Source organism: Phoca vitulina, unplaced genomic scaffold (genome assembly GCF_004348235.1).
Source record: "Phoca vitulina isolate PV1807 unplaced genomic scaffold, GSC_HSeal_1.0 scaffold30, whole genome shotgun sequence".
NCBI classification, from domain to species: domain Eukaryota; kingdom Metazoa; phylum Chordata; class Mammalia; order Carnivora; family Phocidae; genus Phoca; species Phoca vitulina.
Window position 1 is genome coordinate 24,390,290 of NW_022589733.1, and position 140,954 is coordinate 24,531,243.

Genomic DNA, 140,954 nt, shown 5'->3' on the forward strand with positions numbered 1-140,954 from the left:
TGAGGTCAGCCTCGGAACCGGGCTGCGCTGTGACTCAGTCCTGGCCCCGGGAGGGGAGCGCGCCCTCCGAGCTCCCAACAAGGCACACCGGTTTTCACAGCAACCTTCTAATTGCCTGAGAATCGCTCTCAGCTTTTTCTTGTCTTTCCCCAAAAACTTAATTGGGCTTAGCAACAGCCACGCCATTTCACGGTCCTTATGGTTTCGCCCTCCCGCCAGGTTTTTCAAACTCCTGATACAGGGAGCCCCCTGGTGAATTATCTTCCACCAGAATACTGCCCGATTCGTCAACGGTAAACATTTTAACAACTTGTTTGTTACCTTGTGCTGGGGCATAGAGGCCAGGGGTCCTCACTGCCACCCAGCAGCCCCTGGTCCAGCTCCAGAACCCCATCCTGCACCTGCTTCCGGGGCCCACTCCTAGCTGAAGCTCCGCATAAAGGAAGCTTCTCAGAGGGTGCTCCCTACCTGGTCCAGGAAGGATGGGACGCAGCGCTGGGCACAAGGACAAGGTGGGCTTCACCACTACCCTCACTGTAGGTGAAGAGATTGGGCCTTTACAAACCCCCTGACCAATCAGGGCTGTGGGCTGCCCAGAAAGGAGGCATGGCCTTGCTCTCGATGATTCTCTTCAGCTGAGGAAATCCCCAGAGAGGCCTGAGAGCGGAGGGCTGCCTGCCGACAACCTCCACTCCTAGCACTTGGGGCGTCCACCGTCCCTATGTAAGCCGTCCCAGGATCCAGCAGGCTGTGGGTTCCGACGCGGGCTGATGGGTGGCCAGCGACTAGTGTGACACTGTCCCGATGTGAATGGAGAACATTCTCGTCTGATCAATTCAGACGTTTCAGTTAGGTAGGAAGCAAGTTCACCTGCGTCCGGACAGAGAGAAGGTGGGGAGCGTGCATCGTGTCAAACATACCTACCTTGGAACAAGAAAACGCGGCAGCGGATCCCGTCCTCCAGAGGCTCTGTTTGCAGACGGGGACCGACTCCTAGTTCAACCGTGGAGTGTTTGCTTAATTGTACTCAACTGATTGCAAAAAGGTATATTTGGAACGTGGATATGTAAATCAACATTTTCAATTGTAATTTGTATGAAACTTAACGCGGATCAAGTATTCCTTTTGAAAATTTAGCATCTTACTTGAGATGTGCTGTAGGTGCAAGTTACACACTGGGTTTCAGAGACCACGTATGAGAAAAAGAATGTAAAATATACCATTAATAATTTTAAAACATTGATTACATGTCGAAATGATAATATGTGCATATACTGGCTTAAATAAAATATAGTAATAAAATCAAATCACCTATTTCTTTTTACTTTTTTAGTAAGGCTACCAGGTAATGCAAAATCACTTATTTGGCTCACCTTCTATTTTGCACCAAATGAGTCAGAAGGAAGTCGGAGTCAAGGCACAGCCATGCGGTTCTCAAACTGGCCACTAGGTGGCAGCCTTAACCCAGGACTGCGATTTTCAGACTCCAGGAGGCAGCCTCCCCCAAGATCAATCTTCAGGGAAATCTAGAGGAAAATACGGAGATAGAGAGAAAAGTGTTGGAGAAAGACTTGGGAGAGGAAAGGACGTTCTGAACCGCGGGTTGTGTGTAGCCATGGCTGTGACCAATGGCAGGAGGCTGTGGGCTCAGCTCTGGGAGAATAAAGTGGAAGTGCGTTGTCCTAATTCTGTCTGTTCCTTCCCCAACTCCAGTGCTTTGGGGCAGTGGGTACCTGCCCCGGGCCCACCTATGACAGCTAGTGCAGATGTCCTTGGATAAATGGGTCGTGCAGAAACTCTGTGCTGGTGAGGAGCTGAGAAGGACAGAAAGACCACCTCCATGCCCCCCTCAACCCCCTCTGGGGGCAGCTGCTCCCTGGGGACCGAGCACCAGTGTAGCCCAGAGCAGCCTCCTGGTAGGAAGGGCAGAGATGAGCTGTGCTTGTGTACCTGGGGCTCATCCACTGCTTCTGGGTCCTAAGCTCAAGGGACTGACCCCTACCAGCGGCTTTGGCCTCTCCCCATGTGTGTGGGAGGACCCGGTTCTCCATGCCCCGTTCTCCGAAATAATGAGAATTCTGAGGACCTCAGCTCCTTCAAAAGATATCCACAAACGGGAATTACAGATTCCACTGGAAACAGATATGAGGGGGGAGAAAAATGGACCGAGACTTAAAATAGGCCTAAACACCATACTAAACAAGGTAAGATCATTTGCCAGCAATACCAAATTAGAACAAGAAACTAGAAAAAGAAGAGCCAGGTAGAAATGATAGGCATGAAAACCACAGTGATTGAAGAACATAATAGAAGGCTCAATAGAAGTAACACAGTTGAGAAATTGTGGGGCGCCTGGGTGACTCAGTCACTTAAGTGTCTGACTCTTGATTTTGGCTCAGGTCATGATCTCAGGGTCGTGGGATCGAGCTTTGCGTGGGGCTCCATGCTGGGTGTGGAGCCTGCCTAAGATTCTCTCTCTCCCTCTGCCTCTCCCCCAATGCCCCCCCATCCCCCGCACTAAATAAATAAATAAATAATCCATTTTTTAAAAAGAAATTGATGGGTTAGAAGGTAGGTTAAGAAACTCTCTTGGAAGAAACAGGAAATGAAAAGAAATAGGGAGGCTAGAAGAGGAAATGCCAGTGCCTAGAAAACAGGGGTCCCAGAAAACGAGATGAAGAAAAAGCAGAAACGGATACAACTCTCTGGGCGAAGAAACTATGGAGATAGATTCCTCAGGTTGAAGGAAAAATTTAAAAAAAACCTTAGATTGGAAAAACTCAAGGGTGCAACCGTAGGATTCCATTTGTATGAAGTTCCAAACGGGCAGAGCCAACCCGCGGCACTGAGGTGGGCGTGGGGACTCTGCTGGGGCCGCGGAGGGGGCGTCGGAGGCTCGGTGCTGTTTCCAGGTCTGGTTGCTGTGTGAATGTGTGCTCAGAAAAATTCATCGAACTGGGGCGCCTGGCTGGCTCCGTCGGAGGAACGCGTGATTCCTGATCTTGGGGTCAAGAGTTTGAGCCCCATGTTGACGGGTAGATTGTACTTAAAGTTAAAAAAAAAAAAAAAGTTAATCAAACTATACACAACTTGTGCTTTTTCTTTTATTATATCATTCTTTGGTAAAAAGCTCACCAGAGCAGGAGAGAACACACTGCCATATAGCTCAGGAGTGGAAGAAATCATGATGGAAATAGAAAAACTTAGGACGATATATTATATATCAAAATTTATGGGCTGCAATGAAAACAGTGCTTTGAGGGAAATTTAAAGCCTGAAATATTTATATTCGGAAAGAGGAAAGGCAGAAAAATGAATGAGCCAAAGAGCCAAACTAAGATGTTAGAAAATCACAAATAATAAACACAAATTAGGAGGTTAGTGTTACCCTGATACCAAAAGCAGATGAAACACAAAAAAAAGAGAATTGTAGACCAGTATGTCTCATGAATATAGAGGCGAAAATTCTCCATAAAATACTAGCAAACCAAATCCACCGGCATATTATACACCCTGGCCAAGTGGGATTTATCCCAAGCTCGAAAGGGTTTGGAATAAGAACATAAGAACGTAAGAAATGGACCGGTGGAATACACAATGTTAACAGAATGAAGAAAAACCCATATAACGATCTCAACTGACACAGAAAAAAACCTTTGACCAAATTTAACATCCTTTCATGATAAAAAGCACACAGAAAACTAAGAATACAAAAGAACTTGCTGGATGCTAAGGGGCATTGATGAAAAACACACACAGGTAATGTTGTATCCAATAGTGAAGGACTGAAAGCTTTCCCCCTAAGATCAGGAACAAGACAAAGATGCCTGCTTTCACCATTGCTAGCAAATATTGTACTGGAAATTATGGCCAGAACAATTTAGACAAGGAAAAGAATTAATAAAAGTCATTAAAATTGGAAAGGAAAAAGTACAGCTATCTCTATTTGCACATATCATGATCCTACATATAGAAAAATCCCAAAGAATCAACAAGTGAGCAATTCAAGCTAATAACTTCAGGAAAGTTGCAAGGTGCAAAAACAACACACCACAACATCAGTTGAGGTTCTATATACCTGTACCTATAATACACATGAAAAGGAAATTAAGAAAGCTATTCCAGGGGTGCTGGGTGGCTCAGTTGGTTAAGCATCCGACTCTTGGTTTCGGCTCAGGTCATGATCTCAGGGTCGTGAGATCGAGCCCTACATGGGGCTCTGTGCTCAGTGTGAAGCAATTGGAACCCTCATGCATCACTGGTGGGAAAGCAAATGGTGCATCTGTTGTGGAACACAGCCTAGAGTAGCCGGTGTCCGTGTGCGGAGAGCTGCAGAATAAAGTCCTCACCTGGGGGACAGGTGTGTGGAGGGCAGGAGCCCAGAGTGCCTGGTGTCCACGTTGGGAGGACCGTGGGAGGGTGGTGTGGGATCGCCGAGGGACCTCCTGTGTTGGGGGAGGGGCTAGGGCAGAGCCCGGTGGGCACCCTCACACACCCCCCACCCCGTACTGACCGATCCTCTACCTGCAGGAACCTTCCTCCTGCAGTATCCCTGTAGAACCTTCTATGAGCATACATAACCTTGTGTTCATTGTGCAAAACACACGCTTTCAGGAATTCCATCCACTATGGCAGAGTGGATGTCCACGGGTGAATTTAGAGCCAAGAGGCGATAAATCACTAGCTGAGGGCACAAACCACCCTGGTGAGGCACGACCTCAGAGACCTTGAATCCCATGAGCCTTTCCTAAGACACCTACCAGAGAATGAGCTTCCCTCACCAGACTGGCTACAGAGACATGGCCAGAGGGCTGGCGGTGAGCCCCAAACGCCCAGTCATTTGAGGCTGAAAGAGAAGGTGAGGGCTCTGTGGAGATATCGAACAACTATTTAAAACCGGGGACCCCTCGGGGCGCCTGGGTGGCTCAGTCAGTTAAGCGTCTGCCTTCTGCTCAGGTCCTGGGATCGAGCCCCGCATCGGGCTCCTTGTTCAGTGGGAGGCCTGCTTCTCCCTCTTCCCCTGCTTGTGTTCCCTCTCTCTGTCAAATAAATAAATAAATAAAAATAAAATCTTAAAAAAAAAAAAAATCCGCAAAGGAAAAGCTAGTGAACATTTCCTCTCCATGTGCTATAGGAACAGCACCGCTGGGCAACTGACTGATAGATGGGGGCGTCTCTCTGGAACTATTCCAGACAATATAGGAGAAATAAATGTTGAAATGAAGGTGCCCCCATTGTACAAGCCACAGAAGAACCAGCCAGCATCTCACCTCAAAAAAGAGAGGCAGCCAGTCCTGACACCTCTGATGAAGGAAGCCGGCCCCCACCTTCAGCCGGGCCAGTGGCATTGAACCTGAGTCTGATGGGGCCTTTGGATTCAACTGCTGAATCCCAGAAATTCAGAGGACAAGGAGGAAGCAGAAAGGACAGCGGTGCCAAGCTCTGGTGCTGGATTGGAGATCTCCCGAGCTACATAGGTGTAATGTGAGTCCAACCTGTGCAGGGGCGCTGGGATCCCAAGCAGGGAAGGGCAAAGGGCACTGCGCAGGGCAGGAGCTAAAGGCAGGGGAAGGTGCCTGGTGGCACGTGGTGGAGGAAGCAGCCTTCATGGATATGCTATCTTGGTCCCAGTGCCCACCCTTCAGGGCTATGGACTGCATAGCCTGGCCAAGGACGGCTGCCTTCCAGAAAGTTCCTTGGGTCAAGCTGGGTCCAGTAGGTAGAACCTTAGTTCTACCCCGTGGTGGAGTCCTGAGCAGGGAGGATGAGAAATAGATACAGCTTCCCCAAGAATGCCTAAAGGGGATGATAACAACACCCCAGGCAGGTGATAGAGATACCTAGGCCACACAGAGACACGGGTGAACGCAGTGCTTCCCTCTGTATGCTTTTATTGGAAACACTCAGGGTTGGGATAGTGGGAGCCACGGGCTCAGTTGGCAGCAAGTATTTCCTGAACCCAGGGAATGAGCTTGGTGACGCGGGCGTACACAGCAGGGACAGAGGTAGAGCAGGTCCCACTGCCCCAGGACACGATGCCCACCAGGGTCCAGGCTCCGTCTTTCTGGCAGACCAGGGGGCCACCAGAGTCGCCCTGCAGGAGGAGAAAGGACTTGTTCCCAAGCCCGAAGCGGGGTGCCAGGGCCCCAGTGTGCCCTGACCTGCCCCAGCCCAGGTTCTGTGCAGAGAAATGACCAGGGTGGGCACAGTGACTGAGCAGGAGACCCTTCGATGTGGGCCCCACGGCAGCCGCAGCTCCGTCACCGACTCCTGGAGGGCCTCGGCTGGGGCAGGTGGCCGACTCTGACCCGGCCCGCGTCTGTACAGTGGGCCGGAAACCTCCGCCACCCCGCGCCCCTGCCCCCGCCCCCAGCGGGGCGGCTGGCGTGAGGATGCCACGGCCCCCGGGAGCCCCGCAGCACGCCCCGGCCACAGCGAGCCCTGGTCCGAGGCACCTGCTCCGCGGGTCCGGGCGGCTCCGGGCTTTGGCCGCGCCGGCTGGCGGGAGCGAGCGGGAGGAGCCGCGCGCAGAAAGGACTGAGCAGGGGCGGGGCGAGGTCGGCGAGCGCGGGCGGGGGTGGCGGAGCCGGGCCGCACCTTGCAGGAGGAGACCCCGCGGGCGCCGGCGCAGATCATCACAGCGGTGATCTTGCTGCCCCAGAACTTGCGGCACTCGGCGTTGGACAGGAGGGGCAGGGCCGCCTGCTGCAGCTTGTCGGGGGTCTTGTCGGCTGGAGGGACACAGCAGGCCGGCGGGGGTCAGGGCCCCTCCCCCGCCCGCCCCCCCGGCGGAAGCACTTGGGACGCTGGAGGAGGGGCCGCCGCCGGGGAAGGGGAGACCCGGCCGGACCCGGGCCCCGAACCGCAGCTGGACGTCGGACTCCCAGCCCCGACCCCGGGGCCAGCGGAGCACGGCCACCGGCCTCCAGTCCCGGGAGGAGTCCGGCCTGGAAAGGGGGCAACGTGGACCTGGCTGCAAGTTCGTGAGGGCGATGCTTGCTGGTAGGTCGGTGTTTCTCGGCAAGTTAGTCTTCCAAGTACAAGCTCTTTTTTTTTTTTAAAGATTTTTATCTATTTGAGAGAGAGCAAAGCAGGGGGAGCAGAGGCAGAGGGAGAAGCAGGCTCTCCACTGAGCAGGGAGCCCGACGCAGGGTCCAACCCCAGAACCCCGGGATCATAACCCAAGCAGAAGGCAGACGCTTAACCGACTGAGCCACCCAGGCGCCCTAAGAGGGTTTTGAATAAAGAAATGGAAAGATTTATGGCTGTGTTGCAATTTAGACAAGAAAAAAAAGGAAAAGCCACAGGGGTGCCCCCCTGGAGACTCCTGCTACTCAGGCAGCCCCAAGCGCAGACACATCTCCTGGGGGGAAACGCCAGGTCCTGCTCACCGTTGTACTTGGTCCTTCCCCAGCCAGTGGTGACACACAGCAAACCAGGGGGGAATTCGTCTGTCGCCTCGGGCAGGCACACGGGGGACACGGTCTGGGAGAAGCGGGCGGGCGTGGCCAGCTTCAGCAGGGTGATGTCATTTTGGACGGTCAGCATGTTGAACTTGGGGTTCTTGAAAACCTATAGGGCAGAGCCAGAACAACAAAATCAAGCCCTCGGATTCGCTGGCAATCTGCAGGTTGCAAAGAGATAAGCTCTTTCTCTGGCGGCCGGTGGAAGAAACAGACCCACAGGAGCCCGGAATGAGAATTCGGAGGGCAGCCCCATCCACCCCTGGGCTCCTGCGTCTCAAGCAGCCCAAAGGTCTTGTCCTTCCTGCTCCTGCCCCCAGCCCCTCGGCTGAGCCCCCCAAGCCAGTAGGACAGGGCTCAGGGGTACCTTGGCAATCTTCAGGACCTGGATGTTCTCCTCATCTGAGCGCTGGTTAAACTCCCCAGCCACGACCAGGTGAGACGTGCTAGAGGAATCACGTGGAAGTTAAGGACTAGGAGTGGGCCCTGCTCCCTCCTCACCCCGAAACGTAGCCAGAAGCAGAGCCCTGAGCCTGCCCAGGCCTCACCTGACCCCGCAGTGGGCGGCAGTGACCACCCAGTCCTTGCTGATGAGGGAGCCCCCGCAGAAGTGGAAGCCAGTGCTATCCTGGAGGAAGACAGACAGGGCAGTGCTGGCTGGACACCAGTAGCCCCCAGCCTGGCCCCGGGTAGGCCAATACCCCAGTGTGTCCTCCACTCAGGGGCAGAATTCCCCCCTCACCTGCAGGGACACTTGCCAGGGCCAGGAGCCCGGGACAGCGTCCTCCCCATTGACGATCCTGGACAGACCACTCAGCACAGGCTCGATGGTGGGGACCCCGCAGTCTGGTGGGGGGGCAGGAGGAGGGGGAAGAAGGCTGAGGCCCAGGGCCAATCTGCAAAACTCCTAGTTTCTTCCAGGCCCGCGCAGGACCCCACACCACCCTCCTACCACCCCCAGGCAACTTCTGCTGCAGTCCTCAACCTGTAGGCACGAGGATCCCCACATGCAGCCTGCTAACCCTACTCATGCTGCCATGTCCAGGGCTTTCCTGATGAAGGAGCAGAAAACAGGCTGAGAAATCAGACTGTGGGGCTGGACTCCCAGCTTTCTTGCTGTGAGAACTCAGAGTGTCCTTGAATCTCCACTGCTCATTTACCTCAGTAAACTGGGGAGCAAACAAGGCTCCCCTCTCAGGTCAAAACTCACCTGTTGGATGGGAGGAGTGAGATTAAAATTGGCTAATCCCAAGCGCACGGGGAATCTGGAACTAGGACGCCTTGCCCAGGCGGGTAGGAAATGGTACATTCCACCCTTGTGCCCTCGCTGAATTTTCTTTTCCAGAGATTTAAGGAACTATTCATGCATAAAGTTTATGTTTCTTCATTATTTTATTAAATAAAATAATTTGGTTCTGCCCCATACATGGACACATGGGGAAAACAGAAAACGAGGGCTTGAGTCGTCCCAGACGCTGAGAAAAAACAAGTGTACTTAGTATGTCCGTGAGGACCTGGGGAATTCTTGGCACCTGTGCAAGTCAAGTTAGGCTCCCGCAGCCGCCACCGCACCCCCCTGGGTAACACAGGCTGGTGCCTGCCCTGCTGCCCCTGGGTAACCCAATGCAGAGCATTCTTGCCAGAACATGTCAGCATACTAATCGCTTTCTTTGTAACAGCAAAAACATTAGAACTATCCCAGGATGAATTTATACAGCTGACTACAGTGATTACAGCGATGGGGCTCCGCACCAACGGGGATAAATCTAAAACGTTACATGGGCGGCAAAAGGTACTTTATTATTTTATTTTTATTTTTATTTTTTTTTTGACAGAGAGAGACACAGCGAGAGAGGGAACACAAGCAGGGGGAGTGGGAGAGGGAGAAGCAGGCTTCCCGCCGAGCAGGGAGCCCGACGCGGGGCTTGATCCCAGGACCCTGGGATCATGACCCGAGCCGAAGGCAGACGCCCAACGACTGAGCCACCCAAGCGCCCCTGCACTTTATTTTTTTTAAAGTAAGCTCCGTGCCCAGCCTGGGGCTTGAACTCTCCACCCTGAGATCAAGAGTCGCAAGCTCCACCGACTGAGGCAGCCAGGTGCCCCAGGCATGTTTTAAAATTGATGTAGCGTATAATACTGTGTGTGGAAGTTTGTACGCATTTTGTACGGTATCTGTGGATTTCTAAGTATGTAGTAAATTGGTAAAAACCCGCCCAGAAATGAGGCACAGCAAGCTCGGAATCGGGCTCACATTCCACGAGGGTCGGAGGGAGAGTGTGGCTTGAGCTGAATCTAGTTTATGTTTTATTTTATTTTTTTTAAGATTTTTTTTTATTTATTCATTTGAGACACAGAGATACAGAGAGAGAGAGAGAACATGAGCAGGGGGAGAAGCAGAGGGAGGGGGAGAACCAGGCCCCCTGCTGAGCAGGAGCCCGATGCGGGGCTCGATCCCAGGACCCCGGGACCACGACCCGAGCCGAAGGCAGACGCTTAACCATCTGAGCCACCCAGGCGCCCCTAGTTTATGTTTTAAAAAGAAATCCCTGAAGCAAGTCAGCAAAAAAAAGTAATATTTGCAAAACCCTGATGGGAGGTACGTGGTTGTCGTATTATTTCCTGTAGTTTTTACCATTTCTTCTTCTGTTTTAATGGAAAATAAAGGACTTCACAAGTGCCTGGCACAATAAATAAAAATCTAAGGACGGGCACTGAGAGTCTCCTGCGACCGCTCCCCTCCTCTGCTCACAGTACCCCTGCCCGAGCCAGGCCTGGGGCCCCGGGACTCAGCGGCGCCCAGATTGGTCTCTGGCACCCTCCTGGCTCAGAGTCCAAGTGCTCAGAGAGCCCCAGAAGGACCCCTGTGCTCCCCACTGCCTCAGCTTGCCAGTCTGGGGAGAGGCCCCTGCATGCAGGGAACGGGGTTCCAAACTCCTTCTTGGCTGGGCCCCAGGGCTCGCTCTGGACAGAGCCCCTCGCGCTCCTTCCCTGGGGCTGGGTGCAGAGCCACTGGGGGCTCGGGACCCCTCCTCAGCCTGCTCCAGGCCTGGCAGGCCCACCCCTGGGGTCCCGACACTCACAACCGAAGGCAGCCTCCACAAGGGCAAAGCAGGAGAGAAGCCAGAGAAAGGCCATGTTGCTGCTCTCAGGGCAGGAAGATATGGGACAACCACGCTGGGGGCCCTGCTTTTAAGTCTCCTGGGCCACCCCAAGCCCTGCCCAGCCCCTCTGGCCCTGCCCAGCTGGAGAAGCCCGAGGGCCACCCTCCCTGTTATCCAAAGACCTTGAACGGTAAGTGGGGGTCAAGCCCCTCAAACAGCCAGGGCTGGCTCTCAGCCTGGGATGCCTCAGCCCCTGGGAAAAGGGCAGCTGCTCTGAGGCCTCGTCACCCCTGAGACTTGGCGATGCTTGGCATCCCAAAGGCTCTGTGACAGGCGACGCCGGCGCCCCAGCCCGGAGCCGGGGCCCTGGAGAGCGCAGCTCCGTGCAGCGTGTAGCCAGTCCCAGGAATCGGCCGCTGCCAGGGCAACGGGGAGGAATCCCAGCTCCTAATCATAGGCAGTCCCCCCATGGGATTCAGAGAACCCCGGCTGTGGTCGCCGGGAGGCCTCCAGGACACTGAACGTAGGCGGTGGGGGCTCAGCAAAGAGTATTTTCAGTGCAAGATCATCTACAAGTGTTCTACAGATGTTCTGGGTCTTCCAGAACGTCCCCTTCAAACCAGCCCAGCCAGGCAGCTTCTGAGCGTGCGTGAGGGTGTGTGGGGGGGTGAGGGCTAGAGCATCGCCTCCACGGAGGCCACTAGTAGGTTCTAGGTGGACAAACACGCTGACAGGCCGTCCTGCATCTAGCCCTGGGCTCAACTCAGTCTCTTTCCGTGGTAACCCACAGCGTAAGGAACTAGTCACTGTAGATAGCTCCGTGTCCTGTAAAGTGGGGCGTTGATTGCTGCCATTAAATGACACACAGGGAAACAGAACAGAAACGATATTATGGTCCCAGAACACTGAGAAAAGGAAGGTGTAGGTAATAGGATGGTGATGCATTTGCCAGAAGCAGGGGCCCAGTGACCTCTCAGCAGACCCTGGTGTAGACGCTGGGTGCTCACATGCATACGGCGCACGGTGCCCCTGTCCTCGGGAGGGTGAGAGCCTAGTGACAGAGTCGGACACTGAAGGGACAGGACTATGATATCGTGAGTCCCATAGTCCAGGCAGGGAAAGGAGAGTGCTGCGGTTCTGGAAGGTACTCTGGGCTTCAGCCCTGAGCTGGTGTGCGAGGAAGGTGGGGTGACTAGAGGAGTCTCCTCCTGAGGCCTCCGGGCACTGTGCTCCCCAGGGCTGCGTCCCCCTGGGTGAGGCTGGCCAAAGTGAGCAGCACAGGGTCACTGCTCCTGATCGGGACTCCAGTGGCCTGGAGGTTTTGTCTTGATCTGTGTGTGCTCAGTATGGGGTTTGTTCGAAATGCTTCCGGGGGCGGGGGGGGGGGGGGATGGTGAGCAGGGGCTCTAAGCAGTGGGGACAGTGGCCACGGGTGGGGCAGGGTCCCGGAGGAACCCCGTATCTCTGCGGCAGGGCTGCCACATTTCCAGGGACGTAGAGAGCCTGCGGCTGGGTGCTAACTGGGTCTGAAGCTTTTTGGCAGCCCCCGGGGATCCTAGCTGAGGCAGCCCCAGCTGTGAGTGTGAGGAGTCCATAGTTAAGGTCCAGGTCAGGGTGATTTATTGAAACATTTACATTCATTCGGGTTTTCTTCTCTTTTTTTCCTTCGCTCATTCCAAGCAGGTAGCCAAGCCAATTGTATTTTCCTTGCCTCAGGGACTTTTCCAGAGCAGAAAGCTGAAGCAGCCCCAAGTCTCTGGCTCTCCAGGTCGGTTGCGAAAGTAAACTCCTGGCCCACTGGAGTGTAGGAGGAATCTTCTGGAAAGGCAGGGACAGCTTCCCCAGTTGCAGAGGTGCGTGCGGGTGAGGCTCAGAGCCACGAGGCCACGGCTATTCCTATCTGCTGCTGCCTTTCCTACTGTGACAGTAAACCAGACCACGAGGTGAGCGCCCCCCGCCCCCCCGGAGCAGCGTGGCCTCCGGGCTGCCCGCCCGAGCCGTTCCCCCTTCTCGTCCACACAGGGGGCTCCCGCGGAGGGTCACCCGCCCCAGCTCTCAGCGGGGAGACTCTGACTAGTGTCAGCAGGCGGGGCCCAGCGCTCGGGCAGTCTTGTGCGCATGTGCGGCGTGGCCCCCGGCCTCCCGCCTGAGGCGCTGACTCGGGGCTGCGGCCTCCCTGAGCTGCCCGGCAGCACCTGCCTGGGCGCCCTCACGCGAGAGCGAACCCCTGTTGCTTAGCCCCTGTCTGCCATTGTTTTGTGACGGGCAGCAGCTGGAGGGATGCAAAGCACCTGTCAGAACGCGCTAGGCGTCTTGCATTTTGCCCTCTCGGCCCCCTGGCTGGCCTCCAGCGCGCTGACCCTCAGGGACAGGAGCGGGGCCCCGAGAGGGGGGAGGAGCGAGAAGTCTGGTATTTCTTCTCCGGGCGGCCTCCCTCGCCAGCGGCCACAGCTCCTCTCAGGAGGCCCTGTGGGCTCAGCTACCCTCTCTGGGCTCCATAACTGCTCCTCCCTGGTCCCGTCAGCTCCGGGGATGTCCCTATGGTTCTAGAGCCCTGGGCACCGCACCAGCCTTGTTTGTTTTCCCTAAACCCTGCCCACACCTTTGTAAAGTTTCCTTTATTTAAATTCACCTCAGTAGGGGCGCCTGGGTGGCTCAGGTCATGATCCCAGGGTCCTGGGATCGAGACCCACGTTGGGCTCCCTGCTCCTCCCTCTCCCTCTGCAGCTCCCCCTGCTTGTGTGCTCACTCGCTCTCTCTGTGTCAAATAAATAAATAAAATCTTTTAAAAAAAATTTAAAAAGATAAATTCACCCCAATCACCCAATTTTGAGTGTGCCGCCTGTTTTCCAGCAAGACGATGACTGATAGAGTGGCTGTGTCCCCGGGCCCACTGAACATGGGATTCTGGGAAAGTGATGCTCACAGACTGGAGAAGTCCATGGAGAACCTCTTTGTCAGGGAAGAGGAGACCCCAGTGGCCCACGGGGTGATGCTGTGGCATCACCAATTAACACTGGCGGTGGCAAAGGCTGAAGGGCAGGTGGAAACAGGCCCTGGAGGGCAGGTAACTGTGGCACCGAGTCCCTACAGGGTCAGCGGTGATCATAAATACTGGAGAGTTGAGTTGGACCAATGGTCCAGGAGCACACAAGATGATGATGAAAACCACCAGTCATCCGGGAGATGCACATCGAAATCACAGTGAGATATAGCCCATACCCTTTAGGATGGCAAATAGAAGCCAAAACAAACAAACAAACAAACAAACAGAAAATAAGAATGAGAAAGGATGTGGAGAAATGGGATCCCTTGTACAATGGCAGTTCCTCAAAAAATTAAAAACAGATTTACCCCATGATCTCGCAATTCCACTTCTCCATATACACCCAGAAGAATGAAAAGCAGATTCCCAAAGAGATATTTGTACACCCGTGTTTGTAGCAACATTATTTATAGTATCTAAGACATGGGAGCAAGCCACATGTCTATCAACAGATGAACAGAGAAACAAAATGTGGTCTACGTATAGAAGGGAATATTATTCAGCCTTAAAAAGGAAGGAAATCCCAACAGAGGCTACAACATGGATGAACCTGGAGGGTATCATGCTCAGTGAAAGAAGCCAGTCACAAAAAGGCAAACACTGTATGATCCCATTTATAGGAGGTCACTGGACAGCAAGTAGAATGATGGTTGCGTGCCGCTGGTAGGGGAGACGATGGAGGGTTATAGTTTAATGGGTGCAGAGTTCCAGTGTAGCAAGATGAAGAGAGTTCTGGGCATGTTGGTGGTGGGTGTACAACACTGTGAATGCACTTACTACCACTGAGCTGTGCACTTGAAAATGGTTCAGATGGTAAATTTTATGTTATTTGCAGTTTACCACAATTTGAAAATTAAAAAAAAAACAAAACACAATGAGATACCACTTCACACCTACCATGATGACTATAATTTTTTAAAAGGGAAATAAGAGGCTTTGGCAAAGAATTGGAGAAACTGGAATCCTCGTACAATGCTGGACGGGATGGAAAATGGTGTAGTCTCTGTGGAAAACAGTATGATGGCTCCTCAAAGAGCTAAACATCGAATTATCGTATGACCCAGCAATTCCACTCCTAGGTATACATTCCCCCAAAATGAGAGCAGGGATTTGTTCAAAGCAGCACTATTCACAACAGCCGAAAGGTGGAAACAACCCAAATGTCCATCAGTGGACGAATGCATAAACAAACTGTGGTGCACCCACACGATGGAATATTATTCAGCCGTGAAAAAGAATGAAGTACCGATATGTCCTACAACACGGATCAGCCTTGAAAGGATTATGCTCAAAGACAGAAGCCAGTCACAGTGGCCCACCTACTGCACGATTCCATTTCCATGAAACATCCATCATAGGCAAACCCATAGAGACAGGTATTAAATTCGAGGTTACCAGGGCTGGGGGAGAGGAGAATTGGAGTTATGGTTCAGTGGACACACTTGAAGTGATGAAAACGTTTTGGGAGTTGAGGGCATGGTTGTGCAACATCGGGAACGTAATTAATGACGCTGAATTGTACACTTAAAAATGGTGAAAATGACAAATTTCATATTATATATATTTTACCACAATTTTTAAAAACTAATGTAATAAACCAAAAACCATCGATTCATCCACTTTAAATGGGCGAATTATACAGTACATGATTTATACCGAAACGGCCACAGATGAGCCTGGAGCCTGACTTGGGGCTTGGAGACTTGCAGAATCTGACAAACACTCAACCCCATCAGGTAAGGAGCTGGTGGGGAAGCAGTGGGGTACTTTAGGTAGACAGAGCAAGGCTGGAGAACTCTGAACCCTCAAATCTCCGTGAACCCCCTCCTGCCAACACAGGTGCTCCCGTCCCCCCATCTGAGGGAGCCAGTCTCGCTCCGCACACAAGCTCCGGCCGACCTGGGGCTGCCGCCTTCTGAGACAAAGCCAGTTCTCCGCAGAACCTCCCCACCCATCCGCACCACTCCCTGGCCCGTAACAAGAGTCCATCCTTCCCATTTCCCTGTACCCACACCTTTCACCCTCAAACTTTATATGGAAGGTGAGACACTGAAGATAGAAACGGGCCAGAGCCAGACCAGAGAGAGGAACAGCACTCTGACCCGCCTCTGCGGCAACCAGGCCAGCGAGCCCGCAGCAGCCCACCCTAGACAGCCACGACTCGATTCATAACTGACCGCTTTCCTCATCTTTGCCCCAGCTTCCAGCTTAGGACCGGCCCAGTATGCACCCCTAGCCATGCACAGGGGTGCCCCCCTTCCCCGCGCCAACAGCCTGCGATCAGGGCACGCCTCCAGCCCGCCCTTTGTCCACGACAAACCTTCCCCTCGGCCCTGCCTGCCCGAGGCCAGTGAAGCTGCAGGACCCCCCACCCCCGCTACGGATAGCAAGCTCTGAAGGAAGAGCCCCCCCTTGGGCGGTTTTCCCTGTCTTCCACGAAGGCCATGCTCCCGCACGCGTGTTACCCTCCGGCGTGCAGCTCACGGCTCCTGCATCTCCCCGCTGTTGTGAGCTCTGAGCTCGCGTCGCCCGATGGTTTCCCGAAGCCGCACCTTTAGGAGCGGTCTGCACGAGCTGCCCTGTCTGAGGGGGGCTATTGGTTTCCCACGGGGGCCCCCGCAACTCCATCTCGTCTCGGCTGCACGAGCCTGTTTCAGGAACCGCTCAAAAGGGAGAAATGCTGCCGAGGAAACTGAACAGAAGCTGAGCCCCGAGCCTGGTTTTCCAGCTCGCCATCCTGACAGCACTGAGCCTCTTAAGAAACTCATCCTTGCCTTAAGCACACAGAGTTTTCTGTTCTGCTGGCGACCGCTGACTTGCACAAAAAGTCAGGGCTTTTGAACTGGGGGACCCTGGGCTGTTCCATTTCAAATGCCTAAATCCTGAAGGAGTCAAGGCATAAGAGTTGGGTCATTGACGAAAGGAAAAAAGATGTAAGAATCAGTTTCTGTTTTTCCAGCCTCAGAGGAAACAGTTTCCCTGGTGTGGCAGTCGGTGCTGGGAGCTTACCAAAACCTCGTCCTCCATTCTGCCAAATTTTGTTTGAGGTAGAGAAGGTTCAGCTAAAATGCTGCCTTTCCGGACCCCCCACCCTCCTTGCAAATGGAGGTGGTCTGGAGACATGGCTCTGCTAATGAAATGTAAGCAGAAATCATTGGATGGGGGCTAACCAGGAAGATTTTTTTTTTAAATGGGACAGATTCTGGTGGTCTTGCTTTTTGTCTTTTTCTCTCCCCCTTCTTTTCCTGCCTGAATGCAGCTGTGATGCACGGACGTTCAGTAGCCATATTGGAGCCATGAGGAAAACGCCACAGGTTTTTGAGCTGCCACACCAGCCTCGGACTATCTCCCTTTAGAATTCATGTTAAGGGGCACCTGGGTGGCTCAGTCGTTAAGCGTCTGCCTTCAGCTCAGGTCATGGTCCCAGGGTCCTGGGATCGAGCCCTGTGTCGGGCTTCCTGCTCAGCGGGAAGCCTGCTTCTCCCTCTCCCACTCCCCCCTGCTTGTGCTCCCTCTCTCGCTGTGTCTCTCTCTGTCAAATAAATAAATAAAATCTTAAAAAAAAAAAGAAAAACCATCTGGCTGAGTGAAAAGAATCCAGATACAAAGACAACATACAGTACAGTTCCATTTATATCAATTTCTAGAACAGGCAAAACTAATCTGTGGTGAAAGAAATAGGAACAGTGGTTGCTGGTTGCCTCAGAGGAGGGGTAGCTGGAAAGAGGCATGGGGGAACTTTCTGGAGTCATGGCATTATTTTATATCTTGATTGTGGTGTTTGTTACACTATGGTGTGTGTGTGTGTGTGTATCTATTCATCCCTCTGTTCACTTAACATCTGTGCATCTCATCACATGTAAATTATACTTCAATATATCTTATTTTTAATAAAAAAAGAGGGTTGGGATTTGACCTCCTGAGAGGCAGGCCTTCAAGAGGAGGGGCCCCCTCACCTAAGGAAACAGACATTTGAGTGCCGGCCTCAAGCAATACCAGTCTTAGACTTGTCGGGGGTGGAAGGACGCCCTCCCTCCAGGCCAGGCAGGACCTGGACACCCCCCACCCCACAACCTCCACCTGGGCCCAAATCCCAGGAGGTAGCTGCGCAGGGACTGGCTCAGGGCCTCATGTCCCCGGCAAAGCACAGGCTGCCTGGGCAAGAGCGGTCCCCACGCTGTTTGTTCGCAGCGCGCACACGGAGCTGGTCATCCCGAGTGCACTGCCTTGAGCCACCCCTCTTCCTGGCACTGCCTCAGCAATGCCCGCTGAACACACTAGCTGCTGCACGCTTGCAACGAGCCGGGCAGCGCGGAGGTAAGCTTTTCTGAATGGCACACGACCCGCAAACAAGGCCATACCTTCTCCCTGGGAGTGTGCAAGAGTAGACATGGGTGCGCTCCAGGAGCGCAGGGGGCAGGGTTCCAAACCCATACCGTCAACTTGATTGGCCGAACAACTGGGTCCAGAGATGCGTCGGCTCCTCCTGGGACCCTGACGACTGGCCGCTTGGCCGAGGCCTAACCGCGCGCGGGCGGAGGCGCCCGGCGTCCGGGCCAAGGGGTCCTTCCTCTGGGTCTGGGGTGGCGGCGCGGCGGGCTGGAGGGCCGCGGGCCCCGCCCCAGCGAGCTTCCGGCCCCGCGCCCCGCAGGAGCGGGTGCACGTGCGGCCCGCCCTCCCCGCCCTCCCCGCCCTGCAGCTGCGCGCGTTCCCACACCTCCGCAGCCGGGGAGCCAGGGGCGCGGGGCGGGCGGGGTCTCGGCCGCGGCCCCGCCCCCGCCTGCCCCGCCCCTCCCACCTGGGGTCCTGCCAGCCCCGCGGCCGCGGCCACCTGGCCGCCCGGGGCTGCCACTGCGGCTCCACAGGTGGAACGACGCGCCCGGCGGCCGCAGCCGCTCCCGACCGTGTCTCCACCAGGGCCCTCCTCGGTCGCCCCCCCCCCCCCCCCCCGGGCCTTCTGCCCTGGCCTCCTGCCTTCCGGGCTCATCAGTGCCCTCTGCCTCCTGCGGGCGGCCTCCTGAGCATCACCCTTCGCTCTTGTTCCCGCCTCGGCCTGGACACAGCCCCCGGGCTGTGCTTGGCGCACTCCGCTGCTCCCGAAACTTAAATGTCCCCTTCTGGGTGAGGCCCTCCTGCCTCGGTATTAATCACGATAACTCCTTAGCTGGTAGGAATGTACATTTTTTTTTTTTTAACTCTTCTCACTAAATTCTCCCACTGCTTTCCCCATGTACGCTCGCTAAAAGCAGGAGAAATTTCTTTTCCTTGGTTGCAGCCCACTATGGGCCTGGTTAGCTGGGCCGGAAAGAATGAATGGGCTTGCAGGGATAGCATGGTCTCACAGAGGGGGCCACCCTCTGCCTCCTGTTTTGGGCCCTGCTTTCCCACCTGAAACAGTGTGGCCACCCCGCGTTGTCATCGGACAGTCTGCTAGAATGCGGAAAGGGCACCGATAGGAATTTCAGGAAGGAGTCCGGAGGACCAGCCAGCACGGATTGTGTGTTAGGCCTGGTCCTAGATCGGGATGGGTCACGCCCTTTCATCATGTGGGATCCATACTACAAGCATCCCCTTTTACATACTTAGAAACAAAACCAGAGAGGGCACTCAACCTGCCCCAGTCTGCACAGCTGTGTTGTGCTGAGACCTGTACTGTGGAGCACGCTACCATCAGTGCGATGGAAATTAAAAGCAGCCATGAGATATCATTTTTCCTTGTGTGTTTTGCGGGGCTCACGCTGTGCCTGGCAGCCTCACTCTCAAGTGCTGAGAAAGGGCCCCACTGTCCACCCTGTCGCCCAAGCCAGAAGCCGGCCTCCTTGCCTGCCCCCGCCCCAAACCCCATTTCCTGCCTGATCCAGCCTCCAGCAGCTCTCACTGAGGCCATGGTTCCAGGATGCCACACACTCGATTCCAGGGGCCTATGGCGCCTCGGTGAAAAGACCTGGCCTCGTGTGAACAGGCAGTGTGCGGCTTGCCCCTCTCAGCCATGCTGCACATAGCCCAAGTGACCGCCCCAGATACTGAATGGAACCTTCACGGAGACTGCTTGGCCATCCCCAAGACCAGGGGAACATCCTCAGCCCTGGCCACCGGGACCTTGGTCCCCACACCTCCTTCCTCCTTGACCACACTGCCCAGGGCTTTAGAATAACTAACAGACCAAGTAAATTACTTGTCCAAGGTTCTCCTGCCCATGAGAGAATAGGCTGGGGCTCAAACCCTGCCCAGGCCAGGCTGCTGTCCAGAAGTCCCTTCCTGGAAGAGGAAGCCCAAGTTTTCTGAGCCCTTCCCCATGGCTATCTTGTTTGGCCCCACCTTTGCCCTTGACCCAGACCCAAGCTCGACCATGGGCCACAGGTGCTGCCGTCCCATGCCCCGATGCCAGCCCTGCTCTGGCACATTCTATGTCCTCGGGCACATGCCCAAGAAAGGGATTGTCACCTCAAGGTTGGCAGATAACAGCTTGGTGCCCAGGGATATAACGGGGAGCTCCCCAGACAGGCACGCTACACCTCCCTGACCATGGCCTTCCTCTGGGTCCTCTCCTGTTGCGCCCTCCTGGGCACAGCCTTCGGTGAGTTCGGGGCAAACAGAGGCCAGAAGGGATGTCTCTGCTCCCCTTCAACCCCTGGGGCCAGAAGGGGCAACGGGGTCCCTGCTCCCCGTGCAGGTGCACATGGTGGTGTGAGCCTGAGCAGGTCTCTCTCCCCCTCTGAGCCTCACCAGCCCCATCAGCACGATGGGGGTGCTGGGAGGATTGGACCAGACTAGCCAGTGCGAGGCCCCCAGCAGGAGGTGGGCCTTCCTGGGGCTGACTGAGGCCTTGCACGCTGTGCAAGGGACAGGGAGGCCAAGTCGAGGGAGCGAAAATTCTCTGAACAGCTAGTGGCTCCCAAACAGGGTCAGAGGATGAGCAGGCGACAGGCGTGGCTGGACCACCACGACCCTTTGGGACCCTCGAACCCAGCACTTTTAAACTTGTGTTCACTGAGTCCTTGCTCTGTGCCAGGAAGAGAGCAAGTTCCTGCTTTGCCTGCTTAGTCTTCTTGCTGCTGCTGCTGCTGCTTTTTTTTTTTTACGATTTATTTATTTATTTATTTGAGAGAGAGAGAGAGAGAGTTTGAGGGAGGGGAGGGGCAGAGGGAGAGGGAGAGAGAGAGAAGCAGACTACCCTCTGAGCGTAGAGCCAGACTTGGGGCCCGATCTCAGGACCCCAAGATCATGACCTGAACTGAAATCAAGTGTCGGACATTCAACCAACCGGGCCGCCCAGGCGCCCCGTCTTCTTGCATCCTTATCCCAACTCTGTGAGGTTAGCAGCTATATGATCCTCTCTTTGCAGATGGGAAAATGCTCAGAATGGTAAGGCTGGGCAGTGGTGGGGCTGGGTTCACACCCCCAGAGCCCTGCCTCCATCTCGTGCTCCGGCCTGGCCACCACCTCGAAGCCAACCTGTTGGGCTTGTCTGGGCTGAAGCACACGTCAGACTGAGTTGTCCCTGGGGGTTCCTGGGAGAGTGGGACCTGGGTGGGGAGTGCTTGGCCTCCATCCCTTACCTCATACTCCCACCCCCAGGCTGCGGGGTTCCCACCATCCATCCCGTGCTGAGTGGTCTGTCCAGGATCGTCAATGGGGAGGATGCTGTCCCGGGCTCCTGGCCTTGGCAGGTGTCCCTGCAGGTGAGGGGGGAATTCTGCCCCTGAGTGGAGGACACACTGGGGTATTGGCCCACCCAGGGCCAGGCTGGGGGCTGCTGGTGTCCAGCCAGCACTGACCCGTCCGTCTTCCTCCAGGACAGCACTGGCTTCCACTTCTGCGGGGGCTCCCTCATCAGCGAGGACTGGGTGGTCACTGCCGCCCACTGCGGGGTCAGGTGAGGACTCAGGGTCCCCAGGAAACCCCTTGGTGGGGGGGGAGACTCTCAGCACTGAGGGCTGGACCTTTAACTCCTCGTGCCTCAGTTTCCTTGTTTGGGAATGTGTAGAAAACCCAAGTCATGCTGGTCTCCCGAGGGTCACCAGGAAGGAAACACCCGGCAGGCTGTAGGTGCAGGTGTTTCGGGGGCAATTACTGATATTTTGCGCTCCCATCTCTGGATCAACAACTCTGAGCATATGCACAGAGATACACACGCACACACATGCAGTCTGCAGCCCCTCGCATGGCCCCACCGCCTCACAGCAGGATCCTCCTTCTTTCTCGGGCCCTCTCCAGAACCTCCCACCTGGTCGTGGCTGGGGAGTTTGACCAGGGCTCAGATGCTGAGGACATCCAGGTGCTGAAGATTGCCAAGGTATGGTGGCCCTGGAGTCCAGGCTTGACCCCGGGGCGGGGGGCAGGCCCTCAGGAGTGTGCCGCCCAGGCTAAGGCCTGAACACCCCCAGATGCTCCCGACCACCCCGGTACCCCATCGTGAGGGGGCAAAGCAGAAAGCAGGGTGTTCAAGGTCTGCGCCGTGGTCCTAGGCCTGGCCTCGGGCTTCCGGGGCTGTAGAAGGAGCCGACAAGTCTAACAGGCCATTGTGCAGACAGAAGCACTGGGGTGACCTGGGGTGGCCTGGTGTCCTGCTTCAGCCCCCCCGTCAACCTCTTCCCGGACCCCAACCGCCGCTGTCCGCCCCACCCCGCAGGTTTTCAAGAACCCCAAGTTCAACATATTCACCGTCAACAACGACATCACCCTGCTGAAGCTGGCCACGCCCGCCCGCTTCTCCCAGACCGTGTCCCCCGTGTGCCTGCCCGCTGAGAACGACAACTTCCCTGAGGGGACCCTGTGTGTCACCACGGGCTGGGGCCTGACCAAACACACCAGTGAGCACCCTCCAGCCGGGTGGGTGGGAGGTGGGGGGCCGGGCCGTGCCTGCTGACCGCCCACCCTGCCCTTCCAGATGCCAACACCCCCGACAAGCTGCAGCAGGCGACCCTGCCCCTCCTGTCCAACACCGAGTGCAAGAAGTTCTGGGGCAACAAGATCACCAATCTCATGATCTGCGCCGGGGCCAGTGGCGTGTCCTCCTGCATGGTATGGCCTCCTGGACTCACCCGGCGCCCCCTCCCTCCCAGCCTGGGGTGGGTTCCGGCAAAGTCCCAGGTCAGGGGCTTGGCGGGAGAGAGGAGATGGAAGTCACACGCAGGCCTCTTTGGAGGGCCTGACACTCTGTCCCTGAATTCCTACTTGAGCAGTCATAAAAATGCTTAGTTCTCCTGGCTGATCACCAGTGACCGCAACAGAGGGATGCCAGGGCAGGGGGCTCTGGTCTTGAAACTGCCCTATTGCAAAAATCCATTGAAATCAGTGTCTGAACGAATGCCCCCCTCCTCCCCCACCGGAGCAGTGCAAGGTACAGCCTGGGTAGTGGACCACGGCGCCCAGAAGTCTCCAGAAAGAGTCGGGCTCCACGGCCAGGCCAGCACCACCCATGCTTCCTTCCTATCAATCAAACCCGCTTTATTAGGCCTCTATCAGAGGGCCCCTGGTGATGGCCCAGCCTTACAGGGGCACAAACCACACAAGGAGCTACTGCAGCTTCTTTCATAATCCCTCCAGTATGTACCTGCCAGGTGTCTACGGGCTGCCAGATCCAAGCCCCTCTTTCTCCCTGCAGGGCGACTCTGGTGGCCCCCTGGTCTGCCAGAAGGACGGAGCCTGGACCCTGGTGGGCATCGTGTCCTGGGGCAGTGGGACCTGCTCTACCTCCAGTCCTGGCGTGTATTCCCGCGTCACCAAGCTCATGCCCTGGGTAGAGCAGATCCTGGCAGCCAACTGAGTCCCCAGCCCCACCCTGCCGTCCCTGCTGACCTGCTCCCACAAAGCCTCAATAAACCAATAAAAGACACATTGATGATGTGCTCTCCTGTGTTGGGGCCCCTGAGACCTCATTCTGCTCCTGAACTTGCATCTTCACTGGGACGAATGGCAGGAGGTCCCTTTTTTAGTCTTGCTCCCAAGAGATGAAGTGGGATCTTGGCCCCCACCCCTCACTCCTTGCTCCCACCCTCGTAGGCAGCAGGGTCCTGGCCATCCAGGCCCTGCTCGAGGTGCTCAGGGCCCCCACCCCCGGGGAGTGGACAGCTGGGGGATGAGCCACCTGCTGGCCGCACACACCTGTGGTTCCAAGGAACCTTCCCAGGAGCAGCCCCCTAGGGCTGCGACTTTCCCAGGCCTGCACAGGAGTCAGGTGCTCCTCAGCCCAGGGACTCATGATAAGGAAGGGATGGCGAGGCCGGCTGTAATTGGTGGGCTAGGGGAATATAATGGGGGTCATTTGGGCAGCCCCATCCCACCTCCTGAGCCACACGCCATGGCCTTTCTTTGGGTTGTCGGCTTTCCCCTCTTTGGTAGCAGCTCCAGTAAGCGCAAGGTTCGGGCAGGCCTGGCAGCCCCAGACCAAGCCTCTCCCACCCCCGGCCCCCCGCACCCCCAGAAGCTGGGACCTGGAGGGCCAAGTCCTTGCACCTCCCATCACCCGCCCCAGCTGACCCCCTGCCGGCCCCGCTGGCTACCCCCCGCCAGCTTCTCTGGGTGCCTTTCCTGGGCTCCCCACTCCTCCTCTGCCTAGAGGTCCCTCGGGCCCCTCAAACTCCACTGGTCATGCTGGACCTGCCTCGTCTTGGCCTCCTCCAGCGGCTCAGAAGCAGGGGGTCATCCGGGCTCCTCCACCATCCACATGTGTCCCCGAGCCACAGGAATTCTGCCTGGGGAACGTCTTCCATGCCCGTCCTTTTGCCCTGCCTCTTCTGTCTTCCCGACTTGGGCAGCCTCCTGGGTTTGTGCCGCTCCAGGTGGAGTAACACTCTGACCCCGACCTGCTCCTGCTGCAGACTCAGGGGGCCGTGAGAGCACCAGGGACTCAAGCAGGACATCCCAGCCCCATGACCCAGGACCCTGGGTTCAGAGCGGGATGGAGGCTCCTCTCGGGGCACACAATGGGTTGGGGAGCTAGCTACATAGGGAGTCTCCGGACCCAGGCTTCTAGCTCTGGGCCCCAACTCCAGAGGTCCTCCAGCCTCCAGGACCCTCCACAAGGGCACCAGCTGCCGGCTGGGTTAGGAGGGGCTGAGTGCCCTGCAGTGGCCAAAGCTCCGGGTGCTAGGTGGCCACAGACGCCTGGAAGTGCCGGGTCTTCCCCCCGCCCCATCCACTGACCAGCTACCCTGGCCCTGGCACCCAGGCTGCGGAGTCCTCGCCATCCACCCCGAGCTCAGTGGCCTGTCCCGGATCGTCAGTGGGGAGGACGCTGTCCCCAGCTCCTGGCCCTGGCAGGTGTCCTTGCAGGTGAGGAGGAAGTTGAGGAGGAGCGGGTTAGACTGCGGGGGGGTCAGGCAGGAGAGGCGAGGCTGACCGTCCCTCTCCCCTCTCCCCGGACTGGCTCCCTCATCAACCAGCTCTGGGTGCTCACTGTCGCCCACTGCAGGGTCAGGTGAGGCCCGGGCTCGGGGAACACCCCCGCACTCCCTCCCCAACCCCCCCTGCCCAGGCACTGCTCCCCGGCAGGAAGGGTCTGAGGCAGCCGGCGGCTGGGGAAGAAGCCGCCCCTACCTCCTAGCTATAGGCAGAGCCACCAGCTGCAGGAGAAGACCCCCACCCTTGTGCGCCCCACTGCCTCGGACCCCCGCTTGGTCCAGGAGAGCAGCTCGAGGCCTGTGCCCTCGCTGCACAGATGGGGAGCCAGGCCCCCGGGGCCCCGTGGCTTGGCCGGGGCTTCCCTCACCGGGCGCAGTTCCCAGACTCCCCTCCGAGGTGGCCAGAGCCTGAGCACCCTCTGCCACCCCCTCTCTCCAGGAAGAGCCACCGTGTGGTGGCTGGGGTGTCTGGTCATGGCTCTGATGACGAGGCTGTCCAGGCGCTGAGGACCGCGGAGGGACCGCTAGGCGGGCAGGCTGCGGTGGGGCTGCCCCCCCCCCCCCCGTGCCCAGGAGGAGGGAGGGGCAAGGGGGGCAGGGTGTGTGGGCACAGATGACCATGGCCGACCGGCTCGGGCCTCACCCCTGCACTTCTCGGTCCAGAGCCTTCTTTCCCAAGGAACAAAGCTCCTTTACAAATACGGAAGGTTGTTTCTGATGGTAAAATTAAGTTTTGCTCAGGGTAGAAAAGCACAAAAATATAAAAACTAAATATCGCCAATGTGTCAAATGCCAGTTTCCAGAGATTTTGTCTGTGCAACTCCATCTGTGCGTCCTTCTCAACGACCGTCCGCCTGGCGCTGAGCCCTCTGCGCCTCCAGGCCTCTGTCCCCGCACTTCAATCCCCCAAGTCCTCCCTCTGAGCTCTGCCCAGCCCCCACCACGTGTCCCCAGGTTTTTGAACACCCGCTGTGGGACAGGATTATGGCCAGCAACGACATCGCCCTGCTGAAGCTGGCCACGCCGGCCGGCCCCGCTCTCCAGCACCGTGTCCCCCGTGTGCCTGCCCAGCGCCAGCACCAGCTTCCCCGCGGGCTCCGTCTGCGCCACCACGGGCTGCGGCCAGACCCAGGGCGGCTGTCAGCGTCCTGGCAGGGCCTTGTCAGAAGCGAGACTCATTCTGGCTTTTGGTCTAAGTCCCAAGCACGTAAAGTGCAAGCCATAAATCTCTTTCTTTATTTAAAACCCTCTTAATGAAAAACCTACCAAACATGAATAGAGATGAGCTTAAGCGCTCTGTACTTGGAAGACTAACTTGCCGAGAAACACCGACCTACCAGCAAGCATCGCCCTCACGAACTTGCAGCCAGGTCCACGTTGCCCCCTTTCCAGGCCGGACTCCTCCCGGGGCTGGAGGCCGGTGGCCGTGCTCCGCTGGCCCCGGGGTCGGGGCTGGGAGTCCGACGTCCAGCTGCGGTTCGGGGCCCGGGTCCGGCCGGGTCTCCCCTTCCCCGGCGGCGGCCCCTCCTCCAGCGTCCCAAGTGCTTCCGCCGGGGGGCGGGCGGGGGAGGGGCCCTGACCCCCGCCGGCCTGCTGTGTCCCTCCAGCCGACAAGACCCCCGACAAGCTGCAGCAGGCGGCCCTGCCCCTCCTGTCCAACGCCGAGTGCCGCAAGTTCTGGGGCAGCAAGATCACCGCTGTGATGATCTGCGCCGGCGCCCGCGGGGTCTCCTCCTGCAAGGTGCGGCCCGGCTCCGCCACCCCCGCCCGCGCTCGCCGACCTCGCCCCGCCCCTGCTCAGTCCTTTCTGCGCGCGGCTCCTCCCGCTCGCTCCCGCCAGCCGGCGCGGCCAAAGCCCGGAGCCGCCCGGACCCGCGGAGCAGGTGCCTCGGACCAGGGCTCGCTGTGGCCGGGGCGTGCTGCGGGGCTCCCGGGGGCCGTGCCATCCTCACGCCAGCCGCCCCGCTGGGGGCGGGGGCAGGGGCGCGGGGTGGCGGAGGTTTCCGGCCCACTGTACAGACGCGGGCCGGGTCAGAGTCGGCCACCTGCCCCAGCCGAGGCCCTCCAGGAGTCGGTGACGGAGCTGCGGCTGCCGTGGGGCCCACATCGAAGGGTCTCCTGCTCAGTCACTGTGCCCACCCTGGTCATTTCTCTGCACAGAACCTGGGCTGGGGCAGGTCAGGGCACACTGGGGCCCTGGCACCCCGCTTCGGGCTTGGAAACAAGTCCTTTCTCCTCCTGCAGGGCGACTCTGGTGGCCCCCTGGTCTGCCAGAAAGACGGAGCCTGGACTCTGGTGGGCATCGTGTCCTGGGGCAGTAGCTGGTGCCACCCATTCTCACCAGGGGTGTACAACAACGTCACCGAGTTCATTCTCTGGGTTCTCGAGGTTCTAGAGAACCCCCGCCCCACCCCCCACTTCTGCAGAACCCAAATAAAACCCTGAGAGCAACCACACGCCTCTTCACTTCTGTGTCCTGGCCAGGGTGCTGGGTGGGGGGGCAGGAAGGATGGCTGCCTTCACTGGGGTCCCTGCTGTGGAGTTTAGAGCCGAGAGGGCTGACAGGTCCTGCCCTTTCTTCGTAGAGTTAGAGAGACCGAGGCCCAAGGTCACATGCACAAGAGTCAGCGCCAGGAGCCACACCTTCCTGAGTCCCAAGGCTCTTGCCTCCCCCACGGTGCCGGACATACCCCGAGAGGCCAGGGGAGGACACACTGACTCAAGGCAAGGGCCCTCTGGGCCCCCAAACCCCAACTTGGAGGCCAAGTCTATGTGTAATTCCAGAAAAGATGCTCTGGAAGAAGTCCCACAGCTGAAATAATGAGCTCCTCTCTGAGAGCCAAGTTCTGGGCAAGGTCTGTGAAAACGAGTTTCCGTGGTGCCCTCAGTGGGTTCTCTGCCCTGGAATGTAGGCCCCAGGAGAGCCCAGCGCCCTCCTGGAGCTGCTTCAGGCCACGCTGGCTTGCCCCTGACCTCGCCGCGGGCCGCACCCCTCCTTGGAGGACGGCTCAACTTCTCTCCAGCAGCCTGGGCTCCCAAGGTCTTGGGGCCATTGGCAGACCTGCTCTCACCTTGCAGAAGAGCCCTGGCCCAGCCCTGTGTCCCAGGACCTTGGTTTTCTCCTGAAGGGACCCACTTTTTCTTCACCCTCCCAAGAAGCCGCCCACAGCCTCAGCCCAAACCGCCTCAACCTGCAGGTCCTACCCCGTGGCATCTGAGAGCGAGGACACACCTGCCCACGTCCATGAGCCCTCCTGACTCTCACACCTCTCACACCAGAGGCTTTTCATTTTTAAAATTTTATTTAAATGTAGACTATTAGTCAAATGATTGGAAAACCAATAATGAAAAATAGTGTTCTAGAGTTTTTCTCCTGGTACAGTGGCGCTTGCGCTGTGGGGGGACGGGGGACCTGGCACCGCTGTGGGGCTAGGATCAGCTCAAGGGGTCCTCTGAGGCCATGTGGGTCATGGCCCAGGGGTCTCTGGGCCCCAGCCCCCCGTGTACGCAGGGAAGACCACCAGCCCACTCCTCAGCCTTGGCTCCCCGGGGGCCCAGCTCTGCTTGGGCTCCTCTGAACAGGCGTGGTCCCATATCCTGCCCCATCCTAACTATGTACAAATCCCTGGACAGTCTGGGGCACCAGGCCCGGACAGAGCTGGGGCGCCTGTCCCCACGCCTGCAGCATGGCGACTCTCTCGGGGCAGGTGCCCTCCTCCCGACCCCCATCCCTGTGGTCACCGGCTCTCAGGCAGCTGCCAGCTGGCCCAGGACCCGGCGGAACTGCTGGGTGCTGTGGCCCAGCTCCTTGACCCTGTCCACCATGTCCTGGGCAGCGGCAGGCGACGGGTACTGCAGGGCAGCGGCCTTGGTGGTGGCCACGATGCCGCGCAGGAGGTCACACAGCAGGTTGCTGTAGTGGGTCACCTGGCTGCGCACGTCGGCCGCCTTGGCCTGCCTCGACAGCGTGTCCCCGATGAACACCAGCTTGTGTGCGCTGAGGATGACGAACTTGCTGTGCGCCACGAAGATCTTGGGCGGCTGGTTGGTGGCCACGGCGCTGAAGAAGGCGTCCACTGCGTTGGTCAGCGTGGTCAGGTTGGCCTCGCACTGCTCCAGGTAGAAGAGCAGCAGCTCCCGGTCCGAGGGCCCCAGGCTGCCTGTCCGCCCCGGGGCCAGCGGCCGGGCCGGCACCCAGTTGGCCAGGTCGTGGTCTATGGGCCGGGACACCTCCTGCTCCAGTCGCTCGAACTGCTTCAGCTGCGGCAGAGGGAAAGCACAGTGAAAACCACAGCCACACTGCACGAGGGGAGGCCGATGTCTCCCCGCGGGAGCGCACGACGCGAGCCACCTCCAGGCGACAGCCGGAGCACGCGACCTCCGGGGCCTCCCCGAAACTCGCCGGTAACACCTGCCAGTCTCAGAAGGTAGGATTCCACTCTTGTAACATTTCTGAAGCCACAAGATGACAGAAACGGAGAATGGGTAGTCGCCATAGTTAGGGACGTCGGTCTCTGCTTACTTAGGATGCACTCACTGTGGGAAAGGGGGTGAAGGGTACACTCTCTCTGCACCTTCCGATGGATCTATGCATACTTCAAAATGAATTTTAAAAACCCCACATTTTGTCTTCAACCTATATGTTGCAAGAAGATTCAAACGAGCGTCTGGGTGGCTCCATTGGTTAAGCATCTGACTCTTGATTTCAGCTCAGGTCATGATCTAGGGGTCGTGGGTTCAAGCCCCGCAAAGAGCTCTGCGCTCAGCACGGAGTCTGCCTGGGAGTCTCTCCCTCCCGCTGCCGCTCCCTCCACTCGCTCTCTAATTAATTAATTAATTCTTTAACCCCCCCCCCCCCAAATACACCAAGCAGAAAACAAGACAGCTGTCAGCTGGAATCCCGGGTACCCAGAAGTAACCTTTGGTGGAATGCAATCCTGGTCAAGTATCTTTTAGAACCAAATACTAAAGTATTTGCAGATAAAATGATATAACGGCTCCAAAATGCTTTATGGGGCAAGGGTGTCAGATAACCAGATTAGCAATTGTGCTGAGAGGGGTTGAGGTGGGTGAACGGTACCCAGGGGCCTGCCTTCTTTAATTTTATAAAGGTATTCAATTTCCCATAATAAAAACTTTAAACAGAAGAAATGTACGGGGGTGTGCCTGGCCAGCTTAGTTGATAGAGCGTACGACTCTTGATCTCAGAGTTTCGAGTTTTGTTTTATTTTTTTAAAAGATTTTATTTATGTGAGAGAGAGACAAAGAGCATGAGCGGGGGGAGAGGGAGAAGCAGACTCTCCGCGGAGCAGGGAGCCCGACGTGAGGCTCGATCCCACGACCCTGCAATCATGACCTGAGCCGAAGGCAGACGACACTTAACCGACTGAGCCACCCAGGCGCCCCGGGGTTGTGAGTTTGAGCCCCATACTGGATCTTTTAAATCTTAAAAAAAGATTAAAATCTTAAAAAAAAAAAAAAAAGTCATGGTATTTGTAAAACTTCAGAAACAAAATTCACATAAAAAAATAGTGACTATTCTTCAAGATGCTTTCCTTTAAACATGAATATTCCTGTTTGCTTTTTAACCAGCAGACTGGAAACACTACATGTGCCTGCAAAACATGCGGGTCATGGGCACCAACCCACCGTGCGGTCGAAGTCTACATGACTTCTTTTTTTTTTTTTAAAGATTTTATTTGTTTATTTGTGAGAGAGAGAATGAGAGAGAGCACATGAGAGGGGGGAGGGTCAGAGGGAGAAGCAGACTCCCTGCCAAGCAGGGAGCCCGATGTGGGACTCGATCCAGGGACTCCAGGATCATGACCTGAGCAGAAGGCAGTCGCTTAACCAACTGAGCCACCCAGGCGCCCGAAGTCTACATGACTTCTGACAAAGCTGACGACTCATCAACAGCCTAGCCTGTTACCTGGAAGCCTTACCAGTAACAAACAGCTAATGAACACGTATCTTACAGATTACATGTACTGAATGCTCTTTCCTCACAACACATATTTTCAGTATTTCTAGGCTACATGGTTCATCTGCAAGCTTTTTCAAACTGTCTTAGTCTCCAAAATACTTTTCCAATATATTTATTGAGAAAAAAAAATCCAATGGGCAGAAGACATGAACAGACATTTTTCCAAAGAAGACATCCAAACGGCCAACAGACACATGAAAAAGTGTTCAATATTGCTCGGCATCAGGGAAATCCAAATCAAAACCTCAATGAGATACCACCTCACACCAGTCAGAATGGCTAAAATTAACAAGTCAGGAAATGACAGATGTTGGCGGGGATGTGGAGAAAGGGGAACCCTCCTACACTGTTGGTGGGAATGCAAGCTGGTGCAGCCACTCTGGAAAACAGTGTGGAGGTTCCTCAAAAAGTTGAAAATAGAGCTACCATATGATCCAGCAATTGCACTCCTGGGTATTTACCCCAAAGATACAAAAGTAGGGACCCAAAAGGGTACGTGCACCCCGATGTTTATAGCAGCAATGTCCACAATAGCCAAACTGTGGAAAGAGCCAAGATGTCCATCGACAGATGAATGGATAAAGAAGATGTGGTATATATATACAATGGAATATTATGCAGCCATCAAAAGGAATGAGATCTTGCCATTTGCAACGACGTGGATGGAACTGGAGGGTATTATGCTGAGCGAAATAAGTCAAACAGAGAAAGACATGTATCATATGACCTCACTGATATGAGGAATTCTTAATCTCAGGAAACAAACTGAGGGTTGCTGGAGTGGGGGGTGGGGTGGGAGGGATGGGGTGACTGGGTGATGGACACTGGGGAGGGTATGTGTTCTGGTAAGCGCTGTGAATTGTGCAAGACTGTTGAATCTCAGATCTGTACCTCTGAAACAAATAATGCAATATATGTTAAGAAAGAAAAAAAGAAGAAGAAGAATGTAGCAGGAGGGGAAGAATGAAGGGGGGGAAATCGGAGGGGGAGAAGAACCATGAGAGACGATGGACTCTGAAAAACAAACTGAGGGTTCTAGAGGGGAGGGGGGTGGGAGGATGGGTTAGCCTGGTGATGGGTATTGAGGAGGGCACGTTCTGCATGGAGCACTGGGTGTTATGCACAAACAATGAATCATGGAACACGATATCTAAAACTAATGATGTAATGTATGGGGATTAACATAACAATAAAAAAAAGAAAAAAAAAATCCAGGTATAAGTGGATCCATGCAGTTCAAAACCGTGTTGTTCAAGGGTCAGCTAAATACAGTGTTTTATAGCCTACTTCCGGCCCCTAACAATGGGTCATGGGCTTCACGCTGGCCAGTGTGTGTAAGCGCAGGGGGAGAGGGCATCTCCATGACCAGCAGCCCCTGCCTTGGGAGTCATCCATGTGGACTGACGTGTCCTTCCCCAGAGCAGGTTCCGACCAGGGGCCTGAGGGGCTGGGACCAGCTGTGCACAGGCTCAGGGACAGACAGGTTGTTTTATCCAAGATTTCAAGCCTTCATTTAATAAGCAAAACCAACATGGAACTGCCCCTTCCTCATCCCTGAAACACTCGGCAGCAACTGGGGGAGACTCACCATTTGGCTCCCTTATGCAGGGGAGAGAGCACACTCATTTTCAGTTTGGACTCTGGGGGGTCTTTTCCGTTCTTTGGCCATTCTTAATAGCCACCTAATATTCTACTCTATTAACGTTTGTATTTTATTTATTCAACCAATATTCTCATAGTAGACATGTGGGGCAGGGGGTTCCCAATTTTTCACTGATGTGGAAATGAAGCGATCGACACGTGCGTCCACACGTTTTATAAGCCTGGACTGTACAGGCGCTTCTGTCCCTGGTCGAAAAGGGCTAGATCTTTATAGAGTTTTCCATGTATATTCCTGTCTCTTCTTCCAGCTTCTAGGAATTTACCTAAGTGATCAAGCAATCAGGTGAAGAGATTTATATTCAGCGCAGCACTGTTTACAGAAGCACTTCTGGGAATAACCGAAATGTCCCACCAACAGGGGACTGGATAAAGAAATGCTGGCAGAGTCCAGAGAAGAGATAAAGCACGTGTCCATTTCTTAAATCAGTGGAGATTCCATATGTGAGAAGGACAGATGATGGATGGATGGATGGAGATACATCTAATTATGAACCTTTATTCCTTTACTGAGTATGTTCTGTGGGCCAGGCTCCTCCTCGGTATGACACATTCTTTACTCAATTCTCCCACTGACCCTGAGATGGACCCACTATGATCCCCACCTTACCGCTGGGCAAACGGTGGCTTTGTGAGGGTCAGGGTGGAGCCAGCAAGCTCTCCTGGCCTCTGCCATCCTTCCCAGTGCCCGGGGGGGGGGAGGGGTACGGAAAACTTGACGGGTGGTATTTCTGTGCTGATTTTGTGCTAGTCTGTATTTTAATTTTTTATTATCTTCATAATCAGAATAAAATACCTCATTTCTTAAAAAAAAAAATCCCTTTCCTACCCTCGGGAAATGATCCAAAGAATGAAGAAAATTCTACATCTGCAGGTAAGCCCAGCAGTACAATCATAATCAGGGAAAGTGTGTACAACGTAAACACTCAACAGTAAGAGATGTCATGTGGCCTTTAAGAACAACTGAGGAGGAATGTTTAACGCCATGGAACAATCTCGAGATAAAAGCAGATGTAGAATCATCGAAAACACACGGAGACAGGCCCCTCCAGACCAGGAGCAGGGCTGCAAACTAGCCCCAGGGCACCCCCACTGCCTCGGGGCCTTGTTTCCTGCCTTTTTACACTTTTCTCTGTGTGTTCCCCAAAATGTCTCCCATAATCACTCTGATAACTCACACAGAAATCCAACACTCATGTTGACAGTCGGCGGTTGAGCAGGGAGGGCTGTGGGTTTGGGGGGAGGGTGCTGGGCTCACCGGCGGCCCGAGCCCAGGGAAGCTAGTGACCCTGGGCATCCTCACCTGCTGCAGCTCAAGCTGGCCCTTCCCCTGCCGCATGATGTTGCCCTTTTCCAGCAGCTCCTTCTGGGTCTTCTCAAACTCTTCCTTCCCCTGGAGGCAAGGCACAAGGACTGGGCTGAGCCAGGAGCCCCCCAGTGGCTGGGGGAGCTCAGGGCCCCGCAAGCAGCCACCAGGAGCCACCAGGCCAGGCCCAGGCTCACATGGCAGGCCCCGGGCCCACAGCAGGGACAGCTTCCGAGACGGCGCCTCTCTGGGGCCCCTTTCACCAACTGCCAGCCCAGGGAGGGGCTGGGCACACTCCAGGTGGCCAGGCCATTCTCCCTATCCTAGCTCCCATACCAGGAATCACATTCAAACCCTTCCTCTTGGCACACAGGGCCTGTTCACCCAACCCTGACCACTGGGCCTTGGCACCTGCTGACTCTCAACCTGGAATGCTCCCTACTGGGGCACTCAGAGGCCTGCCCCTACCCCACCTTTCCATTTCCCGGTTTTCTTTCTTTCCCCACGCCTGGTAGGAAATCCCTCTCCCCACACAGAAGACAGCTGCTTCTGCCCTGCTCACTGGAGAAGTCCAGCTCCTGCAGGAGCTCAGGAGCCGTCCCTGGCTGGCACTGCAGGGCCCCTGACGACACGGCCACGTTGGTCCAAAGGCCTGAGGGGGGTAGAGGAATGGGTTTGGGTGGGGGGGGGTGCATCTGGCCTGGAAGGTCAGAGAGAGGGCACAGGGACTCACCGAGGCCTACTGGGGCCCAAATTCTCTTTTGGCCACAAGAAGGCTCAGTATGGAGGGGATCAAGGTCCCCATGACAGGGGTAGCAGAATTAGAGACCTGAGAAGGCCAGCAGGCTTCCCTGGGGAGCCGGGACGGGGCAGGCACTTACCTGCAGGTGGACGTAGTCGTAATCCTCCATCCAGCCCCCCTCACTGTTCTCATACTGCCCGTCCGGGGAGTCCTGGGAGGTGAACTTAGGGGGTGAGGGCAGGGGCCGGGACTGGATGCTGCTGGCCTTGTCGATGGGGTTGGGGTGCAGGGGGCCGCCCCCCTCCGGCCCCGGCACGGGGGCCTTGGTCCGTCTGAAGAGCAGCGAGGCATTGCCATGCAAGAAGGAGGCCAGCTGCTTGGCATCCTCGGGCACAGCCCGCGAGCAGGCCACCAGGCGGTCCAGGTCTTCGGGAGTGGCCCCGGGGCCTCCCCGGCCACCGTCGAGGGCCTGACCGTGGGCCCCCAGCGTCTGGTACACATCCTCCATCTTCTGCAGCTGCCGGCTGAGCTTCGCATGCAGAGCGCGGTCAGAGGTGTGGGCAGCGTTGCCTACAGCGCCGCGGGCAAACTCCAGCAGCTCGTGGACGGCGCCCTGGACAGCGGCCACGGCGGCGCGCAGGTCCCGCACCAGCGGCTCCTGAGGCTCGGCGGCACTGCGCCAGCCCCCCCCGCCGCTGCCCGCCAGGTCCAGGAGCTGGGCCACGGTGGCGCCGACGCCCTGCTGCAGCCGCGCCAGGGCCTCCACGGCCACCTCCAGCTCCAGGGGCTCGCGGCCCGGCCCGGCGGCCTCCAGCGAGGAGGCCGACTGGCTGCTGCGTGTGCTCCCGGTACTGGAGGCCGACAGCCGCTTGGCCTCGCTCGGGGCCTCCCGCTCGGCGGGTGGTGGCACTGCGTACACGCTGTCGTCGGCCACACTGCCGTCGGCCGCCTCGGGAGGGAGCAGCCGCTCGCGGGGCACATCGTACAGGGTGCCAGGGCCGGGCCGCCGCAAGCCGGGGGGCACATCATAGAGGTCAGGAGCGGGTGGAGGCACGTCATACACATCCTCGGCCGGCAGGGCGTCCGGAGGGGGCGCAGCAAGGACCAGCGGGTGGCGGGTCGGGTCAAAGGGCTTGGCCTTGGCAAAGGCGGGGGGCACGTCGTAGGTCTCCTCACGCAGCAGTGGGCCATCAGGCACGTCCTTGCTCACTGATGGAGGAACATCATACACCTGGGGGCAGAGGAACAGTCAAGGCCGCCGCCCACCCGCCCGCCCACCCAAAGATTCAGACGCAGCACACTTCATCCCAGTTCATACCCACACAGGTTCCAGCCTGTGCTCAACATCCTGGCTCCAGGGCTCACTAGCTCTGTGACTTAAGGCAGGCGACTCAACCTCTCTGTGCCTGTCTGCTCAGCCGTAAGATGGAAGAACTCGCTCACAGGTCTGCTGTGAGGATTACGTGGGTTCATTCACCGTGTAACTACAAACACTCGGTGGGAGGACAGCTTCCACACCACCCCCACCCCCTCACCCTTGTATTCTCTACTCCATGGCAGGAGCTTGGTTGATTTAGGGTGACAACACCCCGGTTCACCCAGGACAGCCCTGGTTTGTGCCTGATGCCCCCTCATAATTACTGGTCCCCTTTCACTCCCAGAAGTGTCCTGCGTTGAACAATAAATCCTGTGGTCGCCTTGCTAATACCCTGTGTGATCCTCTCCAGAATGTGCTAAAGGCCCACGAGGGGCCCTGGTGTAGACGAGAAGCGGAGGCTGGAGGAGCACTCGATTTCCACTTCTGTCACAGAGTGAGTGAGGGGCCGAGCCGCTGCCTGCGGTCAGGTCTCTCGCTGCCTCCAGGCCTGCAGACGTGGGACCCCCAACCCACCCCCAGCACACACTCCGTCACACCCAGACCCTGTATGTCCATCAGGCCTCAGCCCCCGACTGCTCACCGCACGGTGGCTGGACAACGGCAGGCCCTTCTCCACGCTGGGGGGCACATCGTACACATCCAGGGACGGATCCCGGCCGCTAGGACCCCTGACAGCCATGGGTGGCGTGTCATAGACCTGCGGCAGAGAAGGTGCAGTGACTTGGGTGCTAGGGCCACCAGCAGGGACGGGAAGAGCAAAAACCCCGCGGCACTGACCCCAGGACCACCCTGGCCAGGGCAGAGGAAGCCCACCTCCCTGGGCGGGGCTGGCCCAAGGTCCCCTCAACTCCCAGACCCAGGGCCTACCTCTTGGCCACACTGGCTGGGAAGCAGAGCCCGAACCGGGGGCACGTCATAGATGTCCTGGGGCCCCGGGGCCAGCAGGTGGCGGGGGATGTCGTACTCGTCCTGCTCCGGCTGGGAGGCCTCAAACACATAGCCCTGCCCCACACGGGTGGGCACCACCACCTGGGGGCAGAGAGCCAACTGTCACCAACCTGTCACCACACCCTCAGGTCCCCAGGGAGAGCCTATGCAAGGGGGTGGTTTCCAAGGCGGGGCTAGGAGGCCCTTTGCGTCCTCTACCCTTTCTTCAATGTGACGCAGCATCTGGGGAGCACTAGAACCCCCGTGGTTTGTCTGGAGCTGTCTGGCTCTGGCCAGGAAATGGCAGTGCTCTACAGCTGGATGACCTGGAAAGTCCCAGAGGAGGGTCCAAGGGGGCTGACGAAGAGGGTCCGCCCATGACTGGGATGGCCCTGCCTGACACCTCCTAGCTGCCCCCTCCTCAGAAAGGCTGCCCAACACGGGGCCGCCCCCGCTGCAGGAGCCAAGAGCCCCCTCCTAGCTTTGGGACAGACATCACGGTGCCAGGCTGTGCCCACCTGGAGGTGGCCTGCAGGAGGTCCCAACAGCTGGGACCTGGGGCCTCCAGAAGGTGGTGCTCCTGCCCTCCTCATCCACCAAGCACATCCTGGGGAGACTCCGGAAGGCAGGGCCACCGAAGACTCCCAGACCTCAGGGCCAGTTCTTGGGCTATGCTGGAAAGTTGGGTGTGGGTGTGAGGGAGTGGCCAAGACTAGAGCCCAGGCCCCCCGCACTCCCCAGTACACCACACCCACGGGGCTGCCGACACCACCATAACCCGAAAAGGATAAGAACTTAGGGGATGCTGGCCTAGAGAAGGAGCCAACATATTCCCCTCTCTGGTACCCTTCCCTGGCCTGGCATCCAGGACAGCAAGCTGCTGAGAGCCCTTCACACCAGCCTCTTCTTTCCGGGCAAGCACCCTGGCCCTGCAGGAGCCCGCAGCCTAGTGGGAGGGGCCGGCAGGATCTAACCCCGCTCAGGGCACGCCTCCCCCACAAGGCTCCATGCTCAGCGCTCTGGGACAGAAAGGCCTTTTGTTCCCTAGTCAAAGGGGATGTCTGGAACGGAGTTGACTCAGGCCCTCCCCACACACATCCCTGGGGGCAGCAGGGCTGGCCCTCGGGCTCGATGCCCCCAGAACCCTGCATCCCGTGCCTGCACTGGTCCCCACGGCACTGACAGCCGGCTCCGCACGCCCACGTGTCCTGCGTATTTGCAAGCACTAGGTGCTCCCGCAGCAGCAGAGTACCCCGGGCCTGGGGCGTGGGCCCCGGCACCTTCCTGCTGCGCCCTCTGCCCACCTCCCAGGCAGCACAGCAGAACCGGGCCTCGCCGTTAGCTGCCGGGGCAAGCGCCTCCGTGGGGTATTCCCTGCCCACCACACCCCACCCCCAGCGTGTCTGGGACTGGAGTTGGCGGCCCTCCCCAAACTCATCTCCCTCCCTGAGCCCCAGACTTGAGTCTCCTCCAGAGCTATTTTTAGCCGCTAGAACCTGCCAACGGACAGCACAGGCGGGGCAGGCGGGGGCAGGCGGGACGTGGCAGGTTGGCAGGGCTTTGAGGCGAGACCCGAGGCGTCTCCAGGCCCTGCGGACTCCGGGAGGCAGCCAGGTGGGGAGCCCGCCCCACGAAGAGGGGTAGGGAGCCGCTCACTCCGAGGCCCACAGTGCCTCCCGGAGACAGAGAGAACAGGGAGCACAGGCGGAAGGCTCTGGGGCCGGACCCCAGGCCCAGGCCACGGGCAGCTTGCCACTCCGGCAGCCGAGAGGGTGACAGTAAGCAGCTACACTGGCCAGCAGACGCTCTCCGCCCGAAAGAAACTGTAAGGCAGCCACCAGTGAGGGAAAGCTTGTTAGGGAAACCTACTCTCCAGAGAGCTGCTGAGCCCGCTCATCACAGGCTGCCCTGCTCTGCACCTGAGGCCCCGTTAGCAGGCCCCCGAGGCCCCCGGGGGGGGGGGTGACACAGCCAGAGCCTGGGAGGAGACACAGAACCCTTGACCCAAGACCCACGCATACACATGTCAACAGTGCAGAGAACACACAATACCACACGAAGACACACAACAGACCCAGGCAGGGCCGGGCCCCAGCAGGGCGTCTGTAGAGCGCGCGGGGTGGGGTGGGGGCTGGGGGGTATGTGAGCCCAGAGACCCCACTGGGAAAGGCCACACCCCCTGCCGCATTCTGCTTGGGCCCGCAGTCACCCTCCAGGTAGCTCGGCTACTGGTCTCCCCCTTCTGCAAAATGGACGTCACCCCACGTGACCCAGGCTGGCTCCTGCTCTGGCATCCCCCCCCCACCCCCCCAAAGCCTCAGCTGCTTCCTCTAGAGCACCGCTGGAGTGCTGTGGGACCGAGCAGGTGACAATCTAACCTCTCACCCAGAGCGAGGGACATGCTGGACACGGCCCCCTTCCCAGCTCCTGGGCTCCCCAGGAGGAACAGGATGGAGCTCAGCTGTGTCTGCCCAGCTGTCCCCTTAGCACAGCTGCGGCCCCTGACCCAGAGGCACTGCCCACAAGCGACCTCACAGAAACACCTCCCTCTCTGGGGGCCCTGCCTGCTTCTGCCCTCAGCTCTGCCCTCAGCGTCCTCCAGCCACGCCCCAGCCCAGAGGCTGCTAACGCTGTGGTGTGGCCCTGACCTCTCCCCCCCGGCCATGCGGGCCACGGTGCCCCAGGCTCCACGCACCTGACCCTTCCCCTCCTGGCCAGCGGCCTCATCACTCACCTCTGGCTTCCTGGGTAGCAGGGCCTCCCACCCCACCCACAGTCCTGGCAGGGTCCCTCCTCACCCTACCGGACCTCCACCCCTGAACTAAGAGCCTCCGCTTCCCAGACTTCTGAGGGGGAGCACAAGGTTTATGAAGCACAACCTTGAAATGTGGGCAGAGAAGCCTGTAGCGAGATGTTTACTGTCTGTTTGTACCCCAGACCATGCAATCAGGCCCCAAGGGGAGGGGGCGACACAACAAAATCTGAGGTGCCCATCACAATCACCTTAGGGACCCCAGAAAATGCTCTTGAAATCCGTGGAACTTACAGTCTCAAAATGCAAAAGTGTGCATACAAATCCACGCGAGACAGATAAAGAATACGCGATAGGTAGAATGATCACCTCCTGACTGGGAGTCTCCTCTCCAGGTTTTTTCTTTTCTTTTTTTTTTAAGACTTTATTTATTGATTTGAGAAAGAGAGCTAGAGAGAGAGCACAAGCAGGGGGGAGTGGGAGAGGGAGAAGCAGGCTTCCCGCTGAGCAGGGAGCCCCATGTGGGGTTTGATCCCAGGACCCCGGGAACACGACCTGAGCCGAAGGCAGACGCTTAACGACTGAGCCACCCAGGCGCCCGTCTCCGGGCTTTTTCACACGTTATGTGTTTTCTATGACAAATGAGCACCGCTTTCATGACCCTAACATAAAAGCAGATGCTCCAGAGGCTGCCCAGGCCAGGAGCAACGAGGCTTCTCAGGGGAAGGCAACACGGCCCCAGGACACAGGGCGCCCGCCAGGCCAGGGCCCTCAGGGACGCGGGCTCCAAGCAGCCCTACCACTGGGCCCAGCCAGTTGAGCCCAGATGTCACCTAAGAGCCAGCCCCTCGCCTGGGAGGGACACAGAACCCAAGGCCCAATTGTGGGCTCAAGTCCACAGCCCAGCCCGTGGATCTCGCTGCTGCTCCCTGGCCCACGGGCTTCCAGCGCTTGGAAGGACAAGGGCACCAGGACCAGCTTGTCGGTTAAGATTCAGGGAGGGAAGCAGGAAGGAGAAAGGGCATGCTTCCCCAGGGTGTGTGCAAACCGTGGATTTTGTGTGTGTGTGAGATGGTGACTGAGTGTGAGTGTACAGGGGGACGGACTCCGGCCTGGCCCGAGGCTCGGCAGCCAGGCCCTGCTCCCTGCCCCCTCCCCGGCAGGGCTCTGCTTCTCTCCCTAAAGCCACCTTAGGAGTGGCCCATCTGGGCTCTTCCAGTCCAGCTTGGCGTGCTTCTGTCACTGGCAGGCTCTGGCCAGGCAGCTGAAGGGGCAGGTAGGGCAGGAAGTGGGAGCTAGTGACCCTGGTGGCCAGCGCCCATGGAGCCTCACCCTCAGCCAGCACGACCTCCGGCCGGGTCTCCTGGACGCCACGCCACGGGCGTGGGCAGGGGCAGGGCGACACGAGTGCCTGCTGACTACGGCCCAGCCGGACTGGGGGAGGCTCCCACCTCAACCCTGGACAGGCCCCGAGGACAGAGTGCCCACCCAGCCACCGTCTCTCCGGCCACGGGCAGCTCTGGAGGAGACCTGGTCTGGGCCGCAGGGAGCTGATCCGCAGAGGTCGGCAGCTTCTCCTACGGGCCGGCTACCGTGCCCTCACCTGGCCTCTCCCACCAGGGCTTCTGGGGCACGCTGCCTGCCGGGGTCTCCCCTCCGCAGAGGGCTGGGCTGGCTCTGAGGGCCCTCCCCGCCGGCATGGGCTGGGTTTCTCAAGGTCCTCCTGGGCAAGCTGGAATGGAAGAACCACCAGGAGGAAACAGGGAGAGCCGGGTTTGGCAACTGTCCTCAGAAGTACGTGGGACACCTCCTCTGCTTCTGGGCTTCCAGAAACTCCACTCCCCAAATCTTCAAGGGACTTGGGCATGGAAAGACACAAGCCAAAGGCGAAAAGACGCTGCTCCCGACTCGGCCGAGAGCACGCAGTGGGACAGGGCCTCCCTCTTCAGTCTGCCTCCTTGCCACGGGTAGATGGACTTGGGGGGACAATGCGCAGGCAGGCCTGCGTGGAGCTGAGGGTGCTGCCCTTGGGGCCCTGTCCCCCGGCAACAGCCCACACGGTGACCTCTGAGAGGCCCTCCTCTGGCAATCCCACAGGCACCCTCCTCCTCGCGGTCTAGGCGTCACACACAGGTCACTGCGCCGGCCCACCAACACGCTCCGGGAGAGAAGGGGTGGGTGCCCATGGAGCCAGGCACGGCCGGGAGATGTGCTCCAAGCCCACCCACAGAGCTGACACATACTCCCAGAGGACTCATGGGAGCCCCTGGGCACAAGGTGGCTGGCCTCTCCCCTTTGTGTTCCTCCTTTCCCTGCTGGCCGGGATGCAGACATGCTGGCTGGAGCTCACGCGGCAGCCACCCGGGCCCAGGAGATGCAAGCCCCGGGCTGAGGACTGTGGAGTTAACAAGATGGGCTGAGGTGTGGCCCCTGATACTCATGGAGGCGCAAACCGTGACATGGGAGAAAGGAAAGTCTCTTATGCCATCTACTCCAATGGATTCTCAGCCATTCTTGCCTAACCGCTATACTGAGCTCCCTCCTTCCAGTGCTGCCCCCAGGGACACCTCCCTCTCCTGGGTGCTCCCCACCCCCCCACCGGGCCCTGTACCCTGCAGTCTGTGGGCAGAATGACTTCACTACAGCATGGATTAGGCAAGTCACTTCTACTCAAAACCCTCCACCCTCAGGCAGGAGTCTGGTTCTTCAGGAGCATCAGGGCCCACGCTGGGGTTGGTCCCCAGTCTGCCGCTTAGGCTTCATCTGCCAAGTCCTGCCTGCCCACCCCTTCCAGACTTCCAGGCCTTTGACAGAGACTGCATCCTTTGCTGGGGACACCCTCCCACTGGGGTTTGTCTGCTGAAGGCCACCTCAGGGTACAAGGCCAGCTTGGATCTCTTCGCTGGGGGGTGCCTGTTCATCTTTAGTAGCCAGATAACGCAGTCCCCAAACACTCACTTCCCATCTTGGCCCAGACCAAACATGCAGCTGTTGCTGGGGCCTGGCCTAGGGCCAGAACCCAGGGCCTGGGCAAAACTCCCAGGGGATGGATTGCCCGCTCAGGCCAGGACAGCCTTACCTTTGCTGGTGGCTTCGTCCCCTCCCAGCTGCGTGCGTCCATAGATGGGGGCACCTGGTAGATGTCATGCCCTGTCCCGGCAGCAGGTGGCACCTGGTAAATGTCCTGGGCGGGGCTGCCAGGCCCTGGGGGCACCTGGTAAAGGTCTGGGGCTGGGCTGGGAAAAGGGTGATGGGGCATCTGCTTCGAGAATGTAGATGTCTGCTTCGCTGGGGGAGACTGGAACTGTGGGCTGGGCCCAGGGGCTTGGTAGAGGCCTTGCTGAGTCTTGCTGGGGGTGGGCACCAGGTAGACGCTATCGGGCTGGGGCTGGTATGTGGCAGGAAGCATGGGCGTGTACTGGGCAGCCGGGGCGTGGAGGCCAGGCTGGGGCTGGGCCGAGGTGGCGGGTGGGCCGGGTCCGGGTCCTGCTGGCTTCTTGTCGTGCATGCCCACCAGGATCTTAAGGCGATTTCCAGGCACTATGCCTTGGCGCCCATGCAGTGAGCAGAGCCACCAGCCATCCAGGCCCTGTGTGTCCCGCTCCAGCACGGTCATGATGTCGCCCTTGCGGAAGGAGAGCTCATCCGGGGACTCGGCCACGTTGTCATAGAGGGCTTTGGCCAGCACATTCTGGGGAGAGAGGACACAGAGGGGCATGAGCATGTATGCCAGGGGCTCGGCAGGTACCCAGATGCCACCCAAGGCAACTCATCTTGGCACTGAGAAAGGAAAGGTTTGAGGAGATCCTGGAGCCTCTGCCCCTATTTGCTCCCGGCAGAGAGGCCCAGCTGATCTGGCATTTTTCAAATAGGCCTGACAGTTCCTCAAAATCCTCCCGACTGCAGCCACACCTATAGTCCAGGATGGCACTCAACATACTCTTGGAAACCCCTCCAAAGTCACACTACAACCCCGACCAACACTGGGGAGGACAGTAATAATGACAATAATGACCAGCACGTTCTGGGAAGCAAACAGGATGCACACCCTCCCTGCTCCAACTCCACGGCCCTGCAGCCCTGCCAACCGAGAGGAAAACATGGGAGTGTGCGGAGGAGACCTGCAGGGACAAAGTGGTCATCATCTGCAGGCCACATGAGCATCTACGTAATAATTCCAACAAACCAGAACCAGCAACTGATGAGAAAGAAATACAGAAAAGCCCACACAACAGCAACAACAAGCTACTAGTTACCCAGGAATTAATCAAGCAAAGACAGCAAGAGACCTCAGAGCAAAAAATGTGTACGTTCTGCCAAAAGGCTCAAGGAAAAACCTGAATAAAAGAGAAAACATACCAAGTTCACGGTGGGATGACTAAGCACTATAAAAGGCCAATTTGCCCAAGCTTACTTAATAAGTTACAATTATAACAAAAATGCCAGCAGGAGTTTTCTTTTTTTTTTTTTTTTAAGGAATTTGACCAAAGAAAAAGAATCCTTCTAGAATAAATGGAGAAATAGAGGTCCACGAATAAGCAGGTCAGTTCTGAAAATGAAATGCAAAGGGGCACGCTCTTTTTAGGCTGCGAGGATGTGCCAGGATTCTGGATCGGCGCGCGCGCCCAGGACCAGTGCCCCCAGCACAGGGCTGGCGGATGGCCCAGCGGCAGAAGCCCCGGCGGCGACCAGACGGCAGCACCCCAGGGCAGCCGGGAAGGCCAGCGCTGCTTCACGGGTGGCGTTAGGAAACTCACTCACTGTATGAGGAAAAATCAATTTGCAGATGACTCGCCTCACCTTATAAACAAAGGACAATTAAAGACCCAAGGGTGAAAGATACAACTCTAGCTCTAACAAAAGAAAAAACTGGGGAGAATATCTTTGCGACCTCGAAGTGGGAAAAAATTATGAAATACAACTCTAAAAACAAAGACCGCAAAAGCACAAGACCTAAGGTTAACAACAAGGACAAATAGATGGATTCAACCTCACCAAAGTGGAATGGTTTCTACTGGAGAGGGAATAACACAAAGCTGACAGGGTAACGGGTCACCAAATGACAAGAGCAGGATGAATCCAGAATCTGGAGCGTTCTACAGATCAGCAAGGCAAAGACAAGACACCAACAGAAAACCAACAAAATACGAACAGCGTGCTGCCTGGAGGGGAAAGAACTGGCCAAGAGCACTACGAAGGCTGCTCAGGGTTCCAGCCAGCATGTGAGGCCACATCCGCGACTCTGCTCTGGGCTCCAGCAGGTGTCCAGGGATCTGGTGAGGAAGGCCGGCCACACCGTCCTGAGTAACAGACCCAGAACCCTTTATGTAAACATTATAAACGTCCACGAAACAACTCTATGTATAATTTTCCAGACACTTACCCAAGGACAGACTACACACATGACACTAGCATGGATGCTTCTGGAAAAGGGACAGGCAGCAGGAATCAATGAGGAAAATACAGCAAACCAAGAAAGGGTCTCATTCGGACAGTGGAGGGCCAAAGAAGAGCAGTACCCTCCCCCGGCCCTACCTTTACCCTGTCATTCTGCTGCTAATTCTCCCAGCCACCCAAGAAGCAGGCGCTGCTCTGGGGCTCTGCTAGGCACAAGCCGTCCCGGAGAGGGACATGAGCTTCACGTGGCCCGGGTAGAGCCTACACTGCGAAGCAGCCTGCGTGGGACCTGGGGAAGGCCTTGGGGGGAGACTGGGGTAGAGGCAGGAGGTCCCCAGCACCAAGCTGGCAGGCCCAGAACCTCACTGGTCCTGGTGTTCTCAGTTCTCAGTTTCTGCCCTGCTGCTCCCCTCGGGCAGGTGCCAGGACCAGGCTGGACCCAGAGGTATCACAGAGGGTCCCCAGCACAGGGATGAGAGGAGACCAGGGCTGCTTTGGCCTCCCAGGGAGGGGAGGAATGGGGATCACCTGGGAGTCCATTTCTCCAGAGCCACTCAGAGCCTCCAGACCCAGAAAGAGCCAGATGCTGAAGCTGGGAACCAAGAGGGGCCAGGCTGGGGGGAGAAGCCAGGCCAGGTGGGCAGCTCAGAGAGAGCACAGAAGGCAGGTTCACCCCGGCCCCACGGTGAGCACTGGGGCAGAGGCCCTCGGGACCTCTAGTTGCTGCGACACTCTGCCCACGCCATGACTATGATGGTTATATACGCACCGAAGCATGGATCATGCCTCCATAAACTGTCACTGTAACTTAAAAAAAAAAAAAAAAAAATGGAGAGAGGGTAAGAATAACAGTGTGAATGTCTGGGACAACGGGGGATGCTTTCTCTTCCTGTTTTTCAGAATTTCTCAGTTTGTATTTAATGAGCACTTCTTGGCTTGGGGTTTGAAAAAAATACACATCCTGAAAAAGTACAGTGGACTACCTCCTAGGCTCCAAGGCAGGATGGAACAGGGGAGGCTGAAGCAGGTCCTGAGGCCGTAGCCCCAGGAGGAGTGGGCAGGGGCAGGGGCTGTCCTGCAGCCCAGGGGGGCCCAGGGGCCCCATCCCCAGGCTGCCTGCAAGAAAAGCAAGTTTCCCAAATATGGTCTGCAGCCTGCCTGAGGGAATCACATCCCGTCAGGGGGCGGGACACCCGGCCCACCCTCCCCCTGTGACCCCAGAACACAGAGCCACCCCACTGGGTCCCCCCCCAGCCCCTGCCCTGGTGACCACAGGAAGTGCCAGCAGAGTGAGTCACAGGAAAATTCCCCTCCAGCCCAGTCAGAGGGGGCGGGGTGCAGACGGAGGGGACTGCCCCTCAGAGGCCCCTCACCTCTCAGGAGGACAGCCCAGGGAAGGCTGGCAGATGGGCCTCGGCCAGGCCCTGCCAGGCAGTGCCGCGCGCTCAGGAAAGCTGGAAGGCTCTGCAGAGGGCAAGGTCCAGCGGGGAAGAGGGAAGGAGGGAGAGCTCCTGGGGCCTCCTGCGCCCCGGGCGGCCAGCCCCCACCCCCTTGGCGTGAGCTCGCAGAGCGGTCAAGGCCAACAGGGCTGCAAGTGTATAGTCTGGGGCGGCTGGAGCCAGGCTGGGAAGCACCTCTTGGGCTGGGCACGTGGCACAGAGCGCCTGGCACCGGGAGCTCCTCCGTCTGCATCAGCGGGTGCCCCCACCCGGAGCCCCAGAGGCAGCCTCTCCACAGCCCAACACCTGAGTCCTAGGCACTGCTGGGGCCGGGGTGCTCCGGCTGGCCGAGCACCCCAGCTCTGGGCCTCTAGGCCTCCCCAGCTGTTCCCGAGACACGTCCCTCCTCGCTCCCCCACCCTTCGGATTCACTCAGCAGCAGCTAAAACCAGTCCTGAGTCTGGCTCTCCCTCTACTGCTGGGTGACTCTGGGCAAGTCCCTGAGCCTCTCTGAACATCCAGATCCCCCGTGCTAACAGTCCGGTTTCACAGGACTGTTCCTTTGTTCCACAAAAGGTTTGGCCGGCTCCCGCTCTCTGCCAGGTGCTGGGCCAGGCTCTGCAAGCCGGCACAGGCCTAGCTTGTCCAGGCCCCTGCCTGCATGGGGCTTACGTTCAAAGGCAGCAAAGAGCCAACGATTTGTTAGGGCAGGGGGGAAAACCAGGGCACCTAAAATACTGTGGGACAGGGCCACTGCATACAGGGCGGTCAGAGATGACCTCCCCAAAGAGGGGACGTTTCAGATGACTCGTGAAGACTGGAAACCAGGCACCATGACACCAGCTAGGGAAGAGCACGCAGGCAGAGGATGGGCATGAGCCAAGGCCCCGGGGGAGGAAGAGGCTGGAGGGAGACAGGGCTGTGGCCCTGGAGTGGCAGGCAGGCCACAGCCGGTCACACTGCAGGAGGCTCCCGGACAGTGCCCGACAGCTCAGTAAATGTCATGGAATGGTGGCGCCCCATGGCAGGGCAAAGCCTACATACAGCACCTGAGCATTTCTGCTCTGGACACACTCCCCAGGACCCAGTGTCTCGCCCCGGCATGGAAGAGGGGCCGGCCCCCCAGAGCCTGGGCCAATCAGGTGCTTCCCCCCACCTCGTAAGGGGGCACAGCTGTGGCCTCTAGAGGGGCACACCGCCAGGGTGCCATCACAGTCCGGGCAGACACTGCCAGCCCTCTGTGCCCAAGGGACTACAGACAGTGCGACTGACTTACCCCAGGGTTCTGGCAACCTCATTCCTGCCTCAGGAAACCTTCCACTGTGCCCTACTCCTCCAGGAACGTTCCCATGCCCCTCCTTGGGCACGCACTCCCCGTCACCCCCAACTCGAAGTGCTGACCAAAACGTCTTGTTGCTGCCTACTTCGTGCCCTCTGACCCAGGTGCCCAGGATGGGGGGTGGGGGCTGCGTCCTTCAGCATGGAACCCTCAGGCACACGAGCTCAGAGCCTGGCCCTCCGTGGGCAGGCTTAGGCAGAAATCCCCCTTGCAGACGATGGTATCCTAGCCTCCCTGGGAGCAGCTAGGAAGACCATGTGGGGCTCACTCACCCCAGAGGGAAGGGGAGAAGAGAACCCCCAGCCTGATGCCAACACTCCCCAGGCAGTGACCTGCCAGCCAGGCCTGCTCAGAACAACACCCTGGTTGTTGCACACGGGAGCCTACAGGTCCGCCCCACAGGCCCTGCCTGGCTCTCAGAATAGCCCTCATTGTGTCCTAGGGCCCTGTGGGCACCAGACCCACCCGGGCTGGGTGGGCTCTCAGACCCGGAGTCGCTGGGCCTTGGCCACAGGCGGGCACATGTCTGGAGGACGGCAGCAGCCATCGGACGGCCTTGTGGGTCTCTTCTTTGGCTTCGCCAGTGCCCTGGGGAGCGCTGGATACGCTCTCGGTACCCCGAAACCCTGACTCTGCAGGAAGGCGTGAGCTGGTGGCTGGGACTGGTGAGGAGAGACATGATTGGCAGGTTCACAGTAATAGCAACAATGACACACTGTCAGGAGCAGGCTCTTTTGCATACTCAGTCCCCCCTTTTAGCCTTATGAGACACTCGGACTACTTCCACCTTACAGACAGGGAAACCCTTGACTTGCTAGGGACACAGTCGGCAAGCAGCAGAGGCAAACCTGCGCCCTATGACAAAGCAGAGCCAGATAGCTCCCGGGGGGATGCTTAGGTTCCTGGAAGCCAGGAGTGGAACTCAGGCCTTTTCCTCCACCCGTGTCCCTCAGCCCCAACACACACACACACACACACACACACACACACACCCCAGCCCCAAGCATAGAGCTTTACACAGAGTAGTCACTCGGGAAACACTAGTTCCCTTCATACCCAGAACCGTCTCACACTTGGGCCAAGATTATTTCTGGGGCATTCTGTTTGCTTGTCCCAAGGAGCCCCCAGTGGCTAATGGACAGAGGCCCAACGCACGTGTCTGTGAATGGCAGTCTGCATCCACAACCTCTACTCACTGGTGCCCTGGGAATCCCCCTGGAAAGGCAGCAGCCAGGGGCCCAGTGGTCAGGGTCCTGACCATCCCCTCCCACTCTGAGGGCAGTCTCTTCCCTTCCCAGAAGTCCCCACACCCTTGTCCTTGGTGGAACTCTGTCCCAGCCAGCCTTATCATCACTCCCCTAATACACCCAGGAACAAGTGAGTAGCCAGGGTCCGGGCTCAAGTCCTCAGTGTTCGACCAGCAAGGAGCAAAACCGTGGGCAAGCCTCTATTCCAGAGCCATCCCCAGGGGAGCGCGGCTCCTGCCCTACCCACCTCAGGAGTGCCTGAGGCTCAGAGGACAGAGCTGGGACCGTGCGCGGGTCCTCAGCCCCGTCTGCCACTCAGCACCTAGAGGGCAGGGCTGCTGAAGGAAGGACTGAAAACCCACGAGTGCTGGCACACCAGCAGCTCCCTCACACAAACACGAGCCGGGCCGAGCCTTGGCTGCAGCGGCAAGAGCAGATGCTTCTGGGTGCCGGGCCGGCTCTGGGCTGGAAGCAGGACCCTGCCCCTGGGAGGCTGGGCAGAGGAAAGGCGGCATGGGCAGGGCCCTCCCACCGGAGTACACGGCACGTGCAGCCCCTCACACACCTCAGACGGCAGCAAGCAAGCTGGAGTCAGAGCCCTGTATCCTGCAACCCACTCCAACTGCTAGCGGCTTGGGAATTGTCCCCGACCCCTTTAGAACCCTCACCACTGCCACCCAGCCCAGGGAAGTGACCCAGGCTGGCAGAACCCAGACCTGCGCACTTGACTACCCATTACTCTGCTTCTCTGCTCCTGGGGCCTTGCTGGGAGGACTCAGGATTCTTGAGTGGGCTGGCAGGTTCACTACTGGGATTTAGTCTCTCGCAGAGGGCTCCACATGAGGCAGACCTTTACTTTGGGGACCACATCAGCCCTAGATATGTCATCACGGAGGGGAAGAGGCAGAAGGAACAGCCCCAGCAGGGATAGGAGGGACCCCAGTTTCTCTACCTTGACACCTAAAGCCCCCTGCAGCTCTGCCACTCTCCAGTCCTGAATGGTAACTCGCAGCAACCCTTAACCACCTCAGCAGGAATGGAGGGGGACACAATGGTACAAAAGTGGGGTTCTCACTCAAATAGAAGTACCAAATCCCTGATTTCTGGGATGCACAGTAGAAATGACGGCCTGAGATGGGGCCCAGCCATCCAGGCCAGTAACTCACTCCTTACTTAGAAGTGGAAGGAATCAGGGCAGCAAGACAGTAGAGCCAGGGCCTCTCTCCCGGGCCCGAGGGCCGAGCCCCACCCCCTTCCCTGAAGGGAGACCACCCGTTAGCCCCTTATTTGGGGGCCCTGAGGGCCCAGCGAAAGAGAAGTTTGCCCAGTGTCTCTGCTGGAGAATGATCCCTATCTCCCCGGCCCTACACCTTGCTCTCCAAATGCGACTCCAACAGTGTCCCTCACCCCTCCGAGAAGCCTCCCGGGGAGCACACCTGGCCTCTGGTTCGGGCTGCCCCAATTGTCTGTGGGCTCCTGGGGGGGGGGGAGGGGGTTTTCCAGGCCCACGAGCACAGGGTGATGGGAACTCCTGGAACAGTGGATGCCACGAGGGGACCACAAAAGCACCGTCCTAGACCCAGAAGGACCCCACCAAGCTGGCTGCCAGTAGAACAGGGCAGCACCCCAAGGCCCAGAGCACTCCCAATCCGGGGGGAAGGGGGGTAGAGCACACTTGAGGCAGAGCATGGCGCTGTACCGGGAGACTAAGTTCTGAATTCAATCCCGTGTGAACAAGTACCTGTCCCTCTCTGTGCCTCGGTCTCCCTATCTGTACGACAACAGGGAGAGCAGCTGGCTCAGGGGCCTTTCCTGCTCAGGATGCCCGAGTGGCACTGCCCTTCCTTCGATCCCCTGTCCAGGCCTGAGGAGATGGTCCTAGCAGCCCGAAGCCCTCACACCCTGGCTCAGCACAAACTGTAATGGCCAGAGGCTCCAGGTCTCCTCCTGGAATCAAGGGTGACTGTCCCGGCAGAACCTGGCACTGCCCTGCCTCCACCCAGTTCCCACAGGGCCCCTTCGTTGCCCGGGGCAGGCGGGTAGTGGGTGCTGCTGCCAGGAGGGCATGCCAGCAAGCTCCTCCCAGCACCCAGCACACACCTGCTCTTCTAGGCCCATCAGCCCTGCCACCCCGGGACCCCACAACATCAGCTCTCCAGCCAGGAGAGGAAATGGGCACAGGACGTGTCCCTCGGCCCAGAAGGATGAGGAACATGTCCCAGCCTGGCTGAAATCTGCAGAAGAGTCACGGCAAACCGGGAGAGTGCCTCCCAGCCTAGACCCTCAGGGTAGGGTAGGGAAAAAGAAGCTCCGTGTCCTCAAGACTGACAAGTGAGCCACTACCCCCAGTCTGGGACCCAAGACCCCCAAATCTCCCCCGGCACTAACTGGCCCACGGACCCCAAGCACCCCAGCCCTCAGCAAGTCTCAACTTCTCCGACTCCTTCAATACTGCTCTGAGCTATGCCTCCCGCAGCACTGAGGGGCTGGGCACTCTGGGGGACCCCCCGAGTGGCGGCCCCGCTCCTCCCCCCAGCTCCCCGCGCTGGGACCTCGAACGTTGGGACCCAGGGTCACGGTGCAGCCCTGGACTCCCGCCGCCAAGATCCGGCTCCTACCTCAGTATTTGCAACCAGGGTAGGTAAAGGCGGAAAAGCGCCTGCCCCTAGGCCTGGAATCCAGCGCAGACAGGCCGGGGGTGAATCATTAACAGACCGAGGATTGGCTCCCCGGCGGCACCAACACCTCCTCGGTCACCACGCACTTGTTCGCTCAACCCCCAGCCTGGGGGCGGGGAGCGGCAGCTCCCCACTCCAAAACACACACAAGGACCAAGGATGGACCACCACCCCGCGTCCTGGAAATCCACGCCTCCTGGAAGTTCACGGTCCAAGGAATCTCGGACCTGTCCCTATAGCTGAGGAAACTGAGGCTCGGAGACGGGTCTCGCAGGCCCAAGGTCACCCAGCAGGCGGCGGCCCGCAGGGGGAGAGCGGGACTCTGGCCAGCAACTTTCCCGGATCCAGGAACTTTCCTGCCGGCGAGCGGCCCCTGAGTCCCGCCCTTCTAACCGCCCCGTGGGCACACAGGCTCTGGGATCCTCCGCAGTCCTCGCCTCCGGGTGCCCCCGCCACGGCGGGAGAGGGGTTCTAGAACCTCGAACCCCTGCCTGATGGCGGCCCCGCGGAGGCTCCAGCGGCCAGCGGTTCCCAGGACCCGCAGGTCCGGCAGGAAATGCCACTCATTTAACTCTTTCAAGCTAGGGACCGCCCAGCCCGCCCCGGGACCGCCTCAAAGCCGGTACGCGGACGCCGGCCGGCGCTCGCAGGAGCACGGACCCCGCCCCGCGCTCCCGGACCCGGGCCGCGTCGGCCGCACTCACCAGGTAGTTCATCGTGTCCGGCCGGCCTGGGGCCCCGCCTCCCCGCGGGGGCGCACCACAAGCTGCCCGCGCCGCGCGCTCTCGGGGCTCCGAGAAGGCCGCAGCCGCCCGGGTCCCGGTGTGGGTCCGACCGCTTCAGCCACCACGCTTGCGGCCGCCACCACCGCCCAGAGAAGGTCCCACCTCGCTCCGCCCGCCGCCGCAGCCGCCGCCGCCGCCGCGGCCCGGCCGCGCGCGCCCATTGGCCAGTGTGGCTCCCCATGCAAATGAGCCGCCGGCCGGCCCCGGGGGCGCGGGCGCGCACCGCCCAGTGGGACCGCCCCTAACCACCCCCTTCCCCCGGCACCAGGCTCAAGCTACCAGCCTTCGAGGCTGGCACGGAGGACATTACCTTTTCTTCAAATGCACGTCCCCCGCCCTCCATCAAGGACGAGAATGCGTCCCTCCTCAAGGACTAAACAAATGCCCCCTCTTCTGGGAAGACTGCCGGGATTACCCCCCTCCAACATGCGCTGCTGCAGTCCCATGCAGCCCCCAAAACGCTAGCCTCAAGTCGACTTCTGCCTTCACCGCCCACCAAACCCTGGGCATTACACACGTGTCCATAGGGCCGTCTGATCCGGATCTGAATCTAGAAATAACAGGGAAGGGGCAAAGAATAGCTGGTAGAAAACTAAAAACGACCACCTCACCAACTCTGGTCAGGCCTACCCTGAAAGCCCCAGGAAATTAAGACTCAAGGCGGGGGGCTGGGAACTCCAACAGGTCCCATAATCCAAGAGGCACAGAGCCGCAGGGCTCACCCTGTTCCACCAGACATGCCTGAGGCTCTGGCCTATCCAGGGTCAAGGGGCTCACCATCTCCCACCTTCTCCACTGAATTGAACCAAGCGACCCTGAAGCGTCCCCCCCCCAATGGTCTCAGTTCTGCCCTAGAAGCTCTGCTCCCACCCCAATCCCTCAGTCAGTCCTGTCCAGGCCCAACACCATGCCCAACAACATGGGGGTGCGAGGTTGCCAGGAATGAGAGGGAAGGAAGAAGCACCACAGGGAAACTGAGTGGAGAGCACCTTGATTCTGGGGAGCCCCCCTCCCTAGGCTGCAGGTCAGTGACCGTCACCCCACACAGCACAATCAGGGTGTGTCAGAGTCCCTGAGCATGTCCAGGGTTGCACAATGGTCTGTAGAGACGTCTAGGATAGAAGCTGCTCCAGAACCAGACTGTGCAGTGCCTTATCTCCAGGATCCTCAGCTACCGTCCTGGACCACTTGCTGAGCTTACAGACACCATCAGGCAGCTCACAGTGCCAGGGAAGCAGTGGGCAGACCTGGCTGTACCCTGCAGGGAACCCTAGGCATGGCCTATAAAATATATACAAGCCCAAGGCAGACCCACAGCTGCCCCCACACCTGAAGCACCTACCTGACACCCAGGGCTCAGCTGCCTCAGCCGCTGGCCAGGTGTGCCACCTCAGCCCTCTCCCATCTGTAAAACCAAGGGGTGGGGCTAGGGGCCCCCGGATAGCTTGTTAAAAACCACATTCCTTGGGGCACCTAGCTAGCTCAGTCAGTAGAGCATGCAACTCTTAATCTCGGGGTTGCGAGTTCGAGCCCCACATTGGGTGTAGAGATTACTTAAAATATATATATATTTTAAATCAGATTCCTAGTTCTCTCCCCTTCAGAAAAACTCACAGGGACCCACTAGACAGAACTCCTGGCCTGGAGGGAGGGGGAAGCAAGGAGCAGCGGGATTTGTGACCCAGAGTCCTCAAGAAGGAATGGGGCAACTAGCTGCCACCCTATGCTCTCCCCAAGACTGGTCCCCTCATCACTCTTAAACTGCCCACTTCCCCACAAGCGGAGCCTGCGGTCAGGGAAACACTCCCTAAGGCATCCCCTCCTGCTGTTCCCAATGTCTCTGCCCCAAAGTCAGGCATGGAGCTGTGGGCCCAGCCCCTCCTAAACCCTGACCCTGTCCTCGCCCAGCTAGCACCGGAGGTTCCAAGGAAGCAGAGTGGAACCAGCTGGGCAACGCGTGAGAATGTGTCTGTGCTGGATGCTAGAGGGAGTCCTTAGGTTTTTGGGGGTCTCCACTCAGGGGAGATCAGGCTTTCACAGCCAAGCAGAACCCTGCCTGCCGGGCTCCAGGCAGGTCTCTGCAGGGGTGGGCGGGGACACAAAAGGCCTGGCCCTCAGCGGGCTGGCCCTACTCCATCCTAGCTGGCCTTGGGAGAGAGGAGGCGGCCGGCTGGGACCAAGGGAACAGGAGACCCTCCCGACTCTGGCTCTGGATTAAAGCAGCGCTGGAGGCGGGGTTGCTGGTGTGGGCGGGGAGGCGGGGGAGGGGAACCCCGCTCAAGCGGAGGCATTTCAAAAATTTGCTCCTTTTCCACTTAAACTCCCTCCCACTCCCCAAGCCTGTGCCTCCCAGAATGGCATTTCCGCTTTGTAATCAAGGCCCTAGGATCTGTGCCCCACTGTGATGGAAGGGGGGTAATTCGAAGGGGAGAGGAATGCCCCCTCCCAGGCCTGCAGGTAGATGGGTAGGGGAGGGGTACCCATTGGGCAGGCTCTGGCTGGGGTGTATGGAGAAGCAGACCCTCAGTGCCAAGAAGCTCTGGCAGTGATAGAGCCCCCAGGACAGCCCCCATGCTGGCCCTGGGCCTAGGGCTCTATGACCATGTGCTCACTTCATGCCCACAGTGATCCTACAAAACAGGCTTCATGATTAGCCCCACTGTCCTGATGAAGAGGTTGAGACCCAGTTTACTGCCCCTTGCCCCATCCTATAGGCTCCCAGCCACAAAAGGATCAGAGCTGGTGGCCAGGGAAGGGAGGATGGGGCTGCTAGACAGGTGGGGCTCCAGGACAGGGCAGGAAGGGAATGAAGGAGCAGGGGCACTAGGGCTCAGAAAGCCAAAGAAGCTGTGGCACTCAGAGACCCCAAAGGACAAGCAGCTGAGACACAAGCACTGCCCCAAACACAAATGAGTTCAGAACTGGGGCCCAGTACCACCACTCCAACACGGAGTGCAGGGCAACGTGAGGGCCATGAGGATGAGCCTGGAGAAGGCGGAGAAGGTGTTGCTGGCTGGAGGCAGCCTGGCATCTCCTGCCCGGCAGAGGACTCACAGCTCAGAGGCTGGAAGGGGGATGTCACCAATCCTCCCCTGGGTCCCAGAGGAGCAGTCTCTAGGAAACATGGTGGGACGAGCACATGGGGACAATGGTTTCCCATCTGTCCATTAAAGTGTCCACTGGGGTGGGGGCTGCTGCTGATCCCAGACCCTAAATGGGGAGGAGAGCTTGGGACCCAGCTCCCACTCTCTGGGCTTTTTGGGTCTTCTTCAGGTCAGACCCGCCGCACAAAGAACTATTCTTGCTTTAGGGCCAACAGTGTCTGTTGCAGCGTTTGTAACAGCAAACAAAAGGGGGGCCCACCTGAGAGGCCCAACTGTAGGGGACTGGTTAGACAAGCATAGCCTCTCCATGGAATATTGTGCAGCTATTAAGGTGGCCATGTTCAAAGGCTGAAATCATGCAAGAAAATGCTTATGACGATGGGAAGTGAAAAGAGTAGGCTAAAATGGCTTGTGCAGTGTGATTGCAGGCTGCCCCTTTCCCAGCAGCACGAGAGGGTGGCTGGATGGGTCAGCTGATGGCCAGCTCTGGGAGAGGCAGCAGGAAAGGATTTCCTGAGGCCGGAGGTGAGTGCTGCCCGCCCTGGGGACAGGAAGAAATGATGTATCTGGAGGGCCACGGGGTGTTGACGCCATCCCTCTGGGCTGGCCGCTCAAAACCAGCCTGAGAGCTGAAGGCAGCCTGTGGATGGCCCAGGCAAGACGTGAGTCCAGCCGCATCCAGAACCACTGCCACACATAGGCTGGATGCCCCACACACTGGCCGTCAGAACTCCATTCCCCAGAGGCCCAGAGAGGGGACGTGCCAGGAACTGAGCTGACTGCAGCCCGCCCACCCAGTGAGCCAGGTGTGTCCCCATGGGAAAGCACTCCAGGTGACCTCCAATAGTGCAGAGCATGTCCTCTTAGGGTGATGCTGCAGCTGCTGGACATAAGGAGCTTTCCCATTTTCCCCTGCTCTCTGAGGATGGAGTGACCAGTGACCAACGGGGCAGTTCATTCATCCATGATGAGTCTGACTGTGGGAAGGTGGGCGGGCCCACCAGCCTGGAGCCAAATCTCAGCCTGCCATCCTCTTCTACCTCCCCCCAGGCTAGTGCCTGGAGACCTGGGTCCCCTCGGGGGGGGGGGGGACTGCCAGGTGCAGGGACACAGCCAGTGAGGGCAGAGGGCTGACTGCCCTCCCAGATCCAGGCCTGGCTCCCAGCAATTGCAATGCGCCCCCCCCCCCCCCCCCCCCCCCCCCTACCTGCTCTGGCTCTTTCAAGGACTGGGAACTGGAAGGAACTGAATACTCTTCTAATTCTTTTCTTGTTGCTTTTCTAACTGGAAAATTAAAGAGCAGCCGAGGCACCTGGAGGTGCCAGCTTCGGAGAGGAGCAGAGCCCCAGGCTGGCTCACAGCAGGCCCCAGGCTGGAGCTGGTGAACGTGGCTGGGCCCTGGAGCACTTCCCAGAGGCTCTCTGCCACACCCCAGGGCGCTGACTCCGGGTGGCCCCAGTCCCCTTTCTCCTCTGCACCCCTTCATACCCATCTCCCTCAGAGACCACCTCTCCCGACGGGATCCCCCTGGGTGCTTGGACCAACAACCAGGCCCCCATGTGTGTAAGGAGAAGGTTAGGGCCTAGGTGCACTTGCCCTCTCTGCTAGTGAACACCTCTCCCTGCATCCTTACCACTCCACCTCCCCAACACTACCTGGGGGAGGAATGCAGAAGAGGCTGCAGAAGAAATGGGGGCAGGCGGAGAGAGGAGCAAGGTCCTGGCTGGGGGTGGGGGATGAAGACAAGTCCCTGTCCCCAGAGAAAAAGCTTAGCTGCTGGTGGCTGCCCAGCCCTGGCTGACAGCCTGGGCCGGCAGGGACAAGGGTGCGATCAAGAAGCCACCCCAGCTAGCCATCTGCTCGCGCCTCTCCCCATAGCAACCAGCCCCAGCCTAGCAGGGCAATTGGAGGGGGATGACTTCAAATGCCATCTGCCACCCCCCCCCCAAGCCTCCTTCCGCAGGGACACAGGTGCTCACACCCACAGAGACCCAGGAGGGGCAGACAACGTGGCCCGGCCACTTGGCTGGGGTAGGTGGGCAGGGAGAGGCGTGAGGGGCAGTGGAGTCACAGGAGGGGACCCTGGGGCTCTGGGGGCAGCAGGGTGAGAGCGCAGGAAGGAGCCGCTGCCTCCCCCTCCTTGGACAGCCCTGTCGGGGCGTCCTACTCGCCCTGCTCCGGCCCACAGAGGAAGGCTCCAGGGGCCGCAGGACGCCCAGAGCCCAGTCCTCAGCCAGCTGGAAGCCACAGGCACAGGGCAGAGACTGTTAATGACTCCAGCTGGCGTCACCGTACCTTTCGGAGCCATGTCGGCGCGCGTGCTCAGTGTAAGGACAGCAGCAGGCCCGCCCACCACCGGCCAGGAGACCGTGGCCGACAAAGGCACCCTGGTGTCAGCAGCACGCCCATGCACCTGCCGGTCACACGGCAGCCGCACCTGGCCTGGCACTGGGGGGCACTCCCTTGGGCACTCCACTAAGCCCTCCCAACTCTCCCAGCCCCTGCTCGGGGGGCCCGAGCTTCCCTGAGCCCCTGAACCACAAGAGGAACAAAACCTGCTCTGACACCCTCGGGCAAAACCTCGCTGCGAAGCCCTGTTGCCCCTATCTCTAGCAGCCCAGGCTGGGGGCGCTGGCCGTGTGGGGAAGGGCCGGTTACGGGGTTTCTCACTACCCACATTACAGTGTGCCGGTCATTCCTTCAGCACCTATCACCACCAGGACACAGCTGCATGAAAACGGGTCCTGGGGGGGTGGGGGGGCGCGGCACACACACAGACACGGACCGTCTGTGGGGACGAGAGCTCGGGAGGAGAATGCAGCAGACCACAGGCGATGGCAGGGGCTAATTCATACAAGGTGCTGGGGTGGGGGGGTCCTCTCTGAAGAGGTGGCATTTAACCAGATGAGCGAATCTCCTACCAGGCTCATTATGTAGAAAAAATAACGGTAAAGATTAGTAAAAATAGCACAGGCTCGCCAACTCCCTCCGTGTGCAGTGCCCTGGATGCAGAGAATGGTTCTCACGCAACCTCCCCCCATTCCTTGAGTGGGCAGGGGGTGTCCACCAGACTGGGCTCCCCAGAGTTAAAGCGGAGCAGCCCAGAGTATCTGCCCAGGGCGGTGTCTCGGGACAAAGAGCGAGCCCAGGAATCTGTCCAGACCTGAGAGGGTGCAGCGATGGGGGCAGCATACAGGTAAGGCTCCATGCTCTCCTGCCTCCCGCTCTCTACAGGTGTCTCCCTGCCAGGACCTCTGGACTGGACTGGATAAACACAGCTGACTCCAAAACCTAAGACACGTCACCTCTCGAGCAACCTAGAAAGAGGGCACACAAACCCCAGATACCTGGGCAGGGCTGAATAGAAGGGTGTGTGGTCACACCACTTCCTGAACAAGATGTAACTCGGGGGGACCCAGGATCTGGAAGCGCAGACAACTCTCTAGGCATGCCTCAAGGCGCACGTGCTTGGATATCAGGTCTTATAAAATACTGAAATGGAGTATTATGCCAACAATGCCAGGGTTCCAGTACCTAAAAATACACAGCGTACAAAACCAGAGACAGATATCCATCAGCAAGAGAAGGGCTAAGTACATAATTTCATATTCATAAACAGAACACTACTCAACATGGCAGAGAAAAAAGAACTCTTGATACACACTGCATGGATGAAAATCTCAAAACTGTTACGCTGAATGAAAGAAGCCAGGCCTCAAAGAGCACATCGCTATATGCTTCCGCTTACAGTAAGCTCAAGAACAGGGGCGCCTGGGTGGCCCTGTCAGTGCAGCATCCGACTCTTGGTTTGGGGCTCAAGTCATGATGTCAGGATCATGAGGCCCAGCCCCATTGGGCTCTGCTCAGCTAAGGGTCTGCTTGGGATTCTCTCTCCCTCTGCCCCTCCCCCAACATGCTCGTGCTAGTGTGTTCTAAGATAAATAAACTAAGCCACAATGCAAGAAATCAGAATGCTGGCCACCTCACAGAGGGTTGGAGACAGGTGACTGCAAAAGGGACACTTTCAAACTTTCTGAGATGATGGAGATGTATCTTGATTTGATTGATGGTGACATGGGGTCTGCATTAGTCAAAACTCATCTAACATCTGTCCATTTCAATAGATGTAAAATTCCTTAATAAAAAGAGTCTCACTGGTAAAAATAAAACAAAGCACAGAGGAAAAAATACATGGAATTAAGAATACAAAAATAGGTATTGCAATCCTAAACCCACCGTGTTACCCTTTTTACCCTGGCTGTCAGGGAGCTTAAAGTTATGTATGTCTACCTTCCCCATACATTACATAGTTCTGGATCTTTTGATGATCCCAGACTATTTGTGTCTTTCACTATAATCTGCTTCAAATCCTTCTTGGAACTTGGAGGAGTTTAAATAATAAATTTAGATGACTGAAAAGCCCCCTCAGCCTCTAATCTTCTTTAGAGAAGGGATTAATTTTAGAGCTGCAACTTGTGACCATCAATCTGGCCAGAGCAGGCATCCAACACCACCTCTACCACAGTTCCCAACCTGTCCCCAGCCATTTTTCTTTTCTTGAAGAGAGGGAGAAAATGGCCTGGCAAACAGTGACTAAGAGTAAACCAAAGAAACAATGGGGTTTGACCAGGATGAAATCAAAGCAGGCAGCTGTGACAAAGCCCAAGTCAAAGGCTGGGGAGGTAAAGGTGACCCAGTGGTGAAGGTGACCCACTGACATGGGGGGTGGGGGGAGAGGGGCAGGATCCCAGGCACCCCTGACCTAGGGAACACAGCCTCATGCCTGGAGGTGGGAAGTGGGGGCTCAGTGGGTGCTGCCTTTGTGGCCCACTTGCCTCACTCACAGGCTTGAGCACCCCCTAAAAGTGCCTCCTTCTTGTAGAGGGGCTATTCCCTTACTGAGCAGGCTGCTGCAGATCATACCTGAGGACAGACTGCAGGGCCCCAGGGCTTCCACTGCCTGCAATTCTGTACCCATTCCTGGGGGCACTCAGTGCAGGGCATGTCCACCTGGCCTGAAGCACGGTGGGCCAGCTGGTGGCCCTCATGGAGACCACTGTATGTCGGTGGGGTGAGGACAAGTACCTGCCCATCCAAAGCTCAAGAGGCAGGGGTCCTGTTGGCAAGGTGGGGCAGGCGAGGGTCTAGGGTCATCCTATGCTAAGGCCTTAGCGGGAAACACACTAACCATCAAGAAAGGGCCACTGGGGGAAGATTGGGCAGGCCACAGAGAGCTGATCACCCCGCCCCAAGTCAGGAGTGGGTCTCGGCCACTGCACCAGCCAGTGCTGCAGGATAAAGATCATAACCTCAACCAAAGGAGCTGCTATGACTTATTAGCCTCTTACTAAGAGCTTTCTGCAACCCTTGCCAAGTTCTCACAAAACTCCACGAGTTAGTGCTGTTAACCTCCCTGTAATACAGATGCGGAGACAGGCTCAGAGAGATTCAGTAACAGCTCAAGGTGTAGACTAGCCAGCATGATTCATTCTAGAGCCCTTGCCCTCAACTCACCAAAAGTCCTCCCCATCCTGAAGCAGCCTCTCTGGGAAGCCCCACTCAGCCCCCAGCCAGGCTTCCAGGACAGCAGCTGAGACGCCAGGCTCTCTGCATGGGGACCCGGCTGTCTGTCCGCGGGGGTTCCTCTGCACTCCCCGTGCCACATGCTCAGCAAGCAGCCTGGGCAAGCTAGGGCACTGAGGCAGACAGGAGCCAAGCAGGCCTGGGACCTACCCCGAGGAAGCCTGCGGCCTGGTGAGGGAGCCTGACAGCAACCAAATAACCCCAGCAATAAACACACAGTCACAGATGCGAGCCCCCGAGGGCTATGCAGAATGGTGCCCTCTGCCTGAGCACTTGAGGGTGAGCACGGGTGAGCAGGAGTGACCTGGTGAGCAAGGCAGTGGCCGGAGATCACTTCCTGCAGAGGGAGGGCCAGGCAGAGCCAAGGCCAGGTGGGAGGAGCGGCAAGCCAGGTGCTTTGGAGCCCGAGCGGAGGACTTTGGACTAGGACCTTGCCTCTCCCCACTGTCTTCTTCTGAGCCCGTTACATCGGGCCTCAGCCGTCCACAGCCTGGAGCGGTGAGCCCAGCAGTGAGCCCAGGGCAGAGCCTCCTGGCTTCCTGGCCAGCTGTCCCATCACAGCGCCGGCTGGCATAGAACCAGCCACCCCTGGTTCCTGGGATCGCTGGTGGAGGTGCAACCAGGTGCCACACCTGGTCCACTGATCTCCACCAACCACGGCTGGGGCCTCACGGGGCTAGACCCACCCTGCCGCAGAGCCGGCGCAAGCTGCCTGGCCTCTCCGAGTCCCAGCTGCCTTATCTCCCCAGGGTACCGAAGGGGTTACACAAACTCATACTTGAAAAGCCACAAGCAGAGGGTCAGGCTCTCAGCAGCCTTGGCCTCTGTGGACAGCTCAACAGGCCGCAGCCCCCACAATTAGAGAGGCCATGCAGGATGACGCTCACTTTCCGGCTCTGCATCCTGCCAGACCGGGCTCCCGCCCCGACTTCGTCTCTCAGTGGCCATGCAACCCTGGCAAGACACAGGTCCTCCGCGAGCCTGTGAAGCCCAGAGCCCAGCTCCTAGCACACACATCAGCGCCTTCACTCCTTGAAAGGACCCACCGTCAATCAGTAAAGGAGCAGAGGAAAAGATAGTAATAATTTTAAAAAGGAAAATAAAAAATTAAATTAAAATGAATAAATAAAATAAAAGGGAGCAGAGAGGCTAGCAGGGTAGGGTCCATTTCACAGACAGGAAATGAGTGGCAGGAACAGACATCAGGGGACTTGTCCACAAGCTGGAAGCTGGCCTCCTGCCTGACAGCGCATCTTGCCGCTCCTAAACATGAATCATGCCAATGCCCACCAGGGGCCTCAGGGGGGTGGCACGGCGGGTTTCCTTTCAAATGCTCCCTGCCTGACTAGAGGGAAGAGACAGGCCTGGGGTGCCAGATGGCCATGCCCAAGAAGAAGGCCAATGTCAGGGAACGGCCAGGAAGTAAATCTCCAGGTGCTATGTGAGCGCCTCCCTCAGCTCAGGCAAGAAGAAGGAGCAACTGAGCAGAGCCTCGGGATGACTCTCTGGGCCCCAGAGCCCATGAGGGTCAAATATCAGAGTGAGATCAGCTAATCCCCGCACAGGACCCCACTCTAAGAGGAAGTCACTCCTAGCTCAACCTGGCCCATCCCAACCTCTTCTCTCCCTGCCACCACCTCCCATTCCATTTGGAAGCATCTTGTAATTTCTATGGGCCAAAGTGCCTGCGTCAGCCCCATCCAGGAAAAGATTGCCCAAATGAACGGGTATGCTTAAAACCAAAACACATCCGTGAGTACCACATGGGCAGTCACCACTCTGGGTTCCAAGAGCAGGGCTTAAGGAGGCAGCTCGGCCTGGAAGCCTCCGAGGGGCCTCACCACTCACAAGCATAGGAAAGCCATTTTCAGAATATTTCACAGCAGCTCCAAAAATGAACCTCTCCTCCCAGCCCCACCAGCTCATACACTGCCCAAGGTCCCAGGAGAGAGCTGGGGTACTCTGACAGCCCAGCCACTAGGGGCAGATGGTGAGGCCTCTGCCCACCCCCAGCAGAACCCCCGAGGGCCGCGGCTGTAGGCCGGAGTGTGGGGAGTGACTTGGAGCTATAGCAGCGGAGGGGACCCACCGTGCAGACCACGGCTCCAGGTCTTTACGCAGGCGTCCACAGTAGTGCCTAAGTCAGACCCACCCCCCTGCCATACCTCTCTCCTTACAGTCGGGGCCACTGAGGTACAGAGCCCAGGAAGGCTGCCCAAAGTCCTGTAAGGCAAGGGGTCTGGCTGCCACCCTAACTCTAGGTCCAGACCTCTGTTATGACTGTGGACAACCAAACCAAATCAAGCCCAGACCTCCCAAACTGAGACCCACCCAGCTTGTGATGTGGCCTGAGTCACATTCCCCATTCACTACTGCCCTAAAGCCCCAGGCCCTCAAGCAGGCTCAGAGGGTCCACTTCCCCTCCAGCCAGGGCCCACAGGGTCAGGGCAGGTCCCTTGATACCCTGGGCCAGAAAAGATCCAGAGCTTTGCAGGACAGCAGAGCAGGAGAGAAGACAGGCATTTTCTGTCTTCTTTCTATCTTTCTAAAGATGAGGCAGTTATGCTCTGAACCCGAACATGCGGGTGGGGGGGGTGGAGCGGTGGAGGGGGGGTGGAGTCCACCTCAGCACAGTCTGGAAGCCGTACTTTTTTCATCTGTAACTCTGCATTACCGCTCTGGAGGCGGCAGGAGCTGGGGTCTCTGATTCCATAATAACAACGCTCTGCACTTAACCCAGCACCTTCTGTAATCTCCACACACTCCACGGTGATCCATTAAGAGGCCACTGCTCTGCCAGGAAGCCCCCACTGTCTGCTTCACCCTAAGAATGGGGCTAGGAGTGAGGCGCAGTCCCAGGAAGGCGGTCAGGTGGGCAGGCACTCTGGCCCACTGCCCCTTCCTGTCAGAGGGAAAAGACCCTAAGTCAGCAGAGAAACAATGGCTGAAAGCCACAGATGGCCCAGCCTTCGATGGCGCCCCTTCCGGGTAGGACGCAGGATGTGGGCCCCTACCTCAGTCTGTCCATCTGTAAAGAGGGCTGGGGCCTGCACCTGAGGCCTGGTGACAGGGGGTGGCCAGGATCACCTGCCACCCTTAGGAGGCGCCCCGATGCCCCCAGATGCAGGCCTAAGTGTGGAGCCATGATGGCCTGGGAGCTGGCCAAGCCTGCCTGGCTGGGGCAGGAGGAGGGAGTGACAGGCGAGAAGAGAAGCCCCCATGGCTAGGAGGGAGGAAAGGGCCGGTCCGGCACCCAGAGGAAAACTTCCCGGGAAAGTGAGCCCATCAGCCTTCCTGGGGGTTGGCACAGATCCGCACTCCGCCAGGCCGTCCTGGGGGTGGGCTGTCCAGGGAGAGACACACCCCCGGCCCCAGGCCTGGCCATCGCGGGGACGTCCCTGGAGCACAACGGGGCAGCTACCCCAGGTGGCTTCCTGGGGGCAGCACAGAACTCCCCCCTTCACCCGGCCCAGCCATCCTGGAGGGGGCCTCCCGGCGAGCGACACAGACCTCTCCCCACTAGGCCTGGCCATCCCGGTGGGGGGAGGGGGTTCCGCGGGACAGCACGGACTCCGGCCTGGCCCGGCCGTCCCAGGGGTTTCCCGGGGCCAACAAAGGCCCCTGCCAAGCCTCCCGTCCTAGGGGGGTCCCGGAGGGGACAGCACGGAACCCAGGCCGAGCCGGCTCCTGTGAGAGGGTGCACAGAAAGGCAGGGGCAGAGAAGCCGCCCCCACGCTAACCCCCATTCATGCCCGGCCCGGGAAGGCCCAGGTGGGGTGACCTCCGCCCCCAGCCCGGAGCCCCCCACGGCATTAGGCCTGGAGCGGGCGGCGCGAGGTCTCAGGCCCGGCCGGGGGCGGCAGACCCGGGGTCCCGGCCGGCGGGCGGTACTCACCGGCACGGACATCTTGGCCTCCGCTCCCGGGCCCCGGGCGGGCAGCGGCGCCGGCAGGCTGGGGGCTCCGGTCCGCCGCGCCGCTCAGAGCCCCCCGCGCGGGGTCCCGGCGCTCTCGGGGTTCCCCGCCGGCTCCTGCGCGCTCCCGGCTGCCGGACTGTCCGGCGGCTCCAGCCCGCGCCGCGCATGCGCCGCGCCGCCCCTCCCCCTCCCGTCTCCTCCCCGGGGGCCGCGTTAAAGGCGAGGACCCCGGACCACCGCATTTTTCTGTCGGCCCAACGCGGCGAGGAGGCTCGGTCTCCACCCTTTACTCAACCTTCAAGGGCCACCTCGAGTCGCACCATGTCCTGTTCTCCCACCGGGTTCTGGAGACCAGAGCCCCCAACCCCCACGTTGCCCAGCCCAGGATGCTGGGCGCCTGCCCTGTGGTCTGGCGGGGCTCCCAGTCCCTGTGTCTGAAGGCGATTGCAGGTCAGCCTCGCAGGGCTCCTAGAAACCCTCCCCGCTCCTCCCGCTGAAAGCCCAAAGACCCGGGCACCCCCACGCTACGCTGCCCAGACCTCCTCCGTCCGCTCTGCCCTCCCCCGCGGCCCCTCCCTCGGTGGTGGGGAGCTTCCGACTGCCTGGGAACAGGCTAGCGCATTGTCGGGTCATCCGACAAATAGAGCTGACAGATAGAGCTGGACTGGCTTTTAGGGAGGATCCTGCCTCCCCATAACCCCCACTCAAGGGCCACCCACAGCCAGGCCACCCAGAGCCAAGGGCCAGCCCTTAGACGCTGGAAGACGGGCCTTCGCGGCCCCAGCCTTTCTTCCCCAAGGTTAAACATCCCCAATTTCTTCAGCTGTTCCACATCTGCCATGGTGTCCACAGATAGAGGGCCCATACCTGTGCGCCCTAATTTCCCACCCCCTGCCAGGTGGGCCTTGCTCTTCTCATGTTACATTTAATAAACTGAGGCTCTGAAATCCCTCAGCAACCAGAAGGCAGAACCAGGAGTCCGACCACTCTGGTCTGCCACTCATCGTATACAGCCTGTCCCTGTTCCCTCTGTTTCCCAGAGAAAGGGCTGCTACCACCCAGGAAGGATGAGTGAGCACCTAGACCAAGGTTCCGCAGCCGGGTCAGTCCAGGGAGATCAGCACCACTGCCCCACCCCACCCCTCCATGGAGGAAAGGTAGAGCTGGCTCCATGAAGCTGGCTGGCAGCAAATGTGGTTCATGGCAGGACCTGGGGGACAGAGCTCCAGCCCTCTAAGACATCTGTAGGGGCAAGCACCCAGGGCTACAGGTTCTTTCATCCGCCAGGTGTGCAGTGCCAGGAGTCCTAAGGTCATTGAACAGAGGGGAGGAAGTACGGGTGAGGTGAGCTTTCTCGGAGACTTAGATCCGGCCCCAGCTCCCCAGGCCTCAAAACCCCCCGTTGGCAGGTCATCCACTGGGGTTTAGGAGGCTTTCCAGCCTTCTTCCCCGAGAGGTGGGGCTGCCTTGGTCTTTCTCTAGGATGCTCCTGGGGAGAGTCCTAACAGTGGTCCCCAGCAATGAGAGGGGTACTAGATGTGCAAGAAAGGGGGGAAAATCGAGGCCTGCTATGAGGCCCAAGTCCCAATTCTAGGACTGATGAGCTGGGGTCCTTTCCTGTTCCACCTGAGCAGTGTTGCCCGCCCCCTTGAATGGGCATTGTCAGTTATGCACCTCAGTTTCCCCAGCCCCAGTGCTCGGTAAGGCATTGTTGGAGGGAGCAGGCAGGGCCCCAGCAAACAGAGGGGGTCTGGGCCGACAGCTGCCACCTCCTCAAAGAGCGCTCTGTGTGTGTGTCTGGCAGGCAGCCCTGCCCGTGCCCACCCGCCCTCGTCCAGCCGGCACTGGGGCTCCCGAGCTGGGGGCAGCAGCTCAGCCTGGCGCCTGGGCTCCCAGCCACATGCGCGTGCTGTCTCAGAGGCCCCCACGGCCACCCTGGCCCCTCCCTCACTGAGTCCGGGCTCCTCCTCCTCCCTTCTCTCCTTTGGCTGGATTCTTTTCGCCCACTGTTTCTGTATCTTCTCGCATCAGCCCCTTCTCTAGGTGCCCAGGCCAGAATGGGGCTAGCAGTGGGAAAAGACCCCCCCACACACCCCTGGGTATAGGGAAATGGAAACCCAGGGGAGGGGTGCAGCTGGGGTCATGACCTCCAAACTATCTAGTCCTTGCCTCCATCTGGTCCCCAACAATGGCTTCCAGCCGCTTATTCGGGGAGGGTGTCTCTAACTCATCCCTTAGCACAGGAAAAGGGATCCCTGGCCAGAGCCTCACTTACTCCAAGGCAGGGACCCAGCACCTTGGGTAGGGTGTTGTACCCCCCCGCCCACAACTGCATCCTCCATTCCCCAGCAGGCAAATGATCCCAGGATGACTCAGTCACACAGAGGACAGGCTCTGGGGGCCTCACGACTAGTAATTCACACGAGAAGCAACAGCTGGGTTGCCTGAGCCGTTGCCAGCACCCCGAGAAGATCCTTGAGGGCCGACCAGGGCCCTAGGGAGACAATGGTTATTGCTGTTCCTGGCACTGGGAGGGAAGGGAATTTGGACCTGGCCACAGAGTAATTCGGGACAGAGACAAGCTTCATACCCAGGTCTCTGGACACCCAGGCTTCTGTCCCCTGGACCTTGCCATGTCTAGAAGGCAGAGAGGCCTGGGAGGTGGCTCCTTCTCCCCACCCCCAACCAGGGTAACCAGGGACCTCTCTAACAGAGGGACTCCTGGCCCAGGAGCACACAGTGAGCCTTTCAGGGCACTTGAGGGCACCGTGGGATAATCCTACATTAGCACTGTGCTTTTGTCACCATTGAGGAACTGACATTGATAACATCTCATTAGCTAATGCTCACACTCTGTTCAGACTGCCTGAGTCTTCCCCCACTGTCCTTGTCCTTTTCCTGTTCCAAGATCCCATAGACAATCCCACATTACATTTAGCTGTCATGTCCTCTTAGGCTCTGCTGGGCTGTGGCCATTTCTCAGACTTTCCTTGCTTTTGATGACCTTGACAGTTTTGATGAGTATTGGTCAGGGATTTTCTGGAATGTCCCTCAACTGGGATTTGCCTAGTGTTTTTCTCATGGTTAGACTGGGGTTATGGATTTTTGGGACGACCTCAGAGGTAAAATGTCATTCTCACCACATATCAAGGATAGATACTGTCAACGGGACAACTTATCACTATTATGCTGACCTTGATCACGTCGCTAACACAGTGTCTGTCAGGTTTTCTATTCTGTCCTCTTTGGAAGGAATGAGGATTTATGCTCCATTTCCTGAGGGCAGAATATCTACATAAAAACATTTGGAATTCTTCTGTGGGAAATTCCTCTCTTCTTCATTTATTATTCATTTATTTATATCAGTATGAACTCGTGGATATTCATTTTATACCTTGGATTATAATCCAATACTACTTTATTTTCTCGCATGTATTGACCTTGCTTTGGCGATAGGGAGTTCTTTCAGTTGGTGCATCAGATTTTTCAAGAGAATCTAGAAATCCAGATGTTTTTATAAAATCGCTGGCTTTTGAAACGTTGACTGAGTGAGCCAAACAAATGCTTCCATAGGCCAACCCCAGGCAGCTCTTGGCTCTGCAGTTAGATTACCTGGTTTGAGTCCTGCTCTGCTGCTTGCATCTGGATCATTTTGTGCATATGCATGAGTTAATCTGTCTGGGGCTCTGTTTCCTCATCTGTGAAATGGGAGGATAATACTTCCTGGGTGGTTGAGAGGATTCTATCGAATGACTCTGGGAAAGTTTGGGCAAGAACCCTTGCTTTGTAAACAGCAGGGACCATCATGGCCACACGTATGAGCCAGGCACTTAGGTTAAGCAGCTTCCTACGGAGAGCAAGATCTGAGCTTGTTTGAAGGAGACCTTTTAGGGTTGGGGGTGGCCAATGGGACCCTGTGAACTCTGGAGTGGATGAGACCAGGAACTACCACCCCAAGCCTGGTTTTCAACTTAAGAGTTGAGTTCCACTACTCTGTAGTAACACCACATTGACGGGTGGGGGAGTACCCAGACTAGAGGTCCTTTCTTACTCTAAAGTGTGAATGACTACCTCTCCCAGGGACGGCAAGTCAGCCTGGCACAGAAAGAGACGCTCACCTTAGTGAAGTGGATGGGGAACCCACTGGCCCACCAGGTGAGACCTTGGGGTTCTGTCTTGGCATCACTTCAGACTTATCCTGTGACCTTAAGCAAGTCCAGGTTCCAGTATCCTTGAGGGTAATTCCACAGTCTCCTTGAGGGTGGGGCCCTAGGGGCTAGGGCAGGGCACTTCCTTGTCTCTCCCCCATTCACAGAACCTTCCGTATGCTCTGCCTGAGAAGCACCTGGTTAGGAGAGGGGGTGATGTGCAGGTCATCAGGCGACTGGCTACAGAGGGAGACCATCGTGCCCTAGACAAGGCGGCTTCAGGACCTGGTGGCAGGAGGGAGATAGATGTATTAGTTTCTTACTGACGGTGGAACAAATTCCTACACACTTAGTGGCTTACAATAATACGAACTTCTTTTTTTTTTTTTTTAAAGATTTTATTTATTCATTTGAGACACAGAGATACAGAGAGAGAGCGAGCATGAGCAGGAGGGGAGGCAGAGGGAGAGGGAGAAGCAGGCTCCCCACTAAGCCAGGAGCCCGACGTGGGGCTCGATCCCAGGACCCTGGAATCATGACCTGAGCCGAAGGCAGACGCTTAACCATCTGAGCCACCCAGGCGCCCCAACAATACGAACTTCTTATCCTATAATTCTGGAGGCTGAAAGTCCAAAACTGGCTGGCAGGGCTACCTTCCTTCTGGAGGCTCTAGGGGAGGACAGCTTCCCTTGCCTTTTTCAGCTTCTAGAGACTGCCTGCATCCCTTGGCTTGGGGCGCCGCATCACTCTGACCTCTGCTTCCATCCTCCCATCCTCTCTGGCTCTGGCCCTCTCGACTCCCTCTTAAAAGAACCTGGTGACTATCGTGGGTCCATTCAGGTAATCCAGGACCACCTCTCCATCTCCAGATCCTTAATTTAATCAGAGCTGCAGAACCTCTTTTGCCTTGTAATGTAACCTCATCATAGATTCTGGGGGTTCAGATGTGTATGGGAGGACCCCTGGCCCCGCAGACTGCTCCCCATCTGGGCCCTAAGGCCTGAATCCTGGCGATGGCTGAGTTTGGCCAGGGCAGAAATCCTCTTACTCAGCTCAAGTGGCATCTCTTGCTGTTCGTGGGAATAGCTATAAATGACCTATTGCTCCCGCATACCATCTGGCAAGACAAGGCAAAAAACCCCAACAGGCAGGGACCCCTTGACCCCAAAATTCCAGGAATTTATCTTTAAAAATGCACTCATGAGTAGCCAAAGATATACATGGAAAGGCTATCACTTGCAGCTCTCCTTATTAACATGGGAACGACTTACATATTCAATAACGGGCTCCACTTAAATCGTGGAATATTTACATGATAGAATCCCATCCTGGGTGTCACCACCAATGATAGAGAGTGACATGGGAATACATTTATAATATGCTGTTAAGGGAAGAAAAATAGGCTTCCTGAATAAGTATGGTCAGATCCTATTTTCATAAAAATTCACATATTTATATTTATGTCATATATTTGCGTTGGGAAAAAATGTGGAAGGGTAGATAGCACAGTATCAGCCGTGGCTATCTTGGGGTGGGAGTGAGATTTTGTTCACCATGTGTAATATTTAGAGATGGCCTACTGGGAGGTTGATTAATAAGTAGGGTTTTATCTGTCTTCATGGATTAGGATTTCACAGGAGACTGTTTTTGGAGGAGGGAATGGGGTTTCGGTGTAATTAAAATTATTTTCTCTATTTTCCATTGTTTTTTCAAATGAACATCATTACTTGGGCATTTTTTTTTTTAACAGTATACACTTTTTTAAATGGTGGTAAAACATACATAACAGGAAATTCATCGTTTTAACTGTGTTTTTTTTTTTAAGTTTATTTATTTAAGTAATCTCTACACCCAATGTCATGCTCGAACTCACGACCCTGAGATCAAGAGTCACACACTCTTCCGACTGAGCCAGATGGGTGCCCCCCATTTTAACTTTTTTTTTTTTAAGATTTTATTTATTTATTTGACAGAGAGAGACACACAGAGAGAGGGGACACAAGCAGGGGGAGTGGGAGAGGGAGAAGCAGGCTTCCCGCTGAGCAGGGAGCCCAACACGGGGCTTGAGCCCAGGACCCTGGGACCATGACCTGAGCCGAAGGCAGACGCTTAACGACTGAGCCACCGAGGCACCCCCCATTTTAACTATTTTTAAGTGTACAATTCAGCGACATGAAGTTCATGCACAGTGTTGTATAATCATCATTATTATCCATCTCTAGAACCTTCTCATCATCCCAAACAGAAACATCCCAGGGACGCCAGGGTGGCTCATTCAGTTAAGCGTCTGCCTTCGGTTCGCGTCGTGATCCCAGGGTCCTGGGATTGAGTCCCACATCGGGCTCCTTGCTCAGGAGGGAGCCTGCTTCTCCCTCTGCCTGCAGCTTCCCCTGCTTGTGAGCTCTCTCTCCCTCTCTCTGATAAATAAAATAAAAATTAAAAAAAAAAAAATCCCAAACAAAATGTCTCCATTAAACCGTAACTCCCCTTCTCCTTCCCCAGCCCCTAGCAACCACCATTCTACCTTCTGTCTCTAAGAGTTTGCCTGTTCTTGGCTAACTTCTTTTTTCTTTTTTTTTAATAACAGTTTATGAGGGGAACATGCAATTGCCAAGTCCTAGGAAATGCAAGCCACCGTGGATGGGTTCCTACAGACACTCTGGGGCCTGACACCCAGGAGATGCAAGCAAGCAGCCATCAGAGTAAGGCCCTGTGGCCAGTCCCACGCAAATCCTGCCGCCCGGTCGCTGCCCCCCCGCCCCGCCCCGCCCCCAGCAGGCAGGAGGCAGAGGGGAAGGGACTTGCCAAGGGCTCCCAGAACAGGACAGCTGAGCTGGGCAGAACCCCAGGCTCCCACCTCGGCTGGCTCCGAGGGCCCTGGCCGCCAGCCTCCTGGTCTTCTAGGATGTTTGTAAACACCCAGAGACCAGAGCCCCTTCCAGGAACAGGCCTGCGTTCTCAGTGACTGTGACAAGTGGAATTTCACTGTCCACTGGAAACAATCCCCAGGGCGTTGTGTTTCTGAATCCGGGGATGAAGCCACCCGCCTGAATAGTATACATTCTCTAAATTAGTAAAGAGCCCGAAAGAGCTGTTGTCACACTGAGGTCACCAGTGCGAGTCCCCAGAGCAGCGGTCCGGTTCTCAGCGAGGCAGGGAGGCCGGGCCCCCAGCCCCCCAGGGGCGCTGGGAAAGTCTCCCTGCTCCCGGGGACTGAGACTGACCCTTGTGGAAACAGGAAGGGACTCACGGTAGGGAGTGAGATCTGCACTTTGGCAAGAACCCGGCCTCCCTGTCACCTTTGGCCTCCAGGGGCAGGGCAGGGCAGGGCCTGGGTTCTGGTCCTGCCTTGTGAACTTCAGCATGGTGTTTCCACTCTAAGCACGTTTTCATCCCCTCTGTCAAATGAGGCTTTAGTAAAGCAGCAAAGCGGCCCGCAGCTCCAGGGAGCCCCCTCCCTATTTCATTCTATGTGAAAGCCGCCCGCACCCCCACCGCCGAGCATTGAGCAGTACGTGGCCCTGGCTCGCACGTCCTGGAAGGCCTGGGATCCAGGGCATGTAAGGGCTACTGGGGCCCCCAGCGCGGAAACACCCGTTAAACGCTGCTGCCCGAATCGCTGACTTGTCTCTCCGCCCACCAGCCGGCCTTTCCTGGCCCGGAGCTTTCTACTTCTCCTGCTCCCCGGAGGCAGCCGCGGCCCCACCCGTCCTGATGCGGCTGAGAGAAGGGGAGGCTAATAAAGATGCTGGAGGCTGGGACCCGGTGCGGTGGCTGCGGTGGCTGCAGGGCTGACGAGAAACTACTAAAGTTCCTGTGGACGTAAAGTAGAATTTCATAAGAACATAATGGATGGAGAAGAGAAAACCTCTGGTGGCTGTGAAGGCCCTGACGCCATGTATGTCAAATTGTATCTTCAGATGGTCATGAATTTATTGTAAAAAGAGAACATGCACTAACATCTGGAACAATAAAAGCCATGTTGAGTGGCCCAGGTCAGTTTGCAGAGAACGAAAACTAATGAAGTCAATTTCAGAGAGATTCCTTCACATGTGCCATCAAAAATATGCATGTATTTTACCTACAAGGTTCGCGACACTAACAGCTCCGCAGAGATTCCTGAATTCCCAATTGCACCTGAAATTGCACTGGAACTGCTGATGGCTGCGAACTTCCTAGATTGTTAAATAAAATAAATTATAATAAACTGTTAACTTTTTTCAGTATGCAATACCTGTAGTTCAGTTAGTAATTTTTTCATATATAGCATGTGGCCTGTGTGCAGTTGAACTTTAAAGTTCACTGCAAAGCAGATTATCTTCTGTTCTTTTGCATAGCAATCAGAGTTGAAATTTGTTTGCTACATCAACAAATTAAGGACATTTTCACAAATTGAGAAATAAACAAATATGCCAATTAAAAAAAAAAAAGATGCTGGAGGCTGGCCCACGTTCTGGCCTCGAGGGTGACCTCTGGCAAGTTCTTTATACAAAGCCCTTGGGCTCAATGTTTGATGGGAGCAAGGTCTGGCAGAAGGTTCTAGAAAGACAAGGCTGCATATCACCCAGATGACAGACCTTCTGAGTGGGATGGAGTGATGCTTGCTGAGGGGCAGCCCTCCAATGTCAGGCTAAGACCTGGAGACACGGTGAAGACCCGGATGGAGGAGTGGAAATGGGCTCTGCCCTCCTGGTCGGCCTGCGCTGGCAGAGGCTTCCTGGAGGAGGTGGCGCTCAAACAGGAGCTTGAAGGATGAGCAAGAGTTCAGGGGGCCTGTGTGGGCAGCAAAGCCGGTGCGGAGAGGGGCTCCCCTCCAGGGTCCAGCAGCCTGAGCCCCACCTGTTCCTGGGGAGAGACAAACCAAGGTTTCTGAAAGCAGACCCTCAGTGGGGAGGCCTGCATTTAAACGCCAACTCTGCCATGCTCTAATGCCCCCCACCTGGGTCAGTCGCCCCTCTTGGGACCTCAGTATCTCCTTCTGGGCAATGGGGCAATTGCATAGGGGGCTCAGAGAGAGTGCTGGGGACACCTGGGTCCACCCATTTGGGGGGTCTACTTCTGTCCCCTTAGAAGGCTGCGTCTTCCTCCGTTGTTCAACCATCTCTCCATCTCTCGGGGTATTGTAAGGCATCAGACCCAGACTCCTGCTGGGAGTCTGCATCCTGATGGAAACCCGTGGCGGGGGGTGGGGGGGGCCCTGGGTGATAGCCACCTATGCAAAAATATTGATTGTGTACCTAATCTGTGCAAGACATCATAGGGGTTGTCATTTCCTAAAGGCAGAGCCTGAGACAGGGATTCTTTGAAAGTAGCTTCTTGAGAGAAGGGGAGTGGGGCCAGAGAGAACGGGGAGGTCCAGCTTCAGCCTGGCCTCCGGGGAGCTCTGGAGTGACTTGCACTTCAGAACTGGTCCCACCTAGGGGGCGGCCTGTTAGGCTACACACTGACCACTGCCTGGCGTGGGGTGGGGAGTAATTTGGGCCAGGAGGTCCCATTCGGCCAAGGATACTTTTCCAAAGATGCAACAGCTGTGAGCAGGGAGCAGCCACCTCTCCCCGCACTTGGGGTTCTGGGCCGTTCCACAGAGGAGAATGGGGCAACAGTCTACAGTCCTACCGGTTCTTCTGCCCTTAAGGAGCCACCAGCTATTGACTTTCCTGTCCTCACCGACCCTTGGGCATATTTGGGGAGTTGCTTGCAGAAAGGCCTGAAGAATAATAAACAGGTGGGGATAGGATTTCCGGACAACCCTTCCTGTTGCTTTCTCCCCCTCGAATCCCGGCAGCACCCCACGCAGTGTCCCCTTCGGTGTCCCTGGACACTTCAGGGAGGGAAAGGCTCAGCCCAAACCATGCCCTGTCAGGAAGGAGCCCTCAGGGAGAGGAAGGGGCTTCATCAAAGCACCACAGAGTTGGGGCTAGGACCCAGGTTTTCTGATTTCTAGTTCTTGCCCTGCCGGGGAGAAAGCCCATGTAAGCAGGAGCAGAGTCTCCCTTTTGTGGGGGGGGGGGGGATGGGGAAAGCTCCCTTGGTGAGCCGAAGCTGGATCCCCTCTTACTCTCTGGCCTCTGGGCACGTCGCTTTAGGCTGCTGAATAACCCAGGCCACAGCGAGACTAGGGAACAAGGACATAGCAACCCCTGGGCCGCCGGCAGCCTGAGGGAGACTCACTACCGTGACTCAGCTTGGAGAGAGGCTGCCCGAGAGCTCCGTGCATTGTGGAGTACTGTTCTTGCTGCCAGCATCTCAGGCTTGTGAAAGGGATGCGCCTTTGGGTTGATTTAATTTAATTTAATTAATTTATTTGAGAGAGAGAGAGCGGGAAGAGGGGCAGAGGGAGAGGGAGAGGGAGAGAGAGAATCTCAAGCAGATTCCCCGTGGAGCAGGGAGCCCGACGTGGGGCTCGATCCTATGACCCTGAGATCACGACCTGAGCCAAAACCAAGAGTCAGACGCCCCAACTGACTGAGCCACCTAGGTGACCCTTGGGTCGGTTTTAAATGGTTTCCTTCCAGATAATCCGTTTGTTTAGCCATCTCCAAGGAAGGAGGCTTCAGCAGCCCTGAGGCCCAGGGTAGCCTAAGCCCAGCTCATCCTGGGGGGCCTGGGGTCTTGCTGTAGTTGGCAGTGAACCCGTTTGCCATCTGCAGGCACAGAAGCCCAGATGCGCTCCGCTCTCCTGCTGCCCCAGCCTCACTGGCTCCCTCTTGTCCAGGGACGCACCGAATGAGGCAGCTGCCATGGGCCAGTCTGCGCGGCTTCGTAACTGTCAAGCAAAAGTGAGGCTGCGTGAGGCAGCCAAAGTTCACAAAAAAACAATGGTGCCAGTAGGTCAAGGTAGTAGACCTGGAGAACACACAAAGGGGTTGAGATGAAAAAGGGGGCCGGCAAGCCATTGAAAGGAAGGGGAGAGGCACCTGGCTGGCTCAGTTGGTAGAGTGCCAGACTCCTGATCTCAGGTTTGTGGGTTCGAGCCCCATGTTGGGTATAGAGATTACTTAAAAATAAAATCTTAAAAAAAAAAAAAAAGGAGGGGAAGCCTTAGTTTGGGAAGATAAAGACAGAGAGGGAGTGAGATTGGAGGCCAAGCAGCTGGGAATAATAGTTTAAGGCAAATTTGGACTTGTTCACCAGACCTCAGAACAGCTGGGCAAGTGTAAAGGAAGGGTAGTGAAGCCCTACCTTTTTTCTTTCTTTCTTTTTAATTAAAAAAAGATTTTTTTTAAAGCAAGCTCTACACCGAACATGGGGCTTGAACTCATGACCCTGAGATCAAGAAGAGCACGTTCTACCGACTGAGCCAGCCAGGCACCCCTTGAAGGCACATCTCTTAACTGCACAAAACTCATCTGCCCTGAGAGGTAAGGCTAACTGGATTCAAAAACTGTTCAGAGCAACCCACAGATGAACGTGCCACAAAACTAGGTTCGTGATGAATCAGGTCCTGGGGCATATTCCTGCTGCCTTCGTCAGGTTCTCCAAAGAAGGAGAAGCAGTAGGAGACAGGGAGGCTTCCAAGTCCCATGGTCAGCTGTCTGTGGGCTGGAGACCCCGGCGGGGAGCTGACGGTGTATGTCCGGTTCAAGTCCGGAGATCTCCCAGAACCAGGAGCACGGATGGGTGGGAGAAGGATGTCTGTCTGAGCTCAAGGAGAGAGCAAATTTGCCTTCCTCCTCCTTTTGTTCTATCCAGGCCCTCAATGGATTGGATGATGTCCACCCACACTGCTGACAAGGATCTTTACTCAGTCTACCTATTCAAATGCAATCTCTTCCAGAAAAAAACCCTTACAGGCACATTCTACCAGCTATCTTGGCATCCCTTAGCCCAGTCAAGTTGACACATAAAATTAACCATCATGCCTGTCTTGTTCAAATGCCCCTTCCAGAGACAGGGCTGGGCTGGGCTGGTACCAAAGAAGGTTTGGCACTTAGGCATGATCTAGTCCAGTCTTCTCCAGGGATGGCCATTCTCCTCCTAGTTCCAGCCACATCTCACCCAAAGCACTGGGCTCCATGCTCAGAGACAGGCAAGCAGGGCAACCTTGCTGAATCTTGTCTTTTCAGAGGAAGACAAGATTCACATAGAAAGAGAGGCGCACAACCACTTTGCTGGAGAGAGGGAGACCTTTCTGGGAGGTAAATGGACATTGTATTTCAAGGCCTTGAAGATGTGTGCCTTCCCTGACATGACAACTCCACTTGTAGAAGTGATCTAGAAATAACCAGTGATGCAGATCAAGATCTAAGGACAAGGCAGTTCATCGCGGCATTATTTTTAACAGCAGAAAGCAGGTAACCTCAGTGACCAATGGTGGAAGACCAGTATAATAAATTATGGTACAACCACGTGATGGCATATCCTAGAGCCGTTAAAACTGTTTTCTCAAAGAACGTTTGAGGGGCACCTGGGTGGCTCAGTCGGTTGAGCATCCGACCCTTGATTTTGGCTCAGGTCATGATCTCGGGGTCCTGAGATTGAGCCCCTCATTGGGCTCCACGCTTAGTGCGGAGTCTGCTTGTCCCTCTCCCTCTGCTCCTTTCCCAACTCTCACTCTCTCTCTCTCTCAAATAAATAAAATCTTAAAAAAAAAAAGGAATGTTTGAATCAATGGGGAAATGCTCGTGGCATATACCACAGGGCAGTTCAGTCCAATACAGTTCTATGATGATGGAAATCTTGGGTGTCTGCACCGTCCACGATTGTAGCCACTAGTCACATGTGACTACTGACTACTTGGAAATCTTTGGTTAGTGTGACTGAGAAACTGAATTTTGAATTCTTTTTTTTTTCTTTTGGATTTTGAATTCTCATGAATTTAAAATTTAAATTTAGGGGCACCTACCTGGCTCAGTCGGGAGAGCATATGACTCTTGATCTCAGGGTTGTGAGTTCAAGCCCCACTTTGGGTGGGGAGTCTACTCAAAAAAAAAAAAATTTTTTTTTTTTTTTTTTTGTTTAAATAGCCATATGTGGTCAGTAGCTTCTGTGCTGAGCTGCACAGGTACGAGTATAATTCCAACGGCCTTATGAAAAACTACCTAAAAACATGGGGAGAAGTCTGAAGGTATCCCGAAATGTAGCAGTTTGCTCTGTTAGTAAGATGATGAGAGATCTGAATTGTTTGATTTTTCTGCTTCCAAATTTTCCAACAATGAACGGTTTCCTTCTATCATCAGAGGAAGGGAGAAGAGAGAGGAGAAGCCTGGAGCAGCGAAGTTCACGTTGGCAGGAAGGGCCGGTGTGGGCGGGGCTTGTTTTGACAGGCGTGCTGTACCTCTGGTGGCTTGGGGCTTCTCCAAGCTGCAGGGCAACCTGCTGACACATTACAAACCCCGCTTAGCGGGTGCGAGCACGTGTGTGTGTGCGCGCGCGCGCGCACGTGGGGCCCCCATCCGTTGCCAACCTGGCAGCGCGGTGCTGGGTCTTCAGCTGTGTTTGCTGGGACTTGGGTGGATTTTGTCGTCTGAATTTCTTGCTTGCTTCCCCAGGCCTTCCTTCAGCTGCTTCTGCCAGTGACTGCTTAACGTTAAGGGGCTTCCTGCCTAAGCTCTCTCCTGGGCCTCTGAAGACTTCTCAAAGTCGGAGAAAGTTCCTGCAGGTGTGTCTCGGCAGACAGCAGGGAAGGAACCCGGGCGCGTACTCATTACGGTTTGCTGATGCGTCAGGAATTTAGGAGTTTGAATTATTTGAAGTGGCAAGATTAAAGGAAGATGGAATTTTCCTAAATACATAGCTGGAGGCTTTTTTATTTTTAATGAGTAGGGAGGCGATGCGCAGTGGTTCTCACACTTCAGGGTGCATGAGCATCACCTGGCTGCTTGTAAGAATTGAGATTCCTGCCCCCCGGGATTATGTAATCCCTCCCTTTTGATTTATAGATACAGAAATGGGGGGAAGGGGAGGCGAGGGGCCAAGCCATGTACCCAAGCAGGTCACTCCACTAGACCGTCTCTCGGTCTCCCGTGGCAGGTGTTTGGTGTTAAGGGAAGAGACAAAAGCGGGGTCCAGCACATTCTCTGACACCACCTGGAGGTCCAGCAATTCAACTCTGTCACCAAGTACCGAGAGTCAGTGCAGACCTCCCACAGATAAGAGGTGCAGTCACACAAGACTGTCCCCACCTCAGACACCAGCCGCAAATGGGGCGCTCAGAGTGCGCACCCTTCTGCTCAGTCCATGACCGCCGCCAACAGCTTTGATCATTTGCTAGAACTCGAGGGCCCAGGAAAGTGCCCTATTTATGGTTGTTGTCTGTTACAAAGGATGCAAATGAACAGCCAGACGAAGATGGGTGCGGAAGGGTACCATGCAAGAATCTCTGTGCCCATGGAATTGGGGTGTGCCACCCTCCCAGCACGTGGATGTGCTCCCCCAACTCAGAAGCTCCCCAAACTTTGTTGGTGAGGAATTTTTATCAAGATCTCATTACACAGGCACAATTGCTTAAATCACTGGCCTGATCGGACTCCCTCCCCGGCCTCCCCTCCCTCCCCAGAGGTCCAGGGACCGGACTGTAAGTTTAAACCCTCCAGCTACAGGGGCGGTGTTGCTGGTGACCAGGCCCCATCCTGAAGCGTACAAATCCCAAGGGTTTTAGGAACCCAGAACTGCACAAAAACTTTTTTTTTTTCTTATACCATGTGGGCTATTTGCAGTTTTGTGGAAAACACCACTTGCATTGCCAAGACAACAGAGGCCTCCGCAACGATGCTGCTTCTCGTCATTTCCAGCTCCAGCTGTCCACCGCAGTGCCGGGGGCACACACAGGTCGTGCCAGACACTGTTGGTGCAGGAGGGCTGGGGGGTGGTGACTGAGAACGGGCAGAATCCCCTCCCTGTGTCTCAGGACCCCAACCTCAAATTCAAAGGTCCCATAATGGAGCTCAATGGCAGAGCGTAACAGAACTGTGGGGTCCGGCTTGAGACAACAGTAAAGACGGAGCAATCTTGATGAGGCGACCAGGACCCAGAGGGTCCACCTACCCCAGATGGAGTTCTCCAGGCCCCAAAGAGCTTCCAGACTTAAAAATGTCTTCCACTTGTCAGTCCCAGTGCCTCAAACACAGATGGGCTTAGGTTATAATGCAAAGATGTTAGGGTGGAAGAGGGAAGGCTGAAGAGAGCAGAGCAGCTGGGCAGCAACCCTCCACACCCTGAGGACTCTGGCCACCGCTCCCTCTGAGGCACCCACAGCAGCCCCATGTCACAGCTGTGGCCCAAGTGCCCTGGGGACGGCTCAGGACGCTGGGCACAGTTTGAAGATGGGCAGCTCCATAACTTCTACTAGAAAACCCACACATTGTAATTCCTTTTGGTGTCTTCAAATTTGAAGCTCGTTTATCTGGGTCAGGGACCATTTATTTGCATCTAACAAGTCGAGGCTCGCTGCAGCATCTTTCCAACATATGGCCTGTTTGTGTCCTGTCTCTGTGCATCTGGTCAAGGCCACGTGGGCAAGGGGGCATTGGCCTCGCTGGGAGGGGGTACATGGCCTAGCACAGACCCCTCAGCTTCCCAGCCACCCAACCTGCTTTTCAGAGAAACGGCAGTTGGGGGCACCTGGTAGTTTACCTGAATGAGTCTCTCATCTCCTGGGGAAATGTTCCAGGAGCCGTTTGGGAAGATCATTCTGGAAGCCAGCAAGCTGCATCACCACGGCAAGCCCTGCATCCCGTGGTGCCCATCCCTTGGACACCTCTCTGTAAGACGGGCAGGGGAAGTCTAAACGTGAGCTTATCTTTCTTTTTATTTTTTTATTTTATTTTTTTTAAGGTTTTATTTATTTGACAGAGAGAAAGACAGCCAGAGAGGGAACACAAGCAGGGGGAGTGGGAGAGGGAGAAGCAGGCTTCCTGCGGAGCAGGGAGCCTGATGTGGGGCTCGATCCCAGGACTCTGGGATCATGACCTGAGCCGAAGGCAGACGCTTAACGACTGAGCCACCCAGGTGCCCCTTATCTTTCTTTTTAAAAGAATTATCTTGAAGTACTTCAGAAAATAAAGGCATAATGAATAATGTAAGAAATATCTGTGTCCTGGGCGCCTGGGTGGCTCAGATGGTTAAGCGTCTGCCTTTGGCTCAGGTCATGATCCCAGAGTACTGGGATCGAGTCCCACATCGGACTCCCTGCTCCTTGGGAGCCTGCTTCTCCCCCTCTGCCTCTCTCTCTCTCTGTGTGTCTCTCATGAATAAATAAATAAAATCTTAAAAAAAAAAAAGGTAATGAAAATTACCTTTCTAAAAAAAAAGAAAAAAGAAATATCTGTGTCCTCACCTCCCAATTTAAGATATAAAACCACATCTGTAAACGAAGCTCCTTTTCTCTGATCATAGAAACTTCCCTGTCCTGTGAGAGGTAACCGCTATGCTGAGTTTAGTGTCTATCACCCATTCATTATATATAATTATATTTATATATTATATATATGATTATATACCCTTCCTATATTCTGAACTAAGGTATAATATCTTTTGCAAGTTAAAACATTTTTTTGAGGTGAGAGTCACGTAACATAAACCCAACCATCTTAAAGTGTAAAATTCAGTGGTATTTAGTGCATTTGCAGTGCTGGGCAACCATTACCTCCATGTTCACGTTTTTGAGCTTGGATAACTGGGATCCTACGTTAGGACTTTTGCTGCTTGCTTTTTGCATCAATGCTGCTTACGAGGCTCATCTGTGCTTATGCACGCTGCCCTCCTCGTTCGGCTCACTGCTGTCCTGTATTGCCCCGTGTGACTATTTCACAATTGATCCTTTCTCCTGATGGGTACTGGGTGGATTCCAGGTTTTTATGATCACAGTAAGCCTGCCTCCTTGTGCTGCTTCTCCAGGATGTCAACCCAGGAGTAAAAGTTGCTGTGTCATGGGCTGAGAGCAGTTCCAGATTAGACATCACCCAACTGTTCCTCAAAGTGCTAATTTATATTCACATAAGCCTGGTTGTCTTGGGAAGCTGGGGGCCAGGTGCACAATTTAATTATAGTAACCTAACACCTGGATAGTGTGCTTCATTTAATAAAACACTGTGAGGTAGGCAGAGCAGGATTATTAACCATTCTCAGCAACCTTCTGAACAAGGTATCTGAGACTCAGAGGGACTCCACCTGGATCCTAGCAGTGTTAGGATTGAAGGTTAGAGGCAGGACGACCCATGTGTCAGTCCAGGATGGTGCTCTCCTTAGGCAATGTTAATTTCTCCCCTGCCCCCGCCCCCACCCCGCCCCCTTGTACCTTACTTAAGCATAGGTCACAGTTTACCCCATCAGCTTTCTGAGGTGACAACACCATGAACGATGGCTGGCAGACCATGGAGAGGAGACCCTGAAAGAGGGTCTCTGTGGTTTGGACCATTCCAGGCTGCAGGGAAGCAGGGCAGAGTCTTCTGGACTTGCACATTCCATTTTCCTTGCGGTGGTCGACATGCCTGTGCACAAAGATCGCATCTGATAGTATTTGGGGACCTAAGTTGCCCCAGGAGGGCACAAAGAAAAGGCTTTACAGAAAAGTCCGAGGGAGGAACTGTGAACACCCAGGGAAGGAGGTACAGCGGGAGAAGCATTTATGATACCTCGAGTCTCTAAGGAACTGTCAACTGGGCCCCCCGGTCCCTCCTCCCCACACTCCCTGAAACCAGGCGGCATCCCAAAAGAGGGCAGCCCTGTGAACCCTGCTTAGCACAGAAACTTGGTTCTGGAGCAGAGCTTATGCCTGAGTGACATCTGAGCAGAGGCCTGTCTGAACAAGGCCTGGGGGTGTCTCGGGGTGCAGAGAGTGGTTGGGCTGCTGCCCCAGGGCGGGGGCAGAAGTGGAAGCCGAAGGGGTGTGCCCACACCTCTGTGTCCTTCTGCCACGAACTTTTGGCACCAGGAGCACCAGTTGCCGCTCTCCACCTGCAATCATCTCCCCATCCTGGCTGCTTCTGTCCCCCCGGACTCATGTCTGTGCGTCGGGATCCCAAGGGGGCGAAAGGCAGTTCCGTTTTGCCTTCCCCGCCCCCATCCGACCCTCCAGTCACAAGATGTAGGTGTGATCCCTGGTGGCTTCGCAGTTTGACCTCAGGCAAGTTTCCCCTGGTGAAAAATGAGGAGGATCCGACAGATGGCCCGCGAGGAAGCAGCTGGCTGTGGGACCTCACCACCACTTGCCTGCCAGGGCTCCCAGCCCAGGCCCCCCGCTTCGGCTCCCACGGTGCACAGCTCACTCAAGACTGAGTTCACCTCGCCGTCCCTTCTTCCCTAGAGACCTTATGCCGAGCTCATAATGAGAGCACCGTGTTCCTCAGGAAATAGGTGAGCAGAATCTCCTAAGGAAACTCATTTTATTCTTTGACCTGATGCTGTCCGGGGCAGTTTTTTAAGCATTGGGAAGGCATCAGATGCCCTGGAAATCCGACACAGCCATCTGGGGCAAGGAGAAGACAAAGACTGATGGCAGAGCAGGGCCAGGTAACAACTTTCAGGGATTCTTGCCCGCCGTGGCCCAGCCAGGAGGTGTCCTTGGGCCGTCCCCGTGCCACTCCCACCAGGCCGTGGCCCCAAGGCCGCGGTGCCCTGCCCACCCACCTCGTAGCGCTGACTCAGTCTCTCCACTTCCCCACTCCCGGATAAAGGGAAATCATTTCCTCTGGAGTTGGGCAGAAGAGTTTTCACTATATGTGGATATGAAGAGCTAGATAAAATACGATCCACTTATTCTTAAAAACTGTGGGCTAGATGGTGTCTGCCACGGTTCAAACAGGACGGATGGAAAAGGAGATTCTTGATTGAACATGGTAACACCTCTGTTAGCCCCACTACCCTGCCGGGCCTCAGTGGGCCCACCAGGAAAGGCCAGATGTTCACTGAGGCAGCTCTCAGGCCTTTGAGAGTGAGGTAGGTAGGGGTGGGGACAGGTGGCCACGCTGGCTGGGCAGGCAGGTCCCACCAAGGGCACGAACGGGGCTCAGGCAGGAGCACAGCTGACCAAGAGGAAGACCCGAGGCCCGGGTCCTGTCCCTGGGAACTGAGCCAGAGCAGTAAGAAAACACAGGGGGCAGAGGGGCCCAGGAGATGGGACAACACGCAATCTGCAAAGACTGGGCTCCAAGCTGTTAAAACAAGCACAGGATGTGAGGGGGCAGGGAGCGTCCCCGCCACTATGCTCCTGGCCACCGTTAGACCTGCAGGGTGGGAGCGGGGCTCTAGGAGGCTGCCCATTCTGCCCTGAACAGCTGGGCCCCTCTTAGTCCTTTCCTATACACAGCTCCGTTCTCTCTTGCTGGCACAACTGAAAAAAACCAATTCATTATTAAAAACTCAAATCCAAATAGAAGTAGAGAGAATAGTGTGAAGGATCTGCTGTCTTCCTCACTCAGACTCAGTAATTATCGACACATGACCCATCTCTTCTCCTCTCTGAGCCCACCCACTCCTTGGTGACAATTTTAAGGACCAAATGGAGAAAAGCCTGTTGGTTTATTACAAAGAATCGAGTGTTCCGGGGACCACTGTTTGGCTGACCAATCACCTATTCCTAATTCCACCCCCATCTTCCACAACAGGCTTTCCAGCCTCCCCTCCAGCTGGGGGCAGTCAGATGATCCAGCAATGGCCAGTGAGACGTACATGAAAGCCAGCTTTGAAGCTGCTTTTAAAAGTCTCATTGCAGGATGATACACGTGCACACATATACACATCTGCACGTGTATTAGCCAGAGGAAGCGGCTTCATCAATATGAACTTAGTTCAATATGAGGGACTTTTTTTTTTTTTTAAGATTTTAAGTAATCTCTACACCCAGCCTGGGGCTCAAACTTAGAACCCCCGAGATGAAGAGCTGCACGCTCTACCGACTGAGCCAGCAAGATGCCCCAATGCAGGTGGCGTTTAAAGAGGTTCTATGGAGGGGTGCCTGGGTGGCTCAGTCGTTAAGTGTCTGCCTTCGGCTCAGGTCATGATCCCAGGGTCCTGGGATCGAGCCCCGCATCGGGCTCCCTGCTCAGCGGGAAGCCTGCTTCTCCCTCTCCCACTCCCCCTGCTTGTGTTCCCTCTCTCGCTGTATCTCTGTCAAATAAATAAATAAAATCTTTTTTAAAAAAAAAATAAATAAAGAGGTTCTATGGAGATGAAGAGGGAGGCAGCTGAAGTCAAGGCAAATGAAACTATTTTAACTGTGAAAGTCTGGGAACACTGAAGCAAGGATGCACGAAGCTGGGAGGAAGGGCGTCTGTAACAAGAATGGTCTCAGTAGCTGCGCATTCCTTGGCCAGCTGCCGGATTCTGCCCCAAGGGGCTAGGCTTGAGGGGCTTTCTGTTTTACTGGCTGCTTGGAGTTTATTTTCCACTGGGTGCAAGGCACACGGTTCCAGGATGTCAGGAAGGCCTGCGTGTGGCTTGGATAGTAAAAAAAAAAAACTTCTTTTTTGGTGTTTTGCTATACAAGAACCCCACTACTTCTGCTTGCAGCAGCCTGCCTAGTCTATGGGGAGGGGACAGTGGGGCCCTGATGAGCCTGGCGCCTCCTGAAGCCTGGTGGCCGGTGGTGGCCACGCAGGACCGGGGCCCGGTGCAGGCTTTGCCAGGCTGGCCACCAGGTTGCTTCCCGGGGTGGGGGGACGGGGAGGCTTTCCAAAAGACGCGTGGATGTGTAAAAAGTCACTGAGTGGAGATCAGATGTGTGCAGCAAACCCGCCTGGAAAAGACTCACTAAGTTGAGACCGCAGAAAGGATCCCACTTTTGTGCAGCTGTAAATTTAACCTAATGCAGGGCCCAGCAGAGAAGCCTGCGTGAGGGCTGGGTCGTGAACAGAAGCTGAAGGGCAGATGCGCTCTGGCGCTCCCTGACTCGTCGGACTTCCCTCTCCACACCTTGGAGCCAAGCAAGAATAGCACACCCGCCTGTGCCAAGAACCCAGCACGCTCTTGCAGCTCCTGTCCCCACCTCGAAGGCTTCAAGGGCGTGAAGATTTGCTAAAGAAGAAAAACCCTAACTTGCGATGGGCTCAGCACCATTTATTCGGTAGGATTCCAGATCGTGTCTCAATCCAGACGAGGCGCTGGCTCACGCTGAGACGAAGAACCGTGGGAGGGAGCGTGGGCTGGAGGCCCTCAGGACTCGGCAGGCAGGCGGCAGTGAACAGAGGACGATGCCCAGAGGGTGCCACGCTGTCTAGCTGTGGCTCCTGCGGGTCCGGATGTCCTTGTCCTAACCAGAGCGCTGCCTTGTCTTACCTTAAAGGACTTTCCCGTTACTCCTGTATCCCTGTGTAGGACCATAACCGAGGCCTCACGGCGACCTGTTCTGATGCTGGCCCGAAGGGCTCTCCTACCACTTTTACAATCCTTTATCAGAGTGGATGTGAACAGACAATGTGTTCCAATGTAGCCAGTAAACTACCTTTCTGAGTAATAAGGTCCATGACCCCATAACCATGTAGTGTTGAGGATCAGGCCTTGGTTGCCATGAGCTTCTGACTATGTATTTGAGGACTGGATGGGGGACCCCAGGTGTGTCATTAGCTCATCTCAACCCTACAAAGTGGTGGTGTTCCTCGTACCATTTACAGACCAGAAAACAGAGGCTCCGAAAGCCCAGCTGTGGTCAAGGTCACAGGGCTGGTACATGTCCAGGCAGGGACTGGCTCCCAGTCTTCGGAACGCTACCTGACCCTAAACCTGTCCATGTTACTCAGGACACCCAGACACACACACCCCAAAAGCAAACTGTGGGGTTTACTACTTTATTACTATGCAGTTTGGAATTTAAATTTTCCTAAGCAGTATAAAAAAAGAGTCTTTCAGAGTTTTCTTTGACAGAATTACTGAGGTGGGAGCACATCTTAAACTGACTTGAACTCTGGGAAGAGGAAAAAGGCTGAAGGGAAAAAAATCCCTAATTCAGCAATAATACATGCTTACTTTCAGCCTGACCTTGTACCAGTTAAGTAGGAATCCCGTTCAGCAGGGAGGAAGAGAGCAGGAGAGAAGCAGCAGCGGAACAAGAACCAAACTGCAAGGACTTGGCGTTCCACCCACCCTCGGGAGCCTCCCTCCCCCAGTCTCGGGGGCAAGGCCGACTCCAGAACGGGCCCCAGAAATTCAGCCCCAGGCTGGTCGCGCTATTCCCTGGGACCAGCTCGGGCAGGCCAGGACGTGCGGGCCTGGCTGGTGGCCTTCACAGCAGGATAAAGGGAAGGCCAGTGGTGTCCTCATCTTCACCAGCCTCTTGTAGGACCAACTTTTATTTTTATTTTTTTCAAGGACAAACTTTTAAAAGTAAAACGGATGAAACCACGTGAGGTCAAGATACAAAGACAGAAATTCAACGTGGAAAAAAGACCTTGCTGGGAAATAGCTGATGAGAAACACCAGAAATATTTCACAGACGCACCAGAAGCTCACATTGTCAACAGGATTAAGCTGCTATTGATTTCCCGCCATGACATCAGGGTTTCATTTTGCTCAGCCTGAGATCTCGCTCGATTTCAAACTGCCTGTGGTCCACTCGGTCTAGAAAAGCCTTCCGTTCAATGTACCTAGAAGAAAATATAAAATGTTTGTCAGCAGACTCTTGTAGGAGAAAAACATCTCCCCTGCACTGTCCCACCCCTCAGGTGTGAACCGCCCCCCCCCAGGTGTCCACTTGACCAGTGGGATCCCCGGGTTAGAGCAAATACAAACAGATTACCACAGCTGGTACCCAGAGTAACCACCCATGACTTGCCCAGTAACATCCAAACCACTCACGCTTGGTCTAAACAAGATGCTTCTGGCTCAGAGGTCACTGCAAGTAAAATGGAAAAAAGAAAGCAACCACCTATCCGGGGCTTGGTGGCAGGAAAATGCAGCAGTTTTGTAACAGGGTTTTAGGGACAGAAGAACATAGGCTGAGTCAAGCAGGGGTTCAGTGGGGGGCTCTGTTACACATCAGCTGGGCCACATTGGTCAAGCACTCAACATCTCTGAGCCTCATTTTTTTTTTTTAAAGATTTATTTATTTATTTGACAGAGAGAGAGAGACAGGAGAGAGGGAACACAAGCAGGGGGAGCGGGAGAGGGAGAAGCAGGCTTCCTGCTGAGCAGGGAGCCCAATGTGGGGCGCGATCCCAGGACCCTGTGATCATGACCTGAGCCGAAGGCAGACGCTTAACGACTGAGACACCCAGGCGCCCCTGAGCCTCATTTTTCTCAAGAGCAAAATAGTGATGCCGTATTTCCTGGTCTCAGTGGTGGGCTGAGACGGTGAGGGAAAGAAAGGTATGCATCCTGCATATCTACAGTACATCAAACTGAAAAAAGGTGCATCTGAAAATGGAAGAAACAGGGTCTTTTTTTTTTTTTAAGATTTTATTTACTTACTTGAGAGAGAGCACGAGAGCAAGCGAGAGCACGAGAGCAAGCGAGAGCATGAGCAGGGGGAGAAGCAGATTCCCTGCTAAGCAGGGAGCCCGATGCAGGGCTCAATCCCAGGACCCCGGGATCATGACCCGAGCAGAAGGCAGACACTTAACCGACTAAGACACCCGGGCACCCGAAACGGTCTTTGTAGAAACTACTTTCTCGGGCTGCCGTGAAGCTCAAGTGGGCACACAGAGCGCTCACTTTAAAGGGATTTCACTGCCTTCAGCGCCCTCCTTCCTTCCCCTGCTCCTCTCCGGTGTCCTCTGCCCACTTGGGGCCAGAAGAGGCCTCCCTGAAGTTTCTCTAAGGGAATGAGAGCAAGAACGGCCACCCACAGTCCACCTACGGGGCCCCTTAAAAGGTCGGTGCTCGGCGACCTAACGGGGGCCAGGTTCAGCAGACGCGGCTTCCCCAGGCGCAGGGCAGAAGTGGGCAGGTAAGGAGTGGCTGGCAGCTTAATGAGACAGGGCTGCATTTTAATGCACCTTCTTGCCCTAAAGCGGGCCGCGTCTCGCCTGGGGGAGGGGATCTCTGCTGCTAATTCATCTACTGAGAGAGCAAAACTGTCACTGAAAATAGGAGACATAACTGAATCTCCGCACTAATTTTTCTTGTGTAGCACTGTGTAAAATGTGCACCTGTCATTACAAGGTCATTATGTTAGCAGGCGCAGGAGCCCATACGCCTTCGCTGAGTCCGGGGCCTGCTTGCCAGCCTCAGGCCGTGGCCCCTAGCCCCGCAGAGACGGAGGTGGCTCTGAGTTCAAACCCTGACTGCCACTGGCGAGCTGTGTGACTCTGGGTACACCACATCACTCTGCCAATTCTGTTTCCTCATCTGCCAAGAGAACAAAGAAAAATGGATCATCATCCCTACTCTGGAGGGCTGCTGGGTGGACTGAATGAAACTGTCCACAAAATGCCTAGCAGAGCAGGCGCTCAAGAAAATGGCAGCTAATGCTGTCACCATCGTTTGGGGAGGCCCAAGGACAACAGATCCAAGAGGGGAGTGCAGTCAGGTCTCTTGATGGGTATTATCGGCGACTAGGTCAGGGATCAGGAACTAAGCTGCTGCGTCTACACCGCCGACCAGAGGCCAGAATGGCTGGAAACGAACAGGAGGGCCTGCTCCTAGGTTTGACAGAAGCCCATCGGGGCCAGGCCATCAGATTTAGCGAGTGAAACACAGGATGCCCGGCTAAATGTGAATTTCAGATTCCCTGGCAGAGAGGAAAGCCACAGACACCGTGGACCCCCTTCTGATAAAGAGAGAAGACAAGGCGGACTGCGGTGGGGAAGCAGACATGTGACAGAGCACACTCACCTTCCACCTATCGCCAAGGGGCCCGTGATTCTCCAGAGGGGGCTGCTAACCAAAATCGACCAAAGGGCTCTGCCACACTATAACCATCATCCTCCCCCACCTTAGTTTTCACCAGCCCTGGGTGAAGGCCGAGATGGGCAGCAGTATTTTGATAGCCCGAACTGCCCCTTGAAGTTCAGCAGGAAAAAAAGGGTGCACCTTGGCTAGAGAGGAATTTAAGACGTGTTTCAAGAGAGCCATTACCCAATGCTCTCTTGTCGGAGAGTGCCTGGGGGGAAGGAAGAGGAAGTACGTGGCTTTGAGCAGTTGTGGTCTTTCTTCTCGATTTTCCTCTAAAGAGGAAGTGATACTTAAATTAGGATGCTCACAGAGCATGAAGGATGGCCTTGCAGGTTCCTGGAAGCAGTGCAAGGTCCAGCTGCATTTTAATGCACCTTCTTGACCTAAAGCGGGCCTCATCTACCTCCATGACCCCCAGAAGTCACGCTTTCAGCACCAGCACAACCTGGTGAGACTCTCAAGAGTGAAGCCAGGCTGGGTGCTACCCAGGCAGGTGCAGGCAGAGCTCAGGTTAAGGGGAGGATTCAGGCAGCCAAGAGGGGCATATGTGCAGAATGCAACTGAATTCTCAAGGGCGACCCAGACAAAGGCCATCAAGGCGGGCCTGGCGACTTCACTTCCCCATTCAGAGCCACGCGTAGCTGCTAACAGGATCCAGCCAAGAGCTGGCCAGGAAGAAAACTTCTATTGAACGTGGACCACTCCCCTCCCCGAAAGACAGGAAAGGTGCCGAGGATGAGATGGGCTCTGATATTTACTATTTGTTTCACTTTGGGCAAGATACTTAATTTCCGTGCCTTAGTTTTCTTCTCTAAAACAGGAATAAAAATTATAGTAGCCCTCTGACAATGCGGTGAGCCTGTGAGAAGTGCTCTGTAAACAATATAACAAAGAACAGCTGAGCACTGAGGGGTTCTTGCTTCCCATTTCTGACCTGACTGTATCACTACAGAACCTCAGACCCCGGGACAGCTGCAACAGGGGCCAAGAGACCAAATGCTCCGGGAGGAGCAAGGGTTTGTGGGGAAGGCCGCCTCCTCCGAGGTGGCCCAGGTAGATGGCCTATTTAAACCGAGCTTCAGCAAGTCTTCAGGCACCTTAAGTGGGTTACAGTCCCAGAACACAACCACCAGCTGACAAGTGCAATGGTGCCTTTCTGGCCTGTGCCCAGCACTCCCGGGGACCCAGCCTGATTGGGCGCAGTCCCCTGGGAAGCTGGGGGTATGTGTGGGCGGGGGCATCATCCCTTCCTGCTACTATTGCTCTATGTGGCCCATTTACCCTCGAGGAAGCGGCTCTTTACTTTCATTAATAAAACATGTTAATAGCACCAAAACCTAAGGGATTTTCTAGCTTTTCCTTTCAGAACCAGGTTAGATACAACAGGTTCTGGCATCTTTTTGATCCTTTGACCCAAATTACTTTTCTGGTACCAACTGTTAGATCCAGGCCAAAAAGGAGGGAGGGAAAAATGGAAGAACAGAGGAAAAGGGTAGAAAATGCTTCTAGGGAATATGCTGGTACCTACTCCACAGGCAAATGAAGGATGGCCATCCACCCAAAAAGTCAGAGGTCTTTGAGGGTGGGAAGGCCCAATGGGTGGGCCCATCCTGGGCCTCGGCCCACGAGAGGCCTCCTGCCCCCTGGTCAGGGAAAGAGCAAAGGGAGGTGCGGGGACATGTGACGCCGGTACACGACTGAGGGCATTTCTAGCTGCGTTATTACTCTGTTCCCAGCGTCAGGTCCCCCAAGCAAGCACGCAGTGCCGCACAAACATGACTGGGAATGCGGGTCAGCTCAGTGCCCAGCACCAGGAGGCAGTGGGCCATGGAGGCTGTCTCAAGATAAAGCCCTGTGATGGATGTAGTAAGGTAGGCCCTTTTCTGCCCGAGAGAAGCAAGCTGCCCAGTGTCGCAAAAGCCCGCATCCCCCTCACCCCGTGGAAGAGTGTGCGACTTGTAAACCGCTTGAGGCCCAGAGTAGAAGAACGGTGACTTGAATGAAGCTTCTCCCTTGCTTTCCTCCCATCTCACCAGGTTGTGCTGGTGCTGAAAGCATGACTCCTGGGGGTCATGGAGGTAGACTGTTTGGAGAAAAAATGATTTTCTCTGGGCTCTCCTACACGCCTCTCCGCGTCACAAGCACACCTGGTTTCCAATCATGGCGCTCCCTGACCTTCGATTTGATTGCCAGCGGCAGCCAAGCCCGGGCCTGCAGTCCGCTCAGGCACGGTGCCCCCAGCCCTTCTCCAGGCCTGCCGGCCTCCGCCTCGGCTGACAGTGCCCGCTGCCGGGGAAGCCGTGCGCTCGGGGACGGGGCTGGAGGGAGCAGTGCGGAACGCTGGGCCAGCCCGGGAGCCCGGGGCTCAGAGCGAGTTGTGACCCTTTGCTATGCGGATGACTGACCATCTTGGGGACAGGCGTTTTAACCAACTCTGCTGCATGGGCAGAGACATCATTCTGATGGACCTGATGTCATGCCCTTCTTTTCTGGGGGGCTGATTCTAGTCCTACTAGGTTCCCACACAAAGTCATGACTGTCTGGTGGCTTAGTGGGTCAGGCATTTGGACAGTGAGGTGGCTTGGCACCTGCTCTGGGCTGGGTCCTCTCCTAGGTGCTGGGGACAGGTGGTGAACCTGCCCCTTGTTGTTGGAGGCTCACCGTGTATGAAAGAGAACACGATGACACACTCCAACAAAGTGCTATGACTGACGGTTCCTCGGGTGGGGCTACTCTAGAGAGTGGCATCTGAGTCGAACGCTGAGTGACAAGAGCGAGCCATCATGGAGGAGGACCTGGAAGAGCCCTACAGAAGCTGGGCTGTCATGAGCGGGGGAGAAGGGGGTATGAGGTGGGCAGGAGACAGCTCAGGAAGGGCCTAGAATGCCAGTAAGGAGTCAAACACTGACTGCAAGTGCTCCTGGGAGGGCTTCCAGAAGGGAACAGAGGAAAAATAGTTTATATTAAAAAAATCCTTTTAGCTACTGTAGGGGAGAATGGAGGGAAGGGGACAGACAGACAAAAGCAGGGAGTATGACAGATGTCTGTGACTTGTACTGGAGGGATGGCAGTGGGGCTGGACAGAGGGCATGGAATGAAGTATTTTATGACAGAACTGTCTACTGGACTTTTGCATGTGAACTGAAAGAGGAAATCAAGGATGACTCCTAGGTTTTTCTTTTAACAGTTGGGTGGATGGTAATGGTGTCATTTTCTGAGAAGTCTGAGGAAGAAGACTTTATGGAAAGAAAGGCAAATATTTGGTTTTGCATGTTAAGTTTGATGTGTGTCTAGGACATGCAAATGGAGGGGTCAACCCAACAGCTGATTTGGGAGTCTGAAGCTCAGCGGAATGGTCGGGCAAGGGAGAGCTTTTCTGGGAGTCATCAGCAGAATGTGGTACCTAAGCTGTGGAACTAGTGAGCTCTCCTGGGTGGGGGGTGGTCTGCAGGGAATGGGAGGACAGACAGCTGCCCAGAGCTCAGTCCTGGGACTTTCCAAGTTTAAAAGCTGGGGGAAGGAAGAGGGACTAGCCAGGGAGGCTGGGAGGACATACCCCCAAGCTGTATCTGCCACCTTTGTGGAAAGTATTCCCGAAGGGTTGGCAGGAAGACACCAGGAGGGAATTTAAAGGAATAAGGCACCCAGCTTTCCATTTGCAGTAATGCCCCTGACAGTGTGGTCAGTAACGGCAGATGGAAGAAAGAAGAGTGAGCAGAGGACTCACTATATTTATAAACACGTCAGATATCTCCTCTACCTAATTCTCATAAACTTGAGAGGTATAGTATACTGAAGAGTTTCTACTTTATAGATGAAGACATGGGCTAGAACACATGGCAGGTTGGTAGCAGAGCCAGGATTTAAATACAACTTCAATTCAGTTTTTTTTTTTTAAAGATTAATTTGAAAGAGAGAGAGAGAGAGTGCGCTCGTGCGCGCTTGCACACAACTGAGTTGGGGTGGGGAGGGGCAGAGGGAGAGAGAATCTCTAGCAGATTCCCCACTGAGTGTGGAGCCTGACCCGGGGCTCGATCTCACAACCCTGAGATCATGACCTGAGCCGAAATCAAGAGGAGGACATCTAACCAACTGCACCACCCGGGAGCCCCAGTTTCAATTCAGTTTTGTCATAAAATGTAACACACAAGATTTAAAGTGAATAAAACGGGCAAGGCAAACGCCCCATCGTAAAGCAAGTGCTCACGTGGCCATGGCCAGATGAAGAAGCGGAAGGCTGACAGCCTGGAGGAGGCCCCTGCATAACTCTCCCACCAACGCCAGCCTGGCCAGGTGCGAGCTTGCCTGCCTTTGAAGTTTGCATGCCCTCAACATTATGGTCTAGTTGTGCCTAATTTTGAACTTGACATAAATAGACTTATACTGTGAATTCTTCTGTGACTTGCTTCTTTCACAAAATAACTCAACAGATGCACTGCTTTTGCCTGTCTTTGACCTTTATATAAATGCGATCATACTGTGTGAACTTCTTGGTGTTACTATGTTATTGAAATTATCCATGTTCATTCCCAAAATGGTGTCACTTAGGTTAAAGCCCCAAGTCAGTCAACCCAGACTTAATACCTAACCTCATTGCAGTTTCAACCCTCTAGGAATGTAACCTTTAACCGGTCAGTCAGGAATTCTCTGGTCAGCACCAGTGAGGTTATATGTCACATGGGCCTTCTTCATCCTCCAAAGGAAGATGAGGTAATCCACCTACTAAAACCCTTTTGTCCCCAGACGGAGGTGACCTCACCTGGAATAATCTTTCTATTTATGACTTCCTTGTCCTGCCTTTAAAAACCTTTCCCTGGGGCGCCTAGATGGCTCAGTCGTTAAGCGTCTGCCTTCGGCTCAGGTCATGATCCCAGGGTTCTGGGATCGAGTCCCGCATCGGGCTCCCTGCTCAGCGGGAAACCTGCTTCTCCCTCTCCCACTCCCCCTGCTTGTGTTCCCTCTCTCGCTGTGTCTCTGTCAAATAAATAAATAAAATCTTTAAATAAAAATAAAAATAAAAATAAAAACCTTTCCCTTTCTGTAGCCCTCTGGAGCTTCCCTCTACTTGGTGGAGGGGATGCTGCCTGATCCATGAACCATTTAATACGATCTCCACACTTTGCCTGTTGCATTATTGATAGATACTTGAGCTGTTTCCAGTTTGGGGATATTATGAAAACACTATCATTGAAATCCTCACACCTGTCTTTGGGGAACGCACAACGGAATTTCTGCTGGGAACACAGCTGGGGTGGGACTGTTGAGTCGCAGGGAATGAGTGCAGTCTGGTGGTTAATGCCAAGGGGGACATCCGAGCATGAGCTGTCGTATCTCCCAGATGCACTGAGTGTTTCCATCATTATGAGGCAACCGCCTCTTCGTTTCTGGTCATGCTTTTGTCTCCAAGTCTGTTTTGTCTCCTATCAGCTTTCTTCTTGTTTGTGGCTGCATGGCTTATCCTGTCACCCATCTTTTTTATTGTTACCAATTCTGCATCCCGCTGTTTCGATGTGTGTCTTTTAACCGGTATATAGTTGTTTTTTGTTTTCTAATTCAATGTGTCAATCTCTGTCCCTTCACTGGAGCGTTTAGTTTATTGACATTCAATGAAAGTTCTGGTAAATTTTCTGCAAAGAATGTAGACAATGGATGTATCAGATACAGATTTTAGAACAGATCTGGTCCTGTGCCTGCAGTTTCTCCAGGTACCTCGTCTCCTTATGCGCGTATTTTAAGATAGCAAACTTGCCTTTAAAATAACTGGACAAAAATAACCCAATATTGAACAATCTGCTTCAAATTTTATCCAATCTTTACAAGGGGAAAGATGTGTTAGCATTTACTGAACTGGAGTTACTATCAAAACATAAAATGCATGACATAAGCTTTTAATCTCAATCCAAACTTACTTTAATCAGGACTGTGTAACAGGAATATTTTTACCATCATTTATGACTTGAATTCTTGTGTAAGAGATCAATTTAAATTTGGTACTTGTGAAAAGGTTTTATAAATATATATATGGCAGAGGTCAATCAAAACTCACAGGGAGCTCTTCTGAGATGTTATCAAATATGACTTTCCCCCCTTCTTGGTTTCAGCAAAGATCACTTTTATTCCAGGGGGATGCCTCTTGGGAATCTCCACATAGTCCCTCAGAGTAGCCCCTCCTGGTGATGCCTTTGTTGTTGCTGGCGTCTGTGTAAGAGAATTTGGGGCCTGACCTGCCTCTGCCCAAACAGACCTTACAGGTTTGGTTCTTGTGCTTCCATCAACACCGTGGCACTGGGCACACTTCTCTGGAGAAATCTTCTTGCGCTTCTCGACATTCCTGGTTTTGAACTTGGCTCTCCAATTACGTATGTGTTGGGAAGGCTCAGCCAGCAGCTGGCTGTCTTGCTCTCATCTCTAGAACTTTGATGCTATGGTCTAGTGATTCCCAACCCTGGCTGTGCATCAGAAGCACCTGAGCAGTGAGTTAAAGATACAAGTCTCTGCGACTCTCGGTTCAGCGGCCCTGTATAGGAGTGGCCTTGTCATCCCAACTCTGAAACCACCCCCACAAGACGATTCTCACGCTAAGCCAAGGTAAGAACCCGAGCTACAGCCTGTTCCCTGGACTAGGGGTTGGGCCCCTTCAATCTGCCTGCAAGAGCTAGGAAAGGCAAGTGAGTGGAGGTGTGGGGACGGGCACTAGAGAGGGAAGGTGAGAAGAGCCAGAGGCAGAGCAAAGAAGTCATCAGATCTGCCCTGGAAAAACACAATCAGATCGGTGGAATCGTTGGGTGGGGGGCGAAGGGTCTCAGAGAAGCGGGGAAAGCAGGGCGCTTAAAAGCTGCACGCCTGTTAGTGGTTCCCGAACTGTTACGTGATTTTCCATTGCCTGAGAAGTCCTCATTGGGCAGATGGCCTTTTAATCTTGTTTTCTCTTCTAGTCTACATTTTATTAGCTCTGCCTTATCTTCAACAGCACCACTCCCTACTTTTATAAGACCTCTATTGACTTGAGCAGAAGAAACAGTGTCCGCCCCACATAATCAATACCCAGAGGACCAATAAAGTGTCACACACACTGGCAGGTCCCCTGCTGTCTTGGATCACCAGGCAAACGTGGAGAAGAGGAATGAGCTGTGAGCAACCAGAGCAGAGTCAAAGACGGGGAGGTCTGGGGCAAACGTCAAAGGCCTTCTCTAGATAACAGCGACTCCTGCCTGGGCTTTATCCTGGGCCTTCCTCAGAGGACTCTGGCACTCCCACCTCAGCCCTGCGGCATTCCATCTTTGACAGAAGACTGACTTAGAAGTCTGATGGCTAACCAAGCTCATAAAGTCATTTAACAAAAAATTTTTTAAACATACTGATCAGCTTCTGGGTTAATTCAAATAATCTTGAAGCCAAATTTAGAAATGTGACCCAGAAAATCACCCCCTCACCTGTCTGTATTGTAACTTAGCTTAGAAGCTGAATGACTACCACTTAATGCACACTTCTATGTGACAGGTGCTCTGCAAAGCGCTTTATGTACTTCATGTGCATTATGTGTATGTGTCATACATGTGTTACATGCATTATCTCATGAGATCCTCACACTCACCCCCAGTGTGGTATCATTACCCCAATTCACAGGCAAAGGAGCTGAGTTTCAGAAATGCTCTGTGTGTTGCAGGGAGAGCCCTTCCCGGTGAAGGGCAGGGCGGGGAGGACCCAGACTGTCTGACAGCCACACGGCACTTCTTTTCACCGTTAGGGGCAGGGGGAGTGATGACCTTGAGCCATGGACCCCGTTCTGCAGCAACTTTGCTTCTTAGCTCTTTCTGAGGTTCCTAAGTACTCACCAAACACTGCCTTTCTTGACATTCTTGCCTACAGAGCCTATGGACATCCTCTTCGTACTCCCAGGTGAAGAGGAGGGGTGCAAGTGATAGCCAGGGTGCCGTGAGAGGGCCGGCATGTCATGTAGGTTGAAGCCCCAGCCTGGGCCACAGTGACACGGACAAAAACAATCCGCAATGAGGCGACAACATCTAGGCACTCTATTGGCTCTGCTCTGGAAGCACTGGGCTGGTCTGGCTTCTCAGAAGACCAGATCATTCCGACCATGACAAGGCGGATACAGCGAGCCAGATCTGACCACGTGACGAAACGAGGTGACTTACAGTTCCCGGGAGCTGTCTGTTGTCATTCGGGGAGCTCGGCTTGGCAGACAGGACTGGCCCCGCCCCACCCACCCCCACCCCCACCACCCCCAGTGTTCTTCTCACCCAGGGGACCAGCTCCACATTAGAACAGAGCTTCACCAACAAACGGACAAAATTTGCTTCACCAGGAAAAGTGCCTGCTTATTTAAACTGGGTGGCCTATCTACAATAAACTATTTCAGATTTTTTAGAATTTTCAGAGGAACAGAATCTACTAGTTCTTACCCCTCCTTCCCTCGATTATGGATGGCTAGTTCTTCACCAATGCCCTCTTCCTCCTTGAAGCTCTCCCAGTCCAATTTGGACTTCTCTAGGGTGCTCATCTTCTGCTTCTTGGCTCCAATTTTCCCCAAAAGGCTGCTCATGCCACTTGATCTTTTTAACCTAGAGAAAGTGAAAAAAATGAAACACGTAGCGTGTAAAAACTCTTGATTCATGTTTTTTTCTGACTGGCACGGGACTCCCTAGATTCGGGCTATTTATCTTAATTTAGGAAACCATTTTTGTATTTAGGGTACTTCCTGTCTGCTCTGGAGAACACTTTAAGTAGACCAGAATTCGAATGCACTTTTCCTGCCTAACATCTCTGACCGCTCTAAGGACCTAGGAAAAGGAAATCCTAAAGCCCTCTATATGCTCTGTAGGACAGGTCTCTGCTTGCAGGCAGGGAGAAGTGCAGCATGATTCAGACACGGCTTTGGAATCACATGCCTGCGTTCATATTCCAGCTCTGTGTGACTTTAGGCTACTTAACCACATCTGCCCTGGCTTCCTATCCTCTACCAAGTGAATAGTGACTCAGAGGGCTGCAGTGTATCTTCTATGTCAAGTGCTTTACGATAGCACCTGGCACAGAGTAAAGGTGTAATAAATGTCAGCCACGCTGAGTCAGTCATCATTTGTGCCCTCAAACCCCAGGGAATGCTTGTAAGAGAAAGAGAAACAGATCCCAACACTGATGAGCAAGAAGTCACAGTATCTTAAAAGGACTCTTAAGATCAGTTTCCTTTTCGACTCCTGTGAGTCAGGACCCTGGATTTTCCCAGGAGGTGGAGAACATTCCTCACCCTGAAAGGAGGGAATATACAGCCTGTGTTCTCCTTGCTGGTGACACGACCGTGGACTGTGGGAGAAACCCCACATGCCCAAGGTCAAGTCTTAGCAGGTCACATGTTTCCAGTCATTGTTAAACGCAGGACAAAAAATAAGGAAAACGGAATGCAGCTAGTTAGTAAGAAGGTGGTATTAGGGGAAAGAACTATGGAAGGGACATGGCCCTTGGTCTCTTTATGAAACTAAAATACGTCGTATACCACCATGCAGGAAACTGGAAGTTACTTCCTGTCTTCCTGGGAAATGTGAGAGAGTCAAACGTGTACAATTTCTGTGAGCTAACATCATAAGGCCTCCTGATAACATCAACGGTAATACCTTTTACTTGCCTACAATGCTCATTCTCCAGGTGCTTTATTCACTATTTTCTCATCTTCCTCTCACAATGGCCTGTGAAGGAGGACCACCAAGTCTCCGAATAGGGGGAAGGGGCTTCGAGAGGATCTAGTGTCACACTAACCCTTCTGAAACCCACCTCCCTGCAGCACAGGGCCAGTGAAGGACGCCCCGTTCCTGCCCCAGAGTGAGCAGACAGGCCAGTGTCCACACTGAACACAAGACTCTCAGGCTGAACCATGACCCTCCACACCCTCGTCCTATTCATGTTGGTTGGAAGGATGTTAGCTTCACTGCTGTGGTCATTTCCCACCACATGCTGTTAGCTTAACATCGATTCAGAATAGGCTGGGCAGGCATCATCATCCTCATTTTGAGTTGGACAAATAAACAGAGTTCAGAGAGGTTAAATGACACAACAAAGGTCAAACCAATAGAAAACGCAGAACCAGGCCAAAGCAAGGTCTTTCTGACTCCCAGTGTGGTGCCCTGGGCTCTCTCATGACTAAGCTGAGAACTTACTTGAGATATTTTCTCACAGCTATTTTACCTTCCAGTTTGCTTATGAATTTTCCACACAGCTATGAGCTTTCAATTCCCATCTTCTAAAAATTCTTTTCTAGATAACTCACTTCCTACAACAATCTCTCACCAAAACATGCACACACACACGCGCGTGCACACACACATTCAGGCTGTATTTACCCGCAGAGCACGAGTGAGGATACAGAGACTAATGTGTCCCCAGTTCTCACCATTATATCCTCAAACCTGGAGAACTGCAGTCTCTTCACTGGTCTCCCTGACTTCTGTTCTGTCCCACTCTTACTCACCTGCCCCACCCTGGCATCTATTCAATATGCTGTCGTTAGGGTGAATTTTCTAGAACAGAAAGCTCATCATGTCTTTCTGCTTCAATGTCTCTTCCCCGACCCCTTATTGCTCTTACAGTGAAGACATGCTCCTTACCTTGAAAGGTCTTCCTGCTCTCCCCTCACCACATCTACCCTCGCCATCTAAGCTCCAACCATACAGTCCTGAACCTACAGTTCATCTCCCATTCATCTGGTCTTGTCTCAGCTTAGAGACCCTGCCCCAATCTCTGGATGAGATGCCTCCTGGTGGTGCTTCTAGTGCACCCAGTCCTTCTCCCATTACGGCACCGATCCTTCCCATAGCAGACGCTCGAGGACTCTTGATTCCAGCTGCCGCCATACTGGTCAATTCTGAGCAAGCTCAGAGTCAGTGCCGACAACATCCACCAAAAGCACACACCTTGAGGCTTTCCTCTGCTGCCTGCAGGGGCTCCTCCGACCCCGCCTACGTGTCAGAAGCACTGCCTGGCCATATTATGGGAGTTCATGCCATTGGGGACACCCTCATGGAGGACAGGGGCTGTGGCCACATGGCCCAGCCTCCTGTCCTCACACAGGCAATTCTAGGAGGTCCTCTGAACGCTTCTCAGAAGTTCTGGTGACAAGGAGCCCTTGCAGTCCTGGAAACACACTCTTGTACTGGCTTTCCCTCCTTCCCCATCTCATTCCCTCTACCTCCTCACTCCTACTTCCCGAGGACAGCTTCCCAATGACTGACCTATGCTAACAGACTTATCCAAGGTTCTGCTTTGAAGGGAATCTAACGAAGATGCTTAGGAGCAACACTATTTTCCTATGCGTGCTCTATCTCTCTGAGGGTACTTAAGCTCTGGGTCCCCAAATCTCTCTACATCACATGGACTGAGATCTACAAACAGTAGGAACTCAATAGAGGTCACCTGGATCACAGAAACAAGTGGAGAGAATCAGATCTCTGTAGTTTAAATGAAGGGTGTTCAGAACACTTTTAAATTGGGGGATCCTAAGGGGTGTAATTTCCATTTGCATTCATTCACCAATCAGCTCTTTATAGAATTTCTGCTTTTACCTGGGCAGCCCCCTAGGCTCTATACACCATCTCTCACTCTCAGCCTCTAGCTCTGACGGTATTCCCAAATTATACCATCTTTTTGACAAATCACTTTGAGAAGCCTAAGAAGATGATCTTTTGCTGCACAGCAGTGAAGAGAGTTCCAGAACGGTGAAAAGCCATAATCGCCCTTCGCCTTGTCCACCGCTAACGAGCAGCAAGTTGTCACCAGTGCTCAGATGCTTTAAGGAAAAGCTTCCAGGTCTGCCTTCATTGGATCATGAACGTGGTTTATGATTTCCTAATCTGACAGTCTCAAAAGCAAAATTACCTGTCTTGTATTTGAGGCTAAATCAAAGTGAATGACACATTTACAGCAGCAGCCAAAACACGCAGAGGCTCATCATGACCGGGAGCCTTTTCTTCCTGGAACCTGGCAGGTGGGGTCCCTGAGGGCTTTCGAGCGCTCACACTCACCACCCCCTTCACACGGGGCTTCCGTGGCACAATCCTGGCATCACGCCACCACAGCTTTCTGCAGAGCACATTTACCGTGACCTTGGCCCTGTCTCTGCCGCGAAGGTTCATCAATCAGGCAGGCAGGAAAGCCTTGGCTTCTGGGCAAGGGTAGCTGGCCCTTTGCTGGGACAGAGCACTTCCGAGAGCGCCGCCGCGGTGCCGAGAGCGGCCAGCGAGGACGGAGTCCATCAGCACCGGCCTCCCACAGGCCTTCGGCAGCTGTGGAAAGGGGGAGGTCAGAATTCCCAGCAGGAACTGGTGCACTTTCAGGCACCACATCAACACCACCACAGATTTCTCTATCTTCTGGATCCTAAGCCATAAGGGCAAGGTACTACCAGAGAGTTGGCTTTGACAGACCACCCCGTCCCCCTAGCCATGGATTTTCTGGTCTTGGGTCTACAGTGTGGTGAGCTGTGTCACAGAAGACCACAGTATTTCATTCAGGAGACTCTTCATCCACCTGTTGCAAGGCAAAGTCCGAAGAAATGCGCCATTCACTTGCCCATTGGCAGTTACACCCACAATGTTATACTCAGACATGTCCAGCACGTTGTTGCCTACAGGTTTCCAACATAACAATGGCATTTCAACCACCTCTTCCTGAATGTTGCAGTCCTCGACCGACCTAACTACTGTAAGTTCGATGTAAAGACTAAGCCTGTCCAAGCGGCATGGGCTCTGCTCGCCTCTGCTCTAAGCAGCAGGCTTTCAGGCTATAAGACAGCAGGGCTGAGGGCAGTGGGCTCCTACCAAGCCTTTCTTTTTTTTTTTTTTTTAAAGATTTTATTTATTTGAGAGAGAGAACAAGCAGAGGGAAGGACAGAGGGCGAAGCAGACTCCCTGCTGAGCAGGAAGCCCTGATGTGGGGCTCGATCCTAGGGATCCTCGGGATCATGACCTCGGGATCACGACCTGAGCCAAAGGCAGACGCTTACTGACTAAGCCATCCAGGTGCCCCAAGCCTTTCTTTCTTACGCATTCTGTCTAGTCAACCCTCGATAAGCGATTACCTTCAATTCCCTTTCCACGGCACCCAGCCCAATGTCCTGTGCTGACACTAGACACCAGTGAAGACCTCACACACAAAGATTCAGAAACTCAGAAAAGTAAAAGGGACAAAAAGGCAAAATGAAAGTCATCTTTTTCCTTTCTGAATTCAAAGTTTACAATAATTTGCTAAAACTTCTTCTGCCTCTCTCTAGCACCAGAAATGTAAGTTTAACAAAATTCACTGCAGCTAAATAAATGATAAACTGTATCCTGTAGTCTGTCTGAAAGATATTATAGTAAGCTGTTTTCTTTGTTGCAGCCCTGTAAGCATGGACTCAGATCCACCCAACCAATTCGTTTTGTAGCCACCATCAAGACACTCTGGATCCTGCTGTTTATTTACAAGAGGTGCTGGAAAGGAGCCGGGAAAAGAATTTAAGTGGAAATAGAGAGGATGACAGGACACCACAATTGGCTGTGAAGGAAATGTGGGCACATCTTTCCCCATGATCTTTTAAAAATTGGCCTCAGGCACCCAGCCGGCCCACAAAATAGAATTTTAGGTTTCGGAGTGAATTTAGAGTCAGTCATATTGTATTCCTCCAACAGATTACTGAGAAATTACTGTATCCCAGACATTGTGCTTGGAACTGGGGACACACACATAGACAATGCATGATCTCTGGCTTCAAGGAGATAATGTAATAGAGGAGATCGTCATACAGGCAAACTGTAACTGCAGACTGTGAGGGCACAAAAGAGGGACCATCTGAGAGGCTGCTTAATTCAACCCCCTTATTTTAGAGCTGAGTTAACTAAGATCCAAGGTTAAGAAACCTGCCCAAGTTCCCAAGAGGAGACGTGGGACTAGTACTCAGTGCTTTTGACCTCCAGCCTGTCTTTTCCACTGGAGTTGGGGACAGATAGCCTTTGGGGATCGCTTCCGTACTTCAACTTCTATCATTGCTAATTTGGGGGGGGTGGCATTCTTACTTTCCCTGTTGTCCTGCTCCCTGTACACAGAGCCCATGTCTTACTCATTCTTGCCTCACTCACAATGTGGCACAAAGCCTCGCTATACTACATGTTTAATGAACTAAATCGCCGTGATTTGACAATGGGCTTATCCAAATGATTTTTTTCTCATAGCAGAAAGAGTCAACATTGCACTTGAACCGACAGGCCAGAAAAGGTAGCTGCAAAAGTAGACCAGCAAGGATAGAGTCAACACATGTACAAGGAAGCACTACCGACCTTTACTTAGAACTTCAACACACAGAAGGCCTGGCTCCACTAGGCCTTCCGTCTCATAACTTGCATAACCACTAAAATGCAAATTATTTGGAACAAAGATTCTTTGGCACAAATACGCAGTTTCCTTAGTATCTGTCATCTGTTTACAAGGCAGGAGTGGATTTTTTTTGTAGCTCACACATGGACTATTTTCCAGAGCCATACAAGGGTCTGGAATTGGCATGGTACTCCCTGAGAGACGGGAAGATATTTTACGTTGATAATTCTTCAGTGAGAGCTGTCTGCTTGGAACCACTGTTCTCTTTCAGACCTTCTTTGGATTTAGCTGAAATCTGAAAAAGAATGAAAAGTAAAGCCCTAATCCCTGGACCAGTTTCACCCCTCACCTGTACAAATCTCTAAGCAATCTCCCCAAAGCCCAAGACCAGACCACTCAGGGAAATGGCCTGGAAGCCAGCAGTACAATAGGGAGAGAGTTTAAATCGCGTTCACTTCCCAACATTGTGCTGGCAGTATTCTATGGGACACTGGGCTCAGGAAAGTAGAAAATCAGAAGTCAGACAAGAAGTTTCAAATGATCTTAAACATTTCGTGGCTGAAAAATTGTCAGTACTCTTGAATCTATTATTAACATTGATAAAGTGCCAGCCCCCCCCCCAAGTGGCATCTCTCAGCAAAAGGTGACGTAAAGGCCAGCAAATGGTAGCAGCTTCAGTGTTTATACAAATAGCAAGAGAGATCTGCCACTCAATTCTATTGCTCTTACACCAATCCAAGAATGAAGTACACTTAAGTCTGTCTGGTATTTTTTTTTTAAGATTTTATTTATTTATTTATTTAGAGAGTGAGCAAGGGAAGGGGCAGAGAGAGTGGGAGAGAACCTTTTTTTTTAATGTTATGTTAATCACCATACACTACATCATTGGTTTTTGGTGTAGTGTTCCGTGATTCATTGTTTGCGTATAACACCCAGTGCTCCATGCAGAACGTGCCCTCTTTAATACCCATCACCGGGCTAACCCATCCCCCCACCGCCCTCCCCCTTTAGAACCCTCAGTTTGTTTTTCAGAGTCCATAGTCTCTCATGGTTCGTCTGGGAGAGAGAGAATCTTAAGCAGGCTCCACGCCCAGCATGGATCCCGACACGGGACTCGATCCCACGACCCTGAGATCATAACCTGGGCCGAAATCAAGAGTCAGATGCTTAACCCACTGAGCCAGCCAGGTGCCCCAAGTCTGTCTGATTTGATTTCAGCTGTGCTACATCTTTAAAACATGTCTCTGAAACAAACCTGATTATTCTGGTGGCAAAGTCTTGGATTTTCATCTCTTCTGAAACAATGTATTACAGAAAGCCCTTTCCAGCTCTTGTCTGAGAAGCACAGAGGCGGCTTGTGCCCTGCTCTGGCCTCTCAGCTGATGCTGGCAGCCCAATCACTCCAGCTCACTTGGTTCTACGGAAACGGACAGCTCTTCCGGGACAGGACGCACCATCCATTCACAGTAAGCCATGAACTGCTCTCCTCTACCCGCACCGTCTCCTGGTCTCTATTGTAATCAAGGATATTCATCTTGAGACAAGTAACTGGGGTTAAGGGCTCTGCAGTGACAATGAAAAGGATGTTTTTTCTGGGGCAAGCTTTTTTTCTGGGATCTGCTAGACGGTGTTTATTAGCATCACACTCCAATGGAAAGTTAATGTCCCTTTTCTCTGTGACGAATAGTCCTCTACTGGTCTATTGTGCTGCTGAAACCAGCCAGTTCAGTGGGCTGGGGAGTCTTGCCACAAAGGGCCACTGTTTGTTTTTTTTATTGTTGCTTGTTTTTATTAATCTGCCTAGTGCAGACCTTTCAAAGAAGGTCAAAGTTAGACAAGTGCTCGGGAGGAACGGGTCCCTCCCCTCGCCCTTCCTTGGTGCCCGGAGGCACCTGCAGTGCTTGGTTCACACGTGTAATGCAGAGAGAAACCTGCAGGGAAACGCACAACGCCTTGTACTACCAGCTGGGCAAGCGTGAGCTTGAAATTGAGCGTTCATTCCACTCCGGCTTCTGAGGGGTGGGCTACGGCAACACTCAGCACAAGAACTCTGGTGTGGTCTGGCAGAAATTTCCAACTTTCTAGTCTGAAAAATGTCACGCTGACAGAAAACTTGAAAGCAGAAACAACTATTATCTGAATGCCCTTTGCTTAGATTTGCTCATTATTAACATTTTGCCACATTTGCACTCTCTCCCCCCTCCCCCCCTTTCTCTCCCTATTTAAATGTTCTTTTTTGGAGGTGTGAAACCACTTTGAAGTAAGTTGCAGACATCACGCCACTTCACCTCTAAGTACTTGGGTACGTGATGCCTAAGGGCATTCTCCTACATCAACACCTCACACTGCACCCAAGAACTGTAACATCGATACAATGGTGTCATCTAAAGTTCCTGTTCACATTCCCCTCAATGCCTCTCCAGATGGCCTTGACAGTTGTCCCATGCCCTCCTTCCAGGCACTACATCTGACGTTTCCTTAGCCTCCTTTACTTTTTATTTTTTTATTTTTTATTTTTAAAGATTTTATTTTTATTTGACAGAGAGAGGGAACACAAGCAGGGGGAGTGGGAGAGGGAGAAGCAGGCTTCCCGCGGAGCAGGGAGCCCGATGTGGGGCTTGATCCCGGGACCCTGGGACCATGACCTGAACCGAAGGCAGACGCTTAATGACTGAGCCACCCAGGCGCCCCCCCGCCCTTTACTTTTTAATCTAGCACAGTCTCCTGCCTTTTCTTTTGTTTGTTTGATTTTTGGTCTTTGATGCCATTGCCAGTTTTTGGAGTCCAGGTTGGCGGTCTTAACGGAATATTGCTCGTTCAGGGTTTGTTTCTTATGCCAAGTAGGCAGGTAGGTGAGGCTGGGTACTACTTACTGCACCACCACACAGTGATGGGCGGAGGGGCGGGCCCGCCCGGGGCACTGATGCTCGGTGTGGTCTGCTGGGGAGGGGGGGGGTGCTGTCAGAGCTCTTACTTGTAAAGGTATACTCTCCCCTCTGTAACGAATTTGTAATTAATGTGTAATACGTAGGCTAATACTCCCAGGACATTCAGGAAGTTCTGACTGCTACTTATTCCTGGTATCTCACTCTATAAACGCCCTGGCAATGTCTCAGGACAGACTGAGGTGGAAAAAGTGAAGGATCCTATCTGAAGGACAAATATTTAGGAAATCTCAAAGGGATCATAAAGCTCTGGCTGTAAGAAAGTCTCTAAAAAGTGAAAGAGCAGTAGCTAGAGAAAAGGCCAAGGGTTATAGGATCGTCAGCGGAGTCCTAGATTGGACAGGCCAATGGTGAGTCCAGAGGTCTCTGGCCAACATGGAAGCACTCACTCAGATACCCGGATACTCTTCTCAAGGGCCTGGAGGCGTGCTATGCCTAAGGGTTAAGTGACAGAAGTCAGTGGCAAAAAAAAAACCCCTTTTGGCGGGCCAACGAGACCTCTAGGAAATGATACTCCTGAATTTCCCTTCTCCTTTGTTCCACTCCCCTGTGGTTTCATCTCACTCCCTGTGAAAGAGATAATGCCACATCCCTTCCTGCCTCTGCCCCAGCCATTTCCTTCCTTACACTATTCCCATGGTGGGGATCATGGCAGAGCGGGGAAGGGCCTCCATCATTTTATAGCAGCTGGGGAGTGAAGAAGGCCTGGCTCTCCAAAGTGGGAACCTTTAGTTTATTGGGAATGGGGACTGTGCTGGGGAGGGGGGTGCGTTCCCGGAGGTGCAAACTGCTGTTGCTTTAATTTGTATGATCGGGCACAGCTGGGAATAATAATTTATTGACCAACACAAATAGACCATTTACAGTTCTGAGGCAGAATTTTAAAGGAATTATTAAATACAGCTTCTAATGGAGCCCATAATGGCATTTTTCTTTATGCAGTTGAGCCTGGGAGCTCAACTGAGGAGGGCACAGCTTGTTTTCCAGATACTGGTTCCACAGGGGCTCCCAACCAATAGCAGCCACAGAGGCAAAGAAGAGAAGAGGCAGAATCAGGACCCGGCTGCTAACAGTCGGTGCCCTCTCTAAAGGAGAGCCTTGCTGGCTTTCTCCTGGGACAGTGCTAAGCCAGTGTGGGTCTGCGGACCACCTGCCTGGTCTGAGGGCAGGAGCCACACTCACGCGGATCACTCCCACCAGGAAACATAGCTGAGCAAACAGGACATCTCTCCAACCAGCCGCCGTGAGAAGCAAAGCACAGGGCACAGAAGATAAATGTGCCTCAATTATGGCTTGTTTGGCGAACTGCTGATTAGGGACTTGGCATGCTTTCTCAAACGGCAGCATTCTGCTTTTTCTGTGACTTTCAGCTTTCTTTTTCTCCCAGGCAGGTCTCTATCTCCTCAAGCAAATGTCAGGATGTCAACATAAAATAAATGTTATATTCCTGGGCACCTCCCAGGTTGAGATCAGGTTAAAGTTTCAGGATGTGGGGGTGTCCTCAGTCAGACCAGAAATATTCCTTTCGTTTTACATCATGGAGACTTCATGGAATATGAGTCACACCTGCGCTCCTTTCTAGACATGGCTAGGCACACGAACCACACGGCTTTAAATGAAACTCATCTGTGTTGGCTACCATACATCCTGCAAAAGGACTCCTCCTCCGTTCCAAACTTCTCACTCCTCCTAAAGAAGCATGCTACATTCCAAACGAGAGGGTATGGAAGTCGGACACAGCTGGGATTCCCGACATCTCAGAGTTCTGTCTGGAAGGGAATGTGCTTTATGGTCCTTTCACTCGATGAGGCTGAAGTGGTAAAAAAGGTCATTTCTTAGCACTTGGCACTCCTGCTTGGGGCCCTGACTCCAAATCTCTCTCACAGTGGTGTCTGCAACATCGCTCGCTCACTCTTTAGCTAGGGTATCTTCCGGAGCCTCCTAGAAGCTGCAATCCTGCTAACCTCAATGGGCAACTCAAAGAGGCTTCGACTCCAACCTCCCTACCTCCCCGGGGCTGCTCCAACCTGTCCTCAAAAAGCTGGAGCCCACCAGCACCAGCATCAGCGGCTTCCCTGTCACGGCACCCTCCCCATCCAGCATTTAGGAGCCCTTGGGAAGCAATTACCTGCACGGGGCGATCAAAAGGAGGGGGCTGTTTCAGCCTGGGCCCAGGAGGTCACTTTGCTAAGGCAGAGCAGTGGATTTCAACAAAGAGAAATGTCCGTTCCCCGGAGTTCGGTAGAGAAAGCAGAAAACTTTCTTTTTACTGCACGCAGGAAATGGTTTTCATAGACGCTAACCACAGCTGGGCAGTCTGTACAACCACAACATAGTTTCTCTTTAATAAATGGCAGATTTGTACCCATTGCATCACTAACCACCAAAAAGAATTCCCACCCTCCATCTCTCAGGCAAGAGAAAGCGTACGTTGAAGCTCTTTCCTTTATCTGCCAGCCAAGGGTTGCTACAGCAGCTTTTTCATTCAGAAATGAGGCTTGTTCTACAAGGTTCCTATCACCCAACCCTACCATGAGTGATACACGAACGCTGAACAAATTCATTTTTTTCGTGTTCTGGGGTTCCCGCACAGCACGTGCCTTTACGACCACGATCCACCATGGGTCATGGCCAGGTCTGAAAAAGGTGCTTTAGCAATTGCTGGCTAATAGATGAGGGTCTGCTGAGACAGGGCTGCCAACCCTGCCATTAAGAGATGGTTTGAGGGAATTAAATAAGACTGCAGCTCTGACCCGTAGCTCCTTGACCCCCAGCCAGCAGAGGAGCCTGTGAGTCTGTGCCCCCTCCTGGGACGGGCGTGGGGGAATGGGCACAGACAGTGGCCCCATGATGCCCTTCCTGTCCCCGCGAGGCTCGGCGGGTCACTCGGCAGACGGCGTGCGCGCGCTCAGCACTCTCACTGCCCAGCTGAAGGAAGGAGGCTTGGGGCTGGGAAACGCTGACGCGCTCACCTGACTCCTGCAGCTCAAACAAAAACAAGCAAGCACAACATAACGACCCCCAAAACTACGCAGCCGTACTGGGGAAGAGGTTTCCTCTAAGAGTGAAGATAATGGAGACAATAACTCAAATACAGAAGCTACTAAATTTACTCGGATTTTGAAAGAGTGCTGGAAAATCTGATGACCAATCACTTCTTACTCTCAGCTAATACTTTTTAAAACCACTTGACTGAGATATAATTCACATACTAAAGAATTCACCCATTTAAAGTATGCAAGTCAGCGGTGCTTAGTATATTCAGTGTGTAGCCATTACCACAACCTAATTTTAGAAGATTCTGTCATGCCCTTAAAAAAACCCTTATACCCATCAGCAGTCATCCCCATGTCCCTAGCCTAGGCAACCACGAATCTACATTCTCTACCAATTCGCCTATTCTTTCAACTAATACTTTTTTTAAAAAGATTTATTTATTTATTTGAGGGGGGATGGGCAGAAGGAGAGGAAGAAAGAGAATCTCAAGCAGACTCTGAGCTGAGTGCGGAGCGTGACGTAGGGCTCGATCTCTCGACCCTGAGATCACGACCTGAGCCGAAACCAAGGATCGGACGCTCAACCGACTGGTGCCCCTCAACTAATACTTTTAAATCCTAGGTTTAAGACTATCTTAAAGCATTCAGAAGCAACATGTCTCTCAGTTCTTAACTATTACAACTTCCTATAGGAAATGCACTGAAACTCCCAATCTGTCCCCTATGCTGATGGTCACATAGAAATTTCTCGAGGGGCAGGAAAATCAGAAATCTAGACTTGAGACAAGAACACTGGACTATATGAGCACTGCCTGGACATCACCAGTGCTCGTTTGGATCTGTGTTTATAAAACGGTGGGGCACAATGGCTCAGCACTCAGTGCAGAAACCTGCCCTTACCACTTAATTTTTGTTGTTTTTAAATCCCAGGCGAGTTAATTTCTCTGAGCCGCAACTAACCAATTACTAAAATGAGGATAATGGTAACTGCCTTGAAGGACGACGATTAAATGAGATATTCATCAGGTCAGCCCTTATTTACCGAGCGCCTCCACTGTGCCCGACTCTGCTGGCCACTGTAGCTAGGGACACAGGTTTCTTACGCACATTTGATTCATTCATGCAAGACAGATATGCAAACAAGTAATTACATTGGGAGAAAACTGCTGTTCACTGCACTAGGAGCGTGAAGGCTGCAGAGGGGGGTGGGGGTGTCTGAAGTCTGAAGGACGAGAAGGAATTTGCCAGGAGGACAAGCTGGGACAGAGACGTCCAGAAGGAGATTAATAACGCCCGCAGTCTACGTGAAAGCACTTAGCACAACGCCTGGCACAGAGCAGATAATCAGGATTTCCTGCTGTCCCCACTCTTATTCTCATAAGTCCTTGAAAAGATGCTCTAGAATCCAGAAAGAAATTAAAATCTTGCTGCTGCTAGAGAAAAATTAGTGGATCTGGTACTTGAGGACTTGCTTCTTCTATCTTTTTCTGAGGCTAATTCATCTGTGGCAGCAAAGTAGATTTTAAATTTTGACTTCTTCCCCCACCCCCAAACTTTTCAGTCTGAAAAACTTCAAACCAAGAAAAGCTGATCTTAATCTAGAATAGTCCCCCAGCCTGTAGGACAGCCCCAGTTTGGACCTGATTGTTAACATCAGCTTCTTTGAAGGCATCTGGGAGTTCTCCGGCACCGATCCCTGGACAGCTCTTCTCCATCTACACTCGCTTCCTGAGTGACCTCCTCCAGGCCCAAGGCTTACATACCAGTTCTAGGCCTCTACCCACGGTGTCTTTCTTATCCTTGCCCCAGCCCTCTGTCCCAAACTCTGGCCTTCTATACCCACCCGCACAGTGGATCTCGCCTGCAGCAGCTTGCCACATCTTACCGGATGGTGACGACACCAGGTCATGCTTACCTGTCAGACCTCCTCTCCTGAGACTACCCCCATCATCCCGCCTCAGGCATGCGCTCACTCTGTGGGGCCTGCAAGACCCTCTGTCTGCCCTCAATACCCTCTTCCCAGACACTGTCTTGGTTCACTTGCTCACTGCTGTCAAGTCTCGGTTCAAGGCTCAACCTCCTAGTGAGGCTCACCCCTGACTGTGCTAGTCAACTCTTCACCCTTACCCCACACTCCTGATTCCCTACCCTCCTCAGATTTTCCTTCCCTCCGTAACACTTAGCATTTTCTGACACACCATGTAGTTTATTTGTCATGTGTACTGTCTAGCTCCATGCTGGATTGGAGAGGAGACTCCACAAAGCTGGAACCAATGTCTGTTCTGTTCACTGATATAACCCGAGCACCCGGCACAGTGCCAAGCACATGGTAGGCACCCAATAAATATTTGTTAAAAGAACGTATGCATCGTGAGAAAACGTATCAACCTCACACATTATAAATAGATTCCAATAATGATACCTACTAAAGTACCAATTCTCTGTGCTGGCTAATCTCATAGCTGCTGCCCGCCCTTGGCTAGGTTTTCTATGGAACTAAGTTCTTCAGAGCAGGCACAGGAAAAGCATTTGTTTACTGCAACAGATGGCAGACCCCCCTGAATGGCTGTCAGTAGCCTGGAATTTGTCCTAGGCTGGCCTTGGCACCACCCTGAGAGCCTGCAGAATGTTCAATGATCTTGTCATAAACTGCAATCTGGGCTGCCAGGGGCTAAGATGCCTTAATTTTTTTTTAAAGATTTTATTAATTTATTTGAGAGAGAGAGAAAAAGAGAGACAGAGAGATTGAGCAGGGGGAGGGGCAGAGAGAGAGAGGCAGGCTCCCTGCTGAGCAGAGAGCCTGACTCGGGGCTCGATCCCCCACTCCGAGATCATGACCTGAGCCCAGGGCAGATGCTTAACTGACTGAGCCACCCGGGCACCCCTAAGATACCTTAATTGAAACACAAATAAGGGGCAGATTAAGGGGAATGCTGAGCGAATCTTTTGCCCCCTCTTTTTTTTGATCTCCGTGATAACAGAATTTGCAAAGAAAACAACAACAAAAGTGGTATTTGGATTTATTCTATGTGAAAATGCAGTTCTGGAACAATCCGGTCAGGAGACCTCATTTGCTGTGTGTGGCAAATGAATTTTTTCCCTTGCCACTGGCTACCTTACGCAGGGCTGCCTTTGTTTGTTTGGTTCTGGGGGACTAGTTTTGAAGTCATTTACAGCACTAGGTTACGAGCCAGAAGCAATGCCTGAGTTCAGCTTTGAAGCTAAAACCCACACTGAATAGATGTAATTGGAGCAATTAGCTAACTCAATACTCAGCCAACTGAACATCTTGTCAGAATCTGCCAGAAAGAATTATCCAGGTATAGAGTTGCTCCAGGGAGCAAACTCCCTCCAGCTGTCACACCACATCAAAGGAAGAGAATTACACAGATACTAACTTTCTCTCTTGCTCAGTGGGAATCTGAGCTGGTATACACAATGGAAGAGATAAGATGGTGACAAGAAGCTAGAAAAAGATGCAAAAAGGAACTGGTTCTTCTCACTGCTAGGGGTCTTGGTACTTGGCTAGAATCCCAGGGATAAAAAGAAGATTCTAAAAAGCTCCAAAGGGATGGGGGTGGGGGGGTGGGGGGGATGAGGTCATATACAAATATTCAAGAAGTCCAAATGGCTTCAGACTTCTAGAAGCCTGGTGGAGCAATGTCTTCACAGTTTTAAAGAGAAATAATTTTCCACCTACATCATCATACCCAGGAAGACCAGTAATAAAATGTGAAGTTAGAACAAAGTCCTTTTCAGAAACGCAAAGTCTCAAAAATATATCCCCCATAAACCATCTCCTCAGGATGTTACTGGAGGATGAGCTCTATCAAAATGGGAGAATAAACCTAGAAAGAAGAGGACAAGGGATCCAAGAAACAGAACAGCTACACAAAGAGGGATAAAACAGCTGGACAGAAAGTCAAGAGAACAAAGAGCCCCAACTTGAGCAGGAAGGTGGAAGGGTCCAGAAGGGACCGGGGGGGGGGGGGGGGGGGGGGGGGGCGTGGAGATGGGAAATGACAGATTTTCTGACATAGTCAAGAACAGTATTGAAAGGGATTTTACAGCTCCTTTGAAAGAGTTTGGAAAAAATTTGTGATAGGGACATAGAAAACCAAGCAACTAACAAATATGTGTGTGTATATATATATACACACACACACACATACATACACACACACATACACACACACACGCGTGCGAGGAAATACTATGTTAGTCCACATCCTGGCTCAGTTAGTGAACAACACTACAGTGACGACAATGTCATTAAACTGGGAGACCAGAAGGAGGACTTGGGATGTTGAGGGGCGGGGCGGTACAAGAGGTTATTCCTCTTCTTCCAAAACAGGAGCTGGTGCTTCTTAAAAGCTAGTTAACAGGAAGTTAATAAATAATGTCTAAAATTGATAAACCAAGAAATAATGGTACACTAAACACATTAGTTTAAAATAGGAACCAAAAAATACCAGAACTGGCTAAAGGAGTTTAAAGCGGTTGCCTCTGGAAAGCAGGACCCAGGACTGAGTCAGGAGACTGAACAGCACATTTGACTTTTGCAAACTATGCACCTGTATGACTTTGACTTGATACCCAATCTGGGTTAATACATCTTAATGTTCCTTGAGCAGAAGCGAAGAGAAAGGGATTTTTCCGTGCAGCCATCAGTCTGGCAGTATTAGGCTCTTGGCCCTCCTGATTGGCAATGTGTCCTCTTACTTAACCTCTGCTGCTCATGTCATTTAACACGTTGCTTACTGCTTATCCTTAGTAAAGATTTTCTACATGTACAATCCTTCCCTTAACACTGAAGTACCTGAATTGAGCTGAATTTGACAGTGTTCTCCATATGGGTTGCTTGTTCCTTTAATTAATGTATTTACTCATTCAAAATGTCTTAACACTCCTGCCATATGCTAGTGGCCAGACTGATGCCAGCCATACAAAGAAAACGACAGCCGCATTACGGTTCTGAGGGAGCTACAGCCCCTGAGGACACCTGACACATTTCAGGGATGAAATCCTCTCCCTGCTCCTCCCTCAAACACCCAGTATAACTTTTTGCAGTGTTTCTCAGTATTGTCCAAGAATGCCCCGTGCTTAATAAAAATGCAAACTCCAAGGTCTATCCCGCCTCCTGAATCACAACCTCCGGGCTCAGGGCTATACAAGGAGCATACAGCGATTTGAGGGTCATTATTTTAGAAAAAGTTCCTGATGCCTCCCACTGAAGCACATTACCATTTAAGTAATTACCCAAACATTATAGTTTGAAGAGAAACTGAATGGGCTGTCTAAACATTCAGGTAAGGCTGTGGACTCAATTTGGGTTAGCCAGGCCATGTCACTGAGGAGTCACGAGGCTAGTTTTCAAAAATAATGATGGATAAATAGACTGAGGATTTTTTTTAAAAAGATTTTTATTAATGTGAAAGAGGACGTACAAGCTGGGGGAAGAGCAGAAGGAGAGGGAGGGGCACCTGGGTGGCTCAGGTCATGATCCCAGGGTCCTGGGATCAAGCCTTGTATCGGGCTCCCTGCTCAGCGGGAAGTCTGCTTCTCCCTCTGCCTCTTCCCCTGCTTGTGTTCCGCCTCCCTGTCAAAATACACACATACACACACACACACGCGTGCGAGGAAATACTATGTTAGTCCACATCCCGGCTCAGGGGTGTGGTTTTAAAAAAAAAAAAAAAGGAGAGGGAAAGGCAGAGAATCCCAAGCACACTCCGCGCTCAGCCCCATACAGGGCTCAATCACCCGACCCTGAGATCATGACCTGAACTGAAACCAAGAGTTGGACACTTGACCAACTGAGCCATCCAGGTGCCTGCCCCTAGATTGAGGATTAAGGTGAGACCAAGAAGAGAGTGGTTCTGTCTTCTACATCTGTTTCTGAACCCATTGGGCAGGATCAAGCCACTGGAAAAGCTGGTGAAACAATCTGTTCCCCAGGGAGTGCACTGCTGAAATGATGAAAGAGATGAAAGCTAAAACATTCTTCCAATGCTTAATATCAAAGGTTTTCCAGAATCACATTTATTTCTCAGGAGGTTGTGTATGCTGTTAACTAAAATCTGAGGAGCATAAAACTGTTTAGAGCTCTCATAAGATGAGAATGCCCCTCAGTTTATTAACACTCAAGCTTCACTGTCCATCCCCAAGTACACTGAGTCCAAGTAGCACAATTTTGCTATTATTCTGAAGACTGTTTCTCAGGCAGACAAGCCAGCCCTTATGATGACAAAATGAAGCACATTCCAGTTATTGAAAGCTGGAAAAAAACACAAAGTGGGCCTTATTCACCAGGGCTACTTCAAGGAGCAATGACACTCATTCCACGGCTATTTGGGACAGGCCTCCTCTGCTGACAGGCACTGTTCCACCTGCTGGGTGGGCTATCAGGCACGGAGGGCCACAGACTTAGAAGAAAATATCAAACTCCACAGTGCCTCAAACTTGCCCCCCACAAAGGCGGCCAAATGCAGTCAGTCCCCTCACCTCGGCCCCCTCCTGTGCTCAAGCATTCCTGCACTGACAGCAGGGAAGGAAGAGAGGCCTCACTGGATGTCACTTCTGTCTTTTCCAGCAGCACCTACCTGCCCCATTTCTTGGCATTGAAAATGACATACAGTGAAATGCACAGATTGAGGGTACATTTTATCTGCCAGTTTAGTAAATGCATACCTCTGTGTAACTCACACCCCTAGTCAAAATACAAAATATTTCTATCATCCCGGGAAGTTTCTTCTTCGTCAATTCCCACCCCCATTCTGACTTCTAGCATCACAGATTATGTTTTGAACTTATTCTTTATTTATTCTTTTGCATCTGGCTCTTTCATGTAGCACGTTTCTGAGGTGCATCTACGCCATGGGTACCAGGCCATGCGGTGGGTACCAGTGGCCCATTCCTTGGTTTGCCCACACTTGGTTTAGCCAGTCTCCTGTCAAGAGGCCCCTGGGCTGTTTCTAGTTTTGTGCTACTATGAATAAAACATTCTCATACAGGTTTTTGTTTTGTAGACATGACATGTTTTAATTTCTTTTGGATGAAAACCTAAAAGTAGAACAGTGTGTCACAGAATAGGTATACATTAAACCTAACCAAATGTGAAACACATAGCCAAAATTATTAACCCTCCTGGTTTAGGTTTCCACCAGCAACGCATCAACAGTTCCGGCTGCTCCATAACCTCACCAACACAGTGCTCTCAGTCCTTTTCATTTTAGCCACTTCAGGGGGTCTCAGCCAAGATCTACTGTGGTCTGAATTTGCATTCACCTGATGACTAATGCTGATGAACACTTTTTTTCATGTGCTTATTCTGTAATCTTTTGTAAAATGTCTGTTCATTTTTTCCCATTAAAAAACTGGTTTGCCTTTTTTATTGTCATAGTTATTTTAAGTATATATATATATATATCAGATATATATTTTGCAAATATTTTCTTCCGTTCTGTGACCTACCCATTCAGTTAATGGTATCTCTAGATGAGCAGGAGGAGGGCTACTGGGTCAACATAAAAGGGAAAAAAGTAGTGACGTCACAGATTTAAAGAAACAAGGTGATCAGCATTTCTTCTTTAGCAAATGCAGAACCATATTCATTCCATTGCCTGAGAGCAAGGTAAATTTTAGAAGAGACACAATCTTTGACGGCTGCCCTTCAGACAGATGCTGTGCTGCAGAGCCGAGGTAAATCACAGGAAATGCTAAGAGGGAACGTGCCTCTATCAAATGAGAATCAGAGAGGGAAGTCCTAAAATGCTACCAACACGGTCATCAAACCAGCAAATTTTTGTTTTTGTTTTAAATTGGGGGAGGGAAGTGAAAAAGGCAAGGTGAGGAAGTCTTTAAAGCCTTCATACCACATTCTGGTTATTATATGGCCCATTCCTTTTTTCGCTCTCTCCACAAGCTGATTAAAAAATAAGGAAGGAAGTTATGGTGGTGAGAGCAAGGCGTTAAAACCGTGCGGCTTCCGGACTGCACTCTAATTCATCTGCCGTGTGGGCTGCCCCCACCCTGGAGCGGTCACTCCCTCACATTTTCTACTTCAGTGACTGAGACACAGAGAGACCAATTTAACCGTGAGAGGCCACGGACATTATTAATCATTAATGCTCTGCAAGGGCCTCCATGGACCAGAGGTATTGCAATATTAGTTACTCCTGATCATCTGGAAAGGCCAACAATCATCACCACCCCACCCCCACTACCTCCCACTGATCCCTGACTTGCTGCCTCCTTATAGCTCCTGACCTACTTGCAGCTGTGGCAAAGTTTGCTTTTTTTTCCCCTCTCCTGTAATTAATTAATCCAAACAAAACCCTTTAAAACAATAGAAACAGGTGAAAAGGAACAGGAAAGAGGATAATAATAAGGGTAAACTGTTTCAGCAATCCCACCTGTCCAGACCATCCTGCCAGCCTGGAAAGCTCTGGAGAACATCTGCACTTCTCCCCAAAACAGCTGCAGGCCAGCAGCCCTGTCTGGTACTACAGAAGCCCAGAGCTGGAGGCGGTGCAGGGGCGGAGGAGGTTTCCATCGCAAGGCGGGGAGAGGGGAAAAAAGATGAGATCTTCGACTATGCATGTGAAATTGTCAAAACAAGGCTACACAAGAAATGAAAGGGGGACACTCCCAGCACAATGTAAACCCTATCAAAACAAGTCTGGAGACCAAGAAAAAGCCTCTTGACCAGGTCAATTGATGGGCTGAGGGTACACATATGGGAGCTGAGAAATGGGCTCAAGTGCCCCTAAAATTAGTCTCCCAGTGGGGACAGTCCATGGAGTCAACTAATTCAGTGATCCTTCTGAAGCCAGCCATCTATTTTGCGTTGGCCTTGCCATCTTACAAATGCTGTAATCTGTCCTCTGGTCAGGTTTCAAAGACCCCAGATCTCTTGATTTACAATGAAATGTTTGAGCTAGTAGAACATGAAGTTCATATTTGCCAGAAGTCTTGACAGTGACTCTTTGCCATTGGTGGGGGACGGGGGGTAGACTTAAACCTTTACTTGGATTCTGCAACTGGTCAAAATCCAAAATGATCAAAAAGAGACCGAGCGAATATAACATCTTACCAGTCCCCTAGTCATCAATTCTTTTTTCTCTGAGGTAACCACTGTTACTAGTTTCTTGTGTCCTTCCAGAGTTGTTCTCTGCATATGTGAACATTGACAATTCACAGACTACACCTCAGTAGCTGATTTCCTAGCTCTGTAGGTAGAACTTAACTTCCTACCTGATCTTGTGGCAAATCTCCATATATTTAGTTTGAGTCCAGAAATAAAGCTCTGCAAATCAAATTTTAAAAATCCTGTTTCCTCCTTCCAGAGCCATTTCATGCATTTCCAAACAATGCATATATTTGTATATATTCTCTCTCCCTTCTTAATATAAATGATTGTATGGTCCCTACACTATTCCAGTCTTTGCTTTTTTCACTTATTTATATATTTTAGAGATTACGACCTCTGAGTACATAAAGCATATCCTCATTCCTTTGTTTTACTGTATGGAAGTACCATGATTTATCCGGCAATCACTCCTGATGGACTGTCAATGATGATCTTTTGCCACTACAAACATGGAGAGCCACATGTCTTTGTTAAAAGAGACTTCCCCATTAAGGTGGGTGATGTATTTTTTTAAGGTTTCTTTATTTAGAGAGCAAGCGAGCACCCCAGGCTTCCCTGCTCTTTGTCCCTCATCACTGTTTAACACCTACTAACTTGTCCAGCTACTTCCCTGTCTCTCTCGACTTCAGCCCACTTGCTTGCGCTTGTCCTCCCTCTGTCAGGTGACTTCAATATCCACAGATGATTCAAACTTGGCCTCTCTTTTTAACTTTCTCAGAGCCAAGTAACTTTTTTTTTTTTAAGATTTATTTATTGGGGGGGGGAGGGGCAGAGGGAGAGACAGAATCCCAAGCAGACACTCCGGTGTTCGAGGAGCCCGACATGGGGCTCAATCCCGCAACCCCAAGACCATGACCCGAGCCAAAACCAAGAGTCAGATGCTCAACCAAGTGAGCCCCCAGGCCCCCCAAGTAACTTTTTCTTTAGCCCAACTCAGCCACCTATCCCCATGGGCATTCTCTGATACCAACAAACCTCCACAACCTTATTTCAAAGGTTCTACTGTCTCATCACTTCCTCTTACCCTTTGTAGCTTGAATATATTAGTACTTCCACTAACCTCAATAGCAAATCCAGGAAGAAGGAGGAAAGAGAATTTGGAAGCAGTGACAGGGTATATGGAAGACATGAATTTCACCTTCAGGTCTTGGGAAATGTGAAGCACAGGAGATAAAAACCAGCTTCTGCCTGAGGCTGCTCTACAGGACCAGTGGGCCCAGTTTCCCATGAAGGCAGAAGGTCAAGGGATCATTCATCAAAGAAGCTGAAACTGTAGGGGTTCAGAGTTTGTAACCCCAAAATATGCCACTTTGGCATTGATTATTTGGAATTAAAGGCCCTTGAGAAACACCCAGTGCAAGAAAGACACTCTGACTCTTCATCCTCCTAAAAGCAGAAGGCGCCCCAGAACCATGAATATGTTTGTTGGGTGATCATCTTCTTGCACCAATGTTGCCAATAAGACTCTGATGCCAACCTGATTCTGGCTTCTTTATTGGCTGGACTGTGTGGTCTCTCTGGAAGCTTCTGGGATTTTTCCTTATCTTTCATGTTCTGAGACTTCTGTTATATGTGCTTTTAAAAAACAAAATCCAACAGAGTAAATTTTAAAGGTCTAATTTGCTTTATTAATCAATTCATGAGTCAGGCAGCATCCGTTCTAGCAAGTAGAGGGGAGCTCCTAGGAGTTGTACAAAATGAAGGTATTTATACGCAAGTGGGGCAGAAACTGATTGGCAAAAGAAAAGGACTGTTTAGGGCTGGATTACCTTCTCTGAGGCTTTATGCAGATTACCTTATCTCCCTTTGAGGGATGGAGAGCAAGAACATGCAGACTACACAGGTGCCAAACAGAAAATTCCAGATATACTGTGGTAAAATTCCACTCCAAGGGAGGCTGAATCTGCACTTCAGTTTGCAGGGGACCACCTTGGGCCTGGAGTTCTCTTTTTAACAGTGTAAAATGTGAGTCTTCTCACACTGATAAATTCACAGTGGGCACTCTGGTGAACCCTTCCATTCTAAGGATTTTTGCTTTTCTTCTGTTTGGGAAATTTTTTTTATTTCTTTGGGTGTGTTCCCCTCCATTTTCTCTTCTCTCAGAACTCACTGGATAAACCCTGGAACTTCTGAAATGATCCATTATTGTATTCACTATTCTGTCACTCTATCTCTTTTTGTTATTTTATATTCTAGGAGAATTCTTTGGCTCTTTCTTCCTGTACTCTAATTTCCCTTAGTTGTACCCATTATACTGTGCAGCCCCTTTAAGAAGGTTCTAGCTAAACAACCATGTTTTATTTCCAAGATCTAGGAAATAAACTTCATTCTTTCCCACAATAGCTTGTTCTTGTTTCATGAATGCAATATTCTTTTTTTATCCTTTTCAGGGTATAAGCACACTTTCCTTAAAATCTCCTTCTTTATGCGGTGCCTGAGTGGCTCAGTCAGTTAAGCACCCGATTCTTGGTTTCAGCTCAGGTCATGATCTCAGGGTCGTGAGATTGAGCCCTGAGTCAGGCTGTGCGCTCAGCGCGGAGTCTGCTTGAGATTTGCTGCCTCTCCCTCTCCAGCTGCCCTTCCCCTGCTCTCTCTTAAAAATAAATAATTTTTTAAAAAGTCTCCTTCTTTATGTTCTATTTACTTGGATCCTCCCGTGTTAGCGTCTCAATTTCTTGAATTTGGAGCTTTTATGACTGATGTTGGTTTTCGTCGATGTTTGGTGACTCTGAGCTATGCACTTGCTCTGATGTTTCAGATCGCCAGTATATAAATCTATTCACCAGAGCCCATATCCAGTAATCACAGGGAGGGATGGGACACACGGGGCTTTAAGACTGATTTCTAGGGGCGCCTGGGTGACTCAGTCATTAGGTGTCTGCCTTCGGCTCAGGTCATGATCCCGCGGTCCTGGGATCCAGCCCTGCATCAGACTCCCTGCTCGGTGGGGAGCCTGCTTCTCCTTCTCCCTTTGCCTGCTGCCCCCCCTGCTTGTGCTCTCACTCTGTCAAATAAATAAATAAATAAAATCTTTTCAAAAAAAAAAAAAAGACCGACTTCTACTTTAATATGATTCCATCTGCCTTCTATCCTTCAGGAATTCCTCAAATTTCTAGACTAATCAGGACATTCTTTTTTTCACCACTGTTAAAGACATATCTTTCTGATATATTTAGGGATTTGGGGCACATGTGTGGTGGCATGTATTCAATTTACCATCTTAAGACACTTTAGCAGTGGCCATATAGCACTGACCAGGTAGAGAGGGTTCTAAATATGAGCCACTAATACCAAACACCTGACAGATACATGGCTTATAGTAGAATACAAGATTCCTTCCTAGTCTCAAAATGGGCATATATATGAGGTGTCTTTAAGATGATGGATCCCAGGGCGCCTGGGTGGCTCAGTCGTTAAGCGTCTGCCTTTGGCTCAGGTCATGATCCCAGGGTCCTGGGATCGAGCCCCGCATCGGGCTCCCTGCTGGGCGGGAAGCCTGCTTCTCCTTCTCCCACTCCCCCTGCTTGTGTTCCTGCTCTCTCTGTCAAATAAATAGTATCTTCAAAAAAAAAAAAAAAAAAGATGATGGATCCCCTTTTTTTTCCCCCTTTGCTTGCCAAACTAAGCCTCCTTTTACTTTTTATGATTTTCCAGGTATTGGTTTTGAGATGTCTCAATAGACAAACTCGGGGCACCTGGGTGGCTCGGTCGTTAAGCGTCTGCCTTTGGCTCAGGTCATGATTCCAGGGTCCTGGGATCGAGCCCCGCATGGGGCTCCCTGCTCCGCGGGAAGCCTGCTTCTCCCTGTCCCTCTCCCCCTGCTTGTGTTCCCTCTCTCGCTGTGTCTCTGTCAAATAAATAAATAAAATCTTTAAAAAAAATAGACAAACTCTTCTGGTTAATGAAATAGTAATTATAAGTTAATAAACGTTTTCTTTTTTCCTTCTATTTTTTAAATAAACATTTTCTAAATCAAATGTAACACCAGCTTTAGGAGTACGGCTGTCATGAATCATTTCACCAGTATCTAATCAACTGATTAAATCATATTTCTAGAACTGCAAAGCTGAGAAATGACCCTGGGACAGAGGTATCCACAACAACCCTGGGGCCCCCAGGGGCTCCCTTTGAATCATGGAACATCACCAACAACCAATCACTAAAAGAAAAAATAATCTGGGAGAAGAAATAATTTCTAAGACTTGTCCAAGATAATCTGATTTAAAGGAGACTATTTCTCTCTAGTAAGCTGAAGAGAGGATATGCCTCCTGTAATAAATGCCAGGTTAATAATGTTTACTTACAGAAGTTAAAATATCTCTTTCCTGCACTGAAATATTCACATAAAACTCAAATACCTATCTGGCTCAATTCAAAGCTGTTTCTTGTCAGAGTAATGGGGGGGGAATTCTTCAATAAAATGTCATTGCCTTGGGGTAAACGCAACATAACAAATAGATCAGTTTTATTACAGTTCTGCAATAAGAAGAAAATATTTTTTAAATGAGATTCCTGCCTGCAAGTGAAGTTAATGCTGAAATAAAAAAATGAAGCAAGAGAAGCCAGTCGGTAGGCTCCGCGCTTTCTCTGCCACTCGGGTTCTTTAATCCCCAACTGTTTCTCATTTGCTAAGTAAGAAAGAGTTAACTCATAAATTAGAGGAATGTTGTTTCAGCTCCACAGAAAGCTTTTAAGAAGAGGGTCAACGCCAGGACTAGATTCTTCATTAACTCATTAACAAGACAGGTCACCGTGGCCTCAGGGTTCATTTATCAGCAGGAAAACCTCAGCTGGTAATGGCTGGTTGTTTCCTGCACATCTCAAAATTCAGAATGGAGAAGCAGACTCCATTGTGAGTGGGCTTCCTGGCTTGGAAGGAAAGAAAATATTTTCCTGATGACTATTCTTTTCTCAGGCTGGTGACACTTGGCCCAAAGGCCCAATGGGCAAACATGGGGCTTCTACTCATGGACACGTTCTAATGCTTTTTGTTCCTAGTTAATTATGGTCTAATGATGTTGTGTGTAACCTCACTGGGTTTCACTGACAAGGCACTCCTTTTTAAATGAGTTTTTATGTAAATGTTAATAGCTGTAAGTGAGGCAAGTTTCAGCAGTGACTGCCCATCGGCCTGCACCACGTACCAGCAGCTACCACTCCCCTGACGGCTCCTGTTCTTGACTGTGACCTACTGTTCATAGTCCAAAATGGATTCAAAGCCATCTATAACCCTATGGAAATCCAACTGGTTTTGCTATAATGTTCAGAAAGGCTTTATTTTGTAGTGTTGAGCCTGGCATCTACCTTGGGGAACACCACGAAAGATCATGCAATCATTACACTGTCAAAAGACTGGCAATTTCTCTTCAAAATAAGCAACTGGCTGGATTAGCAGAGAGCTTAAAGCCAAACTCCAAAGTAAAACCTCTCAGCTGGGGGGATTATAAGTCACGCTCCTGTCTATTTGGCATTGCTTTGGCAATTAAGCCCTGGGAAGGCTTCTTTGGTCTTACTGCAAATAGCAGGTTTCAGCAGGGTCTGAGGGAAAAAAGACCTGATGTCCCCCCTCCCTTCCCAGCCCTGAACCCGCAATGCCGACACAGCTTCCATGGTGCCAAGAAAAGGAAAGGCGGCCACAGCATTTCTGAGGGGTAGAGAGGTTGTGTTTCCTTCCTACCTCTTGCTTTTGCGACCACTTCTAAGACTCCTTTTCGGTGCTCAATTTAGTTCTCTTCCCAAGCAGCCAGCTGAGGAGGCAGGATACTGCAAGTGGAAAGAGCTGGCTGCAGGAATCGAGAGGCCTAGTCTTTGGACTCTGCTCTGGTCCTTAGCCTCTCCATGTTCCTTTCCCATGGTCTCTTTTACTTCTAAAACCCTAGTGGTGTTTTCTTAATTCCGAGCACTTGTAGAGCACACACTTTCCAAGCTGAACACTTCAAATACGCACCTCAGGTGCCTGAGTATGACAGGCCACACCAAGGATGTTCCCAGCTTCTAGCACACTGCCATGACCAACTGCAGAGGTGGCCATGCTAGGGGGTTTTATAATCCTCTGTTGATATCACAGTTGACTTTTTACTGTAAGATAATAGAGACCAGGGGTACTTTCCAATTATTGTCGGGGAAAATCTCCGATATATTGTTTTGAAAAACTGCTACTCACAAGTCCATACTGGCACTTGTATTTCCGCAGGTACCCTCCCCCTACCTCCAAGAAGAACAAGTCCGTAGTACAACAAGCACTTATGAGTACAAAACTCTGCGGTCTCAGCTTCACAACAGCTTTGGCAAAAGAAGAGTGTTTTCTTTACCAGCTGACTCATTAACAGAAAGACCATAAAAATTTGTTTAATTAGAATAAGAGGGGCAGGTAATAAGGAGGTCAGGCTGCTGGCTCATCACTTCCCATCCCCAGTGGATGCCAAAGCCAAATCCAGGTACAGTTCAGACTGACTCTTACACAGCAGCATGCCCGCTGTCTAGCTGCACACAAAAGCAGGATAGGAATCCTTTCTCTAGGCTCTTACTCGGGAGAAAAAAAAAAAAAAATTTTGAGGTTAGTGGCTGGGTTAAGAGTCAGGAACCTTCATCTTGCCTTTGTGAGAATACTTAGCTCAGTAATTCTCAATCTTGGGCGATTTTGTCCCCAGGAACATTTGGCAACATTTGGAGGCATTTTTGGTTGTCCCAACTTGGAGAAGAAAGAGGTATGATGGGCACCCAGTGGACGGAAGCTAGGGATGCTGCCAAATATCCTGTAATGCACAGGACAGCTCTCCACGAGAAAGAACAATCCAGCCCAAATGTCAGGGGTGTGGAGGTTGAGAAGCCCTGCCCTTGGGGAAATGGCAGCCCGTGTCCAATGGCAGCAACTCTGCAGAGCTGCTAAAATGAGCACAGCAGTCTCCTTGATTTAGCACTCTCAGCTCCTTGGAAGAAAACCAGATTTAAGGTCAGATCCATCAGTGAACATGCTCCCTGAGTGCCAACTTCTGATTGTTCTTGGGGACGATGGAGATGAGCCTGGTTCTTGGGAAAATGGAAAAAAAAAATCTCTGGGCTAAATGTGAAGATTCTATTGCATGACAGTAAGCATTTCTAAATACCATCAACAAAAACCCTTTCACATTTCAGCTGGTTTGAGAACAAAATGCTGGTGCTGGTGGCACGAGACAGGCAGTTTTCTCTGCACGCACATGTTCCTCTCTCTGATTTAATGGCAGCTTCTTTGTTGAGGACTCCACCGCTGAGCAGCCCTCCAGTGGCCTGGGAAAAGCCTGGCTATGACTCCCTCACATTAATGTGCTGACTCTGTTTTTCTCCAGCAAAAAAGGTGCTGGTCCACACCATGGCGATGAGAAACAATCGCTAATGGAATTGTTCCAAGATGGGAAGGAATTTGAGAGAAAATATATGTCCATGAGAAAACAGCTGGGGCAATTCCCACAGTCTTAAGGGGAGCACGAGGCCCCAGAGCACGTGAGGGCAGCCTGGGAAGGATTTCATGACCTCATCACTAGCCCAACTATTTTAAAAGCTTCTAAATAGAAACCAAGCACTAAGCTTTGGAACTACCTTAGCTAATAAACTAAGTAGAAAGAACCCTCAAAGGTGGCCTGATGAGCTAAAAATGATCAATCTCCTAATATTGACTAAACCTATTCTTTCGCCATACCACTGTAAATCAATCAATGCAAGATCAGCTCATGCAAGGTTGATTTCCTAAGGAGGCAAAGGAAAGGGAATAATTCAGCTGACGACTGGACAGCTGAGCAGACTGGGTAATGAGTATGCAACATTTTTATGCAGAATTTTAAAAAGGCATTTGTTTAATTATGAGGACATTTTAAGAATCTCTAGTACGAAACAGTTTCCCCCTTATCCCCAAATTAAAGCAGCATCAATGATTTTAGAGCTCCTATTTGGTGCAATTATGGTAAGACAATGGGCTTTAATAAACCACAGTTATTTAAAACCCAATGGATCAATTGCGTGGCTGCTGGATGCAACTAATCAACCTCTCTAGCAGTAGTGCACAAACTCTGAAGCCAATGAAAAGCCTGCCCTGTCAGCATATACAAAGCTTTGGGGGCCTATACATATTTTTTTCATTGCTATACACAAACATAAAAAGGAATCAGGGTGATGACTGCACAACAATATCAATGTACTAAATATCACTGAATGTATGCTTTAAATTAATTTTATGTTTTGTGAATTTCACCTCAGTAAGAAAACGAAGATATCAGGAGTTCAATCAGTTTAATTGCTTTAGAAAAAAAAAAGCACCTCGGTGGCTCAAGTCGGTTAACGTCTGCCTTCGGCTCAGTCTGCCTTCAGCTCAGGTCATGATCTCAGGGTTCTAGGAATGAGCCCCCCATTAGGCTCCCTGCTCAGCAGGGGGTCTGCTTCTCCCTCTCCCTCTGCCTCCTCCCAGCCCTGCTCATGCTCATGCTTTCTCACTCTCTCTCTCAAATAAATAAATAAATAAAATCGATCTTAAAAAAAAACCCTGTTTAAAAAAAACAAAATCATGAGAAGTAGGACTATTTGACAAGTATCTATAAAATAATGGTACCATTCATGACCAAACAACTCTATTATAACAGCTCATGTTCAGATGTTTTATAGAAGTGTATTCACAGGACGCCTGGGTGGCTCAGTCCATTACGTGTCTGCCTTTGGCTGAGGTTGTGATCCCAGGGTCCCAGGATCCCTGCTCAGTGGGGAGTCTCCTTCCCCTCTGCCTCCTCCCCCCACCACCTGTGCTCTCTCTCTCTCAAATAAATAAAATTTTTTTAAAAAGTGTATTCACGTAAGAAAAAAAAAGGAAAGCTGAATGAAAGACTACTCAAAATAAATTTTTAGAATAATCATCTTCAAGAACAACCCAAAAGCAATACCTTTTAGGTAAAATGTCCCCAGAACATGTGAGAGAATGTGGTGAACAGGTGTTTAAGATCATTTGTTTTCTTGTCATGATTGGTTTGAGGTAGACCAATGTGGAAGCTGGAATAAAAGGAATTAACTGAGTGAACCTTAAGATCTTGAAAAATGTTGATCTTTCTTTCCTCTTTAAATATTTTTAAATGAATTAATTAGCTAATCAATTAATTTAGAGAGCCACCCGAACAGGGATAGGGGCAGAGGGCGAGGGAGAGAATCTCAAGCAGACTCTGTGCTGGGGACAGAGCCCGATGCAGGGCTCGATCTCGCGACCCTGAGCTGAGATCATGACCTGAAATGAAGAGTGGGATGCTTAACTGACTGAGCTACCCGAGTGCCCCAAGAAATGTTGATCTAAGACACGTGTTATTTGGTCCTAAATTCGTCCCAGCTGCCACAAGGCCTGCCTGGTCTGGCCTGTATTCTCAGGCTGCACTAGGGAATAATCAAGGTCTTCTTTAGATGAAGTCTGGAAGCTTCCACATCTCTAACCAAGGAGAAATCTGCATGTCCATTAAGAGAAAATAAAAGAACTGGATGGTAGTGTGAACAGCATGAAGTGATGGTTCAAATGTAACTGTTCAGTTCAAATACATTGCCCATGAGGACTCACCTCGCTTACATTCTGTGGGGCACATACCGTGCTTACTCGTCTAGTGTGAACAGAAAGGAGGTGAGATTATGTCCTAGATTCCCACATAAAAGCTTCTGGTGAAATGTAAATGAAATAGCCCAAGGACCAGGAATGTTAATTTGCGGGGCGCCTGGGTGGCTCAGTCGTTAAGCATCTGCTTTCGGCTCAGGTCATGATCCTGGGTGCTGGGATCGAGCCCCGCATCGGGCTCCTCGCTCAGCGGGAAGCCTGCTTCTCCCTCTCCCTCTCCCACTCCCCCTGCTTGTGTTCCCTCTCTCGCTGTGTCTCTCTCTGTCAAATACATAAATAAATAAATCTTTTAAAAAAAAAAAGGAATGTTAATTTGCCAAAGTTCTTTGGGAGTAATTGTTCTACTGCACATAGTACCAGAAGGACAGGTAGAGTGAAAGAAGCAAGAATAAACTACTGAGTTTCGAGATATTCTACACCAGGCATACTTTGATTTTCCAAAATAACTCTAAAAATTTCTACTCCGAAAAAAAAAACAAAAGTCAACACCCCCTGCAAAAAAGATTAGTATGCCATCCAAAATCTGGCAGTATTTTGCTGCCTAACAAAGATTTGGAAATCCAGTCAGTCATCAGGACTTCCCCACCCCGCCCCTGAAAAGTGATTTCGCTTTCCTTGGGAAAATGAAGGCATTCTCATCTATCCTCCCCACAAAACAGCAAGTAAGCAAGTAGTTGATGCCACAACACACTCTGCAAGCTCAAGCTCAGTAACTAGAATCAATGTTCCGTTTTTTTGTGTTTTTTTTTTTTTTAAGATTTTATTTATTTATTTGACAGAGAAAGACATAGCGAGAGAGGGAACACAGGCAGGGGGAGTGGGAGAGGGAGAAGCAGGCTTCCCGCTGAGCAGGGAGCCCGATGCGGGACTTGATACCAAGACCCTGGGATCATGACCGGAGCTGAAGGCAGACGCCCAACCATCTGAGCCACCCAGGTGCCCCTAAAAATATCTTAAAAAAAAAAAGAAAATCAAGACTGAGAAACTGTCAGATTAGAGGGGTCTATGGTGACCTGACAACTAACTGCAAGGTAGAATCCTAGTTTGGATCCTGAACACAAAAAGGACATTAGTAAGAAAACTGGTGAACTATGAATATAAAGTCTGCCGTCTAGTTAACAGCATTGTAGCAATGTTAATTTCTTAGTTTTGATAAATGTACCAGGGTTATGTAAGACGTTTTAACACTAGAGGAAGTTGGATGAAGGGCTCATGGGAGCTCTTTGTACTATCTTTACAACTTTTCAGTAAATCCAAAATTATTTAAAAATAAATTTAAAAATAAGAACAAAAATAAATAAATTTAAGCCCAAAGCCTAAAATTTCTTGGCCTCTGCATTGATGGTCATTGTCTTGTCTTGAATGGGAAAGAAATGTTGATTTAACATGAAAAACTGGAAAACCCCAGTAAACTGCAAGTTGTTTTTTTCTTTTTGGTTTACCTTAAACCAAACTAATGAGGTAGTAGTTTATTGCAAGCTTTTTTTTTGAAAGAGACATATTTGTGCATCATAAAATGCACTCTATTTTAAACTGCACATTTCAGTGGTTATTAGTATAGTCAAAACCTGTATAACCATCACTAGAACAGTTCCATTTTTTTGGTCTTCCTCTTGCCGAAAAAAAAAACCCCTGTAACCATTAGCAGCCAGCTGCCCCCATCCCTTACCTTCTCCAGCCCCTGACAACTACTAATCTACTTTCTCTGTATGGATTTGCTTACTCTGGATATTCCATGTAAGTGGAATCATAATATATGTGGCCTTCTGGCTTCTTTCACTTAGCGTAAGGTTTCTGAGGTTTATCTATGTTACAGCATGAAATCAGTACCGCATTTTTTGTGGCCAGATAATATTCCATCATATGGATTTTATACCACAGTTTATTTATCCATTCACCAGCTGACAGACATCTGGATTGCTCCCACCGTTTGGCTATTATGAATGATGCTACAATGAACATTGTGTGGACAAGAGATATCTACTTGTCCCAGTACTGTCTGTTGGAAAGATGATACTACACCATCTCCATTTAATTGTCTTGGCATCATGGGCAAAAATTAACTGACCAGGGGCACCTGGGGGGCTCAGTTGGTTAAGTGTCTGCCTTCAGCTCAAGTCATGATCTCAGGGTCCTGGGATCGAGCCCCGCGTCGAGCTCTCTGCTCAGCGGGAAACCTGCTTCTCCCTCTCCCTCTGCTCACTGCTCCCCCTGCTTGTGCTCTTTCTGTCAAATAAATAAATAAAATCTTAAAAAAAAAATTAACTGACCGTAGGGGTGCCTGGGTGGCTCCGTCAGTTGAGCATCAGATTCTTGGTTTCGGCTCAGGTTATGATGTCAGGGTTGTGAGAACGAGCCCCACATCAGGCTCCGCGCTCAGCAGGGAGTCTGCTTGGGATTCTCTCTCCCTCTCCCTTTGTTCCACACCCCATTCACGTTCTCTCAAATAAATCATCTTTTTAAAAAAATTTAGAAAAAATTAACTGACCATAGATGTGAGGGTATATAGTAGCCCCCCATCCTTGAAACCAAGGATAGTATAGAACCCCATATATGTTATGTTTTTGCTTATACATGTATACCTATGGTAAAGTTTAATTTATAAATTAGGCACAGTAAGAGATAACAATAACTAATAACAGTCATATGAGTACACTGTCTCTCTCAAAATACCTTATTGTACTGTATTTATTTACTCTTCTTGTGATGATGTGAGATGATAAAAGGCCCACATGATGGGAGGAAGTGAGGTGAATGATACAGGCACTGTGAGCCAGCGCTCGACTACCTCTGACCTTCTGACCGTACATCAGGAGGATCATCTACTTCCGGACCGTAAGTGACCACAGGTAACTGAAACCCCAGAAAACGAAACCACGAATAAGGAGGGACTCCCATATTTCTGAACTCTCAATTCAACCCCACGACTCTGGATGTGTTTTCTTATGCTGTACCACACTGTCTTCATTATTGTAGCTTTGTAGTAAGTTCTGAAGTCCAAAAATGTGAATCCTCCAGCTTTGTTCTTTTTCAAAACGTTTTTGGCTATTCTGAGTCCCTTAAGTTTCCATATGATTTTATTTTATTAAAGATTTTATTTATTTGTCAGAGAGAGAGAGAACACAAGCAGAGGGAGCGGCAGGCAGAGGGAGAAGCAGGCTTCCCGCTGAGCAGGGAGGCCAATGCGGGACTCGATCCCAGGACCCTGGGATCATGACCTGAGCCGAAGGCAGATGCTTAAACGACTGAGCCACCCAGGCATCCCTGATTTTATTTTATTTTTTAAGTATGTATGTATGTAATCTCTATACCCAACGTGGGGCTCAAACTCACAACCCTGAGATCGAGAGTCGCACGCTCTTCCAACTGAGCTAGCCAGGCACCCCTCCATATGATGTTAGAATTAGCTTATCAATTTCTATAAAGAAGCCACCTGGGATTCTAATAGGAACCGCATTGAATCTGTACATCAATTTTGGGAGTACTGCCATTTAACCATATTAAGTCTTCCAACCCATGAACGTGGATGTCTTTCCATTTATTTAGATTTCTAGTCTCTTTTGCAGTATTTTGGAGATTTCAATGTACAGGTCTTAAAGATTTTCTATTAAATTTATTCCCAGTATATTATTCTTAACGCTTTTAAAGTAAAATTATCTTAATTTCATCTTTGGATTGTTCATTACTACTTTATCAAAATATAATTGATTTTTGTATAATTGATGTGGAGAAAAAGGCAAAAGAAATGTAGAAAAAAATTAAATTTCCTTACAACTTCCAGCCCACTGACAAGTTCCTGAGACAGGCAGGGTGACCTTCCTCCAGAAGCTTAAGTGCCTCAATGTTAATACTTTACTGGGGGTGAAAAGCAACCTTAGCTTGATATTAGCCCGACCTCCAGGATGCTGTAAGTCTTCTTTAACACCTAAAAATCCCTTTGGAAACTTCCTTTATCTCTCCCCCCACCACCCCAAGATATATGTTAGCCATCATCCTTCAAACATATGTCCCAGTGATATCCGTCTGAAAGGTCTCATGAACCAATCTTAACAGCAGCTAGCTCCTCCTCAAGGTCCTGAAAGCCTTGCTTCCAAATTCCTTAGAGACTTACGCTCTAACTCCCTCACAACTTAAAAGTATATAATCAGTCACTCTGCACAATCCCAGCACAGCTCTTTCTGTCCACAGGGCCTGTCCCTGTGCTTTAATAAAACCATCTTTTTTGCACCGAAAACATCTCAAGAATTCTTTCTTGACCATTCGCTGCTGGACCCCAACATTCCACATCATAATGATCTTGTATCCTGCCTTGCCTGAACTTGTTTATTAATTTTCATAGTTTTTTGGAGGATTGCTTAGACATTTCTATATGTAAGATCATGTCATCTGTGAATTAAAGTTAAACTTAACTTCTCCCTTTCCAATTTGGATGCCTGTTATTTCGTTTTCTTGTGTAATTGCTGTGACTAAAACCTCTAGCACAATGCTGAACAGAAAGGCATGAGGGGACATCCTTGCCTTGTTCCTATCTTGGGAAAGCATCCACATGTTTCATGATTAAGTAAGATGCTAGTTGTGAGTTGGTTTTTCATAAAGTGACCTTTATCAGTTTGAGGAAGTCCTCTTCTATTCCTGGTATGTTGAGTGTACTTCATTCTTTTTTTTTTTTTTTCTTTTTAAACAACTGAATAATATTCTACTTCCAGTGTATGGATGTGGCAGAATGAGAAATATATTTGGTCCGTCCTCAGTTCCTGGGACAGAGCTCTTAAAACCCTGAATTTCCTGCACATAAGAGTGTCTTTTGTTCTTCATACTAAGAGCCCCTTTGGATCACACAGGGAGTTTAATGCTAATGAGGTGACTTAAGGTGGAGCCCCTAGGTAGAGCCTCAGGATGGAGCTGGGCACTAGAAAGACCAAATGATTACAGTGTTGAAACGTTTAGTCCACACACTGACCTCAGGAAAGGGGAATGGGAGCTGAGATTAGGCTCTATAAAAGTGAGATGTGATGCATTTCCACGTTAGTAAACACATCCAGGTGCTGGGAGGGTGGGGTTCCTGGAGATAGCCTGAAGCTCTGTATGCACACTCCCCAACACCTATGCATATCTTCCATCTGGCTGTTCGGGAGTTGTATCCCTTATAATAAACTGGTAAACTTAACGAAAAGTGCCTTCCTGAGTTCTGTGACCATTCTAGCCAATTATAAAATCTTAGGAGGGGACTGTGATTGTAATTTACAGATAACTGGTCAAAAGTATGGATGGCCCAGGACTTGTGACTGGTGTCTCAAGTGAGGAGTAGTCTTGTGGGACTAAGCCCTTGTAGACTTACTAATGCTGTACACGCTAACTCCAAGTAGTTAGTATCAGAATTGGAATGTTGAACCCCCCAGTTGGTGTCTGGAGAATCAGAGAAATGGCTATTGGTATTGGAAAACCCTCCAGAATAAATGGACATTTTGTTTATCCATTCTTCAGTTGATAGACATTGGGTTGTTTCTAGTTTTTGACTACTATGAATAATGTTGTTATGAACATTTGTGTAAAAGTTTTTGTGTGGACATATGTTTTCATTTTTCTTAGGATTTACCTAGGAGTAGAATTTTTGGATCATATGGTAAATCTGTGTTTAACTTGAGGAACTGCCAAATTTTTTCTAAAGCAGTTACACTATTTTACACCCTACCAGCAATTTTTCTATGCCCTCATCAACACTTGTTATTTCCATCTTTTTATTTTATTTTTTTAAGTAGGCTCCACGCCAAGCATGGAGCCCAATGTGGGGCGTAAACCCATGACATTGAGATCCAGACCTGAGCTGAGATCAAGAGTTGGGCGCTTAACCAAGTCAGCTACCCAGGCGCCCCACCATCTTTTTATTATAGTCATCCTAGTGGGTGTAAAGTGGTACCTGACTGTGGTTTGATTTGCATTTCCCTAATGAATAATTATTTATTGCAACCTCTCTCTCTTTTTTAAAGATTTTATTTATTTATTTGACAGAGACACAGCTAGAGAGGGAACACAAGTGGGGGGAATAGGAGAGGGAGAAGCAGGCTCCCCACAGAGCAGGTAGCCCGATGCAGGGCTTGATCCCAGGACGCTGGGATCATGACCTGAGCCAAAGGCAGACGCTTAACGACTGAGCCACCAAGGCGCCCCTGCAATCTCTTTTTAATTACATGTTATTTAAAATTATTGCAGACATTTAAGTGGATACAACCTAAGTAAGGATAGCTTTAAATCACATTGAAATTCTGGCCAAGGGGCGCCTGGGTGGCTCAGTCGTTAAGCGTCTGCCTTCGGCTCAGGTCATGATCCCAGGGTCCTGGGATCGAGCCCCGCATCGGGCTCCCTGCTCAGTGGGAAGCCTGCTTCTCCCTCTCCCACTCCCCCTGCTTGTGTTCCCTCTCTCGCTGTGTCTCTCTCTGTCAAATAAATAAATAAATAAAAAATCTTAAAAAAAAAATAAATAAATAAATTCTGGCCAAAAACCACAAAAACACATTGGCATAAGATTATTCATTTCAGGACTCTTTATAATAACAAAAGACTAGAAACAACCCATATGTTTATCAAAGAAAACTAACTGAGTAAACTCTGGTACACTTATACAATGAAATAGTTTGCATGTTAAAAGAAATGAATGAGGAAACTCTAAGTATTACTATCAAGTGATCTCTAGAATATAAACTAAGTAGAAAAAAGCAAGGCAGAGAAAACTATACATAGTTATAACTATATATAGTTATATTGTTAATCTAAGTCAGGGGAGATAAATATAACTTTTTTTTTATTGGAAGGATAAATATTAAAAAGAGGTTACTTATGGTATAAAGAGAGAATAGGTAGAGGGAACACAGAAGCTAAACTTATTTGAAAATGTTTTTTTTTTATTTGAAAATGTTTTTATCAATTTTGCGTAAGTACAAAATAAAATTTAAGTAGAAACAAAAACGGGGCGCCTGGGTGGCTCAGTCGTTAAGCGTCTGCCTTCGGCTCAGGTCATGATCCCAGGGTCCTGGGATCGAGCCCCGCATCGGGCTCCCTGCTCGGCGGGAGGCCTGCTTCTCCCTCTTCCACTCCCCCTGCTTGTATTCCCTCTCTCGCTGTGTCTCTCTCTGTCAAAAAAAAAAAAAAAAACTTAAAAAAAAAAAAAAAAAAAAAAAAGAAACAAAAGCAATCCCTAAAAAGATAAAACCAATGAGGGCACCTGGGTGGCTCAGTCGGTTAAGCATCCGACTCTTGGTTTTGGCTCAGATCATGACCTCAGGTTTGTGAGATCAAGTCCCGCGGACTCCGTGCTCAGTGCTCAGCGTCGGCTTGGGATTCTCTCTCCCTCTGCCCCTCCCCCACTGAAAAAAATAAAACAAAACAAATAAACAATATGTATCTAGTTGGTGGCATTACTATAAAAAGAAATACTATTCCAAGAGACTTAGAATTTGACTCTACATTTCTACTGAAATACACCCTGAGGACAAAAAGAACTGCAAAAACAAACCAACCAACTTAATCCATTTGTACTAATCACACTCAGTGATGGTAGTGTTGGTACTGTCATTCTGAGACTTTCATTGTACATTGTGAAATAAAGCAAATGGGTATTTATGTGATATCCTATCATTCCTCTTGTTTGATCTCAGTTTAGGAAGGTAGAAGCTTCAGACGTAAGATAACTAAAGAGTCTTAAATTTGAGGAACCACCATACTGTTTTCCAGAATTGCTAAATCACTGTACTGTACATCTGAAACTAATATAACACTGTACATTAATTATACCAGAATAAAAAGAGAAAGAGTCCTAAATTTGATCTGGAAGTAGCAGTATTGTCTTTAGAGTAAGGAAATCAAAAACAAAACAAAGTTCTTTGCTCTGTGTACTGAGAAGTCCTTGTGACAATGACCTCCTCAGTAGCAACTAGCAACTCCTTATCCCTAGTGTGTTGAAATAATGTTTCCCACCAAAAGGCCCCAGGACTCCTACATTAGATAGCGGATACCAGGTCTGGGGCAGGACTTGTACTAAATGGGCCTGGGATATTCTGACATACCAGATAACATGGAAGCGAGGGTCACAATAAGAAACACTAATTGGCTACTACCGAAGCATGTTAGTGAACAACTCATTTTGAAAACAGGTAAATAAAAACAAAGAATCAAGCATTTATCTTATCTTTCCTATATGAACTGGGAACCAAACAGAGATTTATACTTATGGAAGTATTACAGCTAATAAATGAAGAAGGAATGACAGAATTAGACTGTCAATGCTACAGACTGAATGCTCCTGTCTCCCCAAAATTCACGTTGAAATCTAAGCAAAATGTGATGGTATCTGGAAGTGGGTCCTTTGGGTGGTGTATAGGATATGAGGGTGGAATCCTCATAAATGGGATTAGTATGCTTAAAAAAGAAATCCTAGAAAACTCCCTTGCCCCTTCTGCCATGTAAGAACAGTAAAACGCCAAGAACCAGAAAGCAGGCTCTCACCAGACATCGATCTTCAACCTGGGCTTTCTAGCCTCCAGAACTGTGAGAAATAAATTACTGTTGTTTATAAACCACCCAGTCTCCAGTAATCTATTACATCAGTTTGAAGAGATTAAGACAGTCACCATTTTGCAACCACAAATGGATCTAGGATCAATAGCTACTAACATCAAAAAAAGAGAAAACTAGGAATTATGTCTCCTATATAGCACTCTGATACAGTTTTGAAAATAAAAATTATATATATAATTGGAACCTAATCAAATCTTTAGATACACATACCAACTTATAGGAAACAGAGAGACCAAAGAAACATATTAAATTCTATTATGGGGATGTAACCAGCAAAATCTAGGATGTGGGAAACTCTACAGGACAAACAACCTACTTTCTTCAACAAATATATTTCAAGTAAAAATAAAGGAGATGGAATGGAAATTTTAAGATTATAAAGGAACTAAGATATAACAACCAACTGCCAAGCCTGGGCCTTACTGAATCCCGATTCAAACAAACTCTAGAAAAATAACCAAACACAAGACAAATCAGACAATTCAACAATGACTGGATATTTGGCAATATTATGAAAACAATTTTTTTTCAGGCGTGATGTGGTAACTGTGCTTAAAGAAGAAATACATACTACAATATAAATATTTATATAATATTATAATATTTATAGGTAAATATTTTTCCTTTAGAGATAAGTATTAAAATATTTATAAGCAAAATTATATTCTGGGATTTGCTTCAAAATCAATCAATAAATAATAAATAATATGGTGGGGTAGATAGAAGTATAAATGAAATACGATTGGGCACTAATGTTTAATTATTGGTGGGCAAAAAAAAGAAAAAAAATAAATGGACCATGATATTAGAGAAGTAACAGTAATAAAAAAATTATTTATCAAAGTTTTTAAACTACTTTTTTTAATTTTAAAGCTTTTAATCATTTTACTGAATCTCTGTTCTATGCCTCTCTCTGAGAACAGAAGAGACTATTTATAATTGAAGTAGAATGCTTATACTCGCTGCTGTAATTACTTCTTGCGTTTAAAAGAATTTCCACAGAAACTACCATAAACATCCATTCTAAGAATCTTAACTATACAGTCATGTCTCCAATGAAATAGCTGTTTATATGATACCAATATTATAAAAGATTTTTTTACTGTAACATAAAGGAAAAGTTAACAGAAAAATAAGCTTGCTTGCTTTAATGAACTAAGTGGTTTTCACTGGGAGTATACTTAAGCACAAGAAAAGTTAAATGTGAATCAAAATCTTCATGTAATTCCTGTTTCTCAAGGAATATTTAAAATCCAGACAGCACGAAAGCCATTCATTTAGAAAACTGACGGGGTAAATGTCCAAAGGGAAAATTATCACTTATATCAGGAATGGAAAATATCCAGCAACCATGTCTTTGCTTCCTGGCTTCCCTTTCCTTAGAAAAGCATCATTAGGGGGGCTTGGTTAAACATCCAACTCCTGATTTTGGCTCAGGTCATGATCTCAGGATCTTGAGATCGAGTCCTGAGTCAGGCTCTGCGCTGGGTGTGGAGCTTGCTTAGGATTCTCTCTCTCTCTGGCCCCCACCCCTGCTCTCTCTCTCTCTCTTAAAAAAAAAAAAAAAGAAAGAAAAAGCATCATAAGATAGTGGATTTTGAGCTTTGTAGTCAGACAAACTTTGAGCAAATTAACAATCCTATCTAAACCTGTTTATCTGTAAAATGAAATAACTATTACCATCATCCTCTCCCAAGGCTTGTTGAAGGACCAGAGTGCCAAGCCATTCCTGCTACCACTACCTGAAGGGTAGAAGAACATCCAGCAGAGTTGGTGGAAAGAAGATACTGGCCCACAAAGAAATACTGGACTATCTGCCTTCACGATCCAGGCCTATGTGAGAAGTAGTATGTGGAAGCCCTGCAGTGACCTGTGCTGATCTGTGAGGAAAGAGCATACAGGACGTACACAAGCCAAATGATTCTTCTGCTTTTTTTAAATGAGCTTTCTATTTTATTTTTATTATTATTTCTTTAAGTTAGCTTTACACCCAATGTGGGGCTTGAACTCACAACCCTGAGATCAAGAGTCACGTGCCCTACTGACTGAGCCAGCCAGGTACCTCTGGTCAAAAGATTCTTTTTTTTAGATTTTATTTGTTTATTTGAGAAAGAGCACACGAGGGAGGGACCACAAGCAAGGGGACGGGCAGAGGGAGAGGGAGAAGCAGGCTCTCTGCTGAGCAGGGAGCCTGACGCAGGGCTCGATCCCAGGACCCTGGGATCATGACCTGAGCCGAAGGCAGACGCTTAACCAACTGAGCCACCAGGTGCCCCAAGATTCTTTTTTTTTTTTTTTTAGTATTTATTTGAGAGAGAGAAAGAGCACGCATGTGCGAGCACATGGCGGGGGAGGGGCAGAGGGAGAGCGAGAGTCTTCAAGCAAACTCGTCACTGAGCACAGAGCCCGGAGCCTGGACCCTGAGATCATGACCTGACCTGAAATCAAGAGTTGGACGCCTAACCAACTGAGCCACCCAGGCGTCCTCAAATGATTGATTCTTTATGTGGGCTAGAGATGACTGCTTCAGATCAACAATTAAGAATGACTTGTTTTAAAGTTAGCTGTAGAGATATTTCCCTTTCCCACTAGGATTTGAGTCCTTTGAGGACAGATTTTTTTCTTTCTTCTCTGTATCCTTAGCACAACATTTTGCCAAAAGTATTCTTCACTGCCAGGCAAAGGAAGGAGAGAAGGAGGGAGGGAAGAAGGAAGACAATTTCACTTAAGAACGAAGCAGCAGTTTGCTGGGCGCCTGCCACCAGCACTGCATTTGCCCACCTGGGAGGAGGAAGCTGAGGCACAGGAGGACGTGGCTGGGTGGGATGCAAAGCCCTCGTCTGCCTGACTGCAAGGATCCCAGATACAGAGATGCTGAAAAATCTACGACACATCTCCAGGGGAGGTGTCCTCATGAGGATATAAAATCATGGTGGCCTCAGAGGTCCATTAGTTTGGACAAATGCACTGTGGTTAGGCAAGACATTTGTATCAAGGGAAACTGAGTGAACGGTACATGACACTGTTTTATCTTTGCAATTCTTCTATAAATCTAAAATTTATTTATGTTCTTAAATATGGTAGGGCAAAAGGAGAAAGTGCAGTTTAAAAATTAGCTGCCTAGGGCGCCTGGGTGGCTTAGTCAGTTAAGTGTCTCCCTTCGGCTCAGGTCATGATCCCAGGGTCCTGGGATTGAGCCCCACATCAGGCTCCCTGCTC

The 140,954-nt window shown here is 52.3% G+C and overlaps 5 protein-coding genes and 1 pseudogene across 6 annotated transcripts in view; 3 read left to right on the forward strand and 3 right to left on the reverse strand.

The window, feature by feature from the left end:
- Nucleotides 1-5,873: 5,873 nt before the first annotated feature.
- On the reverse strand, nt 5,874-16,322 carry LOC116644567 (chymotrypsinogen B-like). The gene is made up of 7 exons (XM_032424239.1): nt 16,079-16,322; nt 8,206-8,309; nt 8,012-8,091; nt 7,831-7,909; nt 7,392-7,572; nt 6,598-6,731; nt 5,874-6,094 (listed from the first exon to the last, which is right to left on the reverse strand). The coding sequence occupies exons 1-7, from the start codon at nt 16,239-16,241 to the stop codon at nt 5,933-5,935; spliced, it is 903 nt and encodes a 300-aa protein (XP_032280130.1). The 5' UTR covers nt 16,242-16,322; the 3' UTR covers nt 5,874-5,932.
- A 3,783-nt stretch (nt 16,323-20,105) lies between these two features.
- Nucleotides 20,106-23,494, forward strand: CTRB1 (chymotrypsinogen B1). The gene is made up of 7 exons (XM_032424240.1): nt 20,106-20,190; nt 21,192-21,295; nt 21,410-21,489; nt 21,831-21,909; nt 22,246-22,426; nt 22,504-22,637; nt 23,221-23,494. The coding sequence occupies exons 1-7, from the start codon at nt 20,139-20,141 to the stop codon at nt 23,380-23,382; spliced, it is 792 nt and encodes a 263-aa protein (XP_032280131.1). The 5' UTR covers nt 20,106-20,138; the 3' UTR covers nt 23,383-23,494.
- A 422-nt stretch (nt 23,495-23,916) lies between these two features.
- Nucleotides 23,917-27,403, forward strand: LOC116644472 (chymotrypsinogen B-like). The gene is given in 8 exon segments (XM_032424045.1): nt 23,917-23,976; nt 24,765-24,916; nt 24,982-25,035; nt 25,398-25,500; nt 25,913-25,981; nt 25,983-26,097; nt 26,566-26,699; nt 27,203-27,403. Coding segments are annotated over 8 exon segments (888 nt in total).
- Nucleotides 27,404-27,877: 474 nt separating this feature from the next.
- BCAR1 (BCAR1 scaffold protein, Cas family member) lies at nt 27,878-65,733 on the reverse strand. 2 transcript variants are annotated; one of them, XM_032424421.1, is made up of 8 exons: nt 65,173-65,733; nt 42,785-43,396; nt 36,894-37,055; nt 36,607-36,723; nt 34,788-35,879; nt 34,469-34,558; nt 33,904-33,993; nt 27,878-29,218 (listed from the first exon to the last, which is right to left on the reverse strand). In XM_032424421.1, exons 1-8 carry the CDS (start codon nt 65,182-65,184, stop codon nt 28,706-28,708), a joined length of 2,688 nt encoding a protein of 895 aa, XP_032280312.1. In that variant the 5' UTR covers nt 65,185-65,733; the 3' UTR covers nt 27,878-28,705. The 2 variants fall into 2 exon arrangements, with proteins under 2 accessions (XP_032280312.1, XP_032280314.1); XM_032424423.1 differs by lacking the exon at nt 34,469-34,558 and having other exon boundaries at nt 27,880-29,218.
- Nucleotides 65,734-73,032: 7,299 nt separating this feature from the next.
- On the forward strand, nt 73,033-73,771 carry LOC116644673 (annotated as a pseudogene).
- Nucleotides 73,772-87,547: 13,776 nt separating this feature from the next.
- The window catches only part of CFDP1 (craniofacial development protein 1), a 122,308-nt gene continuing 68,901 nt past the window's right edge, over nt 87,548-140,954 (reverse strand). The window contains exons 6-7 of the mRNA XM_032424084.1: nt 98,531-98,689; nt 87,548-87,859 (exon numbers count right to left, since the gene is read on the reverse strand). Coding sequence (XP_032279975.1) covers nt 87,769-87,859; nt 98,531-98,689 — 250 coding nt within the window. The 3' untranslated portion in view covers nt 87,548-87,768. The remainder of the gene's footprint in view (nt 87,860-98,530; nt 98,690-140,954) is intronic.

What these genes read in the sequence shown, in the direction of transcription:
- CTRB1 (XM_032424240.1), top strand. Translation starts at nt 20,139, where the DNA reads ATGGCCTTCCTCTGGGTCCTCTCCTGTTGCGCCCTCCTGGGCACAGCC. An exon ending in CTTGGCAGGTGTCCCTGCAG is followed by an intron (nt 21,296 to 21,409) that starts GTGAGGGGGGAA and finishes GTCTTCCTCCAG; the next exon opens with GACAGCACTGGCTTCCACTT. An exon ending in GCCGCCCACTGCGGGGTCAG is followed by an intron (nt 21,490 to 21,830) that starts GTGAGGACTCAG and finishes GGCCCTCTCCAG; the next exon opens with AACCTCCCACCTGGTCGTGG.
- BCAR1 (XM_032424421.1), bottom strand. An exon ending in GGACGAAGCCACCAGCAAAG is followed by an intron (nt 37,056 to 42,784) that starts GTAAGGCTGTCC and finishes CTCTGCCCCCAG; the next exon opens with GTGGTGGTGCCCACCCGTGT. An exon ending in ACGACTACGTCCACCTGCAG is followed by an intron (nt 34,559 to 34,787) that starts GTAAGTGCCTGC and finishes TACCCCCCTCAG; the next exon opens with GCCTTTGGACCAACGTGGCC.
- LOC116644567 (XM_032424239.1), bottom strand. Translation starts at nt 16,241, where the DNA reads ATGGAGTTGCGGGGGCCCCCGTGGGAAACCAATAGCCCCCCTCAGACA. An exon ending in CCTGGCAAGTGTCCCTGCAG is followed by an intron (nt 8,092 to 8,205) that starts GTGAGGGGGGAA and finishes GTCTTCCTCCAG; the next exon opens with GATAGCACTGGCTTCCACTT. An exon ending in GGGAAGGACCAAGTACAACG is followed by an intron (nt 6,732 to 7,391) that starts GTGAGCAGGACC and finishes GTGTCCCTCCAG; the next exon opens with CCGACAAGACCCCCGACAAG.